This window comes from Cornus florida, unplaced genomic scaffold (assembly GCF_030987335.1).
Source record: "Cornus florida cultivar Cherokee Brave unplaced genomic scaffold, ASM3098733v1 CherokeeBrave_3.0.0_Hap2_Chr03, whole genome shotgun sequence".
Taxonomy (NCBI): domain Eukaryota; kingdom Viridiplantae; phylum Streptophyta; class Magnoliopsida; order Cornales; family Cornaceae; genus Cornus; species Cornus florida.
This window is the reverse complement of record NW_026775573.1, coordinates 65,708,969-65,853,147: the sequence shown is the minus strand read 5'-3', so window position 1 is coordinate 65,853,147 and position 144,179 is coordinate 65,708,969. Positions and strand designations below refer to the sequence as shown.

General features: G+C 36.2%; 3 protein-coding genes across 7 annotated transcripts; all 3 read right to left on the bottom strand.

The window, feature by feature from the left end:
- Positions 1-46,647: 46,647 nt before the first annotated feature.
- LOC132300701 (fanconi-associated nuclease 1 homolog) lies at positions 46,648-102,145 on the bottom strand. 4 transcript variants are annotated; one of them, XR_009480535.1, is made up of 16 exons: positions 101,985-102,145; positions 101,647-101,887; positions 91,289-91,794; positions 91,101-91,205; positions 89,093-89,354; positions 88,941-89,003; positions 87,743-87,817; positions 87,520-87,638; positions 75,463-75,533; positions 75,259-75,346; positions 75,002-75,142; positions 74,701-74,927; positions 53,601-53,874; positions 53,216-53,449; positions 47,130-47,705; positions 46,648-46,986 (listed from the first exon to the last, which is right to left on the bottom strand). XR_009480535.1 is itself a non-coding variant. In XM_059797901.1 (16 exons), exons 1-16 carry the CDS (start codon positions 102,075-102,077, stop codon positions 47,259-47,261), a joined length of 2,841 nt encoding a protein of 946 aa, XP_059653884.1. In that variant the 5' UTR covers positions 102,078-102,145; the 3' UTR covers positions 46,648-47,258. The 4 variants fall into 4 exon arrangements, 3 of the variants coding, with proteins under 3 accessions (XP_059653884.1, XP_059653883.1, XP_059653885.1); XM_059797901.1 differs by having other exon boundaries at positions 46,648-47,705; positions 89,093-89,147; positions 89,253-89,354; XM_059797900.1 differs by having other exon boundaries at positions 46,648-47,705.
- A 2,469-nt stretch (positions 102,146-104,614) lies between these two features.
- LOC132300700 (uncharacterized) lies at positions 104,615-115,597 on the bottom strand. 2 transcript variants are annotated; one of them, XR_009480534.1, is made up of 6 exons: positions 115,231-115,597; positions 114,884-115,050; positions 111,544-112,235; positions 111,259-111,447; positions 105,064-105,192; positions 104,615-104,978 (listed from the first exon to the last, which is right to left on the bottom strand). XR_009480534.1 is itself a non-coding variant. In XM_059797899.1 (5 exons), exons 3-5 carry the CDS (start codon positions 112,210-112,212, stop codon positions 105,172-105,174), a joined length of 879 nt encoding a protein of 292 aa, XP_059653882.1. In that variant the 5' UTR covers positions 112,213-112,235; positions 114,884-115,050; positions 115,231-115,597; the 3' UTR covers positions 104,615-105,171. The 2 variants fall into 2 exon arrangements, 1 of the variants encoding a protein (XP_059653882.1); XM_059797899.1 differs by having other exon boundaries at positions 104,615-105,192.
- Positions 115,598-142,255: 26,658 nt separating this feature from the next.
- LOC132301700 (protein FAR1-RELATED SEQUENCE 5-like) lies at positions 142,256-142,873 on the bottom strand. The gene has a single exon (XM_059798931.1). It carries the CDS (start codon positions 142,871-142,873, stop codon positions 142,256-142,258), a length of 618 nt encoding a protein of 205 aa, XP_059654914.1.
- Between the last annotated feature and the right edge of the window lie 1,306 nt (positions 142,874-144,179).

Sequence of the window (144,179 nt, the reverse complement as noted above, 5' to 3'; positions counted from 1 at the left end):
TTGATGATCAAACTAGGTTCCCACTACCCTGACTCAGCCAAATGCACTTGCTTCTATAGAATGCACAAGTAGATAAGCAAGGTTGAACAATGATAGCTCCTAAAAGGTTAAAACCCTAAATACAAGGGTATAAGGGTCACTTCACAATGCAGCCCCAAGAATGGTCTGCAATTGCCTTCCACAGCTCTCCGTATTTAAGATACACTTGCTTGGATGTCAACTTCAATTATTTCAGCAATGTAGATCACATTTAGGGCATAATGAGATAAAACCCTAAAACCAAGGGTAAAGAAGTAACTTCACTCTACAGCTTCAGAACTGAACTGCACTTGTCGCCCATAGCCTTAATATCTTCATACAACCCTGCTTAACAAGATTCTTAGTGATTGGAGTAGGGTATAACACTATCACTTTACAAAAGGCTTGAACCCTAAACTTAAGGGTAGAATGGTCTCTTCACAATGTAGCTTCAATTAGGGTTCAACCTTCACTTCCACAGACTTGTATAGATAGTATATACTTAAGAAATAAACTCAGTAGAACAAACAAGGTATAATGATGTTGTAGCACAACAGTCTTGTTTTACTTCAAAACCCTAAACTTCACCTCTTAAGGGTAAGTTAGTAATTTGGCCTCTAGGACTACCCAAACTTTACTCCCCCAGTCTTCAATAGGCCAAATACACTTGCTCATATATTTAGAAAAAATAACATAGCAAGGTATAATATAGATATAAGCACACAGCAGCCACTTCAGAGAATAAAACCTATTTTTAGTCCTTTGCCAACCACCATCTTGAGATAATTCAAATCTCTTCAAACAAGGGTTCCCTCAGCTTGAAAATAATGTATCCCATTTTTTTTAAAGCTGGGATATGATAAACACATAGAGATATAGTTATGCAACACAAACAGCAGCATTTAGTTGCTCACAGGAGGTGCATTTTTGCTGCTCCGTAACTTTCTGGTTTAAGAGGGTAAAGCTATAAATTCATGGCTGAACCACCTTTAATCTAGTTCCCACAACTATATTTCATCATTTTAAACATGCCCCAATTACCACTTCATAATTTATAGCAAGGTATTAACAACTTATAGCTCAAAATCAGCATATACACTAGTTTTCTGCTGTAGCCCTATTATAAGGGTAATTCAAGTATTGCACCACTGCTAACTTCACTTAGATAGTCTCAAATAAATAAACTAAGCATGCTCAGATGTTTCACATTCACAATATAGCATGGTTATAGCTTTTTAAGTTCAGTTTCTGTTGCTTAAACTAGAAAATCAAGATTATCTAGTCCCAGGCACCTTCAGCTGTTGTATATCACCAAAATATGTATGCTCAGCCCTTGTTCAAGCTCCAGAAATGACCCCAGCAACTTTAAACCACTTCAGCCACCTCTTGCACCAGAGAATCAGCTCTTGATAGCCTCACTTATCTTTACTTCAACTGTGCTCCCTTTAGGCAAATTTCAGAGATTCATTGAAGCTCAAGCATCATACAATATCTCTGAAATTGTTGTTCATTCTCAGCTCTTGAATAAGACTCTCTCTTAGCTGCTGCGGACTCACTTTTTACACTTAGAGGCTTATTTTGCTGAATTCTATAACAACATATTTTTAGGGTCCTCATTTCAGCCCTACCATGGATAAGACCTTCTTGAATTAGCCAATGAATTCACTATACAGATTTCTCTCTGCAGGACCACTATGCCACGTGGCAATGATGTATTCTTGCAACACATTTCTTATATACTCTCTCACAAATACCTTTCAGCTAATACATTTTGCACATTAGAGAATGTTCAGCCTTATCATACAAATCAAGACCATTGGATGCAATGCACCTTCTATAGAGTGCTTCACATTATCTAAGGAATATAGATTGGCCAATATACCCTCGAGGCTATTAACAGAATTACTAAAATACCCTTCAATGAATACATCAAAGAACTTTGTTGTAGCTTGTATATCAATATTTAATTCATGAAAATAAGGCCTGTGATGCAATGTACTATTCCTAGCAAGTGTAATTAAAGGTTACACATATATAGAAAGACTAGAATACCCCTGTAACACTTTGAACCTTTAGTATCCCTTGGCAGCCCTCTGAAATGGTAATGCTGAGAATGTATGGTATACTCTTAACATTGAAAGTGCAAAACCTCTTAATCAAACATGGGATCAACAATCTCCCCCTTTTGCACTTTCAAATGTTAAAAACCCTTTCATCCATTTCTCCCCCCTTTTGACATTGGAAGTCAAAAGGTGGATGAGATTAACAATGAAGGACAACATATCCCAATTGAATATTATCAGAGCTAATAGGGTACAAACTTTGAGGTGAGAGATAGGAGAAATCTGAGCAAGGAGCTGTCAAAATGATCATCATACCTGAGGGATTAATTTTCAGATCCTTGTCTCTGAGAGGAGGAGGCCTGAGATTAACCCTTAAAAGGACACAATGGATTGATTGAGCTGCTACATTGATTACCACACCTGTAGTATGAATTTACAGGTCTTTGTCTCTGAGAGGAGGAGGCTTTGAAGTGTTTATTAAACTTGGTGCTCTTGGAATTAGAGGCTTTAATTATGTCTAACATTGTCTTCTTGATCAAACCATGCTATAAAATAGCTTTTCAAGGAGCACAAAGAATTGAATGAGCTGCCAAGTTGATCAACACATCTTCAGTATCAATTTGCAGGTTCTTGTCTCTTAGTGGATGCAGTCTTGAAGAGATAAGTGAACTTGATAAGCTTTGAGATTGAGACTCTATGTCTGACTTTTTCATCTTCATCCAACTATATTGAAAACAAGCTTGTGAAGGAATAGAAATCTTGATTGTAGAAGTGATTGAGGAGTCATATGATTCAAAACAATTTGCAGAATCCTTAGTTTCACACTAATTTTTGGATTCATTGGAGAGTGGTATTATAGAATAACCTTCCTCTTCATCATTTCCTTCTTCAAAGGACCGTAGACTTCCTTATTCCTGAATTTTAACTTTGATAGAACTATAGAGGCTTTGAGATAATGTGTATTTGAAAATTCAGTTCTTTTCGCTTGACTAGGTATTATGAAATCTGCATCACTTTCATTCTTGAATGGATTGCTGACTGAAGCTATGGAGGCTTTGAGTTCTTGAACTTTTGAGAATTCAACAAGTTTTCCTTTTCTTAAAGGGCTTGTAGCTGTGACAATCATCATCTCTGAGGCCCAAAATTCACTTGCTTTGAAGAGGTAACCAGTTTTTGATCTTAAAAGAAGTGTGTTGATCCTGATACTTGAATGCTTGGACTTTTTCACTGAGCATGGCTGCTTTGATTTGCTGAAAGGTTTAGTAGAAGAGGGATTGTGAACCTCTATGTATTCAACATCAAGTGGTCTTCTCTTTGGAGGCTTAAAAACTGAATTGATTAAGTTTAGGACTGTTGAAATATCATTGTGCACAAGGACAGCTTCATCTTTAGAAGCTACTGACTGAGCCTGTTTAAAATATCTTGTAACATCATTCTTGTGAACACTGTCAGTTTCTTGAGTCAATTTAGTAACATTCTTCCAATCTTCTTGAGGTTTCAATAAGCCTTCTACATAAGCATAAGAGGTAGGACACCATAGATGCAATTTTCTGCATTTTCCAAGTCTTTTCAAGGAATCTTTTGATCTGAAATCAGTTAGATAATGGGCTACAAATGAGAAGGAGCTTGTAACAAGTAGATTAGCTTTAGGTGAACCAAGAGGTACACTTCTTGAAAGCTGCCAATTAGAGTTCAGTTTGTCACTAATATCTTTAAGTGTAACTCTTTCTTCTTTGGATACATCTTTACTTTCCATTTCAATTTGTTGCTTCAATGATCCATTAGTTTTAGAAATCCATGCACATGTTAAAGTTTTCTTTGGACAATTCAAACTGGAGTTCCCTTGTATTTTCACTGAGAGAGTCTCCTTCTTATAACTTTGTAGCATTGAACCCTTCTTCTCATTGTTAAACTTCTGTAAACAGCACTTTTCAAACTTCTATCTTCTAGGTCTATAAAGCACCTCAATCTCAGCTTGACATTTCTTCTTTAGATTAAGGATGTAAAGATCATTTGGATTACAGTCAACCTCAATAGTAGAACCATGTTCAGCCTTACTTCCATCTGTCAAAAGTGCTGAAGAACTTTCTTTAACAATGCTGTTCTTTGATTTGAGCTTCACCATGTTACAAACAACAAGTGAAAAATAAATTAAGACTGAGAACTTAGACTTGAAGTCTTCAACACAAGTATCTTCTTTAGTTTCTTCTTCTTGAAAAAAAGCTTTTATAGACTGAGTGGTCATATCCTTGGTTTTCTCTAATGCTTTATAATCTTCTTGACAAGTATATTCTATCCCAAGTAAGTCCCACTTCCTTGGATGATTTACAGTCCTTGACCTTCATAAGATCCTAATGGTTTAGACCACTGAGTATAGACTGTTTTACCCTTGAATCATTTAACATATCATCTCCATTAAGCACAGATAATCCTTTGGTGGCAGCATACCACATATCATATGACTGAGACATAAGCTAAACCTCCATTCTAACTTTCCAGTCTTCAAAGTTTGTACTATCAAGATAAGGTGCATTGTCTATGCATAGACCTTCCATTATGTTCCAAGAATCTCTACTGTAGGCTTGTTAATTCCTTGGTTGAGCAGACCAAGGCTCTAATACCAATTGTTGGACCAAGAAGGAGGGCTTGATTTGGTCCAAGGTAATTTCTTCCTTTTTTACTTGAGTAGAAACATACATAACATATAAGATAAAAACCAATGCAATTTAACAAATCACAAGAACATAAGATATACAAGGAAACCCTATCAATAGGGAAAAACCTTGGTTCTTGGCCTTAGCCAATAGAAGCCTCCACTAGTAGTATGAACCTTGTTACACACTCAACTATCTCACTCACTGCACATACCCTTGTACAAGAATAGATACTAGTTTTCACAACCAATCCATAACACTATCTCACCAAACTCACTTGTTGTATGCAAGTAGTTACTCACTCAGCTGCCCCACTTTCCAACCACCTTGTACTCACTAGGACACTGACTTTCACATCCTCTATATACTCACAAGATTAAACAATGTGCACACAGGCACTCCCCTAGTCCACAGCCCCTATGCTTGGACACACACAGCTCTCAATAGCTTAATCAACAATGAATAGAGGTGTTAACACACCAAATGCAAATACTTCAGCTACAACACAAGATAAGAGTGAATACTCAGCTCTAAGTTTGAAATACAAGAAACCCTAGATTCACTTCTTTGCAACAAGGTGGATAGAACTATCAAATCACTATGCAACTTCACTTGATGATCAAACTAGGTTCCCACTACCCTGACTCAGCCAAATGCACTTGCTTCTATGGAATGCACAAGTAGATAAGCAAGGTTGAACAATGATAGCTCCCAAAAGGCTAAAACCCTAAATATAAGGGTATAAGGGTCATTTCACAATGCAGCCCCAAGAATGGCCTGCAATTGCCTTCTATAGCTCTCTGTAGTTAAGATACACTTGCTTGGATGTCAACTTTAATTATTTCAGCAATGTAGATCACATTTAGTGCACAATGAGATAAAACCCTAAAACCAAGGGTAAAGAAGTAACTTCACTCTGCAGCTTCAGAACTGACCTGCACTTGTCTCCCATAGCCTTGACATCTTCATACAACCTTGCTCAACAAGATTTTCAGTGATTGGATCAGGGTATAACACTATCACTTCACAAAAGGCTTAAACCCTAAACTTAAGGGTAAAATGGTCTCATCACAATGTAGCTTCAATTAGGGTTCAGCCTTCACTTCCATAGACTTCTATAGATAGTATATACTTTCTCAAGAGCTAAACTCAGTAGAACAAGCAAGGTATAATGATGTTGTAGCACAACAGTCTTGTTTTACTTTAAAACCCTAAACTTCACCTCTCAAGGGTAAGTTAGTAATTTGGCCTCTAGGACCACCCAAACTTTACTCCCCCAGTCTTCAATAGGCCAAATACACTTGCTCATATATTTATAACAAATAACATAGCAGGGTATAATATGGATATAAGCACACAGCAACCACTTCAGAGAATAAAACCTGTTTTCAGTCCTTTGCCAACCACCATCTTGAGATAATTCAAAATCTCTTCAAACAAGGGTTCCCTTAGCTTAAAAATAATGAATCACATTTGTTTTAAAGCTAGGAAATGATAAACCACAGAGATATAGCTATGCGGCACAAACAGCAGCATTTAGTTGCTCACAACAGGTGCATTTTTGATGCTCTATAACTTTCTGGTTTAGGAGGGTAAAACTGTAAATTCGTGGCTGAACCACCTTAAATCTAGTTCCCACAACTGTGTTTCATCATTTTAAATATGCCCCAATTACCACTTCATAAATTATAGCAAGGTATTAACAACTTATAGCTCAAAATCAGCATATACACCAATTTTCTACTGCAGCCCTATTATAAGGGTAATTCAGGTATTTCACCACTGCTAACTTCTAGATTTTGGCTCTCTCAAGTGTATTTTAACTATATAAACATACTTAGAAAGATAATACACTGAGCACAACAATATATTACATTTTTAACCTCCAAACCAAACTTGTTAACTTGCATATACTCAAACAGTTGTGGTTTTTAATACCAGAATATGAACAAGTCCTTCCTTAGTTTAAATCTCAACTTAGATAGTCTCAAATAAATAAACTAAGCATGCTCAGATGTTTCACATTCATAATATAGCATGGTTAAAGCTTTCGTAGTGACAATAGGAAAGAATTTATTATATGGTTATATTGGCATGTAATTGAGAATTTATATAAATTATACTTAAAGAAGATGGACCATGCTACACCTTTAGATTAATTTAGTTAGGTAGATGGTCCATATCCACTGAAGATAATTTATGATATATAATTGATTTCATATACTGCAACATACAATTGAAGGACCTTAATAGGCCATGCCTAGGGAAGATGGTTCATACCACAACCTAGTTTAGGTGGATAAACCATGCCAACCAAAGATGAGTTATGCTTAGTCATGAAATGTATGTTTTTCTTGAATATGTTGTGGTTGTTTTATACTTCTATACATCATTTTATATATATAGTTGTTTGTCCCCAAATTGAGTGCAAGTTAACATGTTTATAAGGTTGAGGTGAAGCCAATTCCCTAGCCTTCTCTCTATAAGTTCAATGCATTCTATTCATTTAATTTATTGTTTTTATGCAAATTTTAATCATAGTTTAAGTGACAAACCAATCAAACTATCATCTCTTTTATCAAACTAGAAAGTAATTTTACAATTTTGGTTACCATAAACTAGCAATCCTTGTGGTTTGACAACCCCTTACTATAGCATTATTCTACATTGATATATGTGCTATTGTTATAAGTGGTATTTTTAAAGTGGTACACATTTGTAGCCATCAACTTTTGGCGACGTTGCCGAGGATTGCATACGGTTTTGTAATCAAAATTTAAAAATTGTTTTATGTTTGATTGTATATATATTTTTATGTTTTTGATGTTTTTGTGTTACTAGGAACTAAAGACTTTCCAGGAAATTTAATTGCAAAATTTGATGTCTTAAGGACTTTGGGTAAGTTTTTGAAGTTTCTAGTGTATTCATTATTTGGCCTTTGTCAAGGCTATTTCAATTTTCTATTTTATTCAGAGCATAGGTCCTTGTCATGGTCAATTTAATCTATTTTCATTATTGTTGAATTGAGGAGAAAGGGATCAATGTATGTGGATGTATTGGAAAAAAGGTTGTTGTGATTATTGTGTTTGTCAGTTGATGGTAAGCCGTAGGTCATCGTCTCTACCACATCTTGAGGAACCAATTGATGTTACTTTACTTGAAAAAACTCTTAGGCAACAAAGAATGAACCTTAGGGATCCCGAAACTATAAGAGAATTTGAAATTGAAGTAGACAATATGGCTAATGAACATGATAATCTCAAAAATGTTAATGCTGAAAATGAAAATGTAGCCCCAATGACTCTTAGGGATCACTTTGTACCTTCTACATATACATCTCCATCATGCATTGTCATGCCCAATGTTGAGGTTCATCATTATGAGATCAAATCTACCACAATTCAAGTGCTTCTAACATATCATGGGTTTGATAATGAGGATCCTTACAAACATCTTGATGAGTTTTTGGAAATCTGTTCTACCATCAAGATGAGGGACTTCCTTCAAGATGCACTTCATATGCTTCTCTTCCCATTCTCTTTGAAAGATAGAGCAAAGTATTGGTTGAACTCTCTTGTTGCAAATTCCATAACTTCATGGGTCCAATTGTAACAAGAATTCCTTAAAAAGTAAATCCTATGAGTAAGACCAACTAAATGCGTCGATCCATTCTTAGTTTTTCGCAAATTGATGGGGAAAATATTCTATGAGATGTGGGAAAGACTTTAAGATTTTCTGAGGAAGTGTCCGCATCACCAAATTCCAAAGTGGCAATTGGTGCAAGCGTTCTATGATGGTTTAACAGAACCACATAGATAATTAATTGATTCTTCGTGTGGGGGCATGTTCATGTCCAAAAATCCAGATGATGCATAGACTCTACTTGAGAACATAAGCGAAAATTCTAGGCAACATAGTTCTCGTAGAGCTTCTACATCTAATGTGGTGAAACCTTCAAAACTGTGCCAACCACTGACTCTTAGGGAAGAATATTCTCAAGTGGATGCCATATCCCATAAAGTTTTTTAGCTTGTGACACCACATCTCTCATCTTCTCAAAATTCATCATCTAGTGCTATTTGTGCACATTGCACAAGCACTTTTCATAATGTAGAAGATTGCCCCACACCGGAGTAATTTTCTAAAGGTATGCCTAAACAGGCCAATGCCATGTTCTCTCGCCCTGGAAATAATCCTTATTCCAATACCTACAATCCGGGTTGGAGAGATCATCCAAATTTCTCGTGAAGGCAACAAGCCCCACAAAATTCATCATTTCAAGGTCATAGGCAATCAACTCAATCTAATTCTCAGTCCATGAACCGGCCATTTCAAGCTTCTTCAAGCTACTGTCCTCCTTCCTATAATGCGAGTTTTTCTAATCAAAATCATGTTCTTTCTCAATAGTCCTAATTAGATGAGCTAGTAAACTCCAATAAGCAGATAATGGCTGCCATTAGTGGTATGCGATCAACTATGCAATTGGTTAGAACTCATTCCCAATCAATAGCCAATATTGAAACCCAATTGGGACAATTAGCTAATTCTGTGAATCAGCTTCATAAGATGGACACAGGGAAACTTCTAGCTCAACCTGTGGTGAACCCGAAAGAGTAATATATGATTGATGAAATCACTCCTCTGAGTGCATCAAATCATGAGCAAGTTCAAGCAATCACCACACTTCGGAGTGCAAGAATTATGGACAATAAGGTTGATGAAAAAATTGAAACTCTTACTCCCAAGGATTCAAATTTTTCATCCAAAAATCTAAAAGTTAGTCCAGAAATTCCAAATCCACCAATCCAAAATGTTGAGACATCTTATAATCCCAAGGCTCCTTTTCCTCAACGCCTTATAGAGTCCACACATTTTGGGAAAAAGGCCAATAAAATTCAGGAAATGTTCGAAATCTTTAAGCAAGTAAAGATCAACATTTCTCTCCTTGATGCCATTAAGCAAATTCCACCTTATGCAAAATTTCTTAAAGATTTGTGTACTCAAAAACGCACTTCTAAGAGCAATATTCCTAAGAATATGAGGTTAACTGAGTAAGCAAGTGCTATCATTCAATATAACACACCGTCGAAGTTTAAGGATCTGGGTGCCCTGACAATCTCATGTGTAATTGGAGACAATGAGATAGAAAAGGCCCTCTTTGACTTAGGATCAAGTGTAAATCTGATTCCTTACTCAATATACTTGCAACTTGGCTTAGGAGAATTCAAATCCACTTCGGTTGTCTTGCAACTTGCGGATAGGTTTGTAAAGCAACCTCATGGTATCATTGAGGATGTACTTATAAGGGTGGACAACTTCTACTTCCTGATAGATTTTGTGCTTCTAGATATTGAACCAGTCCATAATCCAATAAAACATATTCCTGTGATCGTTGGTTAGCCCTTCTTAGCTACGGCTAACGCTTTAATTAATTGTCGAACCGGGGTGATGGATATTTCTTTTGGAAATATGAAGGTGAAACCCAACATTTTTAGTGCTTCTCAACATCCTCAGGGTGAATATGAGTGTTTCTCTCTTGACATCAATGATGAAATGGTTAAAGGATCTCTCTCATTTATTTTAAGTCAAGATCCTCTTGAAAATTGCTTGGCTCATTTTGACTTTGAAAATTACAATATTGATCAATCCATTCATGAAGTCAACTATATGTTTGATGCCAATGCAATCTTGGACTTTCCCTCTTGGAAAGTGCCAAAGGAACCTCTTTCATCCAGCACACCTCCCGTCCTTTCGCTGAAATCTCCACCTCAACTTGCATTAAAGCCACTCCCAGTTAATCTCAAGTATGTATTTCTTGGTGTAAACAAAACTCTTCCAGTCATTATTGCATCGGATCTTTCCTAAGATCAAGAAAATAGTCTTTTAGCAGTGCTACAAGAGCACAAAGAAGCTATTGGTTGGTCGGTGGTTGATTTAAAAAGAATTAACCCATCCATTTGCATTCACCACATTCTTTTGGAGGAAGATACAACACCTTCCCGAGAGGTGCAGCGCAGGTTGAATCCTAACATGAAGGAGGTTGTCATGAAAGAGCTAATCAAGCTATTAGATGATAGGATCATCTACCCAATCTCGGATAGCAAGTGGGTGAGCCGCACTCAAGTTTTTCCAAAGAAATTCAGCCTCACCGTTGTTGAAAATTCAGCAGGAGAACTTGTGCCACAATACACCACCATTGGTTAGCGTATGTGCATAAACTACCGGAAACTCAACTCTGCAACTAGGAAAGATTATTTTTCACTTCCATTCATTGATCAAATCCTAGAAAGGTTAGCTGGCCAAATTTACTATTGTTTTCTTGATGGTTATTCTAGTTATAACCAAGTAGCTGTAGATCCTCAAGATTAAGAGACGACCACCTTCACTTGTCCTTTTGGAACTTTCGCTTATCGTCGCATACCCTTTGGGTTGTGTAATGCACCGACCACTTTTAAAAGATGCTTGATGTCCACATTTTCTGATATGGCCAAAAAATTTCTTGAAGTATTCATAGACGATTTTTCTATCTTTGGATCTTCTTTTGACTTTTGTCTCCATAATCTGTCTCTTGTGCTTCAAAGATGTAAGGATACAAATCTAATCTTAAGTTGGGAAAAGAGTCACTTCATGGTACAAGAAGGGATTATCTTGGGACACATTATCTCTAAAAGAGGGATTGAGGTTGATAAGGCAAAAGTTAAATTAATTCACAGCCTTTCTCCTCCCTCTTTGGTGAGACAAATTCAAACTTTTCTCGGTGGCTTTTATCACTGCTTCATCAAGGACTTCAGCAAGATATCCCAGCCTTTGTGCCATATTCTTGCCAAGGATACTACTTTCAGCTTTGATGAAGCATGTTTGGAAGCTTTTAAGAAGCCCCGTTCACTACTCTCTTCCGCCCCAATCATGAAACCACCTAATTGGTCTTTTCCCTTTGAGATCATGTGCGATGCATCCGATTATGCATTAGGTGCTATTTTGGGCTAGCGTGTGGATAAAACTCCTCATGCCATTTACTATGCTAGCAAGACCATCTCAGATGCTCAATTGAATTATACAACAATTGAGAAAGAGTTACTAGCAGTTGTCTATGCCTTGGATAAATTTCATTCAGATCTTCTTGGATCCAAGGTCATTATCTTCACGGATCATACCACATTAAGGCATCTACATGCAAAGAAAGAGACCAAACCTCAACTCATTCGTTGGATACTTTTACTCTAAGAGTTTCATATTGAGATTAAGGACAAGAAAAGAACTGAAAATGTGGTCGCAAACCATCTCTCTAGGCTTCTTATTGAGAAAACTTCTGATTTTTCTCCAGTTCATGATTCCTTTCTGGATGAGCAACTGTTTCAGATTTCTCATGTGTCACCTCCTTGGTTTACTGACATTGTCAACTATCTTAAGGTTAGAAAAATTCTATCCTAATGGTTTAAGTAAGAGAAAGACCGGTTCTTCGCTCAAATCAAAAATTTCTTTTGGGAAGACCTAGAACTGTTTAAGTATTGCCCGGATCAAATAATTCGGAGATGCATCCCTAAATCTGATGTCCAAAATATTTTGAAATTCTGCCACACTCTTAAATGTGGAGGACACTTCAGTGCCAAAAAGACTTCATCTAAAGTCCTTCAAAGCGGATTTTATTGGCCTTCAAGGGACGCTTACAATTTTTGCAAGTCTTGTACGCGATGCCAAAAGCTTGGGGCCATGTCTAAAAGGGACATGATGCCATTGAACTCAATTCTAATTATTAAAATCTTTGATGTATGGGAAATAGATTTTATGGGACCATTTTCATCTTCATATGGCTACGTTTATATTCTCCTAGCAGTGGATTATATATCTAAATGAATAGAGGCTGAGGCAACTATAACCAATGACCACACTACAGTGGTCTAGTTCATTCAAACGAACATATTCAGTCAGTTTGGTACACCTAGAGCACTCTTTAGTGATGGAGGATCTCATTTTTGCAATCGCTATCTTCGATCCGTCCTCCTTAAGTACTCTGTCACTCACAAGGTTGCCACGCCTTACCATCCTCAATCGAGTGGTCAAGTGGAAGTCTCAAATCAGGAAATCAAGTATATTATTGAAAAGACGGTTAGGCCGGACTACAAAGATTGGTCATTACGACTGAATGATGAGCTTTGGGCCTACCGAACTGCATTTAAGATGTCAATTGGCATGTCACCATACCAGCTTGTTTACGGTAAGGCATGTCATCTTCCGGTTGAATTAGAGCATCGTGCCTTTTAGGCCATAAAAAGGTTCAATTTTAATCTTGATCAGGCCGGCTCTAACCAAAAATTATAGCTCAATGAGCTAGAAGAAATCCGGAATGAGGCTTATGAAAGTGCTAAAATTTACAAAGCAAAGACTAAAGCATTCCTTGACAGGCATATTGTCAACAAGTCTTTTGTTTCGGGTCAAAAAGTTTGGCTTTTCAATTCCTAGTTGCAACTCTTAATCATTTCTGTTTTCCCCCATGGTGCAGTTGAGTTGCAAGACCAAAAGAATGGAAATCTTTTTAAAGTCAATGGTCAGCGGCTTAAGCCTTACATTGACAACCTAGTCTCGGTCGGATATGTGGATTCCATTATCTTGACGGATCCAATTTATGAGGACTATATAGATTCCCATATTGTCTAGCTATCGACATTAAATTTAGCACTTCAAGGAAGCAAATTATTTCCATTCCAAGCTTCTTTATTTCTTTGTTACTGTAAACCAAAATTTTTTGAAATTGCTTAAGGAAAAACTACACTTTGCATTCTTCAAGAATCATCTAAATTGCAATTCCAGTGGTTAATGTGGGTTTCTATATTCGTACAAAAGTTTTGGTAACATGTTCAGGAGTTTTCAAGCCCATATCCATAGAACTAACTGGAACATCCCGTGCCCGGACGCCAACCCCTGAAGCAGCCCGCATCCGAACTCCATTTCCTGAGTCCAAAAGCCAATCCCTACTACCTCCCTCGTCCGGATACCACTTTGTGTGTCCACACGTCATGTCCACCATTGCCCACAGCTACGTGCATCTATATCCAGCGCGCGCACCATTCCACTTCACGTCCGGATGCCAACTCTCGCGTCCAAACGCGAAGGCCCAGTAGGAGAACTCGAGCCCAGTTTGAGCTTTATAACTTGCTCCCCTTTCTTTTATCTTTTCACTTCCTACTTCCATCTTTTATCTCTACGTTCCCCACCTCTTAACCCTAACTTCTCCACCTTCTCAATCACCTTTTTCACCCTCTCCATCTCTTTTAATCCCTAAATCCTCACCTTCCATCATCATCATTCCATCAAAGAAGGCAAGGTTTAGATCTCCAAATTGAGGTAAGTTCTTTTCTCTTCCATCTTTCAATTCTTGAATATTTCATGGAGATTAGGACTTGATTTTATGGAGGACTGATCTATTATTTAGGGAATTATTATGATTCCATTCTAGATTCATGCTTTTTGGGTTAACCTCATTAATCTTCATAAGTGTTCTTTACTTTTCAGTCTTGCACACCATGTGTTCGACAAATATCTTGAACCAAAATCCTTCACTCAAATGGCTTCTACTTCTGCTTCTGAGTGCCTTCGCACCTCCAAGGGGTCTTATGAGGAAGCTCCTACTCCGGATTGGTCTGACTGGCCAATTGAATATGAATTCGAATTCACAATTGAGCATGAATTTTAAGACCATCCAGAAACGGTTTGGTCAGTTTTAGAGTTGAATAATCGTAGCCTCGAAGATTTATTTAAGCCATGTGCTCATGTTTTCCTTCCACAGATCGTCCGCCAATTTTATGCCAACATGTCATACTCCTGCGTTGAGCCAAATATGATACGGACAACAATTGATGGAACGCCTTTTGCGTTCACCATCAATGACATTGCCACAGCTTGGGATGGTTATACATATATATATGGGTATATATGTATATAGGGTTAGTTTAATTATTAATTATTATTAATAATTACATTAGTATCATTATTCACTAAATATGTATAATATAATTTTAAGGTTTTATATATAAACTATGAAAGCGCGTTATGGGATAGCCAACTTATATAAATATTTATTTTATATTTTCTTGTCTTTTCTTTTCTTTTCCGTCTCCTCGTATAATTAGGTTTAGGGTTTTGATAAGCCTATATAATTATAACCTTATGTATCTGCCAAGGGTTTAGAACCCTATTCACGGAGCAGTGGAGGCAGAGAGAATTACAGAGAGGTTTGAGAGAAAACTGAGAGGAAGAATTAGGGTTTGGCAGGGAAAAAGGGGCTGAGCCAAGGAGAGGCTATTGAGGCTTTCTCGTGGGTTGAATCTAGGGTAACAAAGGAGTTGACGACAATCAGAGGTCGCCGGAAAGTCTAGGCAGAGGACGGTTAAAAGTTTCAAATCGAAACCTTAAGAGGTAAGTTCTATTTCTTGTTATTTTCCTTAGACTTGTGTTCTGTGCATGCCTAGATAGTCTCTAGGACTTAATCAAACTTTAAAACGGATGTTTTATGCATGTTAATTCTGACTATAAACTATTTTATGTCTTGTTTAATTGAAATTGTTTTATTGCATAAATTGTTGCCGAATATGTTTTAAATTCTTGTTAGCAATGCGTACTGGAATTTTATGAGTTTTTAGAACCTTTGGGACATAGATTGAACCCTAGGAATTCTAATAAAAACAATACAGAGGCTCTAAACATCGCCGGAGGCGAAGAAGATGAACGAGGCTAAGGATACGGCTCTTAGGGAGAGAGAGCTGACTCTTTGAGGGAGGGAGCCGATTCCCTCATGGACAGAGCCGGCTCCCACATGGAGGGATCCGGCTCCTAGCACTATAGAGCCGGCTCCCATGAGGACAGAGTTGGCTCTCGAAGGTTGAGAGCTTGCACTCGTGCTGGAACTTGCAGAAATTGGGGTTTTAAGTTCTGTTTAGCCATTGGGAGTATTTTTAAGTTGTTTAAGATGCTGTGAATGATTTAAATAACTGTAATGGACATATAAAAAAAGAAAATCGGAAGCATGATTTATAATAATATGCTAAAGAATGGAACAACATGAATTTCAACAGTAGACTTGCATGTTGATTATGGAATAAAGGATTTAATTGCTTACTAGTATTTTAGCAATCTAATGACTGTGATCATGATCTGATTGTAATTTTTATATTAGATGCATAATATGGTTATATGCATATTAGACTTTATTTATGCTTATTTTGGAGTATAATTGATGAACTACTTGTTTCTGTTTTATCAATAATTAGACTGTTTTGCAAATTTTAATTGATGTTTAAATTTATCATTTACTGCATCAATTATTGGATTTGTGGATTTATTTGATGTATTACTTTGAATGTTGCATCATTTATGAATTTTTGGGATTATATGCACCAGTATGGGACGGTGGCATATTAGGGATGGATTAAATCAAAACGCTAATTGCTACATATTCATGCATAATGGAATGGATTTACCAAAAATGTAAGTCCTACATATTTTCATGTCAGGTCAACTAAAACAGTTGAATGACATACCAGATGTTTGTTTTTATATTCTGTATTAGGAATAATATTATATATATATATATATGATTATGGTACCGTGATATAAGCTTGAGTCTCAGGATCATGGTTAGGGTACGTATATCGCATAGGATGAGTAACTAGACATAGTTGATGTTCCTTGGTAGGTTTAAGTATACATGGCCACTTTATGTGCGATTTACATGTTACCTTCTATTCAGGTTGAGACAGACTTATGGACTAGCGAGCGTCCTATAGTGTTTATATATACATATATGGACTACTTAGCTATTGTTGAGGTTGTCTAGGATGTATCTACATATCGGGTCTCTACTTGGATTGTAGTAGAGTAGAACTTGTTTGTGGGCCTGACCCACCATCATTTTTTTCAGGTATTCGTCAGGAGTAGGGATTGTTTGTGCTGAGCATGGATCGTCTACTTCATTCTTTCGGATTATTTACTTAGAAGTTTTCTTTATGTTTCAGTGTTCTAATATAGTCACTAGTTCAGTTGGGGTTTTCTAAGGGTCCACATAGTATGGATTCCTGAGTTGTATTAGTAATGGAGGATTGGATGTATCAGAATACTTTCTTATTTATAAAATTTATTCTGAGGATTTCATTAATGGATTATCGTTTTAGTTTTCTTTCAGCAATTTTATTTATTCCTATTTATCATGTTTGTATTCTGTGTTCGATTATTGCCTTTTGTTTTTTAAATCCTCGGGCATTCGAGTGTGGGCCCGACCAACCCGCATCCGAAAATCCGGGGGTATCACAATTGTCCTATGACTTCCCCTTTGAATGATGAGAATAAGCCTATGTATGGTATCTTTTTGGGCACAATTACCTTACCGAACATTGTGCGTGAAATTGGTCAAAATAGCTTCACACATCGTCGCACAACTAGCACTAACAAGTCCTATATTCCGTGCCGAATTTGGTTTTTGGACTCTGTCCTTACTCAGAACGTCTTTTTGGTTGCTAGGCATTCAGAACGAAAGGGTGTTTTTCTGAATACCCTTTATGCCGTGGAAAGAGGTTATTGGTTTTGTGTCCCACAACTTATTTGGGATCAGATTCTGAAACTATATTGTGAACTCATTGTGAAGTAAGCGGATAATGCTTTGACATGGGCGTTTCCTTTCCCTATTTGGTCACAAAGATGCTAAAGAAAAAGGGGCTCAAAGTGCGCCAGAGTGAGGAGAAAAAGGAGGATTTGTATCAATACAACCTCACTGAATGGAAGAAAAGCCGATCTCAGTTGAAAAAGGCTAGACAGTTACATATTGGTGATGAGTTCAATTGGGGTGATGTGGATATTCCTTTGGAGGTTGAGCATGATGAACCTGCACTTGTTGGTCCATAGCCACCTGTTATGACTAGAGTAGAGTATGACTCTCTCAGCACCCGGCTTGACGCTCTTCAGCTACAAGTTAGTACCATGGAGGGCACCCTTACGGACTTTCGTAAGGAGACTAGAGAGGGACAACAGCTTTTGTAAGCGATGGTGCAATCACTTATTGAGTGTGGTGGTGTTGGTCTGGGTCCATCTTCTTCCACTTTTATGGAGGATTGAGCATCGTGTTGCTCTTTAACTTTTTAGTTCATGCTATTTATTTCTGCTTTTTGTTGTCTGAATAATTCTACGTTTCGGGGCCATGTTTGGCATGACAATTGTGGGTGCACTTTTTAATGTGCACAGTTTTGGTTTCTTTCTTGGTTTTAATAAAGCATAACATGTTATTTCAGATTTATATCCTTATCTGTGTCTATGCTTTTATGCTTGGTACCTAGTTTATGTGGACAGATTATTAGGTACAAGTTTAGGGGAAAAACCTTTGGCATTTTCACTGTAACTGGTTACACTAGAGTTCCTATTTCGCACTCGGTAGTTTCTCTCCTTTTATGCTTCTATACATGCTTAATTTTTATGTACTTGTTTTCATACATTGAGGACAATGTATTATGTAAGTTTGGGGGTGTTGAGAGTTAGCTATTCATTTGTATAGAGTCATTGTTGAATGTGGTTAGATTGTTTACATTGATATGTTTTGAATTGTTTACAACAAAAATAAATAAATAAATAAATAAAATTATATGTTTAGGCAAATGATTTTTGGTGTTATTGGAACTAAGTTTGGGGGAGGGTCTATGTGATTAATACAACTTGTATGCTTATATAGGATATCAATGAATAATTGAAAGTTGCTAGCATGATTATTCAAATGAAAAAAAGTCCACTGCATTATTTAAATGTCTTATTTTGGAATCTTTCATCTCTAAGTAACTTCACAATGCACATTGGACACACCAAAAATTGCATTCCCTTCCATGTGGTTTTACTTAATTGGCTCCCTGAATTAGTAAGTCGGATGAATGAAATAATCCTTAGCATATATAAAAAAAATTAAAATAGCATTCTTTCAACATATCAATTGATTAAAAAGGAAGACAAGGAAAGAATGTAAGATGTATGATTAGTTTGAGTTCATAGCCTAACCATTCCAAGTCATTACGCCCTTAGGAGTGTCATTACACTTAACGCCCTAAGACCATCTGGTTTACGAGTCGTTGGCTCAACGCTTATTACATGGGGTGATTAAAGAGCTTAAGGAACTTGGACATTGCACGTGGTCATGCATAATAAAAAAATAAATAAATAAAAAACACAAAATGTGTTCAAATAAATACATGCCTTAGATTATGATTTCAAAAGATAGATTAAAGATGTGAAAGACATTGAATGAGCCATAAAAGGGTTAAAAGTGCATTTTAAAAGAAAATGAAATTTCGGTTCACTTTTAAGGAACTTGAGATGAAATTTTATTATAAATGAGATGTTGAAGATTATGTATGTGGACTACTTTGTTGATGCATGAATACTGGAAATTGAATATTGTTTTAAGATATCATTGTATGCATACCTGTTATAGCCTTCATGATAGAGTCTTTCCTAAAAGTCGTATATTTCAATTTATACTAGAATGAGCCGTGTTGCTTAGTGTTTATGGGTATCATTTTTAGTAAACCCTCACGAGACTTCACTCGTCCTCTAGGGATACCTAGGGGTTTAAAAAACTTGGTGCATATGCTAAATGCAATCGTCACTCCCACGAAAGAGGAGAAATTTGTGTTTTAATTTTGTTTTGCTAAGGGACTAGCAAAATGTAAGTTTGGGAGGTGTGATAAGCGCCAAATATTGCATATTTAAGTGCCCTTAATTGCATTAGTTAAACCCAATATTTGATCTTTATATATAGATTATCTTCATTTTTATGTTTTTGTGTTTTTGCAGGTCTAATTGCTAAAAAGGAATAAAATAAGGTCTTAAGGGTTTTTGGAGAACAAGTCATATCAGACCAAAACATCAAGTGGTTTTTAAGAAGAAATGGCCTAAATACTCAGTATTGTAAAAGAAAAGAAGAAGCCCTACAGGCACCCATTTTGAATAAGTCAGAGTTTGTTCCATCTTAAGTGGGGATTTAAATTTTGGTGAGTTGGGTTGTTTTGAAAATCATCTTGGGAATAAGAGGGGGCAAATGCTTGAATTAAATAAGTTAGTTTTGGATTCTAAAAATATATTGTGAGGGAGAGGATTTTCCTTAGGGTTTTATGCTAAGTTTTGTAACAATGGGGCTGAAAGGGAAATCTTTCTCTTCTTCAATCCTTGAAGTTGCTACCATATCCATGAGAGGCTAAATCCCTTCCTAGGGAGTTGATGTAACCTAAACCAAGTAAATATATAGTAATTGCTATTTCAATTTGGGGATTCATCTTGTATATATTTGATTTCGTAAATTAGAAGTTGTTTACATTGAATTGATGTGTTGTTACATTGAATTGATGTATGTGATCTCCATTTGAATATATAATTATGTTGATATGTTTATCTTGTCTTAGAAATCACATTGACACAATTCAACACTTGATTTCCTATAGTGACAATAGGAAAGAATTTATCATATGGTTATATTGGCATGTAATTAAGAATTTATATAGATTATACTTAAAGAAGATGGACCATGCTACACCTTTAGATTAATTTAGTTAGGTAGATAGTCCATACCAATTGAAGATAATTTATGATATATAATTGATTTCATGTGATGCAACATACAATTGAAGGACCTTGATAGGCCATACCTAGGGAAGATGGTTCATACCACAACCTAGTTTAAGGTGGATGAACCATGCCAACCAAAGATGGGTTATGCTTAGTCTTGAAATGTATGATTTTCTTGAATGTGGTTGTTTTATACTTCTACACATCATTATATATATATATATAGTTGTTTATCCCCAAGTTAAGTGCAAGTTAACATGTGTATGAGGTTGAGGTGAAGTCAATTCCCTAAACTTCTCTCTATAAGTTCAATCAATTCTATTCATTTTATTTATTGTTTCTATGCAAATTTCAATTTATAGTTTAAGTGACAAACCAATCAAACTATCATCTCTTTTATCAAACTAGAAAGTAATTTTACAATTTTTGTTGCCATAAACTAGCAATACTTGTGGTTCAATAACCCCTTACTATAGCATTGTTCTACATTGATATATGTGCTATTGTTATAAGTGGTATTTTTAAAGTGGTACTTTTAAAGTGGTACACATTTGTAGCCATCAGAAATGGAACTCTTCATTTTGGTCATGGATATATTGAATGTTAAAAGAGAGAGAGAAACAAAGAGAATATATGAAAACTAATATGTTATTGATTAAGTAATACAATAATACAATGGTGTTTATATAGGAGAAGCTACTGGAGTAGGTGAGTAGAGAACAAGAAAATCATATACATGGTAATTCTATGTATGGTAATGAGGGGTAGGTAACAACTCATACAATACTAACTGTACACGTGTGACAACTCATACAATACTAACTGTACACGTGTGACAACTCATATAATACTGTACAACGTGATAACTCATACAATATTGTACAACACTCCCCCTCAAGCTGGAGAGTAAATGTCAATAACTCCCAGCTTACTACATATGGAATCAATAGAGTTCTTAGGAAGCGCCTTAGTGAAGATGTCTGCCAACTGTCTACCAGAAAGAACAAAAGGTGTAACAATCTCATTCGAGTTAACTTTAAAACGAATGAAATAGTAATCTATTTCAATATTTTTAGTCCTCTCATGGTAGACTGGATTGTTAGTAATATAAATAGCTACCTGATTATCACAATGGAGAGGAATTGGGTACTGGACTGAAATACCAAGTTCCTGTAAAAGAGTTTTCAACCAAGTAATTTCAACTAAATAAGTTTACAAGCAGTGTGTGACATGGCACGATACTCTACTTTAGCACTGGAACGAGCCACAACTGATTGTTTCTTACTCCTCCAAGTTACTAGATTTCCTCTTATGAAGGTGCAGTAACCCGTGGTGGATTGTCAATCAGAAGGAGAACCAGACCAATCTGCATTTTTATATCTCTCAATCTAAAGATGTCCAGAAGATTGATAAAGCAGACCACATCCCAGAGCACCCTTAAGATACTTCAAGATGCATACAACTGCCTCCATGTGATGTACCCTTGGACTGGTTATGAACTGGCTCACAACACTTACTGCATAAGAGATGTCTTAATGAGTGATTATGAGGTAAATAAGTTTACCTACAAGTCTCCGATACATCTCTGGATCATCGAGTGGGTCACCATCATCCACCTTAAGTTTTACATTAGTCTCCATGGGTGTAGCTACAGGTTTCAAACCAAGATATCCAGTATCCTGTAATAGATCAAGAGTGTATTTTCGCTGAGAAAGATTAATGCCTTGCTTTGACCGAGCCACCTCAATTCCTAGAAAATATCAAAGTTTGCCCAAATCCTTAGTAAGTAAGCTAGAACTCAAGTGATAGATTATAACTTGTATCCCATCTTTATCACTACCGATGATAATAATATCATCTACATACACCATAAGAATCACAATACCACGTTTCGTTTTCTTAAAAAAAAAAAAAGTGGTTAGCTTGGCTTCTGGTCATACCATGAGCTACCACTGTTTTACTGAACTTATTAAACCATGCACGAGGGGACTGTTTGAGGCCATAGATAAACTTTTTAAGATGACACACACATTCCCCCTTATACTCAAACCAAGGTGGTTGAGTCATATAGACTGTCTTATTATGGTCACCATGCAAAAAGTCATTTTTAACATCAAGTTGATGAAGTGGCCAGTTTAGATTAGCTGCAAGAGAGATTATCACATGAACATAATTCATTTTGGTCGCAGGAGATAACATCTCAGTATAATCAAGGCCGTAAGTCTGAGTGTAGCTTTTAGCAATAAGTCGAGCTTTGAGACAGTCAACAATACCATCAGGCTTCTGTTTAATAGTAAAAACCCAATGACAACCAATAACTTGAGTATCAGCAGGCTTAGGAACAAGGTCCTAAGTATGATTCAATTTTAAAGTGTTTAATTCTTCTTCCATAGCTTTCCTCCACCCTGGATGAGAAAGTGCCTCCCTGTAGGACTTAAGAAGAGCAATAGAGGATAACGACAAAGAAAAAGCTTGAAAGGAGGAGGACAATTTATTATACGATACAAAATTAGAGATAGGGTGATTGGTATGAAACCATTTACCTTTCTGAACAGTAATAGGTTGATCAAGATTAGAGTCTGGAGAGATGGAAGAATCTCCAGGCGTTAAAGTGACTGATGGAAGTGGCATGGCTGGGTTTACTACTTCTGTTGTTGGAACATGATTAACTAGTCTTTTTCGGTGACGAGCATAGACACGAAAAGCTGGTAGGATGTCAAAATCAAAAACTAGAGTTGAAGGAACAGACTCTTAAAGAACAGAGTCCTCCAAGCAACTACCAACTTGAGAATAATAAGGAACATCCTTAAAGAAAGTTATATCTGTAGACACAAAATGTTTATGAAGAGTTGGACTGCAAATTTATATCCCTTTTGAGTGCGAGAATAACCTAAGAAAATACATTTGTGAGCACGAGGATCAAGTTTGTCTCGTCCCGGGCTTAGATTATAAACAAAACAAACACACCTAAACACCTTTGGAAGAATGGAAAAAAGGATTTTTGTTAGAAAACATCATTTGGAAGGTGATTTTTCCTTAAAGGACCCTAGAAGGCATACGATTTAAAAGATAAGCAGCAACCAGAACTACATCTGCCCAAAACTGTTTTGGAACATGCATTTGAATTGTTAAGGCATGAGCGATAGCTAGGAGTGGGTCATTCTTCTGTTCAGCAACTCCATTTTGTTGAGGGGTATCAACCCGAGATGTTTGATGGATAATGCCCCTCAACTCAAGAAACTTTTGAAAAACATTAAGTTTATATTTAAGGGCACTATCAGTTCTAAAAACAAGTTATTTTGCATCAAATTAATTTTGAATTTCAACATAAAAGGATTGAAAAACAGAGACTACTTAAGATTTATCTTTAAGAATATAAACCCAAGTTAAACATGAATTATCATCAATAAATGACACAAAATAATGAGCACCAAATAAACCAGTAGTACGAGCTGGTTCCCAAACATCCGAATGTACTAACTCAAAAGGTTTTAAACTTTTATCAAAACGAGACTTAAAAGTAGCCCGACGATGTTTACTAAGTTCGCAAGTATTACAATTAAACTTAGAAAAATCACCTAAAGAAGGGACCAAGGCACGAAGACTATTTGAAGAGGGATGTCCAAAGCGGCAATGTTACTGGTAAGTTGAAGAAGAGGTGGAATGTAGAGCTGTTGGAATAGTACTTGGCTAGAAGTAGTAAAGACCATCCTTCTCAAACCCGGCCCCCACCAATCGTCTTCTTCGTTTTAAGATACTGAAAGACACAATGGGAAGGAGAAAAAGTAACTGAGCAATTTAAATCTAATATGATTTTGTAAACTGACAATAAATTGAATGAAAATTGAGGATATAAAAAACTGATGAAAAAGTGAGACCCGAAGTACAGAAGGTACCAATTCCATGAACAAGTGATTTGGCACCATTCACTATAGTAATAACTGATGGTGAGAAAACATGAGAAATATCATAAAGAAAAGATGGGTTACATGTCATGTAATCGGATGTCCTTAAATCAATGATCCAAGGTGTAGAAGTTGAATCCTGGAGACACGTATTACCTACACTAACGATAGTAGCAGTGGAGGAGGGCTGATTTGCATGCTCACACTTTAATTGACCCAAGAAGATGGGATTCCTTAGTATCCATCACAAGAGCTTCCGAACAAATAAGATATAGTAGCGAGAAGGAGCCGAGATAAGAGAACAAAGATCCACGACACACAACACACTTGGGCTTACATCCACGACACACGAAGCCCAAAGGGCTACATCTCTTTTATTAAATTCTCTCTTGAGTTTGTTTACAATAACCACCTCCAATTATAAGTGAATTGGGGAAGACTTATAATAAAGGAATTACACAGAAAGACAAATATAAATATGGCAACAACTTGTTGCCCAAGAATAGCAACATTAATATTCTATCAAGGAGTGATTTAAGGGCTTAAGTCACTCTTATAAAAATTTTCCAACAATTCCCACACCTTGGGATACGTGGACAACTTAAGGCACTCCTTAACTTCAGTCATGTCCCTTATCTCAGTTGTCATTCCTCTACCAGGACTGTCATCCATCATTCAATCTCTATTTTACCACATATCATCTTCATCACCATCTTCCACAAAAATTACTGAAAACCTACATGCACCTTCTATTTGATCATCGCATAATCATATGAATGGAAATGGAATTTAGCTATAATATTTTCCACTTTCCCCATTTCTCATTTTTGGGATTTTTTCAATTTTTCAGATTTTTTATTTTTATCTCTTCGTTTTAGGTGTCGGGCACCGTGGGGTATGCCGGGTGAGTCCCAAGAATTTGTTGGAGCATTTATTTAAGTTCAGGATTCTTAGAAATGCATTGTTGGCCATTTCAGCATTTTTCAGCTTTTCAGACTAGGAGGCCCCGGGCAGGATCTACAACCGAAGTTGTAGTGCATGAGGATTATTTTTCAGATTCGTTACATTTTATATATTGTTATTTAATGCATATTTATGTGGATACATGTTTAGATGGGTGGTTGTGTTGTATTTAGTGTTTATACATACGTGTGTGTGTGTGTGTGTGTGTGTGTATGGTGTGATAAAAGATATTTTGTAACGACCCGGTCATTTGCATTCCTTTCTTTTTTCCTGAAATTTTACGAATGAATTTTTTTCGTTTAATTTTCCTTTCTGAGCTCTGTTTCGTGTCGCTTAGTGTCATCTCGAGTGCTCAGAATTGGTTTCTGAGACTCTTTCATGTGAATTGACAACTTCCTTTGAGGACCGATTCATATTCACATTTTTCGTTTTTCGATACTATGCGCTATTTCGTCCTTTTCCCTATTTCGTCTTATCTCCGTTTGTCAGTTTTTGGCACAACCTCACTTTTCAAGCTCGGAGTTGGTTTTTGACTTCACGTATCCTTATCGTCAGTGGCTTTCACGAAATATGTATCTTTACTTTTGCAAGAAAATACTTTGGTTGCTCCCGGTGCCCATAGGGGAATGGATGCATAAATCTTTGGAATTAATTTCATTTCTTGGGGTGTTTTTCATAAATATCTTTTGAAGATATTTTATTTTAGGGGTTTTTAAGAAAATATTTTTGGAAGATATTTTCATTCTGGGCCATAAGTGCAGTTTTCACTTTTTGGAGGGCCATTGTGCAATTAATGAAAGTTATTGCAAAATGTCTTATTTTGAGCCTGGATCCTCGTACGGGATTCATTTTCACATTTCGTCGAGTTGTGTACTCTTGGAATTTCTTCCTGGTCGATGTTTTCCAGTTTCAGGGTTTCTGGCCCCGATTTTCGCCAAACTTGTTTTGGGCATAACTTTCTGCTCGGGACTCAGTTTTCAACACCGTTTCTTCTGTTGTTCATATTTTATTATTTTGAATCTTTTTTGTTCACAAAGTTTTGCCATTTGAGCGTGTCTGCTCAAATTTTACTTTTTTTAACCCGGCGGGGCCCGTTCGGGGCACTTTTTGAGATTTCTATAAAAGGGGGGTGAGATATTTCATTTTTGATCTTCTCCCCTCTTCATGCACGACCTGGAGCTCCCATGGCTGCCCAAGGGGTGCTGCCATCTTCTCTCTCCTCTTTTGGTTCACTTTTCCTTGATGGAAAGTCTTCGGCCTTAACGTTTGTTGTTCCCCTCGCCGTGCTCTACCTTTCCCTCTTATTAGAATTCAGTTTTGACCATTTCTTGAGTTTGGTTTTGAGGTCAAGTTACAATTTTGATGGGGCTTTCATGGGGGTTATGTTCACGGCGTTGTCCCCGACAAAACCTAGTAGTTTCGTCGGATTTGGAGCCATTCCATTTTGATGGCATTTGAGATTTTTATCTCAAATTGAGGTAGGAGATGTTCTAGGTATAAATTCTTGTTATATAGCATGCTTGTGATGCTTATACTACTTGTTTACATGATTAAATGTAAAATCTAGAGATTTTATTATTTATTTTTCTTGTACGAGATCTAATTTTCCCAGTTGCTCATGACTTAGTTTAAACATGTAGCATGATTTTATATTGCCCCTTGATATGCTCATTGTCGTGTATTAAAATTGGAACATTTGAATAAGTATTAAAGATTTTATTTAATATTTATCTTAAGTGAAAGATTAATTCACATGGCCTTAACTAGCTTGAAATTAATATGTGTTAGCATATTACATTAGGCCTTAGCATGCTCTTCAACATAGTTGAATTTGAAAGTAATTGGAGGTGTTTTAAAAATTAGTAATTATTAATTAATTTGCCCCGAGTGCACTATTTACTCCATTCGAATTCCGACTTGATATTCTTGATCTACATGCCATATAGCTTCACATATATTTGATTTAGAATATTCGGTGAGGTTTTGAAACCTTTCATTTAATTAATTTCCTTGTTTAAGATTTAATCCTCATGGTGATATACAACTTGGAATTGAATTGTGGCATGCTAGAAAATTAAGCTTTGGTGTGGTTGTTCACATGTATTAAATTCGGATTAATTGCATGAGAATTGCAACCTTTATTTTATATTTAAATTTAGTGAAAGTTTAATTTACATAGGTGTAACTTGTATGAAATAAGCTTGAAATATGATATTACATTAGTCCTTGGCATGTTCTCTAAGATATGTTAAATTGAGGGTATTTGGTTAAGTTTGAAAAATCTAGAGATTTTAATTAAAAGAATTAATTAAAATCTATTTTGTGGTCCCATTAGCTTAATTAAGGTTTTAACTTGATATTTGTATTGACCATGACTTGTTTACTAGTATATATTAATTTGGGACTATTAGAAGTTGTTTTAGAACCTTGGGATTTAAATTAGCATGATTTAATTAAAGTTCTACTTTGTTATTCTAACAATCTAATTGAGTTTTAGAATGAATATAGGTGATGACCTTGCCATACTCTTTAACATGTATTAAATTGAGGTTAATTGAAATTGAATTAGAAATCTAGAGAATTTAATTGTGTTTATCTATTTAAATTCTATCAATTTGCTCCATGATCTAGTTGTGTTTTAGAAGTGGTTTCTATATTCAAATCATGGACTTAGACTTGTTGTATATTCATTTGGTTATGTTTTGAACATTAGATAACATAGTTGCTATGTTTGTATTCATGAGAATATGTTTTCCTTATTGAATATATTATTGCCTTGTGTAATGATTTGCACACTTCGTATTTAACATCATTCATGCATAGCGTGTAACGAATCGCACACTGAAGATTCGACATTCATCACATCATATTAGTTGTGGACTTAGAGCATGGATTGTATAGGTTTCCAAATTTGGTTGTGCTTGGTAGATAGTTGATTATCTTGCATAATCATGTTGATATATGCGTTGTTGCATAACTTGTTGATTTTGGAAACTTGGGGATGTCGTTGTTTGACTATGGCTAGGACGTGGTTCTAGTACGGGAGACAGTCCCTCTATATATAGTCTAGTGCGCACATAGGGAGGTTACCCATGGGTTAGTAACCCTAAAGTAACTATGTTGTCGGTCTGATCCGGCGTGACGTTCGAGTATCCACTTTGTTTGATTTCGTATTTCATTTTCAAGTTGATAACTAGATGATGTTGTAACTTGTTGTTTCTTATTTGTCATTCCATTTTAAGTTACAGGATGTTAACTTTGCGAAATTGTGCTTTATGCGTTGTATTGGAAGTTCCAATGTTGGTTAAATTGCACCGATATTGAAAATTGTGTTTTGACGTTCTAATAAAGCTTAGGATTGATCCTATTGATTCATTTATAACATAGACGTTAGGTGGCATGAACCACTACTGTTATTTTGTGCTTTAGATTCTAAGTTGATGGCTTTGAGAACTTAAACCTTGTTACACTATATAACATGCTCTTTTGTTGTTGAATTGCATGGATAATGTGATTCTTGTTAACTTGTATTCAAATATGCTTTCATCATGTTGTATAGATTACTCTAGACCTAGTTCAATTGTATTGAAAATGCAATTCATGTTAATCTATGCTCAAGCATTCTTCTTGTCGTGTTCTTTGATTATCCCAATCATGATTCGTTTCATACACGTATGTATATCATGATTCTTGTTGCTTAGACTCTAAGGTAGCTTAGGATGCTCCTCGAGTCTCACTTGGACATAGACGTTAAGTGGCATGAGCCCCTTTAACATGTTTCACCTTAAGGTGATAAATTTGTAAAATGCTAGGTCAATGCATGCTCATCTCCTACGAGTAGCTTTATGTTACTCACCCCTACGATACTGGGGCATATTTCAGGTATGAAGACTTGGTTCGTGAAGCCTAGCATTCCTTGGATATCATGTAGCTTTCAAGTTTCCATTTTATGCAAATGTTAGCATGAAATGTCATTTTGTAGACTTATATGTCAAAATATGTATATTTGATTCCATGTATGTAATGTGTACTTAAGTACACTCCTTTCAATGTATTTGATGTGTATGAGATGAGGCCGGAGGCCAATGACATGTATATTGTACTCTATGTACTTTTTAACTTCATGAAATATTGTGAAAATCTTAAAAAATCGCAAGTCATTGCTTCACCATGGTTGCATCGGGTGTGGGAATTCCATTCTCATTCTTTCATAGGGTCTCATAAATCATGTTTGAAGTGTGGCCAAGGGCCAAACGGTCATTTGATCCTGTTTTGTATTTTTGGATTCCGAGTTTTCATTCCAAGTTCCATTTTTGCCTTTTTGCCTTTTTGCCCGTTGGGGGGTCGGATTTTGTATCGGTGGTATTTTTAAGCCATGGACCATTGTAGCGCATCTAAATAGGTAAGTTACGTTTGCGTGCATGGTCGTTTCCGGGCAAAACCTTATCGTTTGTGTTTTGAGCCTCTTGTGAATTCATTTCGCATTTTTTTTGCATATTCTGATCTAGGGGCATTATGGACCTTTCACATCAGCTTTATTTTCTTCTTTTGACATAGTTGAATAGAAAACATGATTTTATGGGGGGTTTCTTCTTCGTGTTTTTCCAGAAAATGTCATCTTGGTACTGGAAATCCCTCGTGAAGTTTCAGCTTCCAGTTTTGATTTAGCAGCTTTATGACCCTCTTGTTCAGTTCTGATCTAGGGGCATTTTTGGGATCTCACAGTGAGTTTTTTTCAATTCCGTCCGCGCTATCTGGTAGAAAACTCGATTTTAGGGGGGGTTTCTTCTTCGTGTTTTTCCAGAAAAACTCGTCTTGACCTCCGTTTCAAGCCTCAGTTCTGGGCAGATCAAAAAAAATGTTGCAGCAGCCAAGGGCTGCACCAGCCATGTCTTTGGGCGCCGGCATGCACGCCGGTGGGCTCGCGCATGGGCGCCATGTGCGCCATGGCCCCTCGTCGGGCCGCAGCGACATCAATTCTTCTTTTGGGCTTTTCTCCTTCGTCAGGACTCCGATTCAAGTAAAATTTTTTTTGAACTTGACTAATTTTTCGCTGTCTTTCCAATAGTGTGCTTGGTTGCACCCGGTTCTTTTTGGATAATTACCAGTTTACCCTTTTTGCTTTAAGTGCTCGTTTTTCTTCGTCATGCCGTTTCTCCTTCATTCGGACTCCGAATCATGCAATTCTTGAGCCCATCTTGATTAGTTTTTCGTTGTCCTTCCAACGGTGTGCTCAGTGGCACCCGAATCTATAATTTTCAGAAATGACTATTTTGCCCCTGGGGGCTTATTTGTCATATTTTCGATCTTTTGTTTCCGCATCACCACGACCTCATGGAAGGTCACTTTGACTTCTTAGAGTCTTGTTTTTGTTTTTGCTTCCACATTCGGATCCGTTATCGGATCATCCTTACGGTTCATCACAGGACACGCTGGCCTAAAAACCAAGGTCGTCACATATTTTCTTTATAAGCTGTGGGACACACCATTATTGTAAAACATTACAAATGACCTTAGGGTAATTACAGATAGTTCATTTCTCTCCTCTTAGATTTAGGTTGCACCATTGTGATTTTGACTTTGCCACTGAAGGCAGAGTCGACGAGCACAACGAGGGTTTCGCATTGATCGGAGCCAAGTTACATTTGGACCACTTTGAGAATTCAAAATTTTGGGTTGATTTGGGTTTTTCGTCAAATTGTGAGATAAGGGTGTTCTAATACCCATTTCTTTGAGCTTTGTGAATTATTTCCCCGACTATGGTGCATGTGCATGCTTGATTATGTTGGAATTTTATTTAATATAAATTTTATGTTGTATATATAATTTTCAATGTATCATTTATGTTGAGAATGCATATGTGCTAATTATTAAAATGTGAAGAAACATGCTGATAAGTGCTTAAATGTTGCACATTTTAGCACTTAAGCTAAGGTATTTTAGTCCATTCATCTATCTTACTTTCCCGTTTTAGTTCTAATTCATATTTATGTTTATTTCTAGTCAATAAAGTTCAAATAAGCTAAAAAGAGCCTATTAGCTCCTTTTTGTAGTCAAGAAGAAAATCCGAAAAAAGTCAGAAAAAGTCCACTGGAGTACTTTTGATCGATCGAAGATTCCTCCACGATCGATCGAAGATTCTCTATCCATTGAAGTGCCACGTCAGCCCCAGCTCAACAAAGGATAAGGCCAACATAACATATTTTCATGCTACGTCAACTTCGATCGATCGAAGTAAGTTTTGATCCATCGAAGATCCTACTGGCAGTGAGCTATTATTATTCCCGAGCACGCCCGAACTCCACCAACTTTTGTTACTATTTTCTGACTTGTTGACTACTTAAAGATGCTTGTATTTAAATGTAATTGAATAGATTAGGATTTTTGGAGACCAAAGCAAGAGAAAGAAGATGGTGGCTACATTGAAGAGAGCCCTTAAGGATTGGATGACAACAACCATGAGTGGCTATATCCTACTCTTGGGGCTAGAGATAGCCCCTAGGCTTGTATCCTAAACTTTAGTATTTTGTAATTTTTGGGAATTTTAGTTGTAATTGATGTTTTAACCTAATAATGGTATAGATCTTGTGTTTCTACTTGATTTGTATGGATTAATGCTTCTAATTGATCTTTCAATTCTATTCATATGTCTATGTATGTTAGAATGAATAGTCATGTGCTTACACTAGATTCTATGAGTTTAATATATGTCTATGTGTGTTGGAATTGTAAATCTAGTGATGGTTAAGGCATGGTGCTTAATTGGTTCCTCTTGTGATTTATTTGATGGATTATGCTTATTTCTTGATGGATTGTGCTACCTCATTAGCTTAATTAGTTTAAATTCCTTGTCATTAGTATAGTTGTAGTGTAATTGCCTTTAAATTCCTAGATAGGTAAACAATCCATGCTTGTCTTTGATGATCCATGCTTATGCTTACAAGTAGTACATTTCTCTAAATTTTTGTGTACATCAATTGTGAGCTTATTGATGGATTAATGGCTTTAGCTTGATAATTTGTACTACACACTAGCCTAGGTAGACAAGTTACCCTTGTTATTGTCATCCACATTTGTTGATTCAATTGGTAACACACACACACACGCACACACATTTGTTTCAAAACATGAAAACCCCCTAAATTGACAAATACTAAATGTTTAGTGAGGTGAAGCTTAGTAGTGAACTCTATACCCCAAGACCTCTCTCTCATTCTCTACACCCTAAATACTTTAGTTAATTTTAATTTTCATGTTTTTAATTGAAGATGTCATGTGGTTGGGGACAGCTAATCAGCCCTTCTCTCATGACACCATAGAGCTACTATAGGTCAAGTTGCATTAATGGTTTGGAACGGTAAAATGGAAATGTTTTGAAAAATGGGGAGCGACATTCGTATGTCATTGCATTATATTGGCATGCATTGTATATATATGGTTAGAAGGCCTGTATTGTAGTTGTTGTTGTTGTTATTGCTGTGTTCTCCCCTATAGCATGATCCCGTATATCTTGTATTCTATGCTTTGTGTGGATTCATGAGGTCATTAAGAGGTGTGTCTTAGGCACCTCCAACTGAGCCATTGTGCTCACCCCTTATATTACTATTTTCAGGTTACGGGAAGGAAGTGGTGGCCGACACAGCCTTATCCACCTGCATTTGTGAGTCTTCTGTGATGTTAGAGATATGATGTACTATGAGTCTTGGATGATGTATATAAATTATGTATTGACATTGATTAGGACTTTAATGCCCTTAGACGACCTCGGGTTTGGGTAAGGACCCGGTTAGCGATTCGGACCCCCGGGTTCGGGTCATTACATTAGATAGAGTATAGGTAACCGTACTTGGTACGGGTGTCTTGGGGTACCTAACACATTTCTTAAGCATAAAGAAACCCCCAAAATTCTATCTTTGGTGAAGCAGATCACGAGTCATTCAATCCAATTTCTTCCCATCTTTGGTGACCTAACACACCAAAACTTAATGTTAGGTGGAGACTCATCAAAATCTTTGAATTTTGCCCTATCAATTCAATTCACCTACAAATCACACACATTGCACATAAATATCAGGACACAAAATGACAGTTGACCTCCCAATCTGGGAGGGATAGAAAGCTCGAGTGGGTTATTTTCCCTTCCCATGTGGAAGCGAAAAACTTCGGATTTGATAAACATCTATAGAGGAAAGAACTTGTCTTGGCTATCTAAGAGCTGACAAAGATTGAGAACCTTGAGCTATAATGAATGTTAAAAAATGATCCACAAAACTCCTCTTAATCACATCTTGATCTGAACAAATAGTACCATCATCATTCTAAATAGAAGTGATAGCATTATGATTTATGTGTTGGGTAACTTTATAGTGGAAAAAGGATGTAGATATGTCAAAGTCTCTAAGCCATTGGATTCTAGATTTCTGAGCTACCAAAATATTCTCATTTACGAAGGCATTCTCCAAATGTTTCATGTACATATTCTCTTTATTTATAATATCAAGAACAAATGGATCTGCATAAGTAAGGTTTGAGCATTACATAGCTTATCCTTTGCAGTTCTAACTGGAGAGTAAACATTACCAAAATGAGCTTGGTTCTAGGCTTTCACTACTTCCTTAACCTTTTTCAGTCTTTGTTGTAAGGATTTAATAGGATGACCACCTGGTATGGAGTTCCAAGCACCAGTTACAACAACATCCACACCCTTCTGCTGGCATCAAACTTTCAACATTCTGAATGGTTTAGGACCCAAAGCAATACCATTAAAAATGTTCACAATGATGGCATTACGATCAAAAAATTTAGCACTATGAATAAAGGCTTTGGAACGTGAAAAAGTATGAAGCTACTCTGCAATAACCATAACCCTATCTAGTCTACCATATATTCTACCTCTAATATTCTGCCAATTGTTCCAGGTAAGGATAGAATTATTGCAATACAGGCCACATAACCCCGCAGAAGAGAGGCAATCATTGAATTCATCCAGGATAGACTAAGGCATCTTCTTTCCACCACATTTCTTTGAATTGAACAACACAACATTCCAATCACCTACAGCTAGCCATGGACCATCTACAATAGAGGTATATAGATTCAAATCCTGCCATAATAAATTCCTATCTCTTACTGTATTGGCAACACAGATAGGGTTAAGAAACACAAAAGAATTAGAAGGACTGTGCACCACCTTAAGCAGTAAGAATTGTATCCCACAGTGAAAAACATCTATTACGAAAAGATCAGAATTCCAACCACACCAAATTCTCCTATTAGAGTGTACGGAGTAGTTAGTAATCCAGCTCCAAATGCCCCTAATTTTCCCAGAGATCTTACAAAACTTACAAACAGCAACTCTAGTCTCTTGGAGATAAACAAACTGTAGAGAACTTTGAACAATCCACTCTTTAACAGTCTCTGCATCCTGGGCCTATTAAGGCCCTTTACATTCCAAGCTCCAATCACGATGAAGTAGACTTGGGGTCACCACCCCCAGTCTTACTTCTTGTCACTCTTTTAATGACACCAATAACCTGTTTACCAGTTGTTTTTCCCCATTTCTTATGAGTATTAGTTAGTTTGGCCATAGAAGATGCATTCTCAGAGCTACAAGTAGGAATACATTGATTACATTTCCTTATATCTGAAGTATTAGGAGTTCTTACATCTGCCACCCATCATCATGATCACTAGCAAGCAATAAATAGTGTGGTTCATCCCTCACCCATTCAATAGAAACCACCCTGGGGTCCACATTCTCTGGTTCATGTCCTTGTAGAGCCTCAACCTGAGGCTTAATCACACCCACAAAAGAATATATATTTGGCATCGAATCCTCACCTATGATAGGCACCAACTTCTAAGTAGATTGGCCCACAACTGCAATACAGTCCCCATTTTCTTAGGATTCCTCCCCCACCACATCCTCTTCCATGTGATCATAACTCAAGATTACAAAGACATTAGAAGTTTTAACTGGCTCCTCCCGAGGTGGAGTAATATCTCGGCATGGCAATTTATCAGGCAATTCATCTACATCAATATCTTTGCCTTTGTGCTTCACTACCCATTTATCCACTGTTTTCTTAGGCTTATTTTGAAGCACCTTCAATGGGAAGTAGTGCTTCTCCAAATGATCTACACGTTGGCACACAGAGCAAACATGAGGCTTCCACTCATATTCAAAGTTAACAATGCAATAAATATTTAGTTCATTACATTCCATATATACAAGTTTCTTCTAACATTGGGTAAGACTTCTAAATCAAGAAGTTAGATAAGACTCCTAATTCAAAAAGCTATTGTTATATGATTTGTTTATTTATTTCATAAATTGTTGTTTTTTTTATATGAGTAAATTTTGACGTTTTACTTTATGAATTTCGAACGAAGACACTGTTTTTTTTTTTTTTCCCTAGTTGGTACTCACACACACATGTCTCTTCTGAGACTTAAACCCCTGACGTCCCTTTGGGAAGTGAGAGGTTGATACCGCTAGGCCATTGGCCTATTGATTACAGTATATAGTATTACAGAATTTAGTTCAGATGTGTATATATGTCAATTTGGTATATTGTATTATACCACTGGATTTAATCAGGATTAGTTTATTAGTTTCTGACGAGCGCTGAATGTTGTGCATTTGAGCCCTTAAAGTTGCATATTTTAGCTATTTAGTAATGCTTATATAGTTGTACTTATATCATTTACTTGGTTTTGGTTATTTTTAGGTATTCATCGTAAAAACCAGCCAATTCTACTTCATTCATACCTTTAACGGTGTTTCCAATAATTAGGGCAGTTCCAGAATCTTCTTCTTTGTTTGCATGCGTTTCTTATTGCATTTTTTCCACTTTATTTTCTACTCATGTTGATCTTATTTTGCAACCCATTAAATTCGTAATAATTTGTTCTTATATTTTATTTTGGACTTCCGGGTGCCATCTTCCACCTAATCACCTATAAGACGTAAGGTATATGAATAAAACTTGTTGGTGTCGAGATGAACATAATATGGCAGACGTTAAAATCACAGGGAAAGAAGGCAGAAACAAAGGAAAACTCTATTATGTATGTCCAAAAGAACGACATGAACGTTGCGACTTCTAGGAATGGTGTTACCCTATTTCAACCAACATTGTTCAAAGTGCAACTTCAACTAACCCACATGAATCACTATTATTAAGTCCATGGGAGAAGACATAAAATGAGTGGATGATGTGGAAGATCTAAATTCTGAAAGTACAGTGTATGCTTCAACTGTGAGACTTCTCGAAGCCAGCAATGCAAATGTGAAGCTGCTAGCAAAGTTTGGGTTTTTTATAATAGCCTTATGTTTTCTGTTAATTGTAATTATTTTTTTAACCTGTGATGTGATTATGAATTTCTGGCTTTTGCACGGATGGATGATGTAGATGTTCCCTATAACTTTGGAACAACATTTTGTATAGGTTTATCAAGATATATGAATAGTTGTCCTTGTCAAGTTATACCTAATTATATCACTTATAACCCTCAGAGAAGTAAACCCTAAAGTCATAAAATTTATAGCATTCATACGAATTATATGATTTGATATATCCTCAACAAGAATTATACAAAATTACATCAATTATAACCCTCAAAGAAGTAAACCCTAAAGTCAACAAATTTGATAACATTGATATGATTTATATAATTTGTTATATCCTTGTCAAGTTATAGCAAATTATATCAATTATAACCCTAAGAAGTAGACCCTAAACTCGTTCAGAATAAATTAATTGATATGAATTATATAAGTTTATCAAATTATATCAATTATATCCTTGTCTTTAATTTACCAAGAAAAATCAAATTATGGTAATTTAGAATACCAAAAAATGCTGGATTATATCATGTTGTGTGAAACTAAATTAGAACCGGCCAATTCAATAAATATTTTATACAACTTAAATTTTCTGTGCAAGCTTAGGTACTAATTAACTGTACTTGCTCCACTAGTTATCCGAAATTAGGAAGGAAGGTAAGTGAGCCAATTTTTACAACGTATCATCCAATTATATACATACCACAAACACTCATGTCAGACAACTTAAGTGACCCACTCTCAAAATCCTCCTTATAAATACACCATTTACATCAATCATCTCCTTCTTCAACATTAGCAACCTTGTACAACTCCTCTCAGACTTTATTCCCGGGATGATCCAATACTTGCAAAAGGAACTCAGAATGCATTACCTTGGACTGCAACATTAAAAAATGTTACTGCCAAACAATACTACAACGTGTACCTTATGTAATTTACACATACATAGAAATAATAATGATAACACTACTTACACAAAATTTCTGATTGAAGTTAGTGTCATTCCAGAACTCCATGTACCTCATTACGAACAAACCACAACTATCCCTAATATGCAAACAGTATTTAACTAATCTACTCAGTAAGGGATAGTATTGGATTTATGATATGGTAAATAAAAAATTTATTATGCACTTGTATTGAAATAGATATTTACATACGCATCATCCTAGAGAGGGATTTTATGGTCCTTCTTTGTTTTGTAAGCTAGCCACTTCTCTTCCTCCAGGGCAACCGCAACAAACTCTTTTTGTCATACACATCAACTTGAAGTAACTATGTATTTCTTATAAAACAAACATTAACAAATGGGATTGATTTCATTAGATAGATGTGTACCACACAATTCCCAAATGCGACGTATCTATGCGGTCGTCCAATTCCGCATAGGTAGTCCACTACTTTCTTGGGTCGGTTGACTACGAGTAGAAACCAATGTTTCTCAATGATTGCAAGGAAGAATAACTATACGGTAATGAACATAAAGTTAGGGACAGCAAAACATATTGGTCAAAAATAGGACGATCCAATCATTCATACGTTACACATCTTCTACTTTACTGTAATGCACAACAAATTACTCCAAAATCATTAAACTAACCAGCTCAGAATCCTTGAACACCGTCGAATCTTCAAGCTTAAACACTTGTTTGTATTGTTCCCAGACTTTTTTTATTAGAGGCATGCGCTTCTTTGTAGTGTCATATTTAATGACATTGTGTTCTTTCATAAACTAGACAGCGTAACTATCAAAATAGTAGTGATTCAATTTCCCTCCTTACTCTTCGTTCAACATCATTGCCCAGAATTTTACCATCTGAATTGACAAATGCAATTTTAATAGGTTCATCATATCATAACCGTAAAAATACATATCAATTATTTGAAATGTGTGGTGTAAATCCACACACCAAGTTCGAGATCCAGTTTAGGTGAAACAACTCGTGTATATCCGTCCGAGAAAGATGAATATCGTATATGGAAACCAAAATTTCACTAACAAATGTAAATCCTCCTTACACATTAGTATACGTGCACTAATACAATTATTCTTACTAACTAATTAGAGACGGACAATACAATAAACAACAATATATGGACTTTGGAAATTCACAAATGTGGGTTACACTTACCCTTTATCACGACCTCACGCAGTAGCATAACTCAATAATATCTTCTGCTTTGGAGTCAATTGAATTTTCTGACTATCCCTAGATACCCATGGAAAGAAGTAATATGGTGCGGATTTTCTGCTCCTAGTACCTCTTCTGAGTTGTCCCACCGCATCCTTCCCTTTACCATGTAAAGTTTGTAGGGATATATCAGGGACTGAACAATTGGGACTTGTATGTGTTGCTCTTAGGTTCTCCTCCAAAGCCATGCCCACAGTGTAGTTCAACTCTATCCTCTCATCCTCATTTTGTAAGTCATTGCTGGTGGGAGTAAAGTGGGTATGATCTGTACTGCCAAATTCTGGTTCCTCACCTGTGTGAACAGGGGAGTCAAATGTTTCCCTCTCAACTTCATTTTTAGAATTCTATGGCCCATCTTTATACTCAACAGACACTCCCCCATCTGCTATACAAACACTTGCTTTTCCTCTAGCCCCATTTGACTTTTTTCTCACCAAACTCTCCATTTTCTTGACCTTCCTCTTCAACGTTTTTCTGTTTTCTGCTTCTCTTTCCATTTCGTTGCAAATTTCTTTAACGCAACGCTGCATACAAAATTGTAATTGCTTGTCACTGATGAATTGCATATTCATAATTTCATTCATACTCATTAACTGTAAAGTAATATATCGTTACCTCAACCTCACTTTCCGAACAACTACCATTGTCTTTTTCACCTCCAGACCACGATGACGATAGAGAATGGGACACATTCGCTTTGAGAGGAATTAACTGTTCCATATAAATATTTCGAAACTAATGTATGTAAGCAATGAAATGGTATCATATACAACAAAAATTGGGAACTTGCAAATACTTTCTAAATTTAGTGTAATATCTGACCCATTCCAAAACCTCCGATTTTCAGCTCCCATTTTAAATGTTCGCATACAAGGTAGTGTCCCAAAAACCAAGACTGGTTTTATCGCCAATGGTGGGATAACAAGGGTATTGCACTTTACACCTCATCACATATAGAAGCTGAATTAAATTGCAACGTGGTTAATCAGTCATGATTCATACTAATGACATAAATAATAAAGTATTTTGCAAAATATAAGTAGGTAATGTTATTTACCTGCAGGAAGAGCACGCATCCGATATACTCGTGCTTTATTTTTCTACCTTCTTCAGATTCACCCAAATGAGCCATTAAAGTTTTAAGCACATATGTACACCAGTTGTAAGACTTGATTTCATTCACATTATGAATAGCCTTTAATTCTTTTACATGCGCACTGTAACGTCTATTAAGTGTTAGAAAAGCGGCACATGCAAAAAGCAAAAAGGCTCTTTCGAAATCTTCGCCAGGCTCTGATTGTTCTACCCTTTCCATTAGAGCATTTACATGCAACCCACTTCGATATCTACCTTTACTTATCCAATCGGCTTTAAAAAGCTGACATATAAGCACGTCCGTGATTCCAGCAGGAAAACCGAGGATGTTGTGGACATCAATTGCATTAATTGGGAGATATTGATTATCTTCAAGTTTAATGCGTCGTTTCTGTATCTCCAAATGCCCAATGATGTAATCAAAGAGTGTGGTAGACAAATGCTGACATTGTTGGTTCAGCAAATTGCCGAAACCTATATCTGCCACATCCTTCCTCTTTTCGTCTCCAAGTTTAGATACTGTGTTAATGAATTTAGAGATTGAGCGTTTGTTCCAGCCAGTTTTAACCTTGTATTCAACCTACAACATCCCAATAAATATAATGCCACATCAATAATTTCATTTAACTACCAGTAAGGAAGCATCAATTGCATAATTTTCTACTTCATATTATGTTATCAAAACAATAATAAATTCAATTAAAAATTTAATCAAACTCTCCAACTTACCTTCTTCTTCTTTTTGTTCACTGCTAAGCCTCCACGGTTTTTGAACTCCAAATCGCGCAATCTTTTATCCTCATAATATGGACCCTGATCCTCCATGCTCGTACCATTCCATGCATCCTTACATTTCAATTCCAATATTTTTTTTATCACCGCCCTTCATTGGGCCATGCACTTGTTGATAGTTCTTCATGAAAGTAGCCCTCACACACGATATCATATACAATATCACCAACTCAACATCAGCATTTCAATTCAATACATATGCTTCACAACTTATTCACAACTTACTTATACACTTATCAATTGAAAGATAAACATGTTGAACGAAAAATTTCCTAAACTTTCATAATTACCAAAGTATCACATCAGTAAAACATCAATTTCATTTCAAATACATGCAGAAATTATGTTTTACCATTATAAATAATTCCAAAACCTAAACAATCAATTTCCATGTCAATGTAAATATCAAACAAATGAAATATATATTTGCTTAACAGGGAAGCGTAATTCATACAAAATGTTATTGTGAACATGAATACTGATATGAATGTATACTTACTTAAACAAAAGGTAAACTCCTCCTCCACGACGCAGACTATTCACTAATGCATTACTGCTTAACTGGGGATCATAATCCTCTTCGTCTGCCTCAACATTATAATCCTCATCAGCAAGGTCAGATGATTTAAGGGTATGAGTACAAGTACGTGTAGATGATTTAGGGGGGGGGGGGGGGGGAGGTGTACAACCCGCAGAAGAAGATTGATTACGCATGCTTTGCATCATACATTGGAGAGTAGGAGAAGGAGGCGGATGAACGATATTGTCCGCGATTTTTTTCCGTATAGGTATTTTTTTCGTACAGGACCTTTCTTTTGAGCTATCGACTTCTGCCGACCCATTTCTAAACCAATCTTTACAGCGCAACAAAGCACACTCTATTATGCACAAACAACCTTTCCATCAATTTTCAGTCAACAAAATTTTAACTATAAACATATAAAACAAACACACAATTAACTGCAAAAAAAGTGCAACAGGAAAAACATACCACCCAATAACAGATATAACGCACCAATTACCATTACAAATTGTATAAAACATTGCATTGCCTTACACGAATAAAATTTTCATAATTTTCAATTCATTTTCCCACAATTTAATAGTAACAAATAACCAATCAAAACTAATGAAACAGAATTTAATTAGATTCAAACAAATAATACTGTACTATTTATAACGCATAACTTTTTCAGAATTTCACAAATAACCAAACAAAAACTAATAAAACAAAATTTAATATAGTATAGTCAATCAAATTAAACCTCTGAGTTTGGAAAGGGATGGACAAAATTTAATAGGATTCAATTAAATTATACTGTACTATTTATCACGAATAATTTTTTCAGAATTTCACAAATAATCAAACAAAATTAATAACACAGAATTTAATATAGTATATTCAAAGAAATTAAAACCTCTGCGTTTAAAAAGGGATGGACAGAACCTTTGGAAAGAAAACCTAAGTCTGAAAACTGTAACAACCGCGACCTTCTTCCAACTCCACTTCCGAAAACCTTCTGCAAACCTAACTCTGACAATTGTAATAACCACGACCTTCTTCCAACTCCACTTCTGAAAACCTAAGTCCGACAACTGTAACAACCTCTTCCGTGATCTTTTTCCAAGTCCTTCTCCTTCTTCCAATATTCGACTTCCCTTTCCTTCCCTTCCGACCTATTCGACGACCTAGAAAATGAAAGATATTTTGGGGGATTTTTTAATATAAAGGATATTTCAATAAATTCTCCTAAATATTTAATATATACAAGTGTATATACACTATAATATATATATATACACTAACATATACACTACAAATACACTATGTAACAGCTGAGGGTAACTTTTTCATACAAATTTTTTTTAATTGACGTGGCTCTATCTAGGCCACACATCGGAACTGACGGAAACAGGTACCGGAGACGATTTCCTTTCGAGTGATGGGTGTAGTCAAAAGATAAGAAGGAAATGGAAGTAAGCAAATGGTGCCGAGTTAGAGAGATAAGAGGTGGTACGGTGATAGTGGCGGGGCCCACTAGGATTTGTTTGGCCAAAAATTCACTTGGCTCTGGCTCTGTGCACATGGGTTGATAAGTTGATGATAAAGTCAGATGAATGTAAAATAAGGATAAAGGAAAAGTTATGGTAAAGATAGTGGTGGCGGGGTCCACTTGTGATTGTTACCTTGATATTTGATATTTGTACGTGGACTGTTGTGAATTATTGTGTTGGTGCACTTTCCTTTATATACCTGTTTAATAGCTTGGTGAGGAAACAGAAAAGAAAAGTTAGAGAATTAGAGAGATAGAGAGAGAGAGAGAGAGAGGGCCGAGATTTTTGAGGACACACACAACCGAGATGCAAAGAGAGGGCTGAGAGTTGAAGCTTGGTGATTCAGTGATGATATAATTCTTTTTTCCGTGTACGGTGCTTTATAGCTTGAATTGTTTAGGGTGATTTTATCATAATTATTTTGCGACTGTTATTTGGCTCAATCTGCATATATGTATTTTTGTTTAAAGCATATCTATATTTTGTGCAGGTAATTTTCATGAAACCTCCTTAAAATTTTTGTTATGGTTTTTGTTATGGTTTTTCTTACTAGGACTTTTCCCGTCTCACCCCCTTCCAGTTTCAGGTATCTAAGATGAACTTGGATTTTTAGTTGCAGAATTAGAGTGCAACTGTGTTGCGGGATTTAATTCATTTATTTAGAGATTTTGTGTATATATTTTGAGGAAATTGATTCTTGTATTAATAAAGGAATATTTTTTTATGATCCTGGATATATATTGAAGTATTTTGATTTAATGAGATTGAGGAAGTTTTATCTAAATTTTCGGGTCGTTACAGTCATTATTTGGGCAACATATATATATTTGTATATAAATATATCTATATATGTGATTGTGGATATCGAGAGAAAATTCTAATGAAAAAGGTAAAGAGAGAAATAATATCAAGGAATCGCCCGCTAGCTATCACATATTGGAGACCGCAATTGCCATCAAGGGGCCTGATTGGATTGGCTAACTTAACCTTGTTGCTTGTATTTATCTTCTACTTGGGTTTAATTAAATTCAATGCCACTTGCATGTTGTTTGAGAATATATATTATAATAATAATAATAATAATAATAATAATAATTTTGTATGTTTAAGACGGTTTTCATTTTATCTTTTCTCCCACCTTCATAAGAATAAACCATAGGCATTTCCCCCAATCGTTAGAATTTTATGACAAGCAATATACATTGATTCGAAATCTGATTCAAATCCAATATAGCATCTTTAGTAATTATGTATTGAACCAAGGCAAAAGCTTCAGTAACGGTCAGACGATAGTAAAAAGTCATAGCAAACCCCGTAGCTACTTGTACTAACGTGGGCTTAGCGGTTCTAGAACCATCAATGATTGGTGAACAAGCAGATCCATTTGCAACCCCCTTGGCAATATTACCTTAATGGTATTTCTTTCCCGTATTTCAAATACTTCTTACAATACCCAATAAACTGTTGAGCGTAAAAAAACGTGAATGAGGAGGAGACAGGAAAAAAAAAGATTATTTAAGGATATAAATCGTTGGGTCTAATATTAATTTTTTATATTTGTTAGGTCTAATAATATTAGAAAATAATTATTATATATGGAAATTAAAAATTTTGGGGGCCTCCCTATTGGTTGACATTAAAAAAATTTAGGACCTTCCTATTGGTTGAGGCCTTAGGCGACCGCCTAAGGGTTGAACTGAACCAGCCCTGATAATCTCTGCACATAATCATATTCAACGATCTCTATGCTTTAAGTCATATGTAGCACATTTTGTGCACAATTGAAGATATATATATATGCCTGTGTGTGTATTTTAAGATAATGATTTAGACTCCGAAAGTCGGATAATTCCGACTGATTTATGTGAGTATGGGAATTGATGCCATTAATATTCATAACGTCATGATGGCATTGGTCCATATCCCATAAAATTAGTTGAATTTAACTCTCAATCATTATCCTTGTTTTTTATACAATTTTTTACCTTCGACGTTGTGATCATATCCAAAGTTCACTATTTTGAATGAACACGATTTGTGCGCATTTGAAAGAACAATTTTTTTAAGGGTTAATATTATTGGGAATTGTGTGTCCTGGCATAACGAATTCTTACTTAAATAGTAGAGACATGTGTTCCTTGCGTTAATGTGAAGTAATATTTATGCTTTACACAATTAGTGAATACAAATGTTTTAGGTTTTGAGTTATTATAGAATTAATGTGTCCACTTAATTGTAAGATAAATTTATATGTATGAGATGGCGATCAATACAAGTATGTAAATAGCGATCATAAATAATTCATTGTTGGTAATTAAGGATGGACTCTTAACTAACACGAAAAAGTTGGGATGCACTTTACAAAAATGTTGGGATGCATTTTAGGAAAATATTGGGATGTAAGGCCAACATCCCAACATTTTCTTAACATATATCCAAAACTTTTCTCACCGGTGATTAGATATGTTGCTGCGGCAGAGAGGATTTGATCCCATAAACCAACCGAAACAAAACCTAACTTTGTTCCCCTAAAACATAATTAAATTTAATCGCACTTCAATACTCACAACCATGAATGAATGGTAAGACATTATACTCTGAAACACTCTCTTCCATCTTATCACATTCCTTTTTCGGCCACTCATGTACTCTACAAATCCTCTGATTTTTTCTCCTCACAAACAAACATTAAAACCCACAAATAAGTGCACAATAAAACCCTCTACTCCAGTAGAAAATCTAAAGAGACCTCTGGAGATGTTTGTATCTACTTTAAACCAAATAAGTTTACGCATTAACCAGCGATCAATTAAAATATAGCATTAATTTACTATTTTTGGGTTTCTTCTACTTATGTCCCTTTATTCTTAATAATTAATTTTGTTCTTCTACCATTCATTTCTTATGGAAATTAGAGGATTTCCTTGCAAATAAAATATGAAAATTAGAAATCGTACCTCTTGTGCCTCTCTGCTCCGATGTTCCACTTTAAATTTGGACAAAAATGACCTACTATACGAAGAAATAGAATCTTGCTTCTATTTGGAAATAGCGTCATGCTTCTATTTGGATAAGGAGAAATAGAGTTCCTGCTTCTATTTGGAAACAAATCAAAATCTGAATATTTTGGGAGAGAAGAAAGGTTGAATGGATATTTTGGGAGAGAAGAAAGATGGGCGGGATTTGCAATTTCAAATGGATTGCTGAAAATTCATAAGAGAGGGAAGGAGAATACGTATTTCTCAACCGTGTATATATGGAAATTGTATATAAAACTAATACAAATTTTTACATTCCTTAATTAATACTGTTCATTTACTAAAATGGAAGAAACTGGACATGGTTTAACCGGAGAGGATCCTGATCTATAATTATATATGCATAAGATGCACTAAGTGTTAATATGAAACAAGTGTCATACTCCTTTTATGTAACTTGGATCACACTTCACTACCACTATTCTTCTATTCGGAAATCCAAGTACTACATATGGAAATGCAATGTCCAAATAAGTAAGAAGTATAGTAATATAATTACATTAACGTAACCAGTACTTCATATTGAATCTTCCTTTTCTTTTTTCTTTTTTGGCAAGATTGAATCATATGTAGGACACTAATAATTTTTAAGTGGTTTAATGTCATATGAGGCCAACATAGTCATTTTATCTAACACGGCTAAATTGCATATTCAATGCTTCACCTGAATATTAAAATATTTTTGAATCATTTGATTTCCAACTTCATGTCTTAACCACTCAAAATTAGACTTATATACATATTTATAAATTTATAATACAGATGGCACTTTGCAAACAAAAAATAAATCTAAAGTAGACCCAACCAAGGAAGATTCAACTCAACATGAACTATTGCAAGGGGCGAAACCAATGAGATCACTAAAAATAGAGGGAAAAAGAAGGTACTAACGTATATCAACGCAACCATAAACATAGAAATGAGAGCGCCAAAATAAAACCAATAAAATATCAATGCTATCCATTACTTTTCCATTGTTTATCTTAAAACATGATAATGTTTCCATACAAAATGAAAAATAAAAAGTGTAGTACAGACCCAGCCATCTAGGTCCTCCCAACAATCATCCCTGGTGTTGTAGTAAGACGTTTCTTGCACTGTATGTTGTATGCAGAGCCAGAATATATGAACAGTAGTGGACTTGGGCCATTTCTGTACAATAAATTTTTTTCCCCAAAGAAAAAATTTTTACGACACTGTTTTCAATAAACAAGTTCAAGAATAAATATGTTGCCACCTTTCACCTAAACAAATTATAGAAAGATTTTCCAGCCTGAAAAAAAGAAAAAAAAAATGGTTTTAGATCTGATGGAGAGACTAATTTTCTGTTGAAAATCACATCAACAGCAACAAAGTGCCTCGAGAAGAATCTAGTACAAAAATTGCAGTGGTCCATCTTCGAGTAAGCTAGCTTACACGTCTCTCTGAAGAACAATGATGAAATGGTACTCCTCTCAATCTCCAAAAGCTTCTATGAACTCTATTTACCATTAGAAATTGTTCTTTGGCAAAGCATCTTCAGACAGAAAGCAGTACAACATGAATTCACGTAGATATTGGAGCAGGAGTCACTTTGCAAACCTCAGTATTGAAGCCGCAATCCATCAGAAACAGTAGCCATGCTCGCTGCTGTTCAGAGAGCCTATCCCTGGGACCTTTAACTTCAACAAGCTTCGCTTCACCACTGTAATCTCCATGGAAGCGCCATAGCAATAAATCAGGCATTCCACTGGACCAACTCCGGTAATCTTGAGACAAGTGTCGGCAGATAGAGGCCAGACAAGGTCCCCTGATGCACGAAACAGCTGCCCGAAGCACAGACAAGGAATGTCGGTCCCAATTAACTCCCCGACAAGTTGTTCCTACATGTGACTCCCAGGAAGTGATAAGAATCTCCTCAGCCATGCCATCACAAAGTTTTTGTAGGTGAGATTCTATGAGGTTCTTTCTCACTTCATAAAAGCTATCAGTCTCAAAATCTAACGGGGCACTCTGCAAGCAACAAACTCAAGTTTATAAAGGAAAGAGGGGGGGGGGGGGGGGGGTGAGGGGGGGGGGTGGGGGGAAAACATTAAAATTTATAAATATCTTGATCTGGAACATGACAACGCAAAACATTTTAATGAATTCTTCAATAATAACAATAAAAATATATATATATAAATACAGCAGTTCTAGCTCTTAGAAATTTAGGGCTCACTACTACATCACAATGCCCCCTTTTACATAAACAGCAAAAACTTTTTTTTTCCCTTTTCTTTCCCCCATTTTTTTTTTTTTTCTTCATTTTATCTTTTTCCTACTAATGATACAAAGTGCATCCCTAGAATCTTTGATATTTAATAGCAATCATTCCTATTAAACAGTATAAGTCCCAACCATTCCGGTTAGTAACATAAAGGCTAATTGACCAAATCAAAGCCATACACCAGACAATTTAGCTCCTGCAACTGTTTGCAGGGAGCGCATATTGGCCTATTATTTAACAAAAAAACATTTGTTTTACACAAAAACCAAATTTGATGTAGCCAATCCCAATGTACTGCTACTAGAAATCAAGCCAAATCTGCAGAAGAGCATGGAATTGCACTGAAACCAACAGCATCTAACATATAGCCTTCAAGTCCAATTAGCAATCGCAATTAGACTTAAAGTGGCATAATAAACTTGATTTTAAACCCTTCAAATAACTTGGCTGTTTCCTGATAAATAGAATTCAAACTCTATTACTATGCTGTAAGAAAACTTGTGAGTTTGTGGAAGCTCTTAACCTTGTAGTAGCTATTTATTTACTTTAATGTCAATGTTGTGCATTCTAACATGTGAGCGCACTCCCTTGTTGATAAAATAATACCGATATAAATAATATTGGGAAAACAATGTATAGGTAGAGTTAGGAGTCCTAAATATCCTTATTGCAAAATACCAAAATATCCTTCTTGAGATAATATAATTACAAATTAATGCCTCTTTAGTTCCTGTTTATTTCCTTCTCCAATATACATATATATATATATATATATATATATATATATATATATATATATATATATATCAAAGTTGTCCCAAATTATCTATCTGTTCAAAGTGATTGAGTGCATAATCTATACTAAGACCAAATTCGCAAATAAAAATTAAAAAGTAAAAAAATAAACAAACTCCCCAAAAGAAGTGAGGTAATTATGAAATCAGTCCCTTGCAGGTCTTCTCAATGTTGGAGAAAAGTATTCTAACTAGCTACTAGGAAAGAAAAGAGATATTCTTGCAGGTCTTCTCAAGAGTTTCTAGCTTGCTTTTTCAAACCCAAATCAAAGAGTTAGAAGAGGAACAGATTATTACAACCCTGTGGGGTGTATCCAAGTAGGAAGGAATGAATCTATGGAAATGAACACAGAAAAGACGAACCACTAGAAGAGGGTATTGTAGATTATAACAAATGGTAGGCTATCATATTTTATAAAATAAATTTAGGTTTGTAAGAGACTCTGTAATAGATTATCTCTTGTTGCAATGGATTCGATTTTTTTTTTTTTTTATGGATTTTCTTCTCTAACGTACAACGCTTCTTTCAAGTACAGAAACCACATATAAGGATCCGATAATTTCCTTTTATATATATATATATATATATATAATGGAATTATATGATATTAAGAATGATATTTTGGTATTTTGAAATGGATAATATTAAAAAGGATATTTTGATATTTTGGAATGAGAGTTTGGAGGGTATTTTGGACCTTAACAAAAATTCTTGATGCATTTGTAATTATTTTGTTTAATTCAATCAAATTAAAAAATGAACTTTTAAAATAGATTATTTTGTTATTTAAGACTCCTAATTCTACTTATATGTAGTTTTCCCAATAATATTTTACTTTTGTGGTTAAACAATCTGGTAATACATTGGACTACTTTATCAGTCACCAAAATATATATATATATGCTAACATATGCATAGTCAAATCTCTGCTATTATGGTAAGTCATTCCATAAATCGTGGTATCATATATGCTAACATATACATATATTTATTTATTTATTTATATTGGAAAGGATATATATAGTGTTAAAGTACGCCTGTCATGGCCGTAAAAGAAGTATCAGGCTCTACTTTATTAAACTGAGCAAGAGACAAACACCAACTGAGCAAAATTTCAGTGTGCCAACTGCCACGATGGAATTCATCCAGAAAGTTGAGCAATATCATAAGCTTGAGCACTTAAGACTCTTGAACCAAATTCCATGAACCACCACATCCACACTTGGTTCTCACTTTAAATCACGGCCCATGCTAGTTTGCAATGTGCAGCAACATCAGTGTCATTAAGCTTCCTCATAACAAACCCGTCCTCACTCTTCTCTGCTTGCAAACAAAATACCACGCCCATGCTAGTTTGCAATGTGCAACAACATCAGTGTCATTGAGCTTCCTCATAACAAATCCATCCTCACTCTTCTGCTTGCAAACAAAATACCACTTGAATGCATGCATACAATGTCAACATAAACCTAGAAGAAAAATCTTTTATATGTCCATAAATGACTAACATGTAGAAAAATTAATTCCTTTGTCACTAAGCTGTAGCCTCGGGTATGTGGTTTGGGAAATCCTCCACTTCAAACCCTAACCCTGACTAATCGCAGTCTTTCCTTTAATAGCTATGGATAAATAAATGCAACTCTTAGATACTAACAATGAGTCCTTGACTTCATGAGAATTTCAAGAGCGCCTCTCTGTATGCTTTAATGGAAGTAATATCAGCACGTGTACCTAGCAATAAGTCGTATGCAAAAATGAGGTGGGATGTATGACGGATCCATGTCTACCTTGGCCATATTGTTGTGAATTGTTATTATTATTATTTCTTTTCCCTCTTGAATATATTTTACCAAAAAGTAACTCGGCTACCAACAAAAATAACAAGGCAATGAGAGGCATTCTTGCCCAAACCTCTTCCAATATAAAAATAGCCTACCGGCAATCCATTAACCAGCTTACATCGATGATCTTTGCAATTACAGCCACTATCATCAATCCTTTCATTTCACCAAAAACAATTTGCTTCCTTCTAAGTGGTCCATTGCTCCGTTGTTCTCGATCTCCAAAGCAATGAATTGATTGACAATCAGTTGAAGCTTTTATTAAGAGTAGCAGCTCTCAATTAAATCACAAGATTTTGTAAATGTAATTTCTGCATAAGTCCAAATGACATCAATTAAAGAGAGCCTCTTTGTCAAAAGCAAAACTAGGGTTTTTTTAGTGCACAAGGATCTATCCTTTTTTATTATTATCATAGCAGTCTGCTACCAAGTTGACATAGGATGGATGATGAGCTCTGATGCCAAGTTGATGCAGGACGAGTGGGTTTATTGTGATATAGATTTAGAATCAGAAAGAAAGAAGGGGATGAGAATGAGAAGATGGAGGTGAGAAGACAGGTGAAGATGGTGAGAAACGGAGTGAAATAGGTAGGCTGGACAGACGGAGGGGTTTGAGAACAGCAAGAACAATGAGGAAGAAGGAGACAAGGGAGAGTTCTCAAACTCACGATCAAAATTCAATAATCCAAAGTTAAATCGTCTGATTATATATGAGCCTTTATATAGGAAAATTATTAAGCAAACCCTATAACATAAAAATACCAAAATAAACCTAAAATTCAAAATTACCAAAAATAACGATAAGCATAAATAAAAAAACCCTAATTTACTAAAATTCCTAACTCTATCTTTCTTTTCCCCTTCTCCAATAGTAAGTGCTGGCCATATACGGTTCCAAGATAACCTTTGCCAATTTCAGGTAGATAAGAATTACAAACCTGTGCTTGGTTTAACACACGAATCCTTACAAGCCCAGTACCTGCTGACGTCGAACTTCCTTCCACAATCTTCGCATTTGCAGCCATTGACTGTTGAAGCAATTATTTCACCTAAAAAGATTTGCCTTCCCTAAAGTGATCCTGTGCTCCATTGTTCTCGATCTCCAAAATGGTGGCTGATTCAGTGACACGCATGGCTATCAATTTAATCACAAGATGCCATGTAGGTAATTTCTAAATAGTTTCCAATGATGTAAACAAAGAAAACCACTCAAATAGAAAACAAAAAACTAGGGCTTTTGGGTGCCCAAGAATCTCACATCTTTTTCCCTGCTCTTCACTCTTCTCTACCTTCAAATTGTGTGAAATCTGACTTATAAAAACCACAGGTCGTGTGAAGAATTAGAATTTTAGTTGGAGCAGAATTCCAGGTTGAACTGGGAATCGCACAGTGAACACCGGCACATAAGTTTGATGTACCGGTGCATGGGGCATACTGCCTTGAATGTACTGGCGCATGTAGGAAGATGTACTGGTGCATTCAGCTTTCTAACGTACATGTATTCAGGGAGATGTACTGTGTATATAACTCACTAGACTGAATGTACCAATCATTGAAAATCATATATTGGAGCATTTGGTCCACTGTCAAGTCGTTTCCCCAACTCACTATTTTAAACCTTTTATGCACCAAATTCCTTTCAAATATCATTCAATTAACTATTGAAGTCTGCAACCTAGTTCATAAGGTGGTCCAAACCATCTACACCTTTACCTACCTATTTACTAAGGTCTCTAACATCTCAATTACATTTAACCTAACTGTGATTGAATATCATGCAGCATTAAATGTTATATTCTGTTGTAGCTTCCATCTCCATTCATCAACCAATACTCATGCTTGAATCTTCCTTGCCAAGGGACTTGTATGTACTCATTACATCTGGACTCTAGGTACATTTTGTTCAGCCTACCCGAGAAAACTCAACTTTGCAACAGAATTTACCAACTCAACAATATTCCTAACATGAAGCCTTCTAAATTTAGTAACCATAATTAGAATACAACATTGCTTTGCCAGGAGCTGACTTCAGGTAAGTCAAGAAAAAAATAGACAATATTTCTTCAAGCTGAGAACAATGCAAATGTAGGAACATTTTAAGAATCTAATAATAAATTTAGGTAGTGAAATTTCCAACACATTCTTTCTCCATTTCTTCTCAATATCAGATGATCCCTCAAGCACTAAAAAGTTTCCTTCTTCAAATTGGGTTGATGAAGAATATTTGAAAGGAGAAACCAAGTATTCACCCTACACTTCCGATAACATGCTTCACTTCTCAAAGCTTTAAGAATAAAAAATTAGGTGGTCTCATATGTGGGGAGAAAGAGGGAGGGAGGGCTAGAATTTACATTTTTATCGAATTTAGAAAGAAACAATGTTTGCATTGATTCATAGAATCAACAGTGGGGGAAAAAATTCATATCTATACATCTTATTACAAATGTGATGGATGAGCTATGAACCATCTGGTTGTAAAGATTGGAAGCATAAACTCAGTAATGAAAACTAATGTGCATGGCTGAGCTATGAACAATCTGATCATAAAGATGAGAAGCATTAACTGGGTAACTAAAACAAAGGAAAGATGGAAGCTAATATAGCTCACTAGAGAATACCTGAAATCTGGTGCGGAAAACATTTGGTACATCTGTAAAAATAATATCCCACATAAGAAGCCCAAAAATAGTCAACCAAATGCCACTCTCTGTATGAACCCCCTGCCAGCCACCTCCTTCTTCGGCATAATATTGCAGAGCAAGCTGCTCTACTCCACACTGTTCTCCATCTTCACCATAAAACCTGCTCTTCATCCCTGTTTCGCAGTTCAACGGCCTCCCTTGAATATGAACCTACTTATTAGCCAAGAAAAATAGTTGTCACTATTAGAATACCATTCGTCACTAGGTAATAACATAATAAACTTATAGACACGATTTGACTTAAAATTTAACTGGCACGATAAAGCTTAAGCATTCTTGAGCAAATCATATTAACTGTTACCTCAGTGATCTTCCTCTTGACAGACTCTGAATAACTAGGAGTCCTCCAGCGCCTTGGTGGTTTACCCAAGCGTAGAACCCGCCTCTGCAGTGCCATTCTTGATCCAGCACGAATCCATCTATCCAGTAACCCACCTTCAGCCACTGAAAGACTCTCATTGAGACGGCCCACATGCTCCAAATCAATTGACAGTCTCAAAGTCCAATATCCTCTTCTTCCATCAGCAGTAAAATAAATTAGCAGCCGCTTTAGTAAATTAATTGCAGTGTTGTACCTAGGCAAGACAAGCAAGCTCATTCAGACAACTAAATAGCACAGCTGGTCACAAGAAAAGTAGATTCCCAGCATCACCATGCCAGCAAGTTGTCATAGTAATTTATCATCTGCAGTAGATGTTAGTTTCTGAGTTTGTTTCATCTTCAGGAAACCCATTGCCCATTGTTTCATTGAAAAGAAGTGCAGTCTGGAAGTACAATATCGTAGATTGTATAGACACAAGGCAAAAGAATTAAATATGACAATTTATTTTATTTTCCAGCATTTTGCAACTAGGAAACAATTCACTGAATCCCAGAAAACCTTGATCACAAATTTTTCATATTACCATGGACAAAGTGGCTTAAAAGCTTCCACATATAGGGGTGGTAAAATTCGGCACGAACCGCCAACACAACATTAAGTTAACGGGTTTGGGTTGACCTTAATCGTGTTTATGTCTTAATTCTATCAACCCATTTAATTAATCATGTCGTGTTTTAGAGCTCAGCCCGGTTGACCCGATTAGACCCATTTAATTAATGTGTCAGTTCAACCCAGTTAACCAGTGTTTTAACTCAATTACTGTAGACGTTTTTGTTATTTCAATATATATTTTTTTTATCGGTAAATTATTTCAATATAAATCCAATATGGATATTGTATTTTGCATAAATTTAGTCATCCACTATGTTATCTTTTTCAATTTTTTTGCATTTTATACTTAAATTAATAAACGGCTTCCATGACCCATTTCAATATAAATAGATTATTAAACAAGTCGTGCCATGTTGTGAGTTAAATGACTCATTTATAAACTGTACACAGGTCGGGTCGGCTTGCGTTGCCTGTTTGATAAACAAGTCTCTGTTCATGTCAAGCGTTTTCGACACGATTATTAAACAGGTCGTGCTAGGGTTGACTTATATAACATAATATTATTAGGCCTCGGCAACACCAATTGCACCCCTAAGGCCCTAACCACATAGAAAAGGTACATTGCATGTTATTATTTCTACTATGATATCTTCGCCCTGTACTGAAATTTTTTTTTACCTACAATATATTAGTCATACAAGATATTAAATTTAGGATTAGATTTATAAAATAAAATAAAAACTATGCACTCTACAAAATATGCCAAGGAGAATATGAGATAAAAATAGAAAAAGAGAAGAAGGGGGTGAAAAGAAAGATGAGAAGTGGTGAAAAAAGCAAGAATAAGAGGTGAGAAAGAAGAGCCGAGGAGAGATCTCTTAATAGTCAAAATAATTGCAAAATCAAGTTTGTAAACATAATGGAACCCTATTATGTAAGACTTTAAACTCATCCTCTTCAAACGGCTCGTCTTCAATAACTTGACCCTCTTACTACAGAAAGGCTAAAACTTTCAAATAGATTTTCCAATAATGATACAATCACCTGAAACTTCATTCATCTGCTCACTGTTATAGGGAATATTCGATGCTGTTATTTTCATAATCTCATCGATGCATGAGAAAGCTGCAAGTTTGACATTACAAGTACTACAATTGATGCCTTCATTATTGGAGAAAGTGGGACTTGCATTAATCTGTATGAACTTTATGTACCTTGTATAGATGGTGATCAACTTGAACAGGAGTTTGTTGACTGAAGGTGGAGGTTGGATGTAATGTCTGTGTTATATATATATATATACATATGTAATTATGGTGTGTATATATATATTTGTGTGTGTGGTGTAGAACTAAAAAACAAAAAGAAAAAGGAAAATAAAAAGGAAAATGGGTGGGACCCACAAGCTATTTAGATTAGTGGCATTGGGTTGATTTCATTTCTCTCTGCATTCTCTCACGCTCGGTTCCCTCTCTCTCGCTCACTGGTTTTTTTTTTCTTTTTCTTTTCCACATCAAATTCAAGGCTTGATTTCTCCCTCATTTCTTAGTGTTTTTAAGTGCCGTTTGTGGCAAAACGGAGAGCATGGCGAGCTCTACACGTGTGTACCAACAATTTCAGAGCAACCTAGGGAGTCCGAAAATTGAGACCCATTTTGAGGGTTTGAGGTGAAAATTGGGGGTTTTGCTTAAAAGTGAGGTAGGAGTCTCTAATCCATATATTCTTGTGCCTTAGTGAGTATAATTATTGTTATTTGTTGCTTATTATGCTAGATTGAGTTGATTTTGTTTTAAGGTGACTAAACCTTGAAATTTGAGTATGTGGATATGTGTTAAATTTATGTTATGTGTGAAAAGCATGTTCTATGTGTTATTTTCCCTAGCCGATAATGTTGTTAACTTGCTAAAATTGTTGCATGAAAGCATGTTATGTATTCTTAGAAATTCTTGGAAGGTGTAATGTGAGATTAAACAATATTTCTTCAAGCATGTTATGTATTAACAGTTTGAAAGTGATGGTTTTGAATGTTGAAAATGGGGAGTGACATCGGCATGCATTGCAGCCCATAGCGTCATATTGTTTATGTTGAGATTGGTTATTATGTTATGCTTTCCCAACATGGCATGACCCCGCCCCCTATTGTTCTATTCTTTGTTTGGATTCACGGGGACACAAGAGGTGTGTCTTAGGCACCGCCTACTGAGCAAATTGCTCACCCTATTATTTAACATTTTTTTTTCAGGGAACGGGAAAGAAATGGCGGATGACATTCTACCACAGAATTAGTATGGAGTAGGAGCTTATTTTGTTATTTTTATACTTGGGTCTCACTATTTTTGTAAGACCAAGCATAATGTATTTTGTACGATGACTTATGGACTTTTAATATTATAAGTATACCTGTGGGCTGTAACTTTTGTATAAGCTGTCTAAATGTTGTAAAACATGGGCATTTGATATTAATCTTGTATTTTGGGACTGTAATTATGATATCTGGATGATATAGTATGTGGTTGTACCACCATGAAATGTATTATATGTTTATTGTGTTGAGACAGGTTAAAAATGCATTTAAACAGGTTGTTATAGGACGATTTTTAGTAGAAGTCATGCCGAATTTTTTTTTTTAATTTTGGCATCATTTAGGGTCGTTACAAATTTGGTATCAGAGCAGAGGTTCGAAAACCATTAGGACGACGGGAGGTCTACATAGGGGTTGCATGGGAAGTCATTTGCATAGTTTATGTGATTAATTGTTAAAGTGTCTTGCTATGTGCAAAAGCATGCTTAACTGTTTACTTGTTTACATGCTTACGTGCTTATGTGCTTATATTAATGTGTTCATTATATAGTCTTGCATGCTAAGTGTTAGTATAGCATCCTTTTATGCTGAGTTGTTCATGGTTGGACCTTAGTGTTATCGTTATTGAATCGTTTTCTTTGTTTTATAGAACGATGTCACGGCGTGAAGAACCAAGGGAAGTTGGCCCTAGGCCAACAAGGGGTGATGTTGGCGAGAGCTCGAGCTCCAATCCGGCAGAGCCAGTTGATGAGAACACACTTCTTAGAGATTTGATTGCCCTTATAAGTGTTCCTACAAGGAGGGATAATGTGGAAGCACCCGCAGCCGATACCGCAGCCGGTACCACAACCGATAGTGCAAGTAGAGGAGACGCCAGCACAGAAGCGTCTCAAGATTATTAAAGGGTTTTCTCAGTTGATGCCAGTGATGTTTGAAGGCGGTGCAGATCCCATGGTAGCGGATGACTACATGGAGCAAGTTGAAACTCAATTGACTTTTATGGATGTGACGGAGGATTACTTGAAAATCATCCTACCCACTTACAAGTTTACAAAGGATGCCAAGTTTTGGTGGAAATCGATCACAAATCAATATAAGATTGAAGAGATGAGTTGGGATAGGTTCAAGGAGCTGTTCTATGAGAAGTATTTTCCTGCTCCCAAGAGATGGGAGTTAAAGGATCAGTTTATTGACCTTATCCAAGGCAATATGTAAGTGACAGAGTACGAGAACAAGATCACTTCTCTTTCCCGCTTTGCTCCAGAGATGGTGAGTAATGAAGTTGATAAGGTTCGGAAGTTTATCTCCAGACTTAACTACAAGATGAGGCGGTTGTTAACAGCACAGGACATCAAGGTTTATTCTGAGGCAGTGGAAAGAGCATTGATGCTAAAGGCGAAGGCCAAAGATAAAGATGCAAAAAGGGAACAGTGGAAACAAAAGAGGAATGCAGGGTCATTTCCAGAGGGACCTTCAGGGAAGAGGAACAGGAGTGGTTCATCTCAGTTTCAGGAGCAGCCGTCTGCACGATCTGCTCCTACCACTCCTATGCTAGCTGGGTCAGATAAGAGTGCAGTTGTTTGTTATCAGTGTCAGCAGACTGGACATTACAAGTCCAGATGTCCTATGAACTTGACCACAGTTTCTACACCATCGAGAGCTTGTTATGGGTGTGGCTAGCAGGGCATCTGATTCGGGATTGTCCTACTCGGGGAGCAGGCACCGGTAGTGGCAGAGAGTCACAGCAGAGGCCGTCACAATCGGTTACGATCCAGTCACGTTTCAGACCACCGCCACCACCACAGCCTGCCATGTCTTCTCAGGGTTCACGACCAGCTAGGAGGGATACTTCTACTGTGTCGGCACAACAGTCTGGTGTTCAGATTGGTAGTTCTCAGGCACTGCAAGGACGTGTCTTTGCACTTGCACTGACTGATGCATCTCCTGGATCTTCAGTTCTTCAAGGTATATTTCAAGTGTTTGGTTCTTGGGCCCGTGTTTTGTTTGACTTTGGTACATCTCATTCTTTCATTTCATCATCATTTACACTTGCATCGGGGTTAGAGGTCAGTTTCATGGATCGGGCGTTGTGTGTTGATACGCCAGTTGGGGTTTCAGTGTCTTTGAGCCGAGTTGTGCGGGATTGTTCCATTGTGATAGCCGGGTGGACCTTTGTGTTTGACCTTATCCTCCTGGAGATGACTAGCTTTGATGTCATTCTCGGGATGGATTGGTTAGCTTTCTTTCATGCCACGATCGATTGTTACAGAGGAAGGGTTACAGTTTGCACTCCCAAGGGAGACTGTTTCTTTTTCGTGGGAGATCGGAGTGATTCCCACATTTCATCATTTTATGGAGTTCGTGGACGGAGTCGTGGTGATTACTTCTTGGCTAGCCTTATAGCCGAAAAAAATGATGTTGTGGAAGAAGATTATCCTGCAGTTGTTCGTAATTTTCTAGATGTGTTTCCGAAAGATTTGACAGAGTTGCCTCCACACCGAGAAGTGGAGTTCACTATTGAGTTAATGCCAGGTACCGCGCCGATTTCTATGGCACCGTATCGTATGGCACCAGTTGAATTAGAAGAATTAAAGAGGCAGCTTGATGATTTGAGGATAAAAGGTTTCATCCGACCGAGTGTGTCACCGTGGGGCGCACCGGTCTTGTTTGCTAAGAAAAAAGATAGTTCTTTGAGGTTGTGCATTGATTACCAGAAGTTGAATCGTACCACCATCAAGAATAAGTATCCTTTGCCAAGGATAAATGATTTGTTTGATCAGTTGAGAGGAGCCAGTTGTTTTTCGAAGATTGACTTGAGGTCAGGCTATTATCAGTTACGGGTTAGGGATGAGGATATCCCAAAGACAGCGTTCCGTACACGGTATAGACACTATAAGTTCCTTGTTATGCCTTTTGGCTTAACTAATGCGCCAGCGGCATTCATGGACTTAATGAACCGCGTCTTTCACGATTACTTGGACCAGTTTGTGGTAGTTTTCGTGGATGACATTCTCGTGTATTCACGATCTCGGGAGGAGCACGAGGTCCATTTGAGTATTGTTTTACAGATTTTGAGGGAGCATCAATTGTATGCCAAATATGAGAAATGTGAGTTTTGGCTATAAGAGGTGAAATTTTTGGGGCATGTTGTTTCAGAAGGTGGAGTGTCAGTAGATCCATCAAAGGTTGAAGCAGTTTTGAATTGGGAGCAACCCAAGAATGTTTTTGAGGTTCGGAGTTTCCTTGGCCTAGCGGGTTACTATCGGAGATTTGTGAAGGATTTCTCTCGTTTGGCAGTGCCTATGACCCGTTTGACCCGAAAAGGGATTAAGTTTGTGTGGAATGAAGCCTGTGAGTCATCTTTTCAGGAGTTGAAGACAAGATTAACTACAGCTCCAGTGTTGGTGATACCTGAGTGTGGCTTGGGTTATGTGATTTATTGTGACGCGTCACGTGATGGTTTGGGATGTGTGTTGATGCAGGATGGCAGAGTAGTGGCTTATGGGTCTCGACAGTTGAACACTCACGAGCTTAACTACCCTACTCATGATTTGGAGTTAGCGGCAGTTGTATTTGCCTTAAAGTGTTGGAGACATTACTTGTATGGTGAGAGATTTGAGGTGTACTCGAACCATAAAAGTCTCAAGTACCTTTTCTTCCAAAAGGACTTAAACAACAAACAGAGGCGATGGGTTGAATTCTTGGAAGATTACAATTTTGACTTGCAGTATCATCCGGGCAAGGCAAATGTGGTAGCAGATGCCTTAAGCCGGAAATCTCGTGGAACTTTGGCTAGTTTGGCCATCCGAAAATGGAAGATGCTTGAAGATCTGGCAGAAATGGGATTGTAGTGTTTTGATGGCGATACTTGCTGTGAGTCGGCATTCTTGTTTAGTCTTGTGGCTCAGCCTACTCTTGTCAGACGAGTGATTGAGTCACAGAGTTAGGATTCGGATTTAGATGCCGTTTACACCTTGATCTTTGGTGGTGAGACAGTGAAAGATTGGGCCTTGCATGCAGATGGAGGTCTACGGTTCAGGGGTTTGTTGGTGGTTCCCACGGTTTGTCGTGAGGATGTCTTACGGGAGTTTCACACTTCCGGTTTGCAGTTTATCCAAGTGGTACCAAAATGTATAACAATTTGAGACGTCAGTATTGGTGGAACGGGATGAAGAAAGATGTTGCACAGTTTATGGCTAAGTGCCTTACCTGTCAATAGGTGAAAGCTGAGCAACAGAGACTAGCTAGTTGTTGCAACCATTACCTGTAGCGTAGTGGAAATGGGAACATATCGCTATGAATTTTGTGATAGGACTTCCAAGGTCACGGAGGGGCAATGAAGCCGTATGGGTCATCGTTGACAGGTTGACCAAGACGACTCACTTTTTGCCTATTAAGGCAACAGACGATGCAGAGAAGCTTGGTGTACTTTATGTGAAGGAGATTGTAAGGTTGCATGGAGTTCCAGTAACCATTGTCTCAGATAGGGATGCCAAGTTCACTTCGAAGTTCTGGGAAGGACTTCAAGCAATGTTTGGTTCAGCGTTGCATCTTAGTACTGCATTCTATCCACAGACAGACGGCCATTCGGAGCGTACTATCCAGATCTTGGAGGATATGCTTCGGGCATGTGTGCTTGACTTGGGTGGTAGTTGGGAAGATCATCTACTACTTATTGAGTTTGCCTATAACAACAGTTATCAAGCGAGTATCCAGATGGCTCCATTTGAGGCATTGTATGGTAGACCTTGTAGGTCTCCTGTTTGTTGGACTGAGGTGGGTGAGACCGCCGCCTTAGGACCCGACATAGTACTCGAGACTACTGAGAAGATTAAGCTGATCAGACAGAGGTTACTTACAACTCAGAGCCGACAGAAGAGTTATGCGGATAAGCGGAGATGGCCGTTATCCTTTGAGGTGGGAGATCACGTTTTTCTTCGGCTTTCTCCACGAAAGGGGTTGTTGATGTTCGGGAAGAGTGGCAAGTTATCGCCACGATTCATAGGACCGTTTGAGATTTTGGACCGAGTAGGAGAGGTTGCCTATAGACTTGCTTTGCCACCACAGTTGGATAGGGTCCACAATGTTTTCCATGTATCGATGTTACGGAAGTACGAGCTGGATCCATCTCACATTTTGAGTTGGGTTGATGTGGACATTGATGAGGGTGTCTCCTACGAAAAGGGACCAGTTCAGATCCTTGACACACAGCAAAAGGTGTTGAGGAACAAGACGATACCAATGGTGAAAGTTCTTTGGAGACACCACATAGTCGAGGAGGCTACTTGGGAGCTCGAACAGGAGGTTCGCTCCAAGTACCCAGCGTTGTTTTCTTCCTCAGGTATGTCTTGATTTCGGGGACGAAATCTTTTAAAATTGGAGAGAATGTAATGTCTGTGTTATATATATATATGTGTGTGTGTGTGTGTGTGTGTAATTATGGTGTGTATATATATATTTTTGTGTGGTGTAGAATTAAAAAACAAAAAGAAAAAGGAAAATGGGTGGGACCCACAAGCTATTTAGATTAGTGGCATTGGGTTGATTTCATTTCTCTCTGCATTCTCTCACGTTCGGTTCTCTCTCTCTCGCTCACTGGGTTTTTTTTTTTTCTTTTTCTTTTCCACATCAAATTCAAGGCTTGATTTCGCCCTCGTTTCTTAGTGTTTTAAAGTGCCGTTTGCGGCAAAACGGAGAGCACGGCGAGCTCTACACGTGTGTACCAGCAATTTCAGTTTTGAGCAACCTAGGGAGTCATAAATTTGGACCCATTTTGAGGGTTTGAGGTGAAAATTGGGGGTTTTGCTTAAAAGTGAAGTTAGGGTCTCTAATCCATATATTCTTGTGCCTTAGTGAGTATAATTATTGTTATTTGTTGCTTATTATGCTAGATTGAGTTGATTTTGTTTTAAGGTGACTAAACCTTGAAATTTGAGTATGTGGATATGTGTTAAATTTATGTTATGTATGAAAAGCATGTTCTATGTGTTATTTTCCCCAGCCGATAATGTTGTTAACTTGCTAAAATTGTTGTATGAAAGCATGTTATGTATTCTTAGAAATTCTTGGAAGGTGTAATGTGAGATTAAATTTTTAATTTGTTGTAGAATAATGAATTACATGGCATGAAGCATTCATGCATAGCATTGGGAAGAAAAAGGGAACAAATTGCTTTGAAATGAAAAAGGAAAATTTTGGGAAAGAAGTTTTGATTAGAGTGTTTTATGAAAACCCGGTCGCCGCGGGGGTACCAAAGGGCCAGAGTGTTAATATAGCCTAGAGGGAACTAGGGAGATTGCCCTAGCGTGGTTGAGCTAACTGGGCCCAAAATGACACCGCGGGGTTACCAAGGGTCAGGGACACTAGCCAATCCTTCTCTCGTGTCACTGCGGGGTCACTAAAGGGCGGGTTATATTAACAGTTTGAAAGTAATGGTTTTGAATGTTGAAAATGGGGAGTGACATCGACATGCATTGCATTCCATAGCGTCATATTGTTTGTGTTGAGATTGGTTATTATGTTATGCTTTCCTGACATGGCATGACCCCGCCCCCTATTGTTCAATTCTTTGTTTGGATTCACGGGGACACAAGATGTGTGTCTTAGGCACCGCCTACTGAGCAAATTGTTCACCCTATTATTTAACATTTTTTTTCAGGGAACGGGAAAGAAGTGGCGGATGACATTCTACCACAAACTTAGTATGGATTAGGAGCTTATTTTGTTGTTTTTGTACTTGGGTCTCACTATTTTTGTAAGACTAAGCATAATGTATTTTGTACGACGACTTATGGACTTTTAATATTATAAGTATACCTGTGGGCTGTAACTTTTGTATAAGCTGTCTAAATGTTGTAAAACATGGACATTTGATATTAATCTTGTATTTTGGGACTGTAATTATGATATATGGATGATATAGTATATGGTTGTACCACTATGGAATGTATTATATGTTTATTATATTGGGACAGGTTAAAAATGCATTTAAACAGGTGGTTGTAGGATGATTTTTAGTAGAGTTCATGTCGAATTTTTTTTTTTTTTGGCATCATTTAGGGTCGTTACATTGGAGAAGCCTCAATTTATAAGGGAAGACTGAAAACATACTGAACTTTAGGCATTACTTTACACAAAGTGGCTGCTGTCAAAATCAAACCTGAAACACAAGTCTTGTCAGCCCGTTTTTTTGCCACTAGTATGCTCAAAATCCCATTTTCTCACTTGGTTATCCTGAAAAGTTGGTTTGCATATCTTTGAATGCATCCTTTATCACTCTTATCCCGAGAAGAAGGGTGCATCTGATGTTAGGACTTTAGACCTTTTTGTTTGGGTGGGCGGGCCCCCGGGGGGGGGGGGGGGCCCGGGGTTGTTTGCATTTACAAACTATTTGTTTGGGGAAGATCCTTGATAACCCGAGGAGGAGACAGGTCATTGTTAACTGGTGTTATATGTGCAAAAGAGATTAGAAGACACTTGATCATCTTCTTTAGCATTGTCCAGTGGCTAGGTTCAATATGGGTATGCTTTTGAGTCTGTTTGTGATCCAATGGGCTATGCCTCTGTCCTTGAGAGGTATGATTGAGGCTTGAAGAGGTTGTTTTGTGGGTTCCCAAGCTTGTGACTTCCGGAGGGTGGTACCCTTGTGCGTTTGGTGGTGTTTGCGGAGGGAGCGGAATGAAAGATCTTTTGATGGTGATGAATCTTATATTGGGGTGCTGAAATTCTCTATTAGTACTTTACTTTTTGTTGGGTTCAAGTCATGCACCGGGTCATGGGGATATTCGTCTCTAGTGACTGTCTAGTTCATTTTTGCTTCCGCATTTGGGTTTGGATTTCGAGTGAGGTTTCTTTATTTCCCTTGTGCACCAGGTCACGGGGATTCGGGGCTTGACAGTTCATGGGAGAAATTGTAAATCCATGGGGTAGATAGTTGATTTTTTTTGGATATATTGAGAGTTTCGGGGCCCTATTTGGTTGTTGTGTTGCTTTTGTGGGATGTGTTCCCTTTTGAACACCTTCTATAACAATCTTACTTATCAAAAATAAAAATAAAGATTTTTTAGGAAAAAAAATTGTGAAAATCCAGTAAGCTTTAATCAAAGAGTAGATCTATTGAAGCAATGGCAATGGTGTTAGATCAAAAGTGTCAGTCGATAGAATCATGTGTAACACTTCTATGAAACTCTCCAAAAATCAGAATTCTAAAAGGATTTTAGTTACCATACCACATAGGTATCCTATATTGGCTATAAATTTGGGGTTATAGTCAGTCTAGAGTATCTCCAGCAGGGGCATTTAACTCTTTAGATATTATGTTGAGCACGAGGTCCCATGGCTTTTGATCTACCTGAACTAGGTCCGATGATTTTTCTCTTTCTAAATGGTCTCTGTTTTATTTATTTATTGATTTGTATGTTTATGTGATTGCAATTTAGACAAACATCAACCTAATTAACTGAATTTAAAATATTAACGGTAATTCAAAAAGTAAGTTGCAATTAAATATCCATACCTATTCATGCCCCTCTAGGTCTAATTTACAGCACACACTTTGTCATATTACATTGGTATCAGGTCAGATTATCAACAGAGAGCTATTCTATATGGAGAATTGTGGGCATGATAGACATTATGGTCAGAGGAGTTGCCTGAGAAAGAGGAGGCTGATCAATATACCGGCGGGGATCTTGGTCCGCATGCTTAGCAGCTCTATGCTGATTGATTGGTTTGCTTGTAACTTGATTGGCAGTCATACTAGTTTATATATATAGAGAGAGAGAGGCTCTTCTGTACACTTATAGTGCATATATGATAGCCACGATTTATGGAATGACATACTATAATAGCAGAGATTTGATTATGCATATGTTAGCATATATGATAGCCACGATTTATGGAATGACTTACCATATTAGCAGAGATTTGATTATGCTATAGATCATGCCATAAAATATGCTTTAGAATATGCTGTGATTTGATTTAGATTTGATTTAGTTTCGTAATATGAGCATGTGCTCTTTTTATCTATCTATAAATACTAGTACTGTAAATGAGTGATTCATCTCATTCAAGCCTTTACACAATTCTCTCATTTTTTCTTCTTTTTATATTTCTACTTGGTAGTAGAGCCAACACCTTTCCACACTTTTTAGCAGCCTTACTTGTGCGACAACCACCTTAGGCTGTTTGTGTTAGGCTGTTTGTGACATCGTGTGACGTTGCCTACACATGTTTTTCTGTGTTGCTGTTTTGTGATCAAAAACAGGTATTTTTAAGTTTTACAATTTCTTTTTTACTCTTCTAGGGTTGGGTAAATTGGAATAGTTGGTCTCCAGCACCTAGAAGGGCTTGGGTAAAATAAATAAAAAAATAGTCTACAAAGAGGTTCCGGATATTAAGAAGGAGGCTGTCTGGCTATATGTAAGCGGGCAGCGCTCCTTAAAAAAAGTATGTATTTGGATTTTTCGGAAATGGTCTAAGGAGACATTGTATTGTTTATGGTTTGAGGAGACTCTTTAATTTATTAACAGAATTTGTGGTGTTTTTGGATTTTTTTATTGTCGTGTGACAAATTATGACAGATTCATAGTCCTCGACTGTTAATTCTCTTGGCTCAAGTTTTGTGCGTGTTGGTGCCATTTTTCCCACCAACTCATCAGAAAATCCAGGACTTCAAATCACCACAGTGAAGTTAGATGGTTCCAACTATTCGGTTTGGGCACAGTCTGCCAAGATGTTCATTGGTGGCAAAAACAAGATTGGCTATATTACGTTCTGAGAAAGAGCCAGCTAAGTCAGATAAGATATATCCACAGTGGTTTGCAGATAACGCTATGGTTATGTCTTGGCTAGTCAATTCGATGCAACCAAACATAGTTGTTGGCTATATGTTTATGAGGAATGCTAAGCAGATATGGGATTCAGTTCAACGCACTTATTCTCAAAGGCAGAATAATACATGGATTTTCCAGCTGGGACAAGATATCACCAGGATTTCTCAGGGTGACTAGACAGTTTCAACTTACACCACCAAGCTTCGTGCTATTTGGGTGTCATATTATGATTCCTTCCACTCTTGTAAGGATCCAGATGATGCACTTTTATATGCAGGAATTGTAGAAAAGAATAGAGTGTTTCAGTTTCTTGTCGGGTTGAACAACGAGTTTGAGTATGCTCGTGTTCATTTATTGGGCTTATCTTTATTCCCTACTCTTGAAGATGCATACTCCTATGTATTGTCAGATGAGAGCCGTCGGACTCATCCATTAGGTGTTGCTTCTGTTGATCGTTCTGCTATGGCAGTTCGGGTTCCCAACCTTTCAGGAATTGCACCATCCCAGTCAATTCAGAGCTCTACCACAGGTCCTCCTCTGGGACGACAATATGGACAGTGTGATCATTGCGGAAATATTGGTCACATCAAATCTCGTTGTTATGCTCTATATGGACGCCCACCGCAACAAAGACAACAGCTTTGATCCTCTGCACATTCTATTACACAACCAGTCTAGTTGTCAACTCCTGACAACTCTGTCTCTACATCTTCTGCAACAGTTACTTGACTCAAGCTGATTTGGACAAGTTCAAACAATTCTTCAACCAAATGGAGACATCATCTCAGCCAACCTCCACTTGTGCCCACTCAGGTATTATTGCATCTGCACATAGCATATCTACATCTTCGACACCATGGGTCATTGATTTTGGTGCTTCAGACAATATAACTGGTATGTCCTCATTCTTCCAATCTTATAGTATCTGCTCTGGCCATCGCAAGGTACGCCTTACAGATGACTCTCCATCTTCCAATGCTGGGAAGGGTCAGAAATCACTTACTCCTTCATTAACTTTGTCAGATACACTTCATCTTCCACATTTGACTACAAATCTTATTTTTGTTAGTAGCATTACCAAACAATTAAATTGTAGTGTAACGTTCTTTCCCTCTCATTGTATTTTTCAGGATTAGGTGTCGAAACGAACGATTGGCAGTGGGCGTGAAGTGGACGGTCTATACCTGTTGGATGCTCCTTTGTCACCTCAAGCATATTCAGCTTCATTTTCTAATTTTGTTTCATCTAATAAAGCCCAGCTTATGCGTTGGCACATGTGTTTAGGACATATTTCTTTCAGTTATTTAAAACTGTTGTAAAGCATAAAACGGAAGCGAAAAGATAAATAAAACAAATAAAACACACAGATATTACGTGGTTCAGCCACTAAGGCCTACATCCACAACACAAAGAGCCCAAAGGGCTACATCACTTTTATAATACTCTCTCAATTCATATACAATACAATAGTGAAAGCTCCTTTATATAAGAGAAGAAATTATGAGAATGGAAAGAATTAGAAAATTAGAAACAAGGAGGATTTTTCTCCACTGATCCTCTAGTAACACCAAATCTTCAATACTAGGAAACAACATCAATTACTGAAAGATTTTTCTCCATTGATTCCTCCATTAAATCTTCAATACTCCCCCTCAAGTTAGAGCATGAATGCCCAACTTGCCATTGAAATGACGGGTAACAACAACTGTGAATGATGAAGAGAGAAGACGAAGAACAATGCTACCGAACACGCTGATAACCCAGACATAGCAAAGACGAAGACAATGCTACCGAACACACTGACAACCCAAACAAGTCAACAAAAACTACCGGAGACACAACAAAGGCGAGGACAATGCTACCGAACACACCGGAGGCCTAAACAAGTCAATAAAAAGGGTGAAATGCAAAAAACACTCCTATAGTATGCTTACAGTGCATATTACACCCCTCCCATGCAAAAAACACCCCTAAACTATGACATTAAAAATTAAAAAATTAAAAAAATTGTGAAACGACTAAAATATCCCTCAATTTATTGTAAATTTACAAATTATATATATACACACATATATACACAAACATATACATATATACACGCCGCCGGGGAGGAAGTGAAAGGTTGATGTCGACGTCGCCAGGGAATGGAGGAGATAAAGACGGAGGCGTTGCCGGGGAGGGAGATAAAGACGGAGGCATCGCAAGCTCACGGCCGAACCAGTCCTCTTCATAGCCCATCGCCGGAATCGCTATTCGCTGCCATCACCACCACCTGCCGAGATTCCTCGTTGCTCACCGGCCGCTGTTCCAAGCTCGCTGCCCTCGCGAACAGCCATCAGTTCCGTGCGAGCTTCTCCTTGCTTGCCAACCGTCTTCATCCTCGCCGATCTGTCACCGTCTTGCCCGCCATTCAGACCCCTCTGAGCCACCGTCGGTCAGTCGAGCTCGTCACGGCCGTTCTGCCCTTCTGAGAACCACCTTGCTTGCCAGTCCACATCGCCAAATGTGGGTCGCAGATATGTGGGTCAAATTTTTCGGCGACATAGCAAGCAACAGAGATATGGCACTCAGCAGCGAGCTTCTAACTGGCACGTCGTCACCGGAGCTGCTATGGGAAGAGGCTGTCGGAGGTCACAAAGGGAGGTGGAGGTTATGGACGGTCGGGAAAAAAAAAAAAAAAACCCTAGGGATTTGGGATTTGGGATTTGATTAGAGAAGATCAGTTTGGTAGGGGCATTTTTTATCCAAAATAAGAAAAAATTCAACAAGATCGATTTGGTAGGGGCATTTTTCGGATAGTAAAAGAGTAAAATAGGCATTATATTAATTGAGGGGTAATATCGCACAAATTGAAAAGAATAGGGGTATTTTTTGCACACCTTTTTAAATAGGGGGTAAAAGTGCTATGAAAGGTATACTTCAAGGGTGTTTCTTACACTTACCCCCAATAAAAACTGCTGGAGACACGGCAAAGGCGAAAAACATTCTGTCGAACAAACCGGCAGCCCAAACAAGTCACAAATAGCACTGAGAAACTCTTAGCAACATTTCAGATGCTAAGGGAATAACTCAAAATAGGGTCCAAACCTAGTAAGAGAAATTAGGCTCTGTTACCATGTTGTAAAGCATAAAACGGAAGCGAAGAGATAAATAAAACAAGTAGAACACACAGATATTACGTGGTTCAGCCACTAGGGCCTACATCCACAACACAAAGAACCCAAAGGGCTATATCACTTTTATAATACTCTTTCAATTCATATACAATACAATGGTGGAAGCTCCTTTATATAAGAGAAGAAATTATGAGAATGGAAAGAATTAGAAAATAGGAAACAAGAATGATTTTTCTCCACTGATTCCTCTAGTAACACCAAATCTTCAATAATAGGAAACAACATCAATTACTGAAAGATTTTTCTCCACTGATTCCTCCATTAAATCTTCAATAAAAACATTTATTTCCTTCCTTATTTTGTAGCGTGGCAGTGCCAGATTTATCCTGTGAGACATGTCATATGGCTAAACATATTCGTTCCAATTATCCTGCTAGTAGTAATAAATCTGCTTTAACACTTTTTGATCTTGTTCATTTAGATATGTGGGTCCTTACCCAGTTACTTCTAGTCTTGGATTTCGATATTTCATGTTGTTCATTAATGATCATAGTCATGTTACATGGGTTTATCTTATGAAAACAAAAAATGAGGTGTACACCATTTTTTAAAATTTTATGACAATGGTTTAGACTCAATATTATTAAAAAATTCAGATTTGACTAAGGTACGGAGTACACTTATGGGGAGGTACAGCGGTTATGTACAGAATTTGGGATTGAGCATCAGATGGCTAATGTTAAAACTCGTCAGTAGAATGGCCGTTCTGAGAGAAAGAATCACCACATCCTTGACTTAGCCAGAGCAATCTACATTGGCATGAATGTTCCCTAATCATTTTGGAGAGATGCAGTTCTTACAGCTGTTTACATCATTAATAGGACTCCTAGGGTTCTTAACTTTGCAGCCCCACTCTCAATCTTACATCCCAATTCATTAATTTTTTTAAAATTTCTCCGCGAGTCTTCAAAAATGTGCTTTTCAGTAGTTGGGGCAGACTCGTACAAAGCTTGACCCTAAGGCTTTGAAGTGTGTGTTTTTGGGCTATTCTCACTCTCGAAAAGGTTATAGGTGTTACCATCCTCCCAGTCGTCGGCGGTTTATATCCATTGATGTTTCTTTCTTTGCGCATACATCATACTATAACGGTTCAATTGGTTCTCAAAGTGAATGGTTCCCATTGAATATAATGGATGATCACCTTCTTTCGTCTTCAACTCCTCTGCCATTACCTGTTCCGTCTTCTATGATTCCTCCTCGTGATACCCCTCCAGCAAGGGGAATTGTTCCTTTTCCACAGGTTTATAGTCGGAGACAACAGGTACAAGCTTTTACTCCCACGATCGACTGCCCTGTTCCTTTGACACCAGCTCTGCCTTCTTAAGCTATTGTTTCGCTTGATGATCGCCCCATTGCTCTTCGAAAGTATAAACGTTCTTGTACATACCCTATTTCTAATTTTGTTTCTGATTGTGCTCTCTCACCCTCCTATCGGAGTTTTCTTGTTTTTGTTGCCTCAGTTCTTCTTCCTTCTACTGTTGCAGATACACTAGCACAACCTCAATGGCATGATGCTATGACAAAAGAACTACAAGCACTTGAGAAAAATCAGACTTGAGACATGGTTCCGCTTCCTATTGGACGAAAGGTTGTGGGTTGTCGTTAGGTGTTTACAGTTAAGCATAGTCCAGATGGGTCAGTTGCTCGTTACAAGGTGCCAATGGTTATGCTCAGACTTATGGCATAGCTTATCAGGAGACTTTTGCCTCTATTGCCAAGATGAATACCATCCGTGTATTATTTTCCGTTGCTGCGATTCGATGTTGGCCTCTATTTCAGTTAGATGTCAAGAATGCCTTTCTCAATAGTGATTTGCAGGAGGAGGTGAATATGGTTCCTCCTCCGGGCTTTCATTCTTCTGCTCATTCTGGTATGGTATGTCGTCTTCGTCGTTCTCTGTAGCCTCAAGCAGTCTCCTCGAGCTTGGTCTAATCGCTTTGGCACTGCCATACTCAAGTTTGGTTTCCATCAAAGTGCAGCTGATCATACCTTGTTTTTACGTCATTCAGGCGGTAAGACAATTGCTCTCATTGTGTATGTCGATGATATTGTTCTTACCAGAGATGATACAATTGTTGCCGAGGTTAAGAGCTATCTTGGCCGTCAGTTTGAAATTAAGGATCTTGGTCCCCTACGATACTTCTTGGGCATTGAGGTAGCTCGCTTCAAGGCTGGCATTTTCATCTCTGAAGGCAAGTATGTTCTTGACTTGCTTTCTGCTTCTTGACTTTCGATTGAGCAGAATCATTGGTTGGCTGATTCTGAGGAGTTGTTGTCAGATGTTGGTCAGTATCAACGACTTGTGGGGAAGCTCATCTATTTATCCATGAATCGACCTGACATTGCTTATGCCGTGAGTGTCGTGAATCAATTCATGCACTCTCCTCGTACCCCTCACCTTGATGCAATTATTTGGATCCTTTGCTACTTAAAAGGGTGTCCGAGCCGTGGTATTTTGTTTGCCAATCATGGTCACTTACGTGTTGAGGCTTGGAAAGATGCTGATTATGCAGGATCAGTTTCAGATAGGAGGTCAACTTTGGGTTATTGTACCACTATTGTTGGTAACTTGGTTACTTGGCGCAGCAAGAAGCAAGATGTTGTCTTCGATCTAGTGCAGAGGCAGAATATAGGGCTATGGTTCTTGGGGTATGTGGGTTGTTATGGTTGAAAACCTTGATGACAGACTTGTGCCATCCAGCGTCACTTCCATTCTCACTCTACTACGACATTAGCATAGCAGCAAATCCCGTTCAGCATGACAAGACTAAGCATATAGAGGTAGACCGTCACTTCATTCGAGAGAAGATCATCTCTGGTCAAATTTGCACTCCATTTGTCACAAGCTCTCAGCAGCTTGCAAACATTCTTACAAAGGGCGTCCGCAAGATTGTGTTTGAGAATGCATTGTCCAAGTTGGGCGTTTCAGATATCCACGCACCAACTTGAGGGAGAGGGTTAGCATATATGATAGCCACGATTTATGGAATGACTTACCATATTAACAGAGATTTGATTATGCTATATAATATGCTGTGATTTGATTTAGATTTGATTTAGTTACCTTTCTTGTAATATGAGCATGTGCTCTTTTTATTTATAAATACTAGAGCTATGAATGAGTGATTCATCTCATTCAAGTCTTTACACAATTTTCTCATTTTTTCTTCTTTTTATATTTCTACTTATAGTGTGGAGCATAACCTCAACCCAAGGAGCAAATTTCAGAGGGTTGACGCTGACTTCTCCCCATTCGCCCGTTCTAGCCAATTAATTGTCCAGAACAATAACCTGGTGAGGAGAGAAAGAAAAGGAAGAAAAAGGAAATGAAAGAAAGAAGAAAAAGGAAATGAAAGAAAGGAAAGAAAAAGGAGAGGAAACAAAGGAAAGGAAGGATACTAAATGTGAAACAGAGATAAATTTCCATAAGAATGATTATCTTACTTGTGATGCCTCTAATAGTGAAATGATAAATTCTAAACCATGTAATAATGAATCAAAATTTGATACTTAAGAAGACACGTTCGTAGGCTTAATTTTGCTGAATCATATACTGATGTTCTCAACCTAAAATTGGAAATTTCTAAATTGTTTGATAAATTAAAAGCAATGGAACTTGAATCTGAAAAGGATATTTAGAACTAGCTAATTCCACAATTCTAGTTGCTAAACTAAGGAAGAGAAAAATATATTATTTAGCAAAATAAAAGCTTTAGAACAAGAGGGTACACAGCCAAAGGAATCCAAGAAATCTTAAAAGCTAAAGACCTCCCCTGAGGTTTGCTCTAGTCATGGACATTTGAAGATGGAGGCTTTTACCGCAAATAGGGTAAGATCGGTTGATCATAGATGGACACCTCTGGTTATTGCACCTTTACATGGCTCATGGAGTATGTGAACTCATGTGGATGCAGACCTTGATGAGTGATTTGGGTATTAAAGATGATGGACCTATGAGATTTTATTGTGACAACAAAACAGCCATTAGTATTGTGCATAACCCGGTCCAACATGATAGAAAGAAACATATCGAGACTGGCAGACGCTTCATCAAGGAAAAGTTGAATAATGGAATGATTTGTATGCCCTTCATGAAATCAAAGAACAATTAGCTGATGTGTTCACCAAGGGTTTGAGTTGTAATTCCTTCCATTCTATTATAAGCAAGTTGGGCATGGCATGAGAGATATCTATGCACCAACTTGAAGGGCAGGGTTGGAATATGTGGGAATATTTGTGTAATGAATGTAATTAGCAGGATTTTACCGCGTCGGGTACTATTGGAAATCTCATTTTTTACTAATATAAATACATGGATGTAGAGATATCAGCCATAGCCTAAAACCCTTTACACCCTTTCCTCTTCTTATTATTTCCCTTCTTTCTTCTTCTTCAAAGTTCAAACCTTAATCATCCTAGACCTGAATTTCAACTGAATCCATACATTTGCTCTACCTGCTGTTCAAGAACAATTGAGGGAAAGAAGAAAAAGAAGAACAAAAACCTTTTTTTTTTTTTTTTTTTTTTTTTTTTTTTTGTTGGAAGTTGAGATTTTTTTGGAAGTTGAGATGTATTTCTTATTGCTAGCCAAGATATATGATAGCCACAAATCATGGGGTATGACTTATCATATTAGCTAAGATATGATATCCTTAAATCATGGAGTTTGACTTTATTTACATATATGTCTAGGCATAGAATTTGGATTAATTATATTTAATTTTCTTTCTTGTAATATTAACATGTGCTCTTTTTATACTATATAAATACTAGAGCTGTGAATGAGTAATTTATCCTATTCATTCTATCTTGTATTTCTTCTCTTATTATTATTAGAATTTACGTTCATAGAATAATAGGAAAAAGTATTCATGTAGCGGACCCCAAATAGTTGAGACGAAGCTTAATTGAGTTGAGTTTAATTGAATTGATATTTCTTATTACATGGACTGAGAAATATCAATGCAATTCCAGCCTCTATTAAACTTTTAACTGCATTTGATGACCAGTGCAAAATTGATGTCATAATTCACATAATACTTGAAACATAAATAAAAGGACAGAAAAAATAAGAAAAATGTCAGCCCATGGATCAGTTCAATATGACAAGCATTGGAGAAAGCAGTTAACACGACCAGCACTTCTGAACATACCTATGCTCATGCTCAAGAAAGGAAACACCCAACAAAACCACCTTTGAGTATACCCACGAAGCTGAAAAGCATGAAAGAAAAGTAGCCATTGATTCAGTACTTGAAGATTGAGTTGCCTCCGTAGAAGAGCTGGGTAAACGGGAGTCAGATATCTCTATGCATCTTAAGACCAACTCAAAGTTGTTTTCATTAAGGGATTCGTCCATAATTTGTGCCACTTCAAGAGCCTGTAATAATTGAATACTACATCTGGTAAAGCTAACAAAATATCTCAAGTTTCTGCATAGAAATACATCAATACCTCTTCATAAGAAAGCAAGTCCTGTCTTTCTGAGAATATTTGGCCTGAGATTATACATGTGTACTTAGGATACTTGACAACCCCCAGATCCACAAGTAGAAAAGCTGACAGATCCTGCTCTCCGTTCAGGAAGAAAAGCCTCTGTATGAAGCAGTAAATTAACAGAAAAAAATTTAAAATGTAAAATTAGATCCAAGGTTAGCTAACACTTCATGAAGTTTCAATAAATCGCTTCGCACACCAAATAAGGGACTCACCTCAGCACGCCAAATAAGGTACTCAGCTGTTGAAGATATTCGAACACATGCTTCTGTTTTCTTCAGAACCTCACTTGGCAGGAGCGGGCTACATGATCAAACAATTGAAGAACAAAATGGAAAAGTAGAACATAAGACATACTACATTAATTAATGAACTGAGTAAAAAAAAAAATAAAGAAATAAAAAAAGAATCATTTATACCATAAGCCATCTTCATATAGAGAAATAAGGGTTGCAATATAATCCTGCTTTCTTGTACTGCGATTACATTTCTAAAGCCCCAATATAAGAAAAGAAAATGAAAAAATTGTAAATGACTCATCAGCAGAACAACCAAAAAAGAAAAAGCAAATCAAAATACCACTTCCTAAGAGCATAACTCTCATGAGTAAGAAAGTAAAAATAAATTTAATCTGCAAATTGATTGCTAAAAGATAATTCACAAGTGTAGCAAAATATATCTTGACCAAGAACTCCAAAAATCTGCTTATGCATGCCTTTATACGGGTTACAAACTATAATTTTTAATGCAATGCTTCTGTTTAACTCCAAATGTGTGCAAGAATATACCAAGCAGTGTAACCAAGGTTTTGCCTCATTAGGCTCCCCAAAACCTATATCAAGCTAAGAAAAATGATTGCAGAAGAACAATGACTTAGAAGCAGAAAAACACTTAAACAGTCATCACCAGTTTTAATCATGTCGTCCTAATATATGAAACTCATACTTCAAAATTTTACTTATAAAGTTAAATAGTAATCACCAGTTTTAATCATGTCATCCTAATATATGAAACTCATACTTCAAAATTTTACTTAAAAGTTAAGCTTCATCATTAATGCTAAGCAATATTTTGACAAAAAGAAGGCAAATAAAGATTGGATTAAAGGGATGTATAAATCTAGTAGATGCAAATGATGATTTGGGTGCTTGTTATAGAAATGTGATGAAGAAGCTTTCCTGTCCAACAAAAGAATAAAAGAGTCAAAAGAGAAATAGAAAAAAGAGATATATATATACATGTAGAGAGAGGGAGAGAGAGAAGCTTCCACAAATTTTGATGCTATAGCATGAAATTTGTATTTTTACTTTACATCAATTTTAACATTTTCTTGCAAGAAACTACAAAAAATTCAATTCAACAAGCACTCCAAATATTTTATATATATGTGTGTGTGTGTGTGTGAGCAAAATGTTAGTCTATTATGTAATATGCATGTTTCACAAAAAGTAATGAGCAATAGTGTGCCTTTGTGTTTGTATCTGTAACGACCCAAACCCGGGACCCGAAACCTTAACCGGGTCATGACCCAACCCGGAACCACCCAAGGGTAAAATGGTCTATTTGACCAATACTGCGTACTAAAGACCATAATAATGTCTTAACACTCCTTACTAATCAATTTGGTTCACTTATGGTTGAAAGAATCAACTAAATCCTTAAACCAGTCCAACTAGGGTTATAAGGGTATTTTGGTCATTTTGGACCGTGCAACGCATAGGGAGCCTTATAACTACCTTCTAAGTCATAAAATGGTCATTTGGAAACACTTGAAATTGAAGGAAAACATATTGCTGTGAAGTCGCCCGTTTTAGGGCTTAAAAGGGTAAAAATGACCTTTTAGGCCATTCTACTCATTACCGGACACGACCATAGGGTCCCGTACATCCTAAAGGTCATGTAGGACCCACACGATGAAGCTCGGAGTGAATGAAAAAGGTAAAAAAAAAAAAAAAAACAGCAAGGTCACCTGCTCAGAGCGCTCAGCCTGTCCCTTCCGAGCTCTCAGAGGGCACCCAAGGTGCCCCACTGCGCGCCCGCAGAGCAGGCCTGCGCGTGCGAGGGATGCTAGCCGAGCACTCGGACACCTGCTCCGAGCGCTCTGGCTCCATCAGAAAATGGGCTTTTGCCCTTTTCTGTTCCCAAGTCCTACCCCGTCCTTTCCTTTGGTCATTTGACCTTCAATGCCCTGTCCCAAGTCCCAACTCACGACAAATATAAATTGCCAATTATTTGCATTCAACATCAACATAGATATCATGTGGATCATAAAGCACTCAAATCATCTCAAAATGTAAACATAGCTTATAGCCTTAGACTTGCATTGAATTAACATTCATTATCCCATATACATCAAAGTAGTCCCCAAAAGAATAGGATTACAAGTTTGGGCCTTTAAGCCTCAAATAAAGGGGTGAGCACAACAGCTCAGTAGGAGGTGTCTAAAACACACTCCTTAATAATCCCGTGAATCCAATAAAAAGGATAGGATAAAGGAAATAGGATCATGCTTAATTTGGGGAAACAAATAATCATCATATAATCCAAGTCCCGTAAATGCAATGAAATGCAATGCCAATGTCTTTCCCCATTTTTCCAAAAATATTTTCCAACACCGTAACCGTCAAACAGTTAATGTAACCCAGCCCGAGGTGACTCTCTGGCACCACGAGAGGAGGATTGGCTAACTATCCTAACCTAAGGTCCTTAGCGTCATTTGGGGCCTAGGCAACTCAACCACGTGTAGGGCAGTCTCCCTACGTCCCCTCTAGGTTCCATTAACGCCACGGACGCAAGGTAACTCCTTGCTGTTCGGGTTTTCACAAACTTTCTTAAAATCCATTTTTCCTTTCAAAATCTACCTTCCATTCAAAATCAATCCCCATTCCTCACCCAATGTCAATGTAATGAATGATACATAAATTTCAATGTCATGTCAACATGGATCCTCTTACATTAAATTTACAACCATACTTGCATGCATTGGGAGTAATTAAGCACAACAATTATCATGCTCTCAATATATCAACCAAGCACATACCTTCACAATAATTAAAATAAACATGCAATTTAACGCCTTTGCCACATAGAACACCTTTTCATGCTTCACATAATTATAAATTCTAATAACCATAAACAAAATTCGCATCTAAACATGTCATAACAAAATTTCAAAGAGGGGAAATTCACCAAGAGCAAAGGTTGTAAGTCTTAGGAACCCCTACCTCAAAAATTGAGAGAAAACCCCAAGCTTGCCCCAAATTTTTGAAAATCCCAAAGTGGCGCAAATGAAAATCGGCTCCGATCAAATCGTAGCCCTCGTCGTGCTTGTTAACTTTGCCATAGCCTTCTATGGCAAAGTTCAAATCATAAGGGAAGATGATGAAATAGAAGCTTGAAACTTGCAACTTTAGAGAGAGAGAGTGCAATTTCAGTGGAAGAAGAAGAAAACGAATGACCAACTTTTGGTCATTTAGTCCATTTTTAATTCCTTAGTCAAAATGTGGGGTTCACTTTGACCCAAGAAATGCCTAAAATGCCCCTTTTCTCATATATATGCACTAAACATGATACAATTAAGCATATAACCACATAAATACGCTCCAAATAACATAATATAAAATGCAATGACCCCGAAAAATAATCCCGAGTGTGAAAATCCGGGTGCGGGACCCACCCAGGACCTCCCAGCCCAAATCACTCTCGGAACCTTCGTGTCACGCAAAACGAGGCACAAAAATAAATAAATCAGAAATTTCGAAAAATGCCCAAAAAATGGAAAATTGAGGAACATTACAGCATCCATGTGGTTATGCATTTAATTAGGTATGTAAATATGTCACTCAGTACGTCTACACACATTCTTGTATGCATTCATTCATATAGGGATACCTAGAATCCTTCAATGCACATGTGATGTGTCAAAAGTGGAAGTTACAGTCATTAGTGTGGTGACTCTCTTGTAGAGAAACATAGACAGAGAGAAAAGCAGACATAGAAGGCATGATTCATGATTTTAAGGACACTAACAATCAGGATATTAACCCATGGACAAGGCTAAAGTTCCTTATACAGAGGTCATTAATTGTCAGCAGTGAAAGTTAGTCATTAGCGTGTTGATCCTTAGGTGGTGCAGGATTCCCGATTTGTATGAATGCATTCATATAGGGATTACCTGGAATCCTTATATGCACATGTGACATGTCAAAAATGCACATTTAGCAATGGACAAGGCTAAAGATCCTTGTATAGAGGTCCAAGGTATAATTGTCAACTTGCAGGCCTATTTAAACTGCACCTATGCAACTGCGCCAGCATGTTGATGACAAGCTTATGCAGAGTGGAACCAACTAAGCATGACATCTGTCCAAGAAACATCATTGTTTTTTTCTCTCTCTATGGTCAAAGGCGAGATCATACCACCAAGGCACAGTCACACATCGAATCCTTAAGAGAAAAGGCCATGTTCAAATTTCTATGTTCCTATGCCTCAACATGCGCTCCTTGAAGGACATCCTTGAGAGACATCCATGGGGTAGGAATGCCTTCTATGGCATTGCAACGGAGAGCTCTGGTTTCCAGTGTCCAAAGGGTTGACATCAGAGGCTGCCACATGTCATCAACCCATCAGATCATGTGAACTTCAATCAAGAGTAAACTAGTCAGCATATTCAAAGTATGTGAAATATATATTGCAGGTATATAATGAATATCTGACCCGTATCTGTCCACACAGTAGGTCTCTTGCTGTGTAGTCATCGAAAGCCAATTAACTTTAGGAGCAAAAATTATGGAATTCAACCAAACTTGAGAGGAACCAACCATAATGCTCCATGGAATATAAAGATTTTATGAAAGGTGACTCAGAAATGAATTAAACAGTTATGCATTTAGTTTCTAAAAAAAGAAAAACAAGCAAACATACACAAACAAGAAAACAATGTGCTAGGGCAAATGGAAAAGAAGAAAGTGGTGTCAAGAACATCTCTCTTTAAATTGATCCAAGCAAGTCATTGGCTAAGTAGCTAAAATAAATAATAAACAAACAATGAATAAAGAAGAAGAAGAAATCATTAGATAAAATTCCATCAACAAATCAAAACATGATAAGAGTAGGTGAAAGCGAGTAATTTCATTTATGTCAACAAAATCAACCATACCTGGATTATAGACTGACCTTGCAGAAGCACTGTATCATAATTTATAAGTAAAACATAGCATCTAAGAAGCATGGAAATGGATACGGGACACGGATACGAGACACGGACATGGCAAATTCTAAAATATTAGGAAACGGATACGGCGGGGACACGGCGATTAATAAATATTATATATATGATGTTATACTTTAAGAAATTAAGAGTAATATTATTTTTTATCAACCTTCTAATGAAAAAAATTAGAAAAATAATTAGGGTTTAGTTCAAATGTAAAAATAAAGGTAAGAATCCATAGAAGAGAAGGAATTCATGCATGGAAATGATGAAAAATATTGTTGTGAAAGGAACAAAAGAATAATCAATGGTTTGTGAAGAGAGAAAATAAGAAGATGAAGAGGAGAGAGAGAGAGATCATCCACTGCCAGCGAAGCATGGTCAGTAGGAGGAGAACAAGAGAGAGCCAAAGTTGATTGCGCAAGAGTCTAAATTTTTGAAATAAAATATAAGCCTAAATATATGATTATTTTAATATAAAATTGTTTTATAAAAAACAACTTTTAAGTAATTATGTAACGATGACCATATTATGGGAAGTTATTAAACAATTCCTCATATTTACACTTTAACAAACCTTTCTTAAAAATCCTCAAGAATGCAACACACGTGTCGGAAACGTATCTGTTGGCACTAAGGCCTTCCTCCATGCTTTTGATAATAACAAACAAAGAAGAAATGCATTTAACTTTTTCCCCTAAGTGTTGCAATAACAGGAAAGCTTCAGGCATTGAACAATAAAGCAAATCAAAAGATCATTCCTGGCAAACAAAGCTTAAAGATATTCAAGTCATCATTAAAGGGGTAGCTTAGACTGGTGAGAGTAAGAAATTATGTAAAGCAATTAATCTACAGCAGGTGATACAAGCTCAAAAAGGATTTTTCAAAATGCATGCATATCATTTCATTAAAAATCAATTTTCAGGTGATCTAATCGATTAGACCACAAATGTAATCAATCAGATGAGGATTACAGTGAGCATGTATTGTGATTGGCAATCTAACCGATTAGATTAGGCATGTAACCGATCAGATGCCAACAAGTAACCAATCAGATGAGCAAAACAGTAAGGAGTTCATAAAACCATTCTCCCTCATCTAACCGATTAGTTTACTGATCTAATCGATCAGATGAACTTATGTAATCGACTAGATAACATCATCTACTCAATCAGATGAACATTACAGAGAAAAGAGAAATTATTCCAGATCTAATGTAACCGGTTACATTCCTGATCTAACCGATCAGATGGACCAAGTAATCGATCAGATGGCGAATGTAATCGATCAGATGGAGTTTTAGATCTCATCTAACTGACTACTTGGTTGATCTAACCGATTACATCAGATCCACTTTGCATAGATATATATATATATATATATATATATATATATATATATGATTCATTATATGAAGAAGTTACAAAAAGCTATAAGAAAAAAACCGTGTGCTATCAGAAATACCCAAGCCTTCACTTTATGTACATTCTCATTGTTTCATACTATAAAATCCTATTGAGCTTAGATCTCTGCTGTATCTTACTTTGCTATAGGATTGTGAGCTTTTGATATTCATATCACATCTTTGAGAGATTGTAATAAGCTTCAACTTTATTCTATCATTTGTAAGGGTTGAATAAACCCAGCAGAAGACTAAGAGAGATTTGTTCTCTTAGCAAGAAGAAGAGAAGCGGAGTGCTTCTTGTACCGGTTTGCTCTCCACCCGTAAGGAGGTGCCTTAGTGGTTTTGGGAAGTCTTAAGAGGGATCTTGAGCCGAGGAGGAGGAGTTACCGAACCTCGCTAAAATCGTCGTGTCAAGTGTTTGCAATTCTCTATCTCTCTCTACTTTATACTGTGATTAATTTCATCCTCTAAATTACTTGCATGCTTTAGTCAATCAATTCACTGTCAAATGCTATTTATTGATTAATCAAATTATTTGGTATAGTTTGCACAAAACTCTATTCACTCTAGGAGCTTGCCAATCAAAGTATGTGAAAGATGTGCTAAAGAAATATGGTTTGGAGGACAACAAACATGCTCAGACTCCCATGAGTCCATCCTTAAAACTTGATAAGGATGAAAAAGGAAAGGAAGTGGACATAAAGAAATATAGAGGGATGATTGATAGTCTTCTTTACTTAACAACTAGTAGACCTGATATTATGTTCAGTGTATGCTTATATGCTAGATTTCAATCTTGTCCCAAAGAATCTCATCTATTTGTTGTTAACGCATCCTCAAATATTTATGCAGTACAATAAATTTTGGTCTATGGTTTCCCTCTCACACATCTTTTGAACTTGTTAGCTATTCAGATGCTGACTTTGCAAGATGTAGAATGGATCGAAAAAGCACAAGTGGTACTTGTCATTTTCTTGGGCACTCATTAGTGTCTTGGTCTTGCAAGAAACAAAATTCCGTTGCCTTGTTTACTGCAGAATACATAGCAGCAGGAAATAGCTGTGCTCAAACATTGTATATCAAACAGCAACTTGAAAATTTTGGCTTATGTTTGATAATATTCCCATCAGATGTGATAATACAAGTGCCATAAATATCTCCAAAAATCCTATACTGCATTCTCAAACCAAGCATATCGAGATTATGCACCATTTTTTACGTGATCACGTTGCAAAAGGGGATATTGAACTTATATTTATCAAAACTGAGGATCAACTAGCTGATATTTTCACTAAACCACTCCCTGAAGATCGCTTTTTTAAAATTCGCAGAGAACTGGGAATGATTGAAACAAGTTTCTCAAAAGTTCTCCATCTACTCGAGTAGACTGTCATTTGTGCGCTCACATGATGGCATCTAATCGATTATATCCATAATCTAACCGATTAGATGAGATTTCCAGAGGCAAGTCACTAAGCGTCTCCACCCGTACAGACCAAGTATGTAACCGGTTAGATGCATTTTCAATTTTTTTTTAAATTTCTTCATCTAATCGAGTAGATGAGTTGATCTAATCGATCAGATTAGATTTAGATCTAATCTGACCGATTAGATGCTATCATCTAATCGATCAGATTAGATATAATATAATCTGACCGATTAGATGCTCTTATCTAATCGATTAGATGGTATTTTCTATAAAAAGGTACTGTTTTCTATTCCCATCTACTCGATCATTTCCCTCACTCACATCCCTCTCTTCCATTTCTCTCTCACCGCCGGCCACCTCTCTCTTCCATCCTTCTCCTCTTCTTCTCTTCCGACCATCATCTTTACCATGGCAAGAACAAATCTCTCAGGAAATTCTTCTCACAGCCCCTCACGAGCCCGTGCCACTCGCAGTGCTCGAGGAGGAAGAAACCCTCGTCCCCCTACATCTTCTCCGACCGTCACTTATCCTCCTAGAAATGATGATGAAGACTATGATCCAACCATGGATCTACGTCGAGCAAAAAGGACACGCAGTTATCCTCTCACAAATCCTTCATCCTCTACTCCCATCCTCACCGCAGATTTTCTACCAGAGCATTTAGAGGATCTATTCAACGAACAATTCAGGAACCAAGAAATTGAACACGGTCGTGTGTTTCTCGAAGATCTATGTACTACAGAAGGCCTCTCCTTCTTTCAGAGGTTCAAAGTTCTCAGATGGGATTCATTCATATCCATCTCCGAATCCTTCTATCCAACATTGCTTCGAGTATTCTATACTCAACTGGCGTTCAACAATCCTCTTCTCTGCTCGAGTGTAAAAGGGGTTAATATTCGTTTCAACTATCAACAGTTGAATCAAATCTTGGGTCTTGCAGATGACAGCGAGTGCATCTATGTTCATAAAACCCGCGTTCAAGCCCCGGATTTCAATGAGGAAGCTGCAATCCAAATCCTATGTGGTAATCCCCCAAATCCTAAGTCCTTTCCTATCACTACATCGGATCTCACTTTAGAGAACCGACTCATTCATAATGCCATATTTTACTCCATTTTGCCTCATGGGCTGGACAGACTCACGTCTCCCACTTTGATATATTTTTTATGTGGTGCTTGTCTACAGGATGAAAGCTCAATTTGGGGTATATCATGTTCAATCACATTCTTCAATTCATGAAACCTTCCGCTCCAGCATCTTCAAGCTCTACTCCCAAAACCAAAGTCGCCTCTCTTCCCTACGGGATGATGCTCACTCGCATCCTCAAGCATTTCAAAGTTCCTCTCGATACTGAAACGGGATGTCACTGATGAAGACAAATTCAGCCTTAAAATTTTGAAGAACATGAATGCCAAAAAGATCAATGGCATTTGGGTTAAAATCTCCTCTGCTTCATCTTCACAGCAGCCCACTTCATCCACCACAGTACCATCCTCTCAACAGGAGATTAACATAGACGACTTCTTTTTTGATACTCCTCTGATTCCACCATCCTCTAGTCAATCCCCGGATTCCTCACTTCTCACGTAGCTTCTCCAGGAACAGCATAGTCAGACTATGGCGGCCATTGACGCCATATCTCTCAAGATGAATCAGCAGCATGCACTACTACTATTGAGACTTTGGCATCTCGTGTCTCAACCCTTGAGAACATGCTTCAGTCCACCGTGTCTACCATTCTCGAAAATCATTCCACTCAGACCTTTGATTTGGACATTGTCAAACAAAGGGCTAACAATGTCTATGAGCTTATCGAGCGGCACCTTGATGTGAATAACCTTCACTTCGAGCAAATGCGGGATCTTTTGAAAGCTATCATTGATAAATTTCAGATGTTCCCTTCCGGCAATCTCTCCACCAAGGTTCCTCCTCCAGCCACTTCAAAAGACCCTCCAACCGATGACTCCAACGATTCCACCGATAAGTGACAGGAGTTCTTATGTTTCATCTATTTTGTACCCCGCCTTGTAATTCTTTTTGATTGATGTCAAAAGGGGGAAAAAAACATGTTTTTGGAAATTGTTAGAATGCAATTGTTTTTTACTACAGCGGCTTTTATTACTTATCTCATTTATGCTGCTTTTTACTACAGCGACTTTTATTACTTATCTCATTTATGCGGCTTATTGTTATAAATAAATCTGTTTTAAATGAATGCATAAACTGAGGGGAAGCAATATTTAATTTCCCATCATGATTTGCTTCTATGTTTGTCATCATCAAAAACGGGGAGATTGTTGGCACAAAGGCCTCCTCCATGCTTTTGATAATAACAAACAAAGAAGAAATGCATTTAACTTTTTCTCCTAAGTGTTGCAATAACAGGAAAGCTTCAGGCATTGAACAATAACAGCAAATCAAAAGATCATTCTTGGCAAACGAAGCTTAAAGATATTCAAGTCATCATCAAAGGGGTAGCTTAGACTGGTGAGAGTTACAAATTATGTAAAGCAATTAATCTGAAGCGGGTGATACAAGCTCAAAAAGGATTTTCCAAAACGCATGCATATCATTTCATTAAAAATCAATTTTCAGGTGATCTAATCAATCAGATCACACATGTAATCGATCAGATGAGGATTACAGTGAGCATGTATTTTGATTGACAATCTAACCGATTAGATTAGCCATGTAACCGATCAGATGAGACCATGTAATCGATCAGATGCCAACAAGTAACCAATCAGATGAGCAAAACAGTAAGGAGTTCATAAAACCATTCTCCCTCATCTAACCGGTTAGTTCACTAATCTAATCGATCAGATGAACTCATGTAATCGACTAGATAACATCATCTACTCAATCAGATGAACATTACAGAGAAAAGAGAAATTATTCCAGATCTAATGTAACCGGTTACATTCCTGATCTAACCGATCAGATGGACCAAGTAATCGATTAGATGGTGAATGTAATCGATCAGATGGAGCTTTAGATATCATCTACCCAACTACTTGGTTGATCTAACCGATTACTTCAGATCCACTTTGCGCAGATATATATATATATATATATGTGATTCATTATATGAAAAAGTTACAAAAAGCTATAAGAAAGAAAACGTGTGCTATCAGAAATACCCAAGCCTTCACTTTATATACATTCTCATTGTTCCATATTATAAAATCCTCCCTCCCTCTAGAGTCATAATCTGGGTAACAGTATCCATGGCGTGTCAGAGGCGTGTCCACTGCGCGTTTGAATATTCAAAACTATATATATATGTGATTCATTACACGTGTCCAACACAGATTCTTTGCCCTTTTAGGTGTGTCCGTGCTTCCTAGCATAGCATGCTGCTACAAACAATCAATACAAAATGCAACAGAAAACAAAAATTGTTGTAAATTTAGAGCCTTTAGACTACAGATTGGATTACCTAACGTGAAATAGACTAGTTATTCAGGATTCACTAACACCTAATATCTTGCAACTAATGAAGTGTCATGGCTGTGCATGCTATTTGGAAGAAAGACCATGTATATATGCAATAGTAGGACATGCACTAAAGTAGACAACTTACCAATAAATGGCATTTCATCTAGAGCTCAATGATTTTAATAAAAACTTTTAACTAAACATTTTTTTGTTAAGCAAGCATTTAACCAAAATATAGGTAATAAATATTGTTACCTCAACATAAACCCATAGTCGTGTCACTCATGTAAAACATAATAATCACCAAGAATGAATAGAAGGGCCATGTGTTCATCCTTCAACCTAATAATCACCAAGGATGAATAGAAGGGCCATGTGTTCATCCTTCAACCTATTGTTACATGGAGTCTAAAAAAAATGTGTGATGTATGATGTATCAGTGTCGGACACTCAACATTTGAACATGTGGGATATGTGGCACAAAAGGTTGGACACCATCTAGAATATTTCAAGCTTATTATACAATTGTACATAAAACTCTCTTTATTGTATTCCTTTTGTTACACCATTGCTTTTAAAATGAGTAGAAACATTATTTTACTCTATAAAAGAAATAAAAAATATTCAAGTATAGGAATATTTACCCATGTCTCTATGTCTTTGAGTTTAGAGATTTGATAAATCTGACAGTTAGGCACATAGCCGCACCAGACACCTAACCAAGTTCATGTAACATAGCCTTCAACTAGCTTAAAATTAAGCTTCTCAACATGGTAAAATAGTAGATGTCCCATCAAATAATTAATGCATGACTGATACGTAAGTGCCAAAAGCCATTACGCAATGTGGTCGGGAGGGAGGTACAGACCAAACCTTTGGATTGTTTGCACAAAGTGGTTTTACTAGGCATCATGTACACATGCATACATAATCAATGAAACTAAAATGAATAAGTATTTTAAGGGGAGGCAGGGGTAAGTTAAATGCAAACCTTGTTGAGCGCGCACAAAATTTCACGTAGCTCAAAGACATTAAGCACATTAAGAACTTCCTTCAAGTCACCACCACGTAGTTCATTCTTAGATTTGATGGAACAAATATAGCCTGTTGCTGCAATATGAAAAGAAACAATTTTTCCATTGCCATAGCACATCATTAACTTGGAAATTAAAATGATAAGGTACTAAAAGTAATAAGTAAAAGAACTGAATTACCAGAAAGTCCCTCGACTGCATGTTGGCAATCAGAGATTTCAGGATAGGAAAAACTAGACATCCGAAACCATGGCCCTGAAGCAAAATAAAAAATAAAATAAAATAAAATAAAAAGTATATCATTTTCTAAGGGAGGAACAGGAAAGTATCCGACTATCATTAAGCCTATTCTGCAGCATGAACACTTCAACCGCATTTTTTCAAGCAAACCAACATCAATAATGAAATGCAAATTATTACTTTTTACCACGTGTATACATGGATTGTTCTCCATTTAACCCTTTTAGAGTTTTAAATCATTACTTCTTACGAGTAAAAGAAAAAAAATGAAGAATTGTAACTAAGCCAGATAAACAATGTAGTGTGAACTGTCCAAACTCCATACATCTTTATGAAGATACTGCCCCCACATAACTAATACAACCAATAAGAAGATAGCCCCCAATCTTTCACAAACCCGTGTTCATTGCATGTTGGGAAATATACTAGTAATCCCTAAATGCTCAAAATGTAATAGATCTAGTCTACTAGTTAGTATATAGAGTTGATAAGAAGATAACAACCCTTCCTTTCATAAGACCATGTTCATTGTATGTAGCAAAATACACTGGGTAATGCCCAAAATGCTCTAAATATTCTCATGTTAATAGTTTATTAACAATTTTTTTCTTCTTATGGAAAAAGAGTCACAGTTATATGATATATACATTAAGAAACAGTTTAATGACACGTAGCTAAATTTATGTTATCACTTAGTTCTAGCCTAGAGATATTATTCCTTAAATTACTGTTATATCTATGACATATAGTTGCCCTAATCAAGTACAAGACACCTTAAAAAGAAATAAATAAACAAAAGAACATAAATGTTCTAGAAATTTAGATATTCTTTTAGCCATTTTGCATGATAACCTTGTATCAACTAGTAGCAACTAAAAAGTACAAAGAATCTTACAGTCGATAAATAAAAAATGTTTTCAAAGTTTTAGTATATTTTTTACCATTCTATGTGATAAAAAATTAATAGTAAAAAAAATAAAAAATAAAAAAAAAATAAAAAGATTTCAGAAGCATAAGCTCAAATAAATATATATGTATATAGATGTATATGAGCATTGGCATGATAAATTTGGACAGGAGCAAGAACATGGTAATTTGTGAATACTACAGATTTAACTAGACACAGCCAGAATAAAACCTTTTCGTGTATAAAGTCGAACAAAAAGCCTCTGACTATCATCTGAAAGCGAGGTGAAAGTTTCTGTCAACAGAAAACACAAAAACTCCATTTTAAGCTTATCCGTTTAGAAAGATTATAAATTTAAAAGACACCAGTATTAATATTGGTACCCAAGAAAACCTTTTCCTCATATGTGAAAAGATGAGAGTAACTCCTTAAAACCTCCTGTATTAAAAACAAAAAGTTCTGCTGATATTTTGTCATGCTAGGTGGACAACTTTTTGCGGATCCAACAACACGTAAAGAATGTTTCCATAAGGACTTGAAGACCTGAAGATCATCTTCTTTTTCAGCACACGATATTTTGCTTTGACACGCAATCTGAATTGGAACAACAGCAAGAGCATGTTTCGGAGCAGAAGTTATACAGCCCTACAAGACAAACTCATGGTAAAATGCCATGATAACTTAAATCTAGTTATCCTGTTGTGACGACCAAATGAGCTAGAATAACAATCAGGAAACAAGTTCTAACATTGACTTAATAATTAGCGGAGGTTAAAATGAAAATTGCAGGGCATGCGAGCTTGTAGCAATGTGAACACACCAAGGTAAAATCAGGGAGATAAATTAGGGTCCTTAAGATTTGCAACAAAAAAAAAAAAAAAAAAAAACCTGAGAAATCTGTCTGAGAATTACCCTCAAGACTTTACTGTAAAAGAATAAAAGTACATTTTAAACATAAAAAAGGAAAGATTCAATAAAAATTTAACCACTAAATGTTTGCATAATTTTTTCTGATATTCTAGCAATCTACTCTTCTTTTTTTGATAAAGTATCAAATTATAACTCACCAGGTAGGTCTTTTTTTTTCCCCCTCTTTCTTTGAAAGTAAGCAGCACCTAGCCACTTGGGGTTTGAACCCTCATCCTCCCCTTTGGGTGGTGGAGGTTATACCACATAGGCCCTTTAGTGATCTTCTTGCTACCACTACTTATTTACTACCACCTCGTTCTTCAGATATACAAACTTTTTAAGGTAATATATAAATAAAAGTATATTTGAAAAACTATTTTTCTAGAGGCCACAAATATATGACAAAATCTAATGCAAAACTAGACGGGTACTAAATTTTAAATGTACCTGTAAGTTATTTTAGAAATAGACAAAGTTGGCAGTTAAAATAAATGTTGGCACTTTTTAACCTCAATTTAGTGGAAATTTCAGATTCAACATCTCAACATAGCTCCAGGTTGATCAGAGATGCAAAATACACAATAAAACACTCACCAATCTGAATGTTGCAAAAAAGATGTCTGAAAACAACCAAAACCGTAACATGAATAATGGATATCAAACTGAAAAAATTAAAATAGGAAAAAGGAAAAAAAAAAAAAAAAAAAAAACACACCTTAAACTCCCAGTTGTAATTTTTTTTTGCTATCCTATAAATCACCAAGCAACAACTATTTCTTCCCTTTTTGAGCCACTTGAAGAAATGCATATTCTTTGATAGGGGAAAATTCCTACCTCAAATCTTTTATCTAAGGCCTTTGTCTATCTCATATTTGTACATGTAGCGAAACATCATGTGGATTGTGTTCACAGAGTATTCATAATTACTGTTGTATTTTATCATACTCACAATCTTGCCACATTCAGCCTTTTACTTCTTTACATAATGTTATGACACAATACAATTTTGATATTCGTATAATTATGTCTAAGTGTATAGTTCTGTCATGGTATTTAACTTATGCACAGGCCGTAGACTATGGGCTTGCCAAATTTTATATTCGCCTAACCGTGCAGGAAGCATTACACTTCAGTGACACTGAATTGGTAGTACGTTCAATCATACAATTTGCTAAAATGGAGAAGGGGAAAAAAAAAGCCACAGAGATAGCAAAAGCATAGAGCTAATGCAGAAAGAATATTATGTATTGAAAAGATATCCAAAGAGGGAGATAAGGAGAGATGCGAGCATAAGCTTGTGCATGACCCAATGTATGTCCCATCTACACAAACTGCTAAGAGGGGAAGATTAGAGACAAACCTAACTTCTGAGATTCTAACCAGCATCCTCGTCTCATGCCAGACGCAAGAATTAGATTAAAATGGAAAAAAATGCTTAAAATTTCAGAAACCACTTTTATTCTGGTGAAAGAGATATAATACCTCAAAGCTCAAGCCATAGTTGTCCATTAAAGGAGACAGATATTGAGCCAACTCTCGAGGGAGAAAACCAAGCACTTTACAGCATTCAGAATCAGCAGAAAGAACCTGACTCAAAGGACCATATAATGCTTTCAAAAGTAAATAATAAATTGAAATCAACGTGAATGGCAAAGCCAAAAGAAACGAACCTTCACAGCATTGGGATCCTTAACATTATCAGGATCTCTCAAAAGAGAGATGGTTGCCCCAGGATTTAACTCCATTTCATCACTGAACCGGCGGCCAACGATGAAAGTTTCAAGAACCACCCCAGAGATGCTGTCCAGAGATTCAGCCATCTCATAGTTAGGGGTCTCATTTTCAGCCAATGCCAAAGTCGAGTCAACCCCATAGTAGATACTGTCATCAATGATTGAGCTTTCTATGGAAGCATCCATGTGTGGTTGCATCACATACTCTGAATTTAAGGGTGATTTGCAATGGCTACTGTCATTTTCTTCAATACCAACAAAATCATGCAATTTATGAACGGCATCACATACAAAAATGTTATCACTACCCATCTGATTGAAACTAATCCCTATATGATCTGGCTTGCTGGAGCAAATTTTAACTTTTGATCTTGAGCAGAAGTTTAACTGAAGAAGAGTGCTCTGGCTCAGTTTCCGTTTAGTCCCCCTAGCTAGGCATGCATCTGAAATCGTTGATTAAATTCTAGTCAAGAAAAAACATGAGAACATCAATAATAGAGGTTTCTTCCCTGCATTGTAACTGCTGGTACATAATTAAAAATCAACAACATGAGCACTAATTCTTCCAAAGACAAAACTAGTAATTGAATTTATATATATATATATATATATATAACTAGTGCAGCTTTTATGAGTGGCAATTGACTTTAGATTCAGGTTTTGGACTAGTGCCCCATTGTTTCTAAAATGCTCCAGAAAAAAATATTTAGGATAATCCACAAGGTGCAGCTTTTGGGTTTCTCCAATAAAAACTATTGTTAGCAATCCGAGCACTTATCTTTTCAACAGATAAATTTAAATTAAACGCAATGTCGTGAATATAGCTAATGATTAGCTATTCCTTAATTTGGGGAATAAGTACTGCTTTTCATAAATTGTTACTTTTCTTAATTTGTGTTCTTGAGAACACTATATATTCCCACTGTATTCATCCTTTTGAGATATGAAATAAGCACTCAATTCTTCTCTATCAAAGATCTAGCTTACACTTTTGTCATGGTATCAGAGCATCAAGGTTAAAGTTGGAGACCAAACGTAAGTATCTTCATCTTCTTCCTCTTTTTTTCTTCTATATCTTTCTTATTCTTCTTTAAGTTTCTTTCTTTCTTTCTTTTTTTATTTTATAGTCAGCTTCTCTACTTTTGCTCTTCTCTGTCATTTGAGCAACGATGACCTAGAACCCTATGCCAAAAAAAAAGTACCTTTCTTCTTGATTTCACGTTCACAATTTTGTAGTTCCCTCGCTTGAAACTTGTACTAGGATTGTTTCTCCTCACTATCATGGGTGACAAATCGAAAAACAAGGATTCTCACTTTTCTTACCCTATGACTACCAAATTGAAGGGTTCTAATTACCTTCAATGGTCCCAGGCAGTCCAAGTCTTTCTGAAAGCTCTTGAGAAACTTTCCTATATCAAGTCACCCAAACCTGGGAAAAAAAAATTGACACATGGAAACAGGAAGACGCACAGATTATGACCTAGTTATGGAATAATATGGAACCAGAGGTGTTCCATAATGTCTCGTTTATGGAGTCAGCTAACGAGATTTGGGACACTCTCAAAGAGATGTACTTGTCTGAAAAGAATATTTCTCGCATCTACTAGTTGTACCAGAATATCTTTTCTTTTAAACAGGGTCATCGTTGGATTGAAGAATACTACTCGGAACTGAAAGGCATGTGGGAAGAACTTAATGTTTATCAACCTTTGACTACAGATTTACATACTCAGAACAACACATAGAAGAACTTCTTGTAGCAAAATTTCTCTTGGCTTCAGCCAGAATTTGCTCCCATTAGTTCTCAGATTCTCTCAAGCAAAGACTTACTGACTGCCAGTGAGACCTTTGCTTAGGTTCAACGTGTCTCCATCCACACTTCTATCACAGAGAAGGAGGATTGCTCTGCCCATGTGGCTCCAGCTGAACAATCAAATACTTCACATGGTGGCCAAGGGAGAAGTGGTCCTTCACACACCAGTAGAGGTGGCCGTGCTGGCAGGACATATACACATTGTAGCCACAAAAACCATTGTGTTGATCGTTGTTGGGAACTTCACGACAAGCGTATTGTTGGAAAATGGGATTTATTGCGGAAGAACAACCACTAAGAATTCTTGTAGAGATCAAAAAATTTCAAGATGAAGAAGCCTGTGTAAATTTCACTACAAATTCATATACATGTAATTATTTATAAAAATGTAGAGCCGTATACCTCTTGGGATTTAGTATAGTCACACACCCACTTTAAATACCTCTCTTGAATCTCCAAGCACCTTCCTCCTCCTCCTTGGTCTCTAGCTTCTAGAATGTCATCTCTATGACCCTTTCTTGAATTCCATAAGCTTGGTTTGTGGGAACCCTTAGAGAGAGAAAGTAAGAGAACCTAGAGAGAACTATGTGTGTAGATATAGTCTCTTGTCTTGAGAGAAAATGCAAGACCTTACGGTTATGAACCCTTCTAACACATATAAAGGAGTTCCAAAGAAGTGCTCATATCACCCCCCTACACTCTCATAAAGTGCCCATAGCACTCTCTTCTCTCTACTTACTATGTCCACTCCCTCATACTTGACATTCAGGCTAGAAGTGAGGATCTATTAGGCCCATTCTCTTCTTGGATCCAATGGGCTAATTAATTGATCCGATCATCTCATGACCCAATTTAAATCAACCAATTAAAAAAACTTAACTCTGCTATATAAGAATGGTTGCACTCTAATTAGAGAATGTTGAAACCACCAAATTAATTTACGATATGACCCCTCCATGCACAATTAGCCATCAGATATTCCATCAATCCAACTACTTAATTGAAACTTTTATTCTTGACTTCCTTGATTGATCACGTTTGATCACTTACAACTTTATTTTAATAAAATAACATATTTGATAAATAAATATATATTAAAAATCATTTTATCAAAAATACCTAGCCCCGGATTTCACTAATTAAACTAATTGTAAAAATTTAAGAGAGAAATAGAAAATGCAGCACACAAGGATACACGCACAAAGCCCAAAGAGCTACATCATCTTTATTATATTCTCTCTTAAAATTGTTTACAATGAGCACCTCTATTTATAGGTGAAAAAACAAAGTGATAAATATAGAAAATACATTAATGTAGTATTCATAAAATCAATCCCATAAATCACTCCAATCATATTTTATAATAGACTAAAATCACTCCCACAATATTCTCAGAGCAATATTTTATGGAGTAAATTAAGGTTCCTATAATAATATTCTCCAACACCCTCCTCAAATTGGTACACGAAGATTTTAACTCAAGTGTCCAACTTGAAACTAAGTACGAAGTTGTTGAGAGTTTGAAACGAGTTGTAAAGATCCAAGACGAGTTGATCTGAAGATCCGAGACGAGTGATCTGAAGATCCGAGACGAGTGATCTGAAGATCCGAGACGAGTGATCCGTAAATCGACGAGTTGATCCGTAGATCGGAGACGAGTAGAGTATAGAGTATGGTTTGATAAACCTACTCTGATACTATGTCAAAATTGAAGAGAGAAATAGAAAATGAAGCACACAAGGATACATAGGCGAAAGAACAAAGCGATAAATATGGAAAATACATTAATGGAGGATTCATAAAATCAATCCCATAAATCACTCCAATCATATTTTATCATAGACTAAAATCACTCCCACAATATTCTCAGAGTAATGTTCTATGAAGAAATTTAAGGTTCCTATAATAATATTCTCCAACACTAATCAAGTCAAAATAAAGTAACCATCATACAATGATGGCTTCACAATCGTCTCAACTTATCGTCAATCCAAGTTCAATTCTTCTCAAATAGAGAGTCCATCCTCTCCCACCGAATATGAACAGTTTATGATAATACAATATCTGTGATTTATATCACCCATACATGAACTATCATACACATATAAACCACATTGCATAGTCAAATGGACAACCTCGATCCATCTCATGCATCGATCAATACAATCATTCACCATATATGCATGCAACGAATTTAAACATAGATTCCATTAATAACAAATGTCAAATACAACCCATTATTTGCTATAAAGGGGCACATAATCCCAACAATCTCCCACTTACCCTCATAGCCAACTGATGCCACATCAACCACCTATACCCTTCACATGGAAATGTGCAAGGATCTGAAATGTTATTCGTATGCTATAATATGTCACAAAAGTGCACAATCTCCCTTCCAAGAAAACACTTATTCTTTATGTATTTTCCATGCTTATGATTTCTGGGATCCTTCCACTGAGCTACCGCTCCACCACAATAGTGAAACCTATCAATGAAACAACTCCCAAATCAAGAAAGAACTTCTCCAACCAAATGGCTTCCTCCTCTGCCTCTGAAGGGATAACAACTACGACCCCCATGGTGGAATTTGCAATCCAATATTTCTTGATACTCCAATGGAAATGTATATTATTACTATCAGTGGGAAACAGCTTCCTAAGCTTCCTCTGAAGGAACACAACTACAACCTACACCTACCAACTCCTCATTTAAACAAAAACAAATAACCAAAGGTTGACTTTTGGGACTAGTTGATTGAGAATTAGAATCCTATGTATCCTGACTATAACTAGCTCATCTCCTTCATAAATGAGCAAGGAATCTCTAACCCTTCTCAAGTGATCGAGAATATGTTCCACTGAAGTCCGGTGAATAGCACTATTTGACATCTACTCACTATGCCGACTGCATAATAGATATCTGAAAATGCAAACCCAAGCGTTCATGAAGTTACCAACAACCAAAGCACATGGTTTTCACTTCATCGCTTTCTATTCCTCAGGTGTTTTAAAAGACCGATCCTCGAACATTGATAATCCATGCCTAAAGGATAAAACCCTCCATAGAGTCTTGCATTGCATAACTAATAAAAATCATGTCTATATATGCAATCTGTGATAAGCCTTACATCCTTTCTTGTGATCTCACAAAAGCTTCGCCCCAAGGATGTAACCAACTTCTCCCAAGTACTTTATATCAAAATTAGTTGGACATCCACACCTTCACCGATGACAATGCCCCTACATCATCTCAAATGAGTAAAACATCATCAACACAAAGAACTTAAGAAATTACCACGCAATCTTAAGTCTAACTACAGACACAAGGCTCATCAATGTTTTGATCAAAACCTAAAGATTTAATTACTTGATCAAAACGGATGTTCCAGCTTCGAGATGCTTGCTCAAGTCCATAAATGGACATATGCAACCAACATTCCCGTACTCTTGGAGTCCAACACATGTCTATCGGGGATCACCTTGCAAAATTCTCCCAATATCATGTATTTATGGGTGATCGTGAGACCCTCCCACTATGACAAGGTACCAGTGTACTAGAAACTGGAGGTGGAATAACTGATGTATCTAGCAATCCATCAGTCTCATTCTCTATAAAACGCAAGGCTAATTGAGAGATTTCCTCACTTTTAAACATTTCTTACAAAATAAGTTATGCATCTGGGTTCGTTTCACAATATCATCATCCAAGAATATAATATCAGTACTTACTAATACTATCGGATTTTTGGGATCACAAAACACCACGTGTCCCTTTTGTATAGCCTACAACAAATATACTTCCGACCTCGACTCCACCTTAGTCACATTTCCTTTTCGCAAATGTACAAGGCAACCCCATACATGAAGCTGCCCGTCCATAGCTCATAAGGAGTCTTAGGTACTGACTTAGAATTCTTCAGTATGTATATCATTATATCTAGGGTTAGACCCCAAATCATCGATCTATCTATGTCAAATATAGTTCCATCCCTTCTTGCCGCTACACCATTCTATTGAGGATAGCCCAGTGTAGACAATTGGCACACAACCCCCTTCGTTTCCAAGTAGTCCTTGAAGTCTCCTAAGAAGTATCCACAACTTCTTCCCCAAATATTTAGAGGACCACTAACATCAGTATGTACAACTGTCAATGATTCTTTGGCTTTATGTCCCTGGGCTACAAAAAAAACTATTTATCATTTTACCCTCTAGACAAGATTCACATATTGTTATACACTCCTCTATCACCAAAGGTGACTTCTTCTACCAATCCTTTAATCTTATCTTGATTAAAATGACCTTAAGAAGAAGCCAAAAATACATTGAATTAATGAAAGGTGTAGCCACAATGTGTACATGTCCTGCCACCACGACCACCTCTACTAGTAAGTCAACAACCATGCCCCCCTCGACCACCACATGCAATATCTGATCACTAAGCTAGAGCCACAAGGGCAAAAAAATCCTTCTCTGTGGTATAAGAGTGGACGAAGGCACGTCAAACTTGGATAAAAGTGTCACTAACAGTCGGTAAGTCTTTGCCTGAGAGAATCTCAAAACCGAGAGAAATTTGCTACCCAAAATTTTTCTCTACCTTGCTTTTGAGTCTCTAAATATGTAGTCAAAGGCTGATAAACATTAAGTTTTTCTCACATGCCTTTCAGTTTTGATTAGTATTCTTCAACCAAATGATCATCCTGTTTAAAAGAAAAGCTATCCTAGTATAACTGGTAGATGAGAGAAATATACTTTTTTGATGAGTTCATCTCTTTGAGAGTGTCCCAAATCTCCTTAGCATACTCCAAAAACGAGACAGTATTGAACACAACACCTCTGGCTCATATTTTTACATAACCAAGTCATAATATGTGCATCCTCCTTTTTTTTTTCTTTTTTTTTATTAGTAATATTCCATTAAAGGCACTCAAAAGGGGAGCGCTCCCAAAGGAAACAAAAGTTGCCTAGGACGATACTACAACTTTAAGCTATCGACAAGGTCCAAAAGACAATTCATAAAATTACAATCCCGCCCATTAACGACACTATAATTGTGCATCCTCCCATTCCCATGCATTAATCGGTTGTTCCTCCTTAAGTTTGGATGACTTGATATGGGAAAGTTTCCCATGAGCTTTCGGAAAAACTTGCATGCTCGGGACCATTGAAGGTAGTTGCAACCCTTCAATTGGGTACTAGTAGACGAAAAAGAGAGAAGAAATATACTTTTTTCCCAGGTCATCTATGTCAGAGATAAGACGCTCTTTTTTTTTTTTAACCTCGGGTTTTAGGTCATCTCTATCCAAATGACAGAGAAAGAGAAAAGGTAGAGAAGCTATACAAAAAAGAAAGAAACTGAGAAGAAGAAGAAGAAGAAGGGTATAAAGATATGTTAGGTCTCCAACTTTACCTTGATGCTCTTATATCATGTCAAAAGTGTAAGCTAATCCTGGAGAGAGAGAGAGAGAGAGAGAGAGAATTGACCGTTTATTTTCATATCAAAAAGGATGATTACAATGGGCAAATATAATGTTCTCAAGAACATAAAATAAGGAAAGCAACAATTTATGGAAAGCAGTAATTATGCCCCTAATTAAGGAATAGCTAATTAGACCCCTAATAAGGAATAGCTGACTATTAGCTATATTGACGACAATAGTGTGATAGGAAATGATAATATAACAATAAACATTTAAGACCAAAGCATTACTCAAAGTAATTATTTTCAATACTTAGGATCAATTGAATAAAAGATGGAGACATTAATGATGATGTAAGTAGTAGAATTGGAGTAGGTTGGACAAAGTGGAGGAATGCCTAGTGGGGCTTTATGCGATAAACGAATACCAAATTAGTTAAAAGAAGTGGTATAAGCACAATCATTAGACGAATAATTTTACAGGACTGTTGAGCGTTAAATAAGAAACACAAACAACGCATCCATATAGCAGAAATGTGGATCTTAAGATGGATATTAGGAATAACTAACAAAGATAATATTAATAAGCAAAAGGTTATGGAGAAATAAAGTGTGGCACCTATTAGCAAGAAAATAAGAGAGTAAACTCAGGTGGTATGTGTATATTCAACACAGACCTATGGATGCACCCATGAGAGAAAGATTGACCAAAACTAACATGCAATGAAGTGAATCAAGTGATAAGAAATAATTTTTAAAAATTAAATCTAGCAGGAAATACGCTTACGATAAAAAATAAAAGAGTGGAAAAAGAGAATCCACGTGGCCGACCCCGTTTGGATAAAATAAAGGTGATGATGACAATGACTTGTAGCTTTGAGCGTAGAAGAGCCAATCAACTTTTGTATCCTCTTGGCCACCAATTCTTGTTCCAAACTATAAACCATATGATGCAGTCAGTAACTATAACCATTAGGAGAACCCAAAGAAGGCTAGGTTTGCAAGGAGGGCCAAACAGAATCCCTAGTTTTCTGCAGTCAACTTTGTGATTTTTAGAAACTTTCCATATTATAAAAATTTCCTGATTTTCAACAACTTTACTATTTTTATTTTTATTTATATTTGGTAGTTAGCTAATCTAAGGACAGATTGAGGAAGAAGATATTCTATATAAAGCCTTGTAATTGCTAGGGTTTGAGTACTAGTAGAAGATTGTATTTTTGCAGCAATTAAAAGTTTACTTTGCAATTCTCCTTCTCTTGCATTGTTCTTTTATTTCGTTTCAATTATTGTTGTGAAGATGATTTGATCGTATCCTCTTGGTAAGGCAGCATCAGTTTGGTATCAGAGCTTTGGTTTCAGCTTTTTAACTACTCAATCATGCTTCCATGGCAACATCTAAGAGGTGGAAATCATAGGATGCTGGTCTAGCTGAACCCTTACACGAGCAACACCAAGACAGAATAGAGTATCTGCAGGGACAAGTTGATCAACGCATCCGTTGATGACAATGTTTCAGTGGATGATAATGTGTCAAAACACCGAAACTATCGCAGAAAATTCGTTCTATGTTTTGCGTCCCAAAAAATCACCCGAAGAGCAAACTGACCGTCGTTGGCTGGCAAATATCAGATTCGACATTTTTGATTTTCATGAGGAGGACAATCTTGAAGAGGATTTTGTCAATTCTTCTCGCAGTAACACAGCACCTATTCCAATTTATGAAAGGCATTGGGATGGTGGCTTTAAGGTGGAAATTCCTGAATTTGCAGGATATCTTGGTAGAGAATAAGAAGACAAATCTGTTTATGATGATGATGAGTAGTCCAGTGAGAACATTTTCGCCAATCGAAAGGGGCCATGAGAACATTTTCGTCAATCGTGAGGAGCCATGGCCCAGGGTTGGAAAGGTTCTATCATGATTCAGAGAATAATTCAATAAGTGATAAGTCATGGTCATTCATAACATCGACTGCTATAAAACCATTCATTGACGAGAATTATCTAATTTTTATGAAGAACCACATATTGAATTATGAGTGAAAATTACCAATGGATTGGGATCAATTAGCAATCTTTGATAAGTTACAAAAGAAGAATCTCAAAATAAAAGAAGCAAAGAAGATTCGAGCACTAAAACAAATTTATTTAACTTGGAAAAAGTGGTTAATCATAAAGCTTTTAGCTGCATGGAGATGAAAATAATGAATTTCACTTTTATGATATGATTTGGAGTGAATTCTTGGAGCACCCTACAACTGCTAGGCGGTTTGATTAAACTTCTTGTGCAGAATACGTGTTCCACCGAGTTTTGCAAATCTAACCAATTTCAAAGGAAATCTAGCAATACACATGTTTATTATGCAAATGCATTTTTTTCCCTGAATTATGCAAATGTATTCATTGTTAGTATAAAAAGATTATGGTATTTGATTCGAGTTCAGAAAGAAGAAAGAAGGGATGGAACGCCTTGCTCGAATTTTTTTTTGATCGTGGAAATTTGCTTCTAACTAGAGAGTTCTTTCCAACCCGGGGGGTGGGGTGGGGGGTTGGCTTGCAAGGAGGGCCAAACAGAATCCCTAGTTTTCTCAGCAGCTTTGTGTTTTTTTAGAAACTTTCCATATCCTGAAAATTTCCTGATTTTGAACAACTTTTCTATTTTGATTTTAATTTACATTTGGTAGTTAGCTAATCTAAGGACAGACAGATTGAAGATGAAGAAATTCTATATAAAGCCTTGTAATTGCTATTTTTACAGCAACTAAAGGTTTGCTTAGTACTTCTCCTTTATCTTGCATAGATCTTTTATTTGATTTAGCTTGGTAAGGCGGCATCACCATGACCTCCAATTAAAACCCATGCATCTTAAACACCAAAACTAGCACATATGATGTTGGAAAAAGGATTTTTGAGTGGAGTTGAATTCAATTTATGCCTCTATATATCCACATAAAGGAATATAATATAAGCACATTGGTGACAATAAATAAAAATATGCAATTTTACATTGTTAATTAAACTCGCAACAAATGACAATAAGAGAATTGCAAATGAATACACATACCCAAATGAGAATTGATCATGTCATTTTCGCCGCTAACTGTGTTCCCACAAACAGGACAAGTAACCCGATCAGAAGCAGACGTCTCAACCACACATTTACCACGTTGGTCCGATGAACTTGCAGCTCCCATGTCCGAGACAGGCCCTCCATTTCTATCTTCACGTTGGTCCGATGAACTTCCAGCTCCCATGTCCGAGACAGGTCCTCCATTTATATCTTCTTTGCATCGATTCAGAGAGCTCTAAATTGAACAAACAAAATCAACACAACCAACAATATATCATGTAATGTGTGTATATATAGAGAGAGAAAAACAGAGAGCAGATAAAAAAGAATGCCTGGATAGGAGTGGAGAGAAGAGATTGACGGTTGGGAAGGAATCTACGCCGCCTGCCGACCAATCTGATCAGGCTTTCTCGTCCGGTAAGCATTTGACTGTTGTGTGAGGGATGCCCTAGACTAGACTCTCTTCTGCTTCACCCCCTAAAATCCATTCCAAATCGATTATATAGAGAGATATGTATATGTATATATATATATATATATATATATATATATATTTAATGGTGAAAATGATCATCCCGCCAATTTGGGAATTTTTTGGTGTGTTCACGCGTATGTCAGAATTTATGATGACAAGATCATGCACCGTTCATTGATTCGGCCCAGTATATGCCCTTCTACAATTCGGCCTATAATTTTGGTAACAAAGCAAGTGATGTGGCATTCATGGGGTGGCAAAATTTGACACGACCCTTCAACACGACACGAATTAATAGGTTTGGGTTAACCTTAAATGTGTTCGGGTCATAACGGATCGACACGATTAAACATTTAGTTAATCGTGTCGTGTTTAAATTTAGGGATTCAACCTGTTTATACCCGTTTAATTATACGTGTCATAAGTAAATTTCTATTTAAGTTCCAAAATAACTATCTAAATTTGTATTTTATAATTTATTCTTTGTAGATTAGAGATTATTTACTAATTTGGTTGTATTGAAATTTATATTTTTCTAATATTTAATGTTTGATCGAGTATATCATTAAACGGGTTATGAGTTTAACTTGTTTAATAAACAGGTGAGGGTTACTGACACGATTATTAAACGGATCATGTTTGAGTTGAACTGTTTAGTAAAATACCCTTAAATTGACACGACATAATAACGACTCGCAAACACAAATGATACCTGATTGGTCTTTATTTTCTGTGTAGACCTACTTGTTGGTCCATCTCATAAAAGGTCTTTCAACTATTGGATTCCTGATTATTTGTTATTTTATTAAATATTACTTCTATGATTGTTTGTGATTTTATTATTGGTACTGTCTATATTTTTTTATTCTTGATTTTTTTTTTTAAACCATTATATATACTCCTAGTATTTATTTTAATAAATGTGCTGTACATATGGATTGATACTCCTTGTTTAGATTTGAGATTATTTGTACTTATCTATTTTTGTAATGACCATCATGGGTGTTGATTCACATTATCACGTTATATATACTCCTATTATTTAAATATATATAGGTAGACTAACTGGCTTGTTTACAAGATGTTGGGCTCATATGGATGGTAAACGGCTAAAATTTTTGGGTCAAATGACAAGCGCTGAGCCAATTACAAGTGATATCATACATCTATCCGTCACACTTGTAATGCAGCCGAAGATTCATTGGGCTGCTGCAGATTAGAATTGTCAACTTCATCTGCTGCTTTTATCTTCTTATCATCTTATGGTTGCAGTTCACTCCAACAACTGATTCAATGGTTCCCAGAGGTAACTTGATCAAGTACAGGCTCTCAAAAGTGTTTAATTTTTGCTGCCATTTGGAGCATTTGGGGAGAAATGGATTCAAGACTCCGTGATGCTGATTCTAAACCTCATTGCGACATTGGGAGATCAGTTATTTGAAAAGTATTGTTGGCATTGAACTTGGACTTGTTAGTTTGGCATGCGTTATGATATTGTTTTTTTAATATTGATATTTAAACTTAGCCCCATATCACGTTTGGGACAATTGATATTGGTTTGAAATAGTTCATAGCATATCAGATTTTTTGGTCAAAACTCATATCACCAAATTAGTGATATTGTGTGTTTTGATATTCTAATGGAAGAATTAAAGCAAATTTTTGAATTTCTCAAAACAAATTTTCGTTACCAAATATGGTACTGATTTTTACCCAAAACACTCCATTTTTCACTTGCGCTTTGCTTGTAACTATGAAAGTCCCCATTCGTCTCATGGTGCTGTGGTTTGTCATCCCTCAGAATCATTTGGGAAGTCTGGTGTGCAAAATGGTGAATCCTGTATTTCTGAGTCGTTTCCGTCTCAATCTTTTGTTGTTTAACTTGCACTTCTTGTGGGGGCTAGGGCTAGCCAGCCCAAACCACCCGACACCTTTTAAATCATTAAGTTGCTGTCGAGACTGATGTCTTGAGTTTGTTTGGTGTTGGGCTTGTTTAAATTGTCTGGAGGTTTTGTTTTGTCTTGGCTAAGTGGGTTGTGGTCCTTTGTTTCATATGATATTGTTTGTGATCTTTTTGCTTATTCTATGTTTATGGCATGTAACGCATAACAGTGTAAAAAATTAATCACAAAGCCAATTTTTAATAATGAGGAAAAAATAAAGTTGAAGTTGAACTATTTCACACCAAACATTGTATCATACGCAGTTTTGGGCTCTCATGGTGGTATATCACTGATGGCTCAGGGCCACCCGTTAAGGAGACCTATTTCGCCTTCTGCGTGAGATGTGCGACTATTGATATAAATGATATTTCCTTGTATTCGGCTATAACTAGAGCCCCTGAATTTAGTGTCGTTTGAAAGACATGCACATTATAATATCAACAAATAGTTAGAAACAATATTGTATAAAAAAAAAAAAAAAAAATCAAAACTGAATTGTAAAATTACAATATTATATTTTATAAAAGGAGACCAACTCGAATCGTTAAAAAAGGGAACCATATATATATTAAGAGGAATAAATTAATAATCTTCAGAAAGACGAAATTTCAAGAATCAATTGTATTTGGCCATAAGACCGTACCCTGACTTTCACTGTTGGAAACTGACTTAATGCTGGCTGGCTCCTTACTTAACAACTGCAAGCTTATTGAAGTAACGAGCGTATCCAAACAATCCCGCATCTTGAATGTCACCGGGCACAATCTCCTTGCCATCATTCGGGAGGCTGTTACCCCTAATGGTCGGTGCGCAGATATCTTGTGTCCGCTTTGGGGCATCCCCCCTTCTCTCTCTCAAAGAATCTATAGCATACAAAGTCTCAGCCTTTTAAATATGCATTTGATCATCTGGATTCAAAATAATCCAAAACACTGTCAAACTCCGCAAGAGCAGAAAACTCCATTGGGAAAAGAGGTTGAGGGTCAGACTCACTCGATAGCTTCTAATGGAAGAGATTATGATACCAGTCGAGTTTCATTCTAATATATACAAACTTTGCCAAGTACCACTTTAAACACCTATCTTCGACGCTTTCGCACATCATTTTTGCTTCCCTGCTGCCTGTTCATCAGGAAATATCATAATTAGGGAAACTGACAATAAATTTGACAATAAATTTGTAAATTATTAGTAAAGAGCAAGAAAACCAGACATTTATGCCTATGAACTATAATATCAAGTGTGACGCAACCCAGGCAAAAAATTCCACTCAATAACACTGACCATTTGATCCGCAATGTACCACAAGCAGACCAGTGAAAAAAAGCAAGCACATTTCCAACTTAACTACATTAAGGGCATTTTAAGAACACTCTTACAATCTCTAATCGAGAAAAACAAGGGGTCAGGAGGAGGGCTGAATGGGGATCTCCAAATCCTCCATGTGTTCCCAATTTCATAAACACTGAAAACGTATATTCCCATCAAATCACTGACAGACTTCCTTTTGACAGGAAAAATTGAACATCTGTACCATAATAAGATAATAAAAAGAATAAACAGCAACAGAATTTTAAGGTCAAACATGAGGAAACTCATATCTAAATACACGCGTGCACGATAAACACAGTAGACACAATCTATCCTGAGACATTCCAGACAAAAGGCATTGCTTCATAAACATGCTAAATTCCAAAATGCAACGTGCAAGGGCATGTGTGCCCAAAAGGCAGTTTAGGTAACTGTTATGGAAAAATCATAGAGGTAGAGAATTGTTGAGGACCAATACACAACCAATAGAATCCAGGTCAGTGTTATCAAAGCCCTTACAAACTATTAAAATAGCAACCAACTGACAGCACAACCCAGGAATCCTTAAGAAAACTGTTTGAGGTAGTTAAGCAAATCCTATTCACCACTCTAGTTTAGTATTGATTTTGGCACTTCTCTTTCATATCTCCATCAACTTGAATCATCACTCCTCAGTCTACTTCAGACTCTATATAGTCACTTAAGTCAACAATCATCTTATAATTTCATTGTTTCATGTCTTGATGGTCACGGATATAATTATGAGAAAATCCACCATTCCTTGTCTTGCCACTTGTGCATAATATAATCCTCATTTTAGCTTTGATAAATGCTCCATATAGGGAAGAAAAGTCAACCAAAACCTAATCGAAACAAAGATCCATATGAGCAATAATACAACACCACAGAACCCATATACTAGAGCTTAACCATGAGCAGAGGGCAGTAGAACATCCACATTAATACATAAATGATACCATCAACAGTTTTTTATTTTTTAATTTCTATTTTGCACACAACCATTAATTTATTTCACGAGTGTGAGCATGTGATAAAATGCTTGGGCTGTCAAGCTGTGAGAAGGCGGGTTTGAATGTCAGAGTAGACACTTAGTGCAAGCTAATACAACAGGCTCAGTCTGTATCCAATCTGCCTTTTCTAGCACCCTCGATTAACAGGGACCATATTGAGTGATGACCCTTTATAGCACAACTGTAACACAAGAAATTTGATCAACAACAAAGCTAAATCCAGATGTCTAATATCCACCCACCAAAAAATGAAAAAAAAAAAATGTATAATATGCGATAGAAACAATTATTTATGCCATCCGACAAAGAATAGTCCAGGTACAATCACGATTCACGAAGATCCCATAAATAGATGATTGACCATACAGAATACATCTAACTGATTGTACACATTCAAAGAGCTCAAAAGTTAGGAAATTATTTCCTTTACTCTTTCAATTTCTGGATGGCGTAATATTTGCTGCAATTTACTCCCTCAAAATTAGCATACTTCTTCACAAACCCAAAATTAAGAAAAGATGCTTATGTAAGGTGACCTAAGAGAGGGAGACTTTGGCAAAGATTGATGTACAGTCATGTTAAATTAGAAAAGGTATCATAATACTCGATATATGCAATTAACATAGAGAATGAAGAAAAACTCTATTATAAAGAGGGATCATTTCATCAAGAAATGCAAAATGAGCCATTATCCATTTTCTTCCACCATTTTTTAGTCAGTTGGTGCCCAGGAGATAAAACATTTTCTTCAAGCTAGTAGGTCAGATTAATTGAGGTACACCTGCGGAAGTCCAAGCACCGAGTATGACACTACTTGGCGGCCAAAATACTACGATATGGTGATTTGTGGGGGTGAAACTAGTTATATGTACATATATATTTAAAATTTCAACCAATGGCGTCGTAGCCTAGTGGTATCTCCTCTACCTCTCAAAGTGTGAGGTGAGGGTTCAAGTCCCCATGGGGCAAATGGGTGTGTGAGTTTCTTGCCAAGGAAAAAATACATATATTTAAAATTTCAAACGAAAGAAAACCAAAATCTAATTAACACAGTATAAAGAGAAGATAAACTTTGACCTCTGAGTAGCATGAGAACATGACAATAGGACCCATCTTGCAAAATTCAATTTTTTTTTTGATAAGTAAAAATATATTAGAAAAACGTTCAAAAGGGGAACGTGTCCCTAATACACAAAAACGAAAGAGCAAAAGCCAAATCATCATCTTGCAAAATTCAGTTAATGTAAAACATAGGACCCCCACCACGCTAATACAAGATTCTAAATATTACCAAAAATATTCAAGATATATAATCACGCACATTTATCAAGGGGACCCTCTCTCCCCTTTCCTTTTTATTATTGTTATGGAAGCATTTAGCAGATTAATGAAAAGGGCGGACCATCTGGGTTTTATTCAAGGGCTTTCAGTTGGGAGCATCTCAAATCAGATTATTACATCACACCTTCTATTTGCAGATGACACTATAGTTCTCTGTGATGCAAATGTGACTCAGATGAGGCATCTGAAATGTGTTTTGGCTTGTTTTCAAGTGGTCTCGGGTCTGAAAATTAATGTCCGGAAAAGTGTGATCGTCCCAGTGGGAGAGGTGCTGAATATTCAAGAGCTAGCAGATATTTTGGGATGCGGGGTGGAATACTTGCCAATTTCTTATTTAGGACAGCCTTTGGGAGTTCTATGAGGAGAGTGGCTGTGTGGGATCCTGTTATTGAACGATTCCAGAAGAGGCTTTCTGGGTGGAAGAAACAATACTTATCAAAAGGAGGTAAACTTATCCTATTGAAAAGCACACTCTCTAATCTACCTACATATTTTATGTCTTTATTTCCAATACCCAGCACTGTGGCAAGCAGACTTAACTGCATTCAAGCAAATTTTCTGTGGGGTGGCACGGGAGAGGAATTTAAATATCATCTTGTTAATTGGGAGAAAGTTTGCACCCCTATTGTTAAAGGGGGATTGGGGATTCGCAAGTTCAAATGGGCAAATAAAGCTCTACTGGGAAAGTGGCTGTGGAGATATGGGAATGAGAGGCATGTGTTATGGAGGCGAATTATTGCTTGCCGCTTTAGGGAAGAGGGGCGGATGGAAGTCCAGTCAGGTGACTCATTCAGTGGGTTTGGGTGTTTGGAAAGGAATTCGGAAGGGTTGGGATGAGTTTTCAAAACGGATTAGGTTTAGAGTAGGGAATGGGAGTCAGGTTAGATTTTGGAAGGATTTATGGTGTGGAGATGTAGCTTTGGAGAGTAGATTCCCTCGTTTATTTAGGATTATTGGAAATAAGCACGCTATGGTTGCAAACTATTATCGGCTTGATAATGGGAGAGTAACTTGGGATGTGTTATTCCGCAGATGTTTTAATGACTGGGAGCTATTAGAGATTACAGATTTTTTGGGTTTATTGTATAAGCAAGTAGTGGAGTGGGAGGGCAGCGATGCAATGGTGTGGCAGGATGGATCCAAGGGGGTGTTTGAGGTAAGGTTATTTTATCGAAGCCTCACGGAGTCCGTCCGCACGGTTTTCCCTTGGAAAGCTGTTTGGAGGACTTCAGCACCAGTTAAGGTGGCCTTTTTTACTTGGACGGCATCTCTTGGAAGTATTCTTACTTTGGATAATCTAAGGAGAAGACACCAGATTGCAATTAATTGGTGCTTTATGTGCAAAAATACAGGGGAATCTGTGAATCATCTATTGTTGCATTGTTCTGTTGCATCGGATATCTGGGCTATGTTCTTGGCTTTATTTGGTGTGGATTGGGTTATTTCCAAAGACACAAGGGGAATGATAGAGGCTTGGCGAGGGCAGCGAGTGGCCAGGAGATCTAGAGATGCTTGGAGGGTAACCCCGCTCTGTTTATGGTGGGGTTTGTGGTGTGAGAGGAATAGGAGAGCTTTTGACGGAGTGGAGTCTTCTATTTGGGAGATTAAATCAAACATTCTACACTCCCTCCATTTTTGGGTGAATGGGAGAAGTTGTTCATCTACGGATTCTCTAATGGATTTTTTGGACAACCTCTCTTTGTAATGGTGCTTTTGTTGTCTTTTGTTTTGTTGTAAAGGGTTCGCGTTTCTTTTAATGTTATTGCTTTTAATTACCTATCAAAAAAAATATATGAATGTTTTCCAAACACGGCAACTATCTTAGTTAGATTACACGATCAACTGTGGAAGCCATCTGCAAAGCAAATGCTTAAAAGTTTGTCATAAGCACAGAAGTTAGAACTTACTAAAGATCTATGTCCAGATTATTGCGAGAAAAGCAAAAATAAGCAGGTCAAAGTGTCAAAAGACAACTAGCTAGTACATCATACTCTGTGTGTGTGTGTGCGCGCGCATGTTTAGAGGAGATGAAGTGACAAAATGATCTGGGAAAAGCTTGTCTTTATCATCATCTTTTATTCTCCACTAGAATATAACATAAAAGGCAAAAATATAAAAAAATAAAAGCTTAATCATATACACTATTAAAAGAAGTCTTGCTTAAAATGCCTCTTTCTTAATTTTTTACTTGCCTAACATTTTTAATTCTTTTTTGGTAAGTAATTGTCTCATAAATTGCAGCTCCCCGCCCCCAACCCCCCAAAAATAATATCCTCGTGATTGAACATTTGAACTTTAATCCTACAACAGAAACGGATACCAACACAATAAAGAAACTGACAGCTGATTCAACACTGTAGACGTACATCTTATTAGGGGGAATAAACACTGTAGACCTACATTTTGAATTAACAATTCACCAACAACTTCAAACAGAACACCTTAAAATGGAAGTGTGATGTCATTCTAGAATCTCCCCTCCCAATTCCTCTTGCCCTTCCCAATCTCCAAATCTCCTTCCCCTATCAGTCCACTTCCAGCAAACTTTCATCACTCTAAACTGCCATTCCCTTTCCTCTCTAACCCTCTATCTCTTTCCTTTCTCTCTTTGTCACGTCTTTAACTCACCCCTCTAGTAACAGATCAAGACCAAGCTTGCAACCATTAACTTTTCCATCCCTATAACCCCATTTTCAAATCTCATTACTATCCAGTTTATCCCTGTAACCATCACTGTGACTTTAACATTAAAAAGCTCTTCAACCATCCTGCAAATCTCTCTTTTCTTCCTACAAGAAATAAACTCAACATGACTCATGAATGGTTATGTCATTGCGAGTGGGTTTCTATAGTGATTGAGCAATATAACAGTTTTAGTTGTAATAATGCTTCCTGTATTTTGGTGTTTCTATAGTGATTGAGCAATATAACAGCTTTAGTTGTAATAATGTTTCCTGTATTTTGGTGTGAAAGATCGCTTGAGTTTGTTTTCTCTGGACAAGAATTCCATCCAATAGGACAAATTGCTGAAGCTTGTTTTCTGACTGTGTCTTGGTTGTTAACGGCTTCAGTTGTAGTATATATGCAGATATATGCATTATTGTTTTCTAGTTAAGAAAAAGCAATCTTGTGAACTAAAGAACAGTTGAGCAAATAAATTTGGTTAGATGTATTTTTAGTCTGGAAAGGCCCTTTTTGTTTATCTCATTATCTTTTTCTTATTTAAAATTTCTTAATTTTAAAGGATTTTTCAGAACTTGTTTCTCAAATCCTTCCTAAATATTTGACACAAAATTGATTTAAAATTCATGGATTTCATATCCATTCCTGATATAATTTATCTCAAAACGGCAGATTTTAAAATCCGTAGATTCCAATATCTATATATTTGAAATCCAAGGAATTACTGTCTATTCTCAAACTCAAATCTGGATTCCCGCATATAACCTAATATATTAAGGTGGAAAAAAAATTGCAAACTGACAGTTTCAAACACAATTCAAACCTTTTCTAGTTTCTTCAACACTGTATCTTCGAAAGCCTGATATCCAGCACCAACCAAATTGCTTAGTTTTGGACCATCATGTTCAGAAGATCCTTGGGCACTATGAAACGCAGTAGTTGTGGTTGGTTGAAGGGGAATCACTAATAGAGGATTTGAAAGATCTCCGCACATAGTTCCAGTAGCAGCAGCCTGTCAAGCAGAATATCCTAGTGTGAATAGCAATATAATCATGATTGTCAAAACGAAGTGCAATTAGGCAAATTTAAGATCTCAATATGAACTTACGGCTGCATCTTTAGATGCCATTACGACCAGTGCCGAGCCTCTTTTCTTTGAACTCCTGATCACTACATCCTCAACCTCACCAAACTGCTCAAACAACTTCCTCAATCTTTGAGCATTATAATCCCCCCCAGTTTTCTCCCATGATACCTTAAGCACCTTCTCTTTATCTAGTCCGGTCCCAGCACCATCCATTCCCCCCTTTCCTCCTACGGTTTTCTCCTTCTTAGGAACTGGTGTTGGAGATGCTGCTTTATTGGCATGCATTGCCCGAATTCTTGCAATCTCTTCTTTAAGCTTCTTAGCAATTCTCTCTTCTTCTTCTCGAGCTTTTGTGGCATAGTCCGGAGCAAAAGCAGCTCGCTCTCTTTTTTCAAGATCAGACATCATCTTCTGACGCTTAGAATCATGTTGTGATCTACGAACAATCTGTTCACGTCTGACTTGGAGAAGATCATCAAAAAGCTTCCTCGTTTGAACATCCTTAAGAACTCCATAAGATGTAGTGAGCTTCTGGAAGCCAGTGTGAGCATTGGGGTCATCCGGCCTCTTGTCTGGATGCAATTCCAATGCCTTCAACCTATATGCTTTTTTAATATCTTCATTAGAAAGTTTAGCTCCTTCTTCACCAGATGGCAAACCCAAAACATTGTAATGATCAACCTCATCCATAGCTTCTATTACAGACTACAATACTGCAATACAAGAAATCAAGTCATAAAGCATAATTCAACATTTTATCAAACAAATGAACAATAAGTTAAATTTCTCTAGAAAGTCATAAGATCCATGCTGACTGAAAGTTGAAAACATGCAATACATTAAAGTTGAATCAGGGTACATGTATTTGAATTCAAGATGAATTTGAAATCCTTCAATTCAAAGTTTCTATGACTAAAATCCATCAAAATCTTTTATTTGGAAACTTAAGTATTAATTGGAAAGATTTGATATCCGATGTTTCAAAATCTTTATAGAACACAGCATGCTACAACTACTTTCACATCTGCAGATATTGAACTATTAGTCTGTAACACAATTCTATTTGCTCGAAGAAGTAGACGATGGGAATGATTTCATCCACACAATAAACATTTCAGTATAATTAAAGCTAGTGTGGACAATATAACCAACAACCAAAAGAGAGGAAAGGAAAAGAAAAGGGGAAAAATAAATAAAGAAAGAAAGAAAGAGCCAACAGAACTATATTTTGGTCTACCTAAAATTCAGCCCATTGAAACTAGCACTTCTTTATGAGGTTTCTTGTTTCTTGGGTTCAGAAATATGCAAAGAATGATTAAATGAGATGATAAATAAATTTTAATTTGGAATTTACTCATATTACATCACCACTATTGATAAGTGACAACTCGATTTAGTAAGTGAACTGACACAAGAAACAAGAAACAACAAACAACAAACAACAAACTCTGACAGGAAATGATTGAGCTTGAAGGGTTGTTAACTATCAGATACATACATAGAACTGAAAAGGAAGCACAATAAACAGAATACAAGCTCAACACACATCCAGAGTTATATATATATGTGTGTGTGTGTGTGCCCATAGACATGAACCAAAAACAAATTTATGCAACTTAATTCAAATAACACAGCACAATTACTTCAAGTAGCTTCTTTTTCCTCTTGGCCAAACAAACTTATAGTATGTAATACTAATATCCATATCTGTGTAGGTAGAGTTTGGGAATTAGAGTTTAATTTTAAGCATGTAAGTGTAAATGTTGAGATGGATAAGAGTAATAAAATATGCATATGTGCTGGTATAAAATACATACACACACACACACATGTATATCTATATATACATACCACAAAATGGAGACCGATATCGTATGGGCGTGAGAGATCAAATGGAAAAAGAAGATGAGAGCAATATGAGAGAGCTCAAGCGATGAATGATATTGGAATTGAAGGAGAAGCAGGGCTTGAATTCAAACCCTAGAAGACAAAGAAAGTGAAACCAATCCAGATTCCAGAATTGGGATGGGATGATTTGTTTTTTGGTATTTTAATTCGTTACTCAGAAAATCAGAGTCGGAGCTTCCTCATGAAGCTGGTCCCAACGAGCTTCTGTTGGAAGAGCTTCTTCTAAACGCACGAAGCTTGACCCACCTTTCCAAACACTACCCAGGAAAGAAAAAAAAAAAAAAAAACAATTCATACTTTTGGCCTTTAAGAAAAAAATAAAAACCAGAAGGTCCAGAGGCCATTTAAAATTCGTTTCAAAAAAAAAAAAAATAAACTACAAGACGCTTTTTAAACACAATTTTGAAAAAAAAGGGTCATATCATGGTTCGCTGACCGATACACAAGGGCGGATCCAGGATTTCTCAATGGAGTGGGCTAATAGTAAACATAAATTTAATAACAAAATTTTTTAAACAAAAAAAAAAAAAAAAAAAAAAAAAAAAAGCTCTTCTAACCTCACCCATTTGATTTACCGGGTATTCATGTATTTAAATACGTAACCCAGGATCTCTTTCAATAGAAGTGGAGTGAAGTTGATTGGGTTCAACAACTTGAGGTAGGGCAGGAGGTTGCAAATCAAGATCACTATGTATATCCTTTTTCGATTGATCATCACCAATGTTAGATGCACTACCACTAGGTATATCCTTTTTTGATTGACCGTCGTCACTCATTTGGCCTCTCTTTTGATAGAATGAGAGAATAGACATGAATTTCACTTTCTTGTTTGAAGGTTGATGTTGAGACATTATTATTTTTAACCTAATAAAATTAAATAATGAATTAGATTAAAAATACCTAAATCAAAATAAATCAACCAAAACCAACTGTTGTTTAATTCAATTTTAGTTAATTAACCATGTTTCTTTAAACAATTGTCTTATTAAGCATAGAAGTCCTATTTGGGTAATTAATAAAAAAAAATTACAAATTTATTTCTGACCAATTCACCACTCAGTATCCTATCTCTTCTTTTGACAAATTTACTAATCCTATTTGAGAATCTACGAGTGGAAGCAGTGTATGAGGTAGTTCATGGCAAGCTCCTTCCAACACTATGGAATTCACTCAAAAGCATTCTTTTTGTAAGTATTTTAATTTTCAAGAAGTAACTTTAGAGCTTCACCGCACATTAAGTAATTTTGTTGTTTATATATTAAGAAATTTTGTTACTTTATATTGTACTTTGTTTCATATACAATTGGGTGCCCATATTAATTGACAGATTTATGCTTTTATGTGGTAAACATCCAATTTATTATTAGCATGAAAAAATCTGGAATAAATATATATATATATATATATATATATATATATATATATATATTGAATAATTGAAGAAACGACTTACCTTGAATATCAATTGATCCAATTTGTTGTGCTTTATACTTAGAGTCTGAAGTGATGAAAGCACGACCGTAGGATGCTGTAATTGTAAAAATTATAATCCACGATAAGGGCCTTCAGCTTGTTCAAGACTCAAGTTCAACCCAAATTTACCAATTAGTTTTTCAAATCCTGCAAAGGGAGATCCTGTTTCAGTCATTATCTTCACAAATATTTATAACTAAAATTCATAAAAATAAAAATAAAAAAGATCATAAAAAATTTCACCAAATAGGATTTAGTTTGCAAAACAAGAATTACAGAGCTTGATTAGCTGATTTAGAAAAAAAAAAAAAAAAAACCCATACATACAAGTTAGCAGATGCAGAGAGGGGGGGGGGGGGGGGGGGATGTGGGCGGCACGCTTGAGAGTTGAGGGACAACGGCTGAAGCTTGCGAACGGCGAACCCGAACTGGAACAGCGGGCGATGGAAACTGTGAGATATGGGTTTTGATTTTTGGAACAATCTGTAATGATATGCCGATATGGGTTTTGATAAAGGTAATAGGTTTTGAACTTTTGATTCTTGCAGACAGATAGATAAACTCAAATATATGGGTTTTGAACTTCTGATTCTTGTAGATTTTGTAGTTTGTAGTTGCAGAGAGAGAGAGAGGGCAAGGCAAGCTCAGAGTTGAGAACGAGAATAGAGATGGAGGCGATTGGGGAGGCTGAAATTATTGCCCTAAAAATATTTTTTTTTTGGGTCTGGAGGCTCATCATCCATGGGCCTATAAATCTTGAGCCCTAGGTGACCGCCCTTGTGGCCTTGGGTCAGGGTCCTGGGCTTATTTGGTTTGGGCCTTTAATTTAGTATGGCTTGAACATGATTAAGTGGACTAATTTTTCAGTGGGCTAATATGATTAATAAAATATATATATATATTTAAATTGGCTTACTAACTTTAATAAAAAAACATACTCCTTTCATCAAAATGAGTATCGTTTTTGGTAATCTTAATTCACATTTGGGATGGACGCGACGTTAAATTTGGGACGCGAGTATATATTTTTAGGGGTGGGCTTCCGCCTTGATCACAATCAACAGAATACAAGCTCAACACAAACAGTGTTATATATATATATATATGCCCATAGACATGAACCAAAGACAAATTTATGCAACTTAATTCAAATAATACAGCACAATTACTTCAAGTAGCTTCTTTTTCCTCTTGGCCAAACAATCTTATAGTGTGTAATATCCATATTTAAGTACGTATTTGTGTCTGTGTAGGTAGAGTTTGGGAATTAGGGTTTAATTTTAAGCATCAAAGTGAAAATGTTGAGATGGATAAAAACAATAAAATATGCACATGTGCTGGTATAAAATACTATATATATATATATATACACATACCACCAAATGGAGACCGATATCGTATGGGCGTGAGAGATCAAATGGAAAAAGAAGATGAGAGAGCACAAGCGATGAATGAGATTGGAATTGAAAGAGAAGCAGAGCTTGAATTCAAACCCTAGAAGACAAAGACAGTGAACCAGTCCAGATTCCAGAATTGGGATGGGACGATTCCTGTTTTGGTAATTTAATTCGTTACTCAGAAAACCGGAGTCGGAGCTTCCTCAAGAAGCTGGCCCCAACGAGCTTCTGTTGGAAGGGCTTCTTCTAAACGCACGAAGCTTGACCCATCCTTTCCAAACACTACCCCAAAAATAATAATAATAATAAAACAATTCATACTTTTGGACTTTAAGAAAAAAATAAAAACCAGAAGACATTTAAATTTCGTTTCAAAGATAAAAACCAGAAGCCGCTTTTTAAACACCATTTTGAGAAAAAGGGTCATATCACAGTATTGCCTGATTTGTTACTCTTTTTTAAGTGATCCATACCATGAATCGGTAGATTCAGTCTATTACTTCGTCATCACTAACAAATAGGGCTAACTTTTAAATTTTTAATATACCTAATTTTAGACCAGCTAAATAAAAAAAAAATTTATTATTACTATTAGTTTACCCACCGGCAATTCCTCAATTCGTCCTGAACCGCGACTATTACCGTGATCGAGTCTTAATCATATCATGGTAAAGATAAATCACAATTAAATTTTTTTAAGTCTTTTCATTGGATGACCCCACTCGTACTAGTAGGATGATATAGAGATTCGAACCCACACTTGAAACACCAATACTTGTTCAGATATCAAACATTCGTCCTGTCAACCAACTGGGCTACACCCGTGACAAAAATCACAATTTTTTGTTGGGCCTTTCTTGTTTTGTAGTCTTTGGGCCTGTTTGCCCTTATGGGCTTCTACAATGGTCCAAATCTTTTGTTGGACCTTTTTATTTCCTTTTCTCTTTTGGGCTGGTGTTTGCATAGCGAATCCACGGATGTATATATTGTTTTTCATCCATATAATTGATTGACTTTTGGGGGGAAAAAATCACATTTTTTGTTTTTTCTTTCTGTTTATGTCATTATGTGTTTAACATTTACTATTTCTATTTATAATTATTTGCAATTAATTTTTAGTTTTCTGGTTTTTACTTTTCTTTTTATGACATTCATGTTTATGTGTGTAATATTTTTTTCCTCTACATTTATGAGTTTAATATTTGCTATTACTATGTTTAATTTTTAGTTTTCTGAAAATATAAATATAATTTAATAACGTCCATTTGTTTCTTAAATTTGTAAACTGTACAAAAAAAAAAAAAAAAAAAAGGGGGGGGGGGGGGGGAGGGGGGGGTTCGGCCGGCAATAGTCCACCCGCTTCAATGATAGCACACCAAGACCCATGGGCTCTTTTTGAATGAATATATTCTTATTTGAAAGAACAAAACTCCAACCGAAATTTATTTATTTATTTTTAGCATTATTTCATGAGGTCTAAGATGAAAAACTGCATTAAAAAAAAAAGAAAAAAGAATAATAATGTTATTAAAAGAGGAAGGAAATTGTCTCCAGTCGAACCAGAGACCTGTTCCGGTCGGTTCGGATGTGTGGCCCAGATAGGGCCACGTCAATTAAAAAAAATTACTGTTGAAAAAGTTACCCTCAGTTGTTAAACAGTGTATTTGTAGTGTGTGTGTATATATATATATAGTGTATATACACTTGTATATATTAAATATTTGGGAGAATTTACTGAAATATCCTTCATATTAAAAAATCCTCCAAAATATCTTTCATTTTCTAGGTCGTTGAATAGGTCAGAAGGGAAGGGAAAGGGAGTCGAATATTGGAAGAAGGAGAAGGACTTGGAAGAAGATCGCGAGAAGAGGTTGTTATAGTTGTCAGACTTAGGTTTTCGGAAGTGGAGTTGAAAGAAGGTCGCGAGAAGATGTTGTTATTATTATAGTTCTCAGACTTAGGTTTTCGAAAGTGGAGTTGGAAGAAAGTCATGGTTATTACAGTTGTCGGACTTAGGTTTTCTTTCCAAAGGTTCTGTCCATCCCTTTCCAAACGCAGAGGTTTTAATTTGATTGAATATACTATATGAAATTCTGTTTTATTAGTTTTGTTTGATTATTTGTGAAATTTTGAAAAAGTTATTCGTGATAAATAGTATAGTATAATTTGATTGAATCCTATTAAATTCTGTCCATCCCTTTCCAAACTCAGAGGTTTAATTTGATTGAATATACTATATTAAATTCTATTTTATTAGTTTTGTTTGGTTATTTGTGAAATTTTGAAAAAGTTATGCATCATAAATAGTACAGTATACTATGATAGAATTCAATTAAATTCTGTATCATTAGTTTTGATTGATTATTTGTTACTATTAAATTGTGGGAAAATGAATTGAAAATTATGAAAATTTTATTCGTGTAAGGCAATGCAATGTTTTATGCAATTTGTAATGGTAATTGGTGTGTTGTATATGTTGTTGGGTTGTATGATTTTCCTGTTACACTTTTTTTACAATTAATTATCTGTTTATAGTAAAAATTTTGTTGACTGACAATTGGTGGAAAAGTTGTTTGTGCATAATAGAGTGTGCTTTACTGCGTTGTAAAGACTGGTTTAGAAATGGGTCGGCAAAAATCGATAGTTCGAAAGAAAGGTCCTGTATGAAAAAAAATACCTATACGGAAAAAAAATGGCGGACAATATCGTTCATCCGCCTCCTTCTCCTACTTTTTAATGTATGATGCAAAGCATCCATAATTAATCTTCTTCTGCGGGTCATACACCCCCCCTAGATCATCTACTCATACTCGTATCCCTAAATCATCTGACCTTGCTGATGAGGATTATAATGTTGAGGCGAACGAAGAGGATTATAATCCCTAGCCAAGCAGTAGCGCATCAGTGAATAGTCTGCGTCGTGGAGGAGGAGTTTACCTTTTATTTAAATAAAGTATGCATTCAAATTAATATTCATGTTCACAATAGCATTTGCATGAATTATGGTTCCCTGTTGAGCAAATATATTTTTCATTTGTCTAATATTTATGTTGACATGGAAATTGATTGTTTAGGATTTGGAATTATTCATAATGGTAAAACATAATTTCTGTATGCATTTGAAATGAAATTTTCTTTTACTGATGTGGTACTTTGGTAATTATGAAAGTTTAGGAAATTTTTGGTTCAACATATTTATCTTTCAATTGATAAGTGTATAAGTAAGTCGTGAAATAAGTTGTGAAACATATGTATTGAATTGAAATGCTGATGTTGAGTTGGTGATATTGTATATGATATCATGTGTATGAGGGCTGCTTTCATGAAGAACTATCAACAAGTGCATGGGCCAATGAAGGGTGGTGATAAAAAAATATTGGAATTGAAATGCAAGGATGCATGGAATGGTATGAGCATGGAGGATAAGGGTCTATATTATGAGGATAAAAGATTGCGCGATTTGGAGTTCAAAAACCATAGAGGCTTAACAGTGAACAAAAAGAAGAAGAAGGTAAGTTGGGGAGTTTGATTAAATTTTTAATTGAATTTGTTATTATTTTGATAACATAATATGCAGTAGAAAAGAATGCAATTGATGCTTCCTTACTGGTAGTTAAATGAAATTATAAATGTGACATTTTATTTATTGGGATGTTGTAGGTTGAATACAAGATTAAAACTGGGTGGAACAAATGCTCGATTTCCAAATTCATTAACACATTATCTAAACTTGGAGACGAAAAGAAGAAGGATGTGGCAGATATAAGTTTCGGCAATTTGCTGAACCTACAATGTCAGCATTTGTCTACCACACTCTTTGATTACATCATTGGGCATTTGGAGATACAGAAACGGTGCATTAAACTTAAACTTAAAGATAATCAATATCTCCAAATTAATGCAATTGATGTCCACAACATCCTCGGCTTACCTGCTGGAATCGCGGACGTGCCTACATGTTAGCTTCTTAAAGCCAATTGGATAAGTGAAGGTGGATATCAAAGTGGGTTGCATGTAAAAACTCTGATGGAAAGGGTAGAACAATCTGAGCCTTGTGAAGTTTTCAAAAGAGCCTTTGTGTTTTTTGCATTTGCCATTTTTCTAACACCTAATGGACGTTACAGTGCACATGTAAAATAATTAAAGGCTGGTCATAATGTGAATGAAATCAAGTCTTACAACTGGTGTACATATGTGCTTGAAACTTTAATGGATCACTTGGGTGAATCTGAAGAAGGTGGGAAAATAAAACACGAGTATACTGGATGCATGCTCTTCCTGCAGGTAAATAACATAACTTACTTATATTTTACAAAATACTTTATTATTTATGTCATTAGTATGAATCACGACTGATTAAACACGCTGTAATTTAATTTAGCTTCTATATGTGATGAGGTGTAAAGTGCAATACCATTGTTATCCCATCACCGGCAATAAAACCAGTCTTGGTTTTTGGAACACTGCCCTTATACGCGAACGCTTAAAATGGGAGCTGAAAATGGGAGGTTTTGGAATGGGTCAGGTATTACACTAAATTTAAAAAGTATTTGTAAGTTCCCAATTTTTGCTGTATATGATACCATTTCGTTGCTGATGTACATCAGGTTCAAAATATTTATATGGAATAGTTAATTCCTCTCAAGGCGAATATGTCCCATTCTCCGTCGTCGTCGTGGTCTGGAGGTGAAAAAGACAATGGTAGTTGTTCGGAAAGTGAGGTTGAGGTAACGATATATTACTTTACGGTTAATGAGTATGAATGAAATTTTGAATATGTAATTGATCAGTGACAAACAATTACAATTTTGTATGCAGCGTTGCGTTAAAGAAATTTGTAACGAAATGGAAAGAGAAGCAGAAAACAGAAACGTTGAAGAGGAAGGTCAAGAAAATGGAGAGTTTGGTGAGAAAAAAGTCAAAAGGGGCTGGAGGAAAAAGCAAGTGTTTGTACAACAAATGGGGGAGTGTCTGTTAAGGACAAAGATGTGCCACAGAATTCTGAAAATGAAGTTGAAAGGGAAACATTTGACTCCCCCGTTCATACAGGTGAGGAACCAGAATTTGGCGGTACAGATCATGCCCATTTTACTCCCACTAGCAATCACTTACTAAATAAGGATGAGACGACAGAGTTGAATGACGCTGTGGGCATGGCTTTGGAGGAGAACCTAAGAGCAGCACATAAAAGTCCCCAGTTGTTCAGTCCTTGATATTTCCCTACAAAATTTACATAGTAAAGGGAAGGATGTGGTGGGACAATTCAGAAGAGGTACTAGGAACAGAAACCCTGCACCATATTACTTCTCTCCATGGGTATCTATGGATAGTCAAAAAATTCAATTGATTCCAAAGCAGAAGAAATTATTGAGTTATGCTGCTGCGCGAGGTCGTGATGAAGGGTTAAGTGTAACCCACATTTGTGAATTTCCTAAGTCCATATATTGTTATTCATTGTATTCTCCCTCTCTAAATAGTTAGTAAGAACTATTGTATTAGTGCACGTATACTAATTTGTAAGGAGGATTGACATTTGTTAGTGAAATTCTGGTTTCCATGTATGATATGCATCTTTCTCGGATGGACATACACGAGTTGTTTTACCTGAACTGGATCTCGAACTTGGTGCGTATATTTACACCACACATTTCAAATAATTGATATGTATTTTTACGATTATGATATGATGAACCTATTGCAATTTCATTTGTCAATTCAGATGGTAAAATTTTGGGCAATGGTGTTGAACGAAGAGTAAGGAGAGAAATTGAATCACTACTATTTTGATAGTTGCGTTGTCCAGTTTATGAAAGAACATAATGTCATTAAATATGATACTGTAAAGAAGCCCATGCCTCTGATAAAAAAAGTCCGGGAACAATACAAACAAGTGTGTAAGCTCGAAGATTCGATGATGTTCAAGGATTCTGAGCTGGTTAGTTTAATGATTTTGGAGTAATTTGTTGGGCATTACAGTAAAGTAGAAGATGTCTAATGTACAAATGATTGAATCGTCCTATTTTTGACCAATATGTTTTGTTGTCTCTAACTTTATGTTCATTACCGTATAGTTATTCTTTGTAATACCCCTAAATTTCAAGGTTTTTATTTATTTATTTTTATTTCATTTTATTTATCTACGTGGCTATTTAAATTGTTGTGCATTTATTTTAGGATTTTATTTGTTTGTCGGTTAAATATTATTTATTTAGTGTTTGATTTATTTCATTATTTTTAGTGTTTATTTTATTTATTTCATTATTTATTTCATTATTGTTACTTTTTTTATGTACTTGACTAATTAAATTGTTGTGAGGTGTTTATTTAGTTGTCATTTAAATGGTAATTAGTTTATTTATTTTATTTCATTATTGTTATTTTTTTTTTTTATGTACTTGACTAATTAAATTGTTGTGAGGTATTTATTTAGTTAATTGTAAATTTTTTTTATTGATGTTATTTCTTTATTTTGTTTATTTATTTATTTTTTTAGTTAGTAGAATGGATGGGTGATAGATATATAAAATTATACATATATCTATATTAAAGTGTTATATATATATATATATGGTTAGTAAATTATAAAGATATATATGTAAACTATATTATTTTTATACTTACATGTTTATGGTTGTTTACATGCACATGAATTGTGATCATTAGTAACATTTTGTTTTTTTAATTTTTCTTTATTAGTTTTCTTTATTAGATTTAATGATTAGTGGGTTTTGGTTGTAATATTGTGTGGTTGGTGTATGTAAGTTGGTATAGGATTAGTTAGGTTAGTAGAATTAGGTTATATTATATTTGTTTATATAAAGTAGTCTGTAAGTGGGTTTTTGGAAAAGGGGGCACGAAATTGAAAAGAAAGAAAAGAACAGAGGGCGGCGTGAACTAGAGAGGAAGAAGGAGAAAGAAAGAGTTGCAATCTAAAATTCATACAAAGGCAAGTCTTCGTTCTACTCATCCTCTTTGATTCCGGGTTTGATCCATTGGTAGAATGACTTTAGGGAATTTATATTAGATGGGTTTAATTATATTGGTGCCAAGAATGATTTATAACAGGGATAAATTAGTGTATATATATCTATATATATAGATACATGAGTATGTTGTAATTTCTGATTTTTTAATTTTATTTCGTATTAAGATGTTAAGTTGCAATCTTTACTTTAAGAGGTTAAGTTGCAATCTTTCTTTAAGATGTTAAGTTGCCTTTTCATTTTAAGTGGTTTTCTTTGTTGCTGTCCTTTCGCCATTGTTAAATTAAGATGTTCAGATTTTGTAAAGATTTTAAGTTGCAATATGAAATTTATTTTGTTTTATTTATTTATTTATTTTAGTGGGTCGAATTGAGTAGATTTTACTATACTAAATGCAATTCCTATCTCCATTCATCAATGAGGCCGGACTGTAACTCATCAGCATAAGGCAGTATATTGAAATTGTGTATTATTTACCATATGGCATTGATTTTTAACATGCTGAAATTTTATACAACATAAACACATGGGATGGTGGTATTGTTTATTGTGTTAGTATGTGACATTAAATTATATGCACATTTTTTTTTACATGCTGTGATTATATAGGATACCTATATAATATAATGGAACTTATCTGAATTTGCAAGTTATTAATTCAATAATTAAAAAGGGTGTATCTTGTCCTACCAATTATCGTAGAGAATATTATTATGTTAATTGTTCATGTAACGGTAAATGTACTTGTTTGCAGTTTAAGTTGTTAGCAATGATACTTTTAATAGCTTATAATGTTATTTTTATTTTTATTTATTATTTGTTTAGTGAAGTTAATATGATTATAATCATGCATGTGACTGTATATGAACTTATACATATTTGTATATAAGTGTATGATGGAGGACTATTGTCAGGATATGGTCCTAGCAGCACCATTGTTAGGATATGGCTTGCTAATACATTTTTGGGCTAGCTTTTAAGTCTAGACCTATACGTTTTATCATACCATTGTCAGGATATGGTTATGACCTTTAATTGTGTCATTGTCAGGATATGGCTACAGTTACTTAAATATATTATAATTGGGTACCATGATACGAGCGTGAGATCTCGGGATCGATGGTTAGGGTTGGCGTATACTGCCAGATGAGATGAGTAGCTGGTTATAGGGATGTGTGTGCCCTGGTAGAAGAGGTACTCATGACCATCTTGTATGCGCTTGCATGAGACCTACTATCCGGTTGAGGTTGTCTTATAATCCAGTGAAAGTCTATAGTGTGTATACTTATGTATATTGACCTACATAGCTATTGCATGAGTCGGACTAGGATGGACTGTCTATCGGGTCTCTGTTTGGGATGTAGTAGAAAGGACTTGTTCGTGGGTTTTGACCCACCTTTGTTGTTATCTTTTCAGGTCCTTGACAGTTCCAGACATAGAGTCAGTTCGTGCAGAGCAGATGCCAGACTTCATCACTCTTCAGGTGTCATAGACGTAGGACCTCCACTATGTTTTCGCTATCATTTATTATTTATGAGTTAGATATTTTTTTGTTTCGTCTTTAGTTAGGATTTTGATTAGGGGTCCACATTGGATGGATTCCCAAGTTGTACTCCAGAGATTTATTATTATTATAATCAGAGGTTTTGTTATTTAATTATTAATTTAGTTTTCCCTTTCAGCGTTGTTTATTTATTTTATTATTTTTTTCTCTTGTATTCTATGCTTGCTTATTATTGATTGGCTGATATCCATTGACTTTGTGCGCGGACCTGATCAACCCGTGTTTCGAAATTAGGGAGTATCACAGTTGGTATCAGAGCACTCCAGGTTCAAGTGTCTCTAGGGTTCTTTCATATAAGACTTCCGCGTAGCGTATTCTTTTATTAGAGCTTAAGTATAGGATTCATTGTATTCTTTTACGGTCCGCTTAAATCATACTGATGTCTATTTTTCTATGTTAACAGTATGGTTAACGTTAGAAGAGGACAGAACATGCAAGGAAATAGGCGGCAGCGGGGAGCGGCGCGTAGACAACAGGATCGTCTGCTACGTCAGCAGGTTGTAGAGGACCAACAGTTGCCTAGGTTTCAGGAGGAGGAGGAGGAGCAGTAGTAGACTCAGAAGTCTCAGGAGCAGAACGAACATTAGGGCAGGTATCCTGAGTATCCTCCTCAGTTAGCTGACACTATTGCTCGGGCTTTATCAGCAGGCGTAGCAACTGCATTGCAGAATCAACCACAGGTTTAGCAGGCACCTGTGCCAGTACCGGTAGTTCAGACTAGTCCTTGGGAGAAGGCTAAGAGTTCTTTCACAAAGGGGAGCCTACCTCAGTTCTCAAGCTCCACCGATGTGAGTATGGGCTCATCAGTAGAAGAAGGACATAGAATGTCATTTTCGCCTAATTGAGTGCACGGAGGTGCAGAAACAGATGTTTGCTACCTTCAAGCTTGTTGGGGATGCACTCCAGTGGTGGGAGTCAGTTACTTCCAAAGATGAGAGGACTTCATTAACCTTTGCTCAGTTCAGTGCTCGCTTCGATGAGAAGTACTTCCCTTATGCGATCAGGATTGCTATGAAGATGGAGTTCCTTAACTTAGTGCAGGGGAACATGTCCGTAGCAGAGTATGAGCAGTAATTTACACGTTTATCACTTTTTGCTCCTGAGGAGGTGGATACAGAGGAGAAAAAACGTTCTAGTTTTGTCAAGGGATTGATGTGGTCTATCAAGCTAGTCATTACAGGTAGTCCAGCATACACTACTTATACTCAGGTGGTGGACGCCGCTTTACAGCTTTATCAGTTGAATGTGGAATTTAAAACAGACTAAGGGTGAGAAGCGGGGTGACAGAGACTCTGTTAATCAGCCAGCTGAGAAAGGATATGGTAATGGGCATGAACAGAATGATAAGGGCAGATTTCAGGGACAACAGCCTTGGAAGAAGCACAAGAATGGTTCGGATGCTCAGAGAAATGGGGTACCTATTCAGAGGCAGCAGAATGGGGCACCACAAACAGTACAGGGTCAACCTCAGGATAACCAGCACAAGAAACAATTTGGTCCTTTCAGAGGCTTTTGCTATGGTTGTGGGGAGCTTGGACACACAGCCAAGAGGTGTCCCAGGGCTATGCAGGGACATCATGTGCAGCAGGGGTAGCGACCACTATTTCCTTTACCTACTCCACAGGTGCCACGCATTCAGGGACAGGTGTTCCCAGCTTTACCAGTGCCACCGCCACCACTGGGGCAGGCACCGCAGCAGTTGTATTATGGTAGGGTGTATAACCACATGCCACAGGATGTGTAGACTCCTCAGGCTATTGAGGGTATGCTTCCTATACACGGTAGATATGGGCGTGTTTTGTTTGATACAGGTGCTACACATTCTTTTGTGTCTAGTTCATTTGTTGTCTTATCTGGAATGACTACACAGTTATGTGATCGACCTTGTAGTATTGGTACACCTTTAGGTGTTACTTCTATTTTGCATGAGAGTGATGGGCCTGTGACACTAGATGTTGGTAGACTCAGATTTCTAGCCAACCTATTGGTCTTGGACATGCATTCTTATGATGTGATACTTGGGATGGATTGGTTATCTCATTACTATGCTCAGGTTAATTGTCACGATAAGTCTATTGTGTTTGCTATACCGGGTCAGGATATGTATATTATTGCTATGCCACATTCTAACGGGGGATCTAGCACTCATTTATTATATATTGAGGTGGAGTTTGAGGAGGAGATTACTGTAGCACTGGATAGTATACCAATTGTATAGGAATTTTCAGACGTATTTCAAGAAATTTCAGGGTTGCCACCGAGTCGAGAGATAGACTTTGTGATTGATCTAGCTCCAGGCACTACACTTATTGCTAGGGCACCATACAGGATGGCACCGTTGGAAATGCGAGAGTTGAAGGATCAAATTCAGTAACTTCTCAGTCATGGTTTTATTCGTAGAAGTACCTCACCTTGGGGAGCACCAGTGTTGTTTGTGAAGAAGAAGGATGGCTCATTCCACCTGTGTGTAGACTACAGGGAGTTGAATAAGGTTACTATTCGTAACAAATATCCTTTGCCCAGGATCGACGACTTATTTGATCAGTTGAATGGAGCTACTTATTTCTCTAAGATTGATTTGCGATCTGGCTATCATCAGCTTCGAGTTAGGGAGCAGGATGTTCCTAAGACAGCGTTTCTAACTAGATATGGATCTTATGAATTTTGGGTCATGCCTTTTGGGTTGACTAATGTGCCAGCTGTCTTCATGGATTTGATGAATAGGGTTTTCAGGGCTTACTTAGATCGGTTCGTCATTGTTTTCATTGATGATATTCTGGTTTATTCTAAGTCAGAGGAGGACCATACTAGACATCTTCGCATAGTGTTGCAGACACTTCGTGAGCATCAGTTGTATGCCAAGTTCGAAAAGTGTGACTTTTGGCAGCGAAAAGTGAAGTTTCTGGGTCACGTGGTGTCAGAGGAGGGAATAGCGGTGGATCCAGCCAAGATCTTAACTGTTTTAGAGTGGGGACAGCTTACATCACCCACTGAGATTCGCAGCTTTCTGGGATTAGCAGGATATTATCGCCGATTCATTCAGGGTTTTTTGAAAATAGCGGGACCACTCACTCATCTGACTAGGAACAGGATACCATTTGTATGGGATGAGCATTGTCATACTGCATTTGACACATTGAAGAGTAAGTTAACTTCTGCACCTGTTCTAGCTACTCCCCAGAATGGGATAAAGTATCTTGTCTACACAGATGCTTCTTTGCAGGGTCTGGGATGTGTTTTAATGAAGGAGGAACGACCGGTTTCTTATGGGTCTTGTAAGCTTAAGCCTCATGAGCTTAACTATCCAACGCATGATTTGGAGTTAGCAGTTTTGGTCTTTGCTTTACGCATTTGGAGGCATTATCTGTTGGGGGAGTTCTTCAGACTATTTAGTGACCACAAGAGTTTGCAGTACCTCTTCACACAGAAGGAGCTGAATATGAGACAACGTAGATGGTTGGAGTTTGTGAAAGATTACCACTTCTCTATACAGTATCATCCAGGGAAAGCGAATGTAGTAGCAGATGTACTCAGTTGCCAACCCTGTGCTGGTCTTTCTGCGATGTTTACTATAGAATGGAATGCTTTGAAGACTGTAGATGAGTTGTCTGACGCTTTTGTGGCGTGCATAGTAATTACACCTGTTATTATCTACAAAGTTTTGAAGGCACAACTTATGGATCAGCAGTGCATCGATAAAGTTACAGAGTTAGCTTCAGGTGATGTTTCATTTTACTTCATTGGGGCAGATGGGGGCTTGAGGTACAAAGGTCGCCTAGTAGTACCTTCTGTTGATGATTTGAAAAAAGATGTGATGATGAAGGTTCACAAATCTGAGTTTTCCATCCATCCAGGTGAGGATAAGATGTATCAAGACATGAAGCGACAATTTTGGTGGGCAGGTATGAAAAGAGACATAGCTATCTTTGTCTCCAAGTGTAGTACCTGTCAGATGGTCAAGATTGATCATCAGCGACCGCCTGGTTCTTTGCAGCCACTTCCTATACCGGAGTGGAAATGAGAGAGTATCTCTATGGATTTTATGGAGGGATTACCAAATTCCAATAGGAACCACAATTCTATTTGGGTCATTGTTGACCGGTTGACTAAATCAGCTCATTTCTTGCCTACTCGCACTGATTTCACTTTAGATTAGTTGGCGAGGCTTTACATTGCTGAGATTGTGAAGCTGCATGGCATACCGATGTCTATTATATCAGACAGGGGTTCGAGCTTTGTATCAGGATTTTGGGAGAGTTTCTAGCAGGCTTTGGGTACCGAACTACATCTTAGCACTGCTTATCATCCTTAGACTGATGGGCAGACCGAGAGGGTCAATCAGATCATGGAGGATATGCTTCGTTCCTGTGTCCTTGATTTTAAGGGCAACTGGGAAGATTATTTGCCACTTGTAGAGTTTGCCTACAATAATAGTTTTCAAAAGACTATTAGTATGGCACCGTTTGAGACGTTGTATGGCCGACCATGTCAATCTCCTGTTTGTTGGTTAGAGGTCGGTGAGAGCAAATTTCTAGGTCCTGAATTTATTAAGGATACTTCTGAGAAGATTGCTCTTATTCGAGATTGTATGTGCACTACCCAGAGTAGAATAAAAAGTTATGCGGATCGTCGTACTCGCAGTTTAGAGTTTCAGGTAGGAGATCAGGTGTTGCTTAAAGTATCTCCCATGAAGGGAATAATGGGCTTTGGGAAGAAGGGGAAGTTGTCACCACGTTTTGTCTGTCCTTTTATGATTACGGATCGAATCGGAGCCGTAGCTTATCGGTTAGCACTTCCGGATACTCTACATTGGGTCCATAATGTCTTCCATGTATCCATGTTGCGGAAATTTCTGAGAGATGAGGATCGCTAACAGCATATAGATGTTGGCGAAATTGAGTTGCAGCTGGATGCGACGTATGTCGAACCACCTTGTCGTATTCTTGATCGTCGTGAGCAAGTGCTTCGTAACAAGACTATTCCTCTTGTGCGTGTTCAGTGGAGCCATCATAATGAGGCTGAGTCCACTTGGGAACGGGAAGATGTCCTCCGTTCAAAATTTCTAGAATTGCTGAAATAAGGTAAAAGGTGAATTCCGAAGACGAAATTCCTTTGTTAGGGGGGAAGTACGTAATATCCCTAAATTTCAAGGTTTTTATTTATTTATTTTTATTTTATTTTATTTATCTACGTGGCTATTTAAATTGTAGTGCATTTATTTTAGGATTTCATTTGTTTGTCAGTTAAATATTAATTATTTAGTGTTTGATTTATTTCATTATTTTTAGTGTTTATTTTATTTCATTATTGTTACTTTTTTTATGTACTTGACTAATTAAATTGTTGTGAGGTGTTTATTTAGTTGTCATTTAAATGGTAATTAGTTTATTTATTTTATTTCATTATTGTTATTTTTTTTTATGTACTTGACTAATTAAATTGTTGTGAGGTGTTTATTTAGTTAATTGTAAATTTTTTTTATTGATGTTATTTCTTTATTTTGTTTATTTATTTATTTTTTTAGTTAGTAGAATGGATGGGTGATAGATATATAAAATTATACATATATCTATATTAAAGTGTTATATATATATATATGGTTAGTAAATTATATTATATGTATATATGGTTAGTAAATTATAAAGATATATATGTAAACTATATTATTTTTATACTTACATGTTTATGGTTGTTTACATGCACAGGAATTGTGATCATTAGTAACATTTTATTTTTTTAATTTTTCTTTATTAGTTTTCTTTATTAGATTTAATGATTAGTGGGTTTTGGTTGTAATATTGTGTGGTTGGTGTTTGTAAGTTGGTATAGGATTAGTTAGGTTAGTAGAATTGGGTTATATTATATTTGTTTATATAAAGTAGTTTGGAAGTGGGTTTTTGGAAAAGGGGGCACGAAATTGAAAAGAAAGAAAAGAACAGAGGGCGGCGTGAACTAAAGAGGAAGAAGGAGAAAGAAAGAGAGAAAGAGGAAGAGAGAAAAAAAAAAGGGAAATCAGAGGAGAAAAGAGTTGCAATCTGAAATTCATACTAAGGCAAGTCTTCGTTCTACTCATCCTCTTTGATTCCGGGTTTGATCCATTTGTAGAATGACTTTAGGGAATTTATATTAGATGGGTTTAATTATATTGGTGCCAAGAATGATTTATAACAGGGATAAATTAGTGTATATATATCTATATATATAGATACATGAGTATGTTGTAATTTCTGATTTTTTTTTTATTTTATTATTTCGTATTAAGATGTTAAGTTGCAATCTTTACTTTAAGAGGTTAAGTTGCAATCTTTCTTTAAGATGTTAAGTTGCCTTTTCGTTTTAAGTGGTTTTCTTTGTTGCTGTCCTTTTGCCATGATTAAATTAAGATGTTCAGATTTTGTAAAGATTTTAAGTTGCAATCTAAAATTTATTTTGTTTTATTTATTTATTTATTTTTTAGTGGGTCGAATTGAGTAGATTTTACTATACTAAATGCAATTCCTATCTCCATTCATTAATGAGGCCGGACTGTAACTCCTAAGCATAAGGCAGTATGTTGAAATTGTGTATTATTTACCATATGGCATTGATTTTTAACAAGCTGAAATTTTATACAACATAAATACATGGGATGTTGGTATTGTTTATTGTGTTAGCATGTGACATTAAATTATATGCACATTTTTTTTACATGCTGTGATTATATAGGATACCTATATAATATAATGGAACTTATCTGAATTTGCAAGTTATTAATTCAATAATTAAAAAGGGTTTATCTTGTCCTAACAATTATCGTAGAGAATATTATTATGTTAATTGTTCATGTAACGGTAAATGTATTTGCTTGCATTTTAAGTTGTCAGCAATGATACTTTTAATAGCTTATAATGTTATTTTTATTTTTATTTATTATTTGTTTAGTGAAGTTAATATGATTATAGTCATGCATGTGACTGTATATGAACTTATACATATTTGTATATAAGTGTATGATGGAGGACCATTGTCAGGATATGGTCTTAGCAGCACCATTGTGAGGATATGGCTTGCTGATGCATTTATGGGCTAGCTTTTAAGTCTAGACCTATACGTTTTGTCATACCATTGTCAGGATATGGTTATGACATTTAATTGTGTCATTGTTAGGATATGGTTACAGTTACTTAAATATATTATAATTAGGTACCATGATACGAGCGTGAGATCTCGGGATCGATGGTTAGGGTTGGCGTATACTGCCGGATGAGATGAGTAGCTGGTTATAGGGATGTGTGTGCCCTGGTAGAAGAGGTACTCATGACCATCTTATATGCGCTTGCATGAGACCTACTATCCGGTTGAGGTTGTCTTATAATCCAGTGAAAGTCTATAGTGTGTATACTTATGTATATTGACCTACATAGCTATTACATGAGTCGGACTAGGATGGACTGTCTATCGGGTCTCTGTTTAGGATGTAGTAGAAAGGGTTTGTTCGTGGGTTTTGACCCACCTTTGTTGTTATCTTTTCAGGTCCTCGACAGTTCCAGACATAGAGTCAGTTCGTGCAGAGCAGATGCCAGACTTCATCACTCTTCAGGTGTCATAGACGTAGGACCTCCACTATGTTTTTGCTATCATTTATTATTTATGAGTTAGACATTTTTTTGTTTTGTCTTTAGTTGGGATTTTGATTAGGGGTCCACATTGGATGGATTCCCAAGTTGTACTCCAGAGATTTATTATTATTATAATCAGAGGTTTTGTTATTTAATTATTAATTTAGTTTTCCCTTTCAGCGTTGTTTATTTATTTTATTATATTTTTCTCTTGTATTCTGTGCTTGCTTATTATTGATTGGCTGATATCCCTTGACTTTGTGCGCGGACCTGATCAACCCGTGTTTCGAAATTAGGGGGTATCACATTCTTCCCTGCAATCATTGAGAAACATTGGTCTCTACTCGTAGTCAACCGCCCGAAAAAGTAGTGGACTACCCATGCAAAATTGGACGACCACATAGATACGTCGTATTTGCGAATTGTGTGGTACACATCTATCTAATGAAATCAACCCCATTTGTTTATGTTTGTTTTATGAAAAATGCATAATTACTTTAGGTTGATGTGTATAACAGAAAGAGTTTGTTGCAGTTGCCCTGGAGGAAGAGAAGTGGTCACCTTATAAAACAAAGACGGACTATAAAATCCCTCTCTAGGATGATGCGTATGTAAACATCTATTTCAATACAAGTGCATAATAAATTTTTTATTCACTATATCATAAATCCATTCCGATCCCTTACTAAGTAGATCAGCTAAATACTATTTGTTTATCAGGGATAGTTGTGGTTTGTTCATAGTGAGGTACATAGAGTTCTGGAATGGCACTAACTTCAATCGGAAATTTTGTGTAAGTAGTGTTATCATTATTATTTTTATGTTTGTGTAAAATACATAAGGTACACATTGTAGTATTGTTTGGCAGTAACATTTTTTAGTATTGCAGGTAGAGTCTAAGGTAATGCGTTCTGAGTTCCTTTTGCAAGTATTGGATCATCCCAGGAATAAAGTCCGAGAGGAGTTGTACAAGGTTGCCAATATTGAAGAAGGAGATGATTGATGTAAATGGTGTATTTATAAGGAGGATTTTGAGAATGGGTCACTTAAGTTGTTTGACATGAGTGTTTGTGGTATGCATGTAATTGGATGATATGTTGTAAAAATTAGCTCACTTACCTTCCTTCCTAATTTCGGATAACTAGTAAAACAAGTACAGTTCATTGGTACCTAAGCTTGCACAGGAAATTTAAGTTGTACAATATATTTATTGAATTGGTCGGTTATAATTTAGTTTCACACAACATGATATAAATGATTTTTTGGTATTCTAAATTACCACAATTTGATTTTTCTTGGTAAATTAAAGACAATGATATAATTTGATAAATTTATATAATTCATATCAATTAATTAATTTTCTGACTTTAGGGTTTACTTCTTTGAGGGTTATAATTGATATAATTTGCTATAACTTGACAAGGATATAGCAAATTATATAATTCATATCAATGCTATCAAATTTCAGACTTTAGGGTTTACTTCTCTGAGGGTTATAATTGATATACTTTTGTATAATTCTTGCTGAGGATATATCAAATTATATAATTCATATCAATGCTATAAATTTGATGACTTTACGGTTTACTTCTCTGAGGGTTATAATTGATATAATTGGGTATAACTTGACTAGGATATAATTCATATATCTTGATAAACTTATACAAAATGTCGTTCCAAAGTTATAGGGCACATCCACATCATCCATTCATGTAAAAGCCAGAAATTCATAATCACATCATTGGTTAAGAAAAATAATTACAATTAACAGAAAACATAAGGCTTTCATAAAAAACCCAAACTTTGCTAGTAGCTTCACATTTGCATTATTGGCTTCGAGAAGTCTCACAATTGAAGCATACACTGTACTTTCAGAATTTAGATTCTCCACATCATCCACCCAATTTATGTATTCTTCAATGAACTGAGCAAATGGTGATTAATATGGGTTAGTTGAAGTTGCACTTTAAACAATGTTGGTTAAAATAGGGTAACACCATTCCTAGAAGCCGCAACGTTCTTGTAATTCCTTCAGACATACATAATAGAGCTTTCCTTTGTTTCTACTTTCTTTCCCTGTGATTTTACGTGTGCCATATTATGTTTATCTCGACACTAACAAGTTTTATTCATATACCTTACGTCTTGTAGGTGGTTGGTTGGTTGGGTGGAAGATGGCACCTAGAAGTCCAAAATAAAAATAAGAACAAATTAATACGAATTTAATGGGCTACAAAATAAGGTCAACAAGAGTAGAAAATAAAGCAGAAAAAATATTGAAAGAAATGCATGCAAACAAAACTCTTAATTCTCGAACCATCGTGAACACATTCGTTGGCTTGAAATTTCTTTGACTTGCACAACTGTTGATTGAGGAAGCCATTGTACTTTAATGATTAGAGCTTCTAAGACCTGAGAAGTGTATTTAAATAAGAGGGTTCAACAATGAAGATGAATGGCCCGGGAAATTAGGAATTGCAATGTAGGAAAGTCCGAATTTATAGGGGTTGTATTCCTAACGTTACCATAGTACCAAAACGGTCATTGACAGCCGCAACGCAACGGTAACCCTTGCCATTTTTGTATTTCAAAACCTCATAATTTCACTATACAATTTAAGGAAAATTTTAAATTTCTACATATAAGTGGGGTTGCAGTATTTAGTGAGGATAGTGAGGAGATATTGATGACTACTAAATAGAGGCAAACAATAAGACAACCCAATACTTTGGTAGTCAAATTAAATATATGGTCTTTCAAACCCTAATTTATTTTAACAACACCATAACAAACCATATTGTGTAATACATGACATTTATTTCACAAAAACCATGTAAAGGCTTTTACTACGAATTTTATGATTCTATATAATTACTTGAAAGCTTTTCTTGCAATACCATGACATTTAAATCACACCAACAATGATGGCAAGTAATGACTTCCTCATTAAGAATCTAGCATCGCCAGTTCATGTGGTTGCCTTCCTGGCAGCATTGATGGATATGTTCAAAAAATCTACTGTTGCAGCATTTCTACTTTTGAATCACTGTAAGCATTTTTGTTCGCGCAGTTTTCAACGCTCCCCTAAGTTGTTCATTTGTCCATAACACATTTAATAAATTAATTCTGACCTCCTTTTGTACTTTGTCTCCAAACAATAATGCAATACACATGACATATGTACACTCAAGTTCACCTTTATGCAGGAATTCCAACACTTTGCTTTGGTTATATACACAATCCATTCAACCAACAAGAACCACACAAACATATATTATGATTTACATTCGTAAAGTAAGAATTTATGAAAATTAATAATTAATTTAAAATGGTAGAAATCGTACCACACCCCTTATAAACCCTACATCATTATTCCTAGACTCAAAACAATGTTGTACATAGATACGCCATTCTCCGATTACATGCCATGGGCCCTTACTTGGTTGTATTTGCTCTGTTACATCATAATGGTCTCATGAAGTGGTCCAAGGTGTATTCCTAAGTTGTTGCATTTCCCGAAATAAATTAAATTTCCTAATCAACCAACCAGTAATGTATCAAAACTTTAAATGCAATATTTTACAAATAACTCACCACTCATACTTGTCGGTGTAAAACTTGAAACATATGGCATCAATTCGGCTAACAACGCCATCAATCGTATTTTGCAGCTCTATCTCCATATGTACAATGCACAATTTTGTTTTTAAGAGGATTTTGATTTAAATATACGTTAAATCTAATCGTCTATATATGTAGCCCATATATTCATTCAAAGGTAACCCTTCCTTTAAATGGTAACTCTTCCTCCTTCTTGCAAACTTGAAACGGTAACCGCTATATATATAATCCATTAGATGGTAGCTGATAGAAATTCATTACCCAGTCTAGTTAATTAATTGTACACAGTATTATTCCTTTAATTGATGCATGCATGTATTTCAAGAATCTATCCTTTTTGCAACCTTTAAATGGTAACTGCCACACTGACACCAATTCATTACCCATTCTACTAAATTAATTGTCTGTTATATAAAAGTATATTCTGATTCACACAATTCAGAAAATAAAAACCTGCCTAAACTCATGTACTGAAAGTATCATACATTATGAAAGAGTTAACACTTAATATATACGTAAGTAACCCATTAGTGCTGATTTATATTTTACACATCTCAAGAACTACAAAACAACCAAAGCCAAAGGGCCTTAATGGCTCAGAGAGCCCAATAAAACAACAATCTCCCCCATAACCCAACAAAAATGAGAGCAGACAGTCAAAAAACTTTACAACCCTAAAACTTGGGATATAGTAAACATCGAAGATGTAATACATACTTAAACTTAGCAGAATATCACACACAGTCACACCATCAGAATATCAGAGAACCACAGACAATTACACCATCACAATATCAGAGAACCACAGAATGACCAACTCCCACAAAACCACCCCTCACAGAATGATCAATTGGGATGGGAGGAGCTGGAGGAGCTGCATTCCCCCAGAACCTCGACTATCGCCGAGTCCGAATCGTCTTGGAAATCCTTCTCCAGGCGGTGGATTCGCCTTCTCATGGCTCGGCATAACCGCCAGAGCTGATTCATTTCAATAGATAGGTTATTGACTCTCATCAATAAATACTCTGGATCAAGGGCAAAATGACAGGGTGCTGGAGGAGGAGGAGGAGGGTTCACTAGAGGAGGGGGATGAGGAGGAGGGTTCACTTTTCTTCCTCTCCGAGAAGCTCATAAGCCACCATTACTTTGGTCCTGCTGCCTTGATGACATATTTGGTTGCTTGGTGGTTTAAGAAGAGTTCGAAGGACTCCTATTTATAGTAAAAGTAGGTGACTATGGACCACATATTATATACTCTGTATTTGTTTGATGTGAGAAGAGTAAGTTGCATTTAAAATATAAACTGCAATCCGGCATGGAGGGAGGAGGGTTCTTAAATGTAATAAATGAGAAGGCCAGTTGAACTTATTCGGATGTTACTGAAAGCACAATAATGAAAGTTTTGAGGACTTTATTAGGATGTGACATATTGTTCAGTACATAAAACTAAGTACAAACCAAGTTAGAAGGAAATTGGTTCGATTAATGAGAAGAAGAGAAAAATAATTAGAAGAAAAATAAAATAGGCACACATAAGCGAGACAAGGATTTATACGTCTACGAGTGATGATGATTCGTATCACTATAAAAAAGAAGATTATAAACTGAAGAACGTGTTGGTTCTTCCCCACAATAATTTCTCTTCTCACACCACTAACTCACCAACAAAGAAGAGTCACACAACACTCTCAAGAAATACCCAAATAGTATATGGTTTACACAAAAAGAAAAAACCCAAGGACAAGCTTCAAGTGGCACTTGAAGATTGTACACACAAAAGGATTTTCTCACACACACAATATACTATTTTCATCTAAATGTTGTCTCTTGCTCAGATACTTTTCATCGAATGACTGCAAAACTATTTATAGCCAAAAATATACTTGGTGTCTAAGTATATTACAAAGCTTTCTTTGGAAGCCAAATAGCACTTGCTGCCCAAGAATTTTAAAGCTTCCTTTAGAAGCTAATTTGGAAGCTTCACCATCACACTTCTGTAGCTAATACATTATTTCCATGTCATAAATGTATTTGCATTAGTGGATCACTTTGTATTTGGATTCTATTACTTTGGGCCTTACAAATTGTCTTACAAATTTATTGGGATGTTTCTTATAAACTCTGAATGAAAATATGTACATAAGTATTAGGATAGATAATACAAATGTATTTGCATAAGTGGATCACTTGAGAGTTGTATTTGGATTCTATGACTTTGGGCCTTGCAAATTGTCTTACAAATTTATTGGGATGTTTCTTATAAATTATGAACGAAAATATGTACATAAGTATTAGAATAGGTAATACATACGTATTTGCATAAGTTGATCACTTGAGAGTTGTATTTGGATTCTATTACTTTGGCCTTGCAAATTGTTTTACACATTTATTGGGATGTTTCTTATAAATTATGAATGAAAATATGCACATAAGTATTAGGATAAGTCTTACATATTTATTTGCCTAAGTTGATCACTTGAGAGTTGTATTTGGATTCCATTACTTTGGGCCTTACAAATTGTCTTACATATTTATTAGAATGTTTCTTATAAATTATGAACGAAAATATGCACATAAGTATTAGGATAAGTCTTACATATGTATCTGCATATAAGTTAATCACTTGAGAGTTGTATTTAAATTCTATTACTTTGAGCTTTGCAAATTGTCTTACAAATTTATTGAGATGTTTATTATAAATTCTGAATAAATTCTGAACGAAAATATGTACATAAGTATTGCGATAGGTGTTACATATGTATTTGTATAAGTGGATCACTTGAGAGTTGTATTTGGATTCTATTACTTTGGGCTTTGCAAATTGTCTTACAAATTTATTAGGATGTTTCTTATAAATTCTGAATGAAAGTATGTACATAAGTATTGCGATAGGTTTTACATATATATTTACATAAGTGGATCACTTGAGAGTTGTATTTAGATTCTATTACTTTGGGCCTTGCAAATTGTCTTACAAATTTATTAGGATGTTTCTTATAAATTATTAACGAAAATATGTACATAAGTATTAGGATAAGTCTTACATATATATTTGCATAAGTTGATCACTTGAGAGTTGTATTTGGATTCTATTACTTTGGGCCTTTCAAATTGTTTTACAAATTTATTGGGATGTTTCTTATAAATTATGAACGAAAATATGTACATAAGTATTAGGATAGCTACTACATATATATTTGCATAAGTGGATTACTTGAGAGTTGTATTTGGATTCTATTACTTTGGGCTTTGCAAATTGGCTTACAAATTTATTAGGATGTTTATTATAAATTCTGAACGAAAATATGTACATAAGTATTGCGATAGGTGTTACATATGTATTTGCATAAGTGGATCACTTGAGAGTTGTATTTGGATTCTATTACTTTAGTCTTTGCAAATTGTCTTACAAATTTATTGGGATGTTTTTTATAAATTCTAAATAAAAATATGTACATAAGTATTGTGATAGGTTTTACATATGTATTTGCATAAGTGGATCACTTGAGAGTTGTATTTGGATTTTATTACTTTGGGCCTTGCAAATTGTTTCAATGCATTTGCCTCAATTCAAATACTTGACTCATACTCATATCTCAACCAATTACATTTCATAATACATGATCAAAACCACTTATCATGCATTTTCATAATACACAAAATTATATAAATTTGCCCAACCCCCCGAAATTGTTATAAAAGTCAACAACAATTAAGCAGAGTTAAATCAACAACATCATTAAAACAATGTGAAATACATAATGAAATGAATGTCAATAATGAAAGAGTCGTTCAATTGGTCGGTCCATCTCCGCGATTGGCATTTGGGACGTTGGCCTGACACTCGATTCACAATTATTTAAATCTGCTATCTTTCAATATGATCATGGCACAAAATATAATCAAATTAGATAATATCACAAGACATAAGAAAATTCTATAAAAAATATACTGGTACGAATTATGTTGGCAAGGACAACTACGTACCTTATCACTTCTGAAATCATCAATGAAGCAATCATCATGTGAATAATTGGTATTAGAATTGAATGAATTGGCAATAAAGGTCTGCACATTATATAGTTTTCCTTATACATTATAAACCATCAATTAAATAATTATGCAACTTTGTATATTGCAATTTATATGTTGGTTCCACCTTAACAACACACTTACTTGGTTAGTTAATGGAGTACTTACTTCACCAGGCGGTTGCCAAAACCTTGTGTGATGCATTACACGTTGTGGTGGCGTGACATAACTTTTTTCATTGAGAAATTCAGCTGGAATTTCACAGCCCTACAAAATAAATGTTGTAAAACATTTGACTAGAGATGTCCTTGTAACCATAATGAACATGTTAAACAATGTGCTGAAAATTGTTATGTAACAATACTCACATTCACTAACACGTGGTAGGGGATTGTTCCATTATGACTACTGCCACCTTCCGGATTAAAGGGCTTCATTGCAATTCTATAACACAATTATTAGAATTATTACATATGTATAATTTAATACACAGAACTGGAATTACTTATGAAAGTACTTGGAAAACAGTAAGGGGATAAAAGTACCTCAACCTGAACTGTTTGTTTCGTTGATTTCGTCTTATTGCGACTCTTTAGCTCCATGGTCGGTTTTAACCTCTTAAATTTTCCTTTCCGTGTATCTTTACACTTGAGGCCATTAGGGATTTTATCACTATTTATGTTGCTCCCCAAATATTAGTTTTTGCCTTTACGACCACTATAAATTGCATCCCTCTCAGCAAACCTACGCTTACAACTTGATTGGGTATTTTTTTTCCACTCCGTGGCTTTGAGTAACAAATCATTGTATCCGTCCTTATCTTCCGATATAATGGACGAAATTTCTGTTAGAAGACGACAAAGTACCTTGTGCCGTCTCTTAACCTCAATTTTCGGATCAACATTGGCAATCACTTCACCGGAAAGATTTTCCTCCAAGTTGCCATCTCTAGCAATTCTAGTCCACCTTCTTAATATATATCGACAAGGCAATGTATTGGTGAACATGCAGTCCTTTAGGATTTTCAAACTATGCCTGCACATAATACCCTCCCTTTCAAATTTATAACAGGAACATAGCAATTCATTTTCTGATATCCTCGTCACGTCGCGTTGCATCCCATCCTCACCAACGACTTTGTAAACACAGCCTCTGTTGCCATCAATGGGATTACAACCAATGATCCTCTGACTGGGACTAGCTGCTAAGAACTCATCCTGGAAAATATTAAATATAACCTTTGTGTACAAGTTTGCTGCCTTTACTAATATGTTACAGTTTGTTTTAAGTTGAGGTAGATTGTGGAGCAACTTATACTCGGCTACATATTCCTTGTAAAGCTTGTCGGACATCAGCCTTTCAAAGTGTGTGAAGAAATCTGGAAAAATCAGTTGCCTGGATAAGTATGCCTTTAAGCAACCATTGAAACTTTCACTCAGTTTTGTGCTGCGGATACTTACAGACCAGGCATGTTTGATAAATGCTATGGGCATCTATGTTTCAAACCTAATAGATTTATAAGCCATGTGTTACTAACAAGACCATATTCCATTATCATTAAATTCCATTCCCTGGTAAATTCTTTCTCCTCCTAAATTTGAAACATTAATTTTGATAACACCTTTTTTAAGCTTGCGCACGTCTAAACAAGAACGCTAGATGCTTCTGTGCATTTTGCATTAGGTGCCAAACACACAGATAATGTTTTGTCCCTGGCATCACCTACAAAATTATTTTCTGTAATATAACTACGTAATAACATGTACCAGATCTGAATTGAAATCACCTGCCTCAATGCCTTTCCCATTGCAGCATCTTAATCATTGAAGATCGTCTTTGGCGCTTTACCAGACATTGCTTTCAAAAACGTTTGAAACAACCAAACAAACGAATCTGCAGTCTCGTCATAAATGAACGCTGCTCCAAACACAACGGTCTACCGGTGATGATTCAACCCCAAGAAACTTCCAAATGGACTGTTGCCATGTACAACTTTGAATGTTGTGTCAAAACTTACAACATCTCCAAAATTGCAATAATCAACTATCATTTTTTAATCAGCCCAAAATATGTTACTGATCATTTGATCACTATCTAATTGGAATGCATAAAAGAAAGTTGGATCTTCACAAGACTGAATCTCAAAATAATTCATTATCATGCTTCTCCATATTCAAGCTCATTTTGTCTTCGGGTCCTTATATGATTTTGTAAATCCAACTTTATATACTCGACTGACTCTTTTCCACCAGCTTGCCTTCCCATCAACTCATATGAATTGCAAGGGGTTATTCCTGAATCAGAAGCCAATTCCAAATCAATTGCCTGAACGCGGGTAATTCTACACTGGGACGGCAGCATGTGCTTGCATTCATAAATCATCAATGGATGGTTGTGGCTTTCAACAAATTTTGTAACTTCCAACTTATGGGTATACTTGGAAACTTGTATAAGCATTCGAGCAAGGCAACCAGTTTGTGTTTCGGCCCTGGGAGTCTTTGTATTACTGTCCCGAATGTCGTCAACCCTAAAACCCTCCTTGCAGCATATTAACAATCTCGATGACAGTTTACCAGTCTTCTTGCTTTTATTAAAATACTCTTTGCGGATACTAAAATCGACTCGACCGGCATATGAATTATAGAAATCATATGCCTCTTCCTTAGTTTCAAACTTTATACCTATTCTTGGTTTCCATTCTACGACATCGGCCCCTGCAATAGGAGTGTTTTCTGTATATGTGGTGTCTTCGATGTTATTTAATACCTCTTCCATTCCAATAATTCAAATAAGAAACCTACAACATAAAAAATAAAAATAAAAAATTGATCAAAAGCTATCTTGCAGGTATGGATTATTAATTGAAATTTTTTTTCTAACTTATTAACATTATTCAAGATAGTATAATGTATCAGGGATCCAACTTTCTCAATTGCACATATTTTAATTTTGCTACAAATAACAAAATTAATGATTTATTTAACTTTTTCCAACTCAAACATGCACTTCCAAACTTTTTGGGCCTTCTATTTTAATAAAAATTACAACTATGTGTAATTATTTATTTAACTTTTTCCAAATCAAACATGGACTTGCAAACTTTTTTGGGCTTATTTTGAGAAACATTACAACCTTTTTAAGTTATTTGTAATGAACAATCATAACTCTCAATAGAAACTTACAGGAATACAATGAAAAATTTATTCTAACATCTTAAATTGGAAGTGTAAAACCTCCATTCAACCTCTATTTCTTATTATACAGAATATCCCAACTATTTTGTAGTATTTATCACGAATAAACACTGCATTACAAGAATACAATGGAAAATTTATTCTAACATCTTAAATTGGAAGTTTAAAACATAACATAACTTATAATACAAAATATCACAACTTTTTCACAATTTAATAATATAATTTTCACAATTTCTGATTCATTTTTTCACAATTTAATAACAGTTCAAGAATAACCAAACAAAACTAATGAAACACAATGTCATACGATTCACAAATTCACTTACAAAACCAGTACACTATAGTTTCGTCTTCCTCGACGTTCAATCAAACACAGGACACTGTAGCTTCATCTTCTCCGGTGTTTCGAAAGAAATTGTAAATTTGGAAAGAAGAAAATTAAGGAAAGCTGAGACTTTTTTGGGAAGAGGAATTTATTTCTTTCTATATTTTGGAAGAGAAGAAGAAAGAAGATTAAGAAGAGGTGCTATAGCTTCGTCACTGTAGCTTCGTCTTCTTCGACGTTCAATCAAACCTTTGGAAAGAAATTGTAAATTTGGAAAGAAGAAAATTAAGGAAAACAAAGCTGAGACTTTTTTTGGAAGAGGAATTTATTTATTTCTATATTTTGGGAGAGAATGAAGAAAGAAGGTTAGAAATTTAGAAGAGGCGCTAAATCTATTTCGGAACTTTCAATTTGGCGCTTAAATTTGAGTTTAAATAGGTATAATTTCGTATATGTGTATATATATAAGTTTGTATATGTGTGTGTGTATATATATATATATACCTTTTTTTACCCAAAGTCCTGTTTGGCCATTTTTGCCGCCGCTACAGTGCATGAA

What these genes read in the sequence shown, in the direction of transcription:
- LOC132300701 (XM_059797900.1), bottom strand. Translation starts at nt 102,077, where the DNA reads ATGCTTACCGGACGAGAAAGCCTGATCAGATTGGTCGGCAGGCGGCGT. An exon ending in TCAAGAGGAAGATCACTGAG is followed by an intron (nt 53,450 to 53,600) that starts GTAACAGTTAAT and finishes GCTAATAAGTAG; the next exon opens with GTTCATATTCAAGGGAGGCC. An exon ending in TTTTCCGCACCAGATTTCAG is followed by an intron (nt 47,706 to 53,215) that starts GTATTCTCTAGT and finishes TGTTGCTTGCAG; the next exon opens with AGTGCCCCGTTAGATTTTGA.
- LOC132300700 (XM_059797899.1), bottom strand. Translation starts at nt 112,212, where the DNA reads ATGGATGAGGTTGATCATTACAATGTTTTGGGTTTGCCATCTGGTGAA. An exon ending in TGGCATCTAAAGATGCAGCC is followed by an intron (nt 111,448 to 111,543) that starts GTAAGTTCATAT and finishes TCTGCTTGACAG; the next exon opens with GCTGCTGCTACTGGAACTAT. An exon ending in TGTTGAAGAAACTAGAAAAG is followed by an intron (nt 105,193 to 111,258) that starts GTTTGAATTGTG and finishes CCTGATGAACAG; the next exon opens with GCAGCAGGGAAGCAAAAATG.
- LOC132301700 (XM_059798931.1), bottom strand. Translation starts at nt 142,873, where the DNA reads ATGGAAGAGGTATTAAATAACATCGAAGACACCACATATACAGAAAAC.